The sequence below is a fragment of the Pavona decussata genome, unplaced genomic scaffold (assembly GCF_977016875.1).
Source record: "Pavona decussata unplaced genomic scaffold, jaPavDecu1.1 SCAFFOLD_78, whole genome shotgun sequence".
NCBI classification, from domain to species: Eukaryota; Metazoa; Cnidaria; class Anthozoa; order Scleractinia; family Agariciidae; genus Pavona; species Pavona decussata.
In genome coordinates, this window is record NW_028145496.1 from 2,375,608 (window position 1) to 2,494,882 (window position 119,275).

General features: G+C 38.6%; 5 protein-coding genes and 1 long non-coding RNA gene across 9 annotated transcripts; 3 read left to right on the forward strand and 3 right to left on the reverse strand.

The window, feature by feature from the left end:
• Window positions 1–8,065: 8,065 nt before the first annotated feature.
• LOC146476323 (polycystin-1-like protein 2) lies at window positions 8,066–27,108 on the forward strand. The gene is made up of 17 exons (XM_085114871.1): window positions 8,066–8,209; window positions 8,289–8,340; window positions 9,565–10,233; window positions 11,355–14,129; window positions 14,414–14,723; window positions 15,343–15,949; window positions 16,315–16,524; window positions 17,109–17,234; window positions 17,675–17,902; window positions 18,141–18,386; window positions 18,816–19,430; window positions 20,102–20,338; window positions 20,912–21,251; window positions 21,713–22,708; window positions 23,442–23,722; window positions 24,528–24,690; window positions 25,154–27,108. The coding sequence occupies exons 1-17, from the start codon at window positions 8,150–8,152 to the stop codon at window positions 27,025–27,027; spliced, it is 9,789 nt and encodes a 3,262-aa protein (XP_084970997.1). The 5' UTR covers window positions 8,066–8,149; the 3' UTR covers window positions 27,028–27,108.
• A 2,087-nt stretch (window positions 27,109–29,195) lies between these two features.
• LOC146476324 (NACHT and WD repeat domain-containing protein 2-like) lies at window positions 29,196–42,084 on the reverse strand. Its single transcript, XM_085114873.1, has 7 exons — window positions 41,644–42,084; window positions 38,646–39,316; window positions 37,063–37,265; window positions 35,409–35,739; window positions 34,287–35,035; window positions 33,518–33,724; window positions 29,196–33,387 (listed from the first exon to the last, which is right to left on the reverse strand). The coding sequence occupies exons 1-7, from the start codon at window positions 41,724–41,726 to the stop codon at window positions 30,127–30,129; spliced, it is 5,505 nt and encodes a 1,834-aa protein (XP_084970999.1). The 5' UTR covers window positions 41,727–42,084; the 3' UTR covers window positions 29,196–30,126.
• A 163-nt stretch (window positions 42,085–42,247) lies between these two features.
• Window positions 42,248–92,829, forward strand: LOC146476325 (uncharacterized). Of its 2 annotated transcripts, none has more exons than XM_085114875.1 (52): window positions 42,248–42,659; window positions 44,233–44,312; window positions 44,875–44,955; window positions 46,287–46,526; window positions 47,051–47,149; window positions 48,412–48,553; window positions 49,783–50,000; window positions 51,712–51,828; window positions 52,034–52,323; window positions 53,736–53,882; window positions 54,540–54,650; window positions 55,353–55,550; window positions 56,501–56,611; window positions 57,189–57,270; window positions 57,884–58,012; window positions 59,082–59,243; window positions 59,599–59,666; window positions 60,173–60,379; window positions 61,191–63,581; window positions 64,316–64,390; window positions 64,488–64,634; window positions 64,705–64,830; window positions 65,866–66,009; window positions 66,637–66,700; window positions 66,777–66,848; window positions 67,907–67,980; window positions 68,817–68,972; window positions 69,736–69,791; window positions 70,543–70,623; window positions 71,169–71,231; window positions 75,397–75,481; window positions 76,365–76,430; window positions 77,127–77,225; window positions 77,640–77,729; window positions 77,855–77,942; window positions 78,315–78,397; window positions 79,040–79,161; window positions 79,414–79,523; window positions 81,707–81,901; window positions 82,706–82,771; window positions 83,577–83,643; window positions 84,167–84,232; window positions 84,751–84,856; window positions 85,383–85,572; window positions 86,167–86,246; window positions 87,079–87,171; window positions 87,811–87,870; window positions 87,989–88,039; window positions 88,668–88,759; window positions 89,329–89,458; window positions 90,512–90,570; window positions 90,852–92,829. In XM_085114875.1, the coding sequence occupies exons 1-52, from the start codon at window positions 42,424–42,426 to the stop codon at window positions 90,985–90,987; spliced, it is 8,301 nt and encodes a 2,766-aa protein (XP_084971001.1). In that variant the 5' UTR covers window positions 42,248–42,423; the 3' UTR covers window positions 90,988–92,829. The 2 variants fall into 2 exon arrangements, with proteins under 2 accessions (XP_084971001.1, XP_084971000.1); XM_085114874.1 differs by having other exon boundaries at window positions 42,254–42,659; window positions 49,780–50,000.
• Window positions 91,820–96,197, reverse strand: LOC146476326 (ciliary microtubule inner protein 1-like). Its single transcript, XM_085114876.1, has 3 exons — window positions 96,036–96,197; window positions 95,794–95,875; window positions 91,820–93,831 (listed from the first exon to the last, which is right to left on the reverse strand). Exons 1-3 carry the CDS (start codon window positions 96,089–96,091, stop codon window positions 93,559–93,561), a joined length of 411 nt encoding a protein of 136 aa, XP_084971002.1. The 5' UTR covers window positions 96,092–96,197; the 3' UTR covers window positions 91,820–93,558.
• Window positions 96,198–97,969: 1,772 nt separating this feature from the next.
• Window positions 97,970–109,746, forward strand: LOC146476327 (uncharacterized). 3 transcript variants are annotated; one of them, XM_085114886.1, is made up of 15 exons: window positions 97,970–98,036; window positions 99,986–100,050; window positions 100,704–100,771; window positions 101,677–101,734; window positions 101,882–101,925; window positions 102,694–102,742; window positions 103,070–103,101; window positions 103,596–103,629; window positions 103,745–103,816; window positions 104,300–104,331; window positions 104,585–104,633; window positions 105,263–105,484; window positions 105,856–106,942; window positions 107,854–108,122; window positions 109,574–109,746. In XM_085114886.1, the coding sequence occupies exons 4-15, from the start codon at window positions 101,729–101,731 to the stop codon at window positions 109,637–109,639; spliced, it is 1,962 nt and encodes a 653-aa protein (XP_084971012.1). In that variant the 5' UTR covers window positions 97,970–98,036; window positions 99,986–100,050; window positions 100,704–100,771; window positions 101,677–101,728; the 3' UTR covers window positions 109,640–109,746. The 3 variants fall into 3 exon arrangements, with proteins under 3 accessions (XP_084971012.1, XP_084971010.1, XP_084971011.1); XM_085114884.1 differs by lacking the exon at window positions 97,970–98,036 and adding an exon at window positions 98,181–98,483 and having other exon boundaries at window positions 100,668–100,771; XM_085114885.1 differs by lacking the exon at window positions 97,970–98,036 and adding an exon at window positions 98,182–98,483.
• A 4,429-nt stretch (window positions 109,747–114,175) lies between these two features.
• On the reverse strand, window positions 114,176–117,641 carry LOC146476328 (uncharacterized). The gene is made up of 3 exons (XR_014865686.1): window positions 117,491–117,641; window positions 117,302–117,356; window positions 114,176–114,538 (listed from the first exon to the last, which is right to left on the reverse strand). It is a non-coding gene; the product is annotated as an uncharacterized LOC146476328 (long non-coding RNA).
• Window positions 117,642–119,275: the final 1,634 nt, after the last annotated feature.

Below are 119,275 nucleotides of genomic sequence, written 5' to 3' on the forward strand. Positions count from 1 at the left end.
CCTTGCCAAATTACACAAGTTTCCAACACGATGGATATAAGCTTGCTTACTTTTGGGGATAAAATGGAGGTAGGTCATATATTTTTTTTTGGTATTTCTTGACAAAAAATGATTTTTTCTAAAATGATTATTTATTTAGTAAACGCAAATTAATTTCCCCAAAATACTTTACCTTGAGTTCCTGAACACACGCGCCGCATTTGCTAGCATATTTTCAGTTTTTGTCTTCTGCTAAAAGACTATTTTTCTTCTATAAATTGAACTGGACTTTGAGTAAGAGACTTCATAATATAATATTAGTCCTTTCAGACCAGTGTGCTTATTCCTTCAAGATCCATACAACATCTCTCATAGGACTTTGGAGAAATTGATAGAGTGTCCACACAATATTATTATTCATCTGCTGGTGAGATCAATATCCCTCCCACCCCTCAGCTAAGAGAAATGAAAAATGTCCGACTTATGACCGCCAAAATAATAGTAATGAAACCCGTACTACAACAGAGAACACCTTGTCTGAACCTATTAGGGCTCTTTCTGTAAGTGTAGTTAGTTTAATTTTATCCCCTCTCTCCCACCTACTGAGTTAAAAAAAAAATTTGGATCCAAAATATAAAACTAACCTTCCTCTAAAATAAAAATGGGGTCATTGGTTTACATGTCTGCACCACCTTATGTTTTGCAGGTCTATGCTTGTGACAGGCTTTAGAAAAGAAGTAGTTTTAAAAGGAGGACATGCCTCTTTGGATTTGACATCACTTATAGTTTTTAGAATCTTTTTGCCATTGTTCTTTTCTTCAAGATAGGGGAAATTCTCCATTATTTTATCATTAGTATGGAGTCCTTGAAGTACTAGACACACTTCATTTACTACTTCCATTGTTAATCCTTAGCACATTCTCTGATACAAATAGTTATCACTGGCCTCAGTTTCTCCTTTATTTCTTGTTAACTCTGCCTTAATTTCTTCCACCTGATTTCTAGGGAGAAGCAAGTTCCTAAAGTTCCTATCAGTGATGTGAATATCTTCAAGGGCTAAAACAGCTGGACACAGCTCAACACATAATTAAGAGCAATGACAGTCATTTCGGACAACAGATATCACAACACTGCTGCATTTCTCACACAAAAGCCAAAACCAAAGTGGTTATAAGCAAAAATTTTCCCCTGCACAGATTTCTGGGGTATTTACACTAATCTGTCATGATGGGTTGCATTTCTTCAATATTTGCACCAATATGATTGTTGTTAAAGTAAAGTTTTGATGTAGCAGGCTTCCCATCTCTTCCACTTTCTTGGAAAAAACTTTCCATGGTTTGCGGAAGACCAAAATGAATAAATTATTATCCTTCCAACACAATGAGAATCAAACCCCATTCCCAAAGATTGTGGCAAATAATATTCATTGTCAGTCTGTAGAGAATGAGACTGAGCCAAAAGTGCATTTTGAGGAATTTGGGGAGTAAGGTAGAACTGGTGATCCCCAAGCTTTCCACCCAAAAAGGCACCCCCAAATCCACACAGTACTAATGATGAGTAAATAATAGGCTGACAGGCTTAAGTTTTGACATTGGTGGTGATAAGTTCATCTGCTATGGGCGAAAATATGTAGTCAAACTGGTCAACATTACTTTGTGTTAAGATAGGAGGGCCTTTGTAGTACTCCATAAATCTTTCATATTCAAACTTTGTATGATTGTAGTTTGGTTGTTTTTCTGTTGCTGTTGTTGTCATGACAACAATCTTCGCTGTAGGGAATACTGAGGAAAGTGTTCCTCGTTTGCTGTACTCTGAAGTTGTGCCCCCTGAACAAAGATGCAATTAATTAAGAAAAAACTGTAGTCATTCACTGGGATGTTGTTATTCTTTCCATTAGAATAAGACAATATAATTACCAGAAAATGGATAATGAGAAGGCTGAATAAAAAGGGATTCTCAAGTAACTAAGCCCTTTTTGACGCATGGGGTGGTGGAAGGACGAAGCATAAAAGAAGCTGCGATAATCACCAACAATATGGCTCTGTATTTATTAGCTTTTTTAAAAGCTTAAAACCTTTAGGCCTCAGTGTCAACATACAGTTTCTCCTTACTGGTCTCTACATGTCCATTTTTCATAGTAGCATTATAGGGAGGTTGTTGAAATATCAGGAAATTTCACCACTGGTGATCTCATGACCTCTCCTTGATTGTGTATTGATAAATATTAGGAGAAATTTTGATACTGATCACTACTGGGGCTTAAAGGTTCAAGGTTCACTGTTCTGATATTTTTTGTGTACTTGTGTGAAAAGTCCTTGAACATAATTTTGTGTTGCTGGTCTTAATATTAAGAAAAGTTAGGACCTGACATGGGTGCAAATATCAACACAAGAAAATTTTTTTTGCTCAAGGAATTGGCATCAACAAGGAATTTTCATCCAAGACAGACACTGTTTTCAAAGTTTCTTTTCCCCACCACTTCTCTGCAGTGGGTTTGTGTCTGACAGTTTGATTAAATGTTGTTTCCTGGCTATGGAAGGCCATGGTTAAGGAATACTTAGGAATTCATGGTTACTGAAGATCAGCTTACTGTGAAAGCTGTTGTTTTGCTGCAGAAATGGGTGACAGTTCATTAGAACACACAGACATGCACAGGAAAACAAATAGTGGAAATATTTTTTTTATTTGTTTTCTATTTATCTGCCATTTGCTACTTTTATGAGCCCAAAAGACCTTCACACCTTCCTATTATTATTGTTATTATTTTTTTTTTGCTGAAATCAAGGATCCCATCAGAGGTGAGTGCCCAAGCACCAAGATAGCTGCTTTGGACATAAAGAACCTAGTATTATTCTTAGTGTATCATCCTCTATGCATGTACAAATAATGCAATGCTCAGTACAACAATGATTATTTAAGCAGCTCATTGTGCCTTGCAAATCAAATGCAGATAATGACCTTTGTTCTTCATATCAAGAGTCAAATATTATTGGACTTGTGTATTATGTGGTTCTAATTTTCGAGTCTGTGGACTCCTATGTGTAAAATTATAACCTTTATTAACTTGTCATCAAAGAAGCAGTCGAGGGGGCATGTCCCGTAAACTTAACATAAATTTCAGGTGAAAACTTTTCAAGTGTTATGTGATAAAGGTGAATCAAGAACCACTGAAATGGAAAGCTCATCACTACCAAATAAAACTCTAATGGGAAACTCATAGGGACTTGCTCTGTTTGCTCACGTGTTGCAAGTATAACCAAACATTCTTCAGATCCCAAATCCAGATGTGGTACCTCCATTTCCCAAAAGAAATTCAAACTTCCATTTTTGAGAAAAAAAAAACCCTTTAAAACAGCAAGGGTGTACTCGGTATTTTAATGTTGGACATAATTGGGCGCCTACCATTTACACGGACAGGTCTTTCTGGTTTGCTGGTACATAACCAAGACAGTAGCATGGTGTTAGGGCTAGGATGGTTCATGGTTCATTTATTTCACACTATTTACACAACATTAACATAGAAAGAAAAGTATTACAACAAATGATTACAAGATAAAAATAAATACAGTACAAATTATAAAATGTGTGTGGTGGTCAAAGCAGCAAAAGCTTTCTAGCTGACCACCACCTACTTTTAAGTAAACAAAGAAATGACACTGAGCTTTATTGAGATATTAGAAAATGTAGGAAATGTTTGTAGAGCCTAGGATGTACAAGAGAGAATTACACTTGTGTAAATTAAGGTATGTTCGAGATATACTGAACCGAGCAAGAAATCTAAACAGGACAAGCTTAATAAAAGAAGAACAAAACAATAAATAAATAAAAACAAAAAAAAGCAAAAAAACAACATACAAACAAACAAACAACAACAACAACAAACAAAAAGAAAGGAAAAGGACAACACATTATCAGCAGCAACAGCAGCGACAACAAAGATCAAAATATAGGCAGACAATTATTATTATTATTAATATTATTATTATTATTATTATTATTATTTTTAACTCTATTATTATTATTAGATAGTTACATACTATTATATTTGATCATTAAACAGAACATATATTATTTGATTGACAAGAGATCAGGTGGGCCTTATAAAGTTTCTTAAACCTGTTAAAAGTTTTTGTTTTTTTCAATGCCATGGGGACAGTTTCCCATATGACAGAAGCAGAGTACTTAAAAGTAAATTTGCCTATGTTAGTTCTAACTTGTGGTCGGTGGAAATTAAGCTTGGCAGAATTTCTGGTGTTATAGGAGTGGACAGTTGTTGTAGGTAGGAGCAGGAGGCCCTGTTTAGCTGGTTCATATAAAATTATATTATTACAGTCACCTTGAGTTGTGTCCTTTGGCCTGTAAAAGAAACCTGCCGCATTTACACAATCCATTTGGTTTGGAAATTTAAACCATTAACTTATGGAAGAAGGAGAATTTGTGTGACCAAATCAGCTGAAAGACTACAAAGAGAAGAAATAATTTTTACGTATCACTAGTAGACCACAATTTCTGAAACTTTGCAAATGAAAATATGACATGAACCATTTGACTTTCCAATGCGAAATTTAACACCAAGATGCCAATCAGTAACTCTATTGTGCCTCATCTACAACAACGACCACAAAATTTTTCTGATAAAGCTTCGACAACAAAAACTCTCTGCACTGTCTGTTGCTACCTTTACCTTGGGGTGCACAAAAATTATGTGACATTTCCCTGCCTGTAAATTACAGTATCTTCAATACAGTTACCATCTAAGGCGAAAACTGGTACAGCTTACTCCGGTTGATTAAGTCTTTTTAATTGATCGTCGATAAGCACGTTGATCTTGAGTGGAGAAAGCACAATTACGATGGATTTGTTCTTGGAACAGTTTTCATTACAAAGATGGTCTAGATGGTCACAAAGGGTAGGAACTAATCTTAGTAAAAAAGTGATTTACCGCGCTTGTTGATTGCAATCTCTCCTGTTGCCTTTTTCGTTTTGGTTTAAGTTTCAAGTTTTGTTGTCCTCTCGACCGAAGAACGTTCCGAAGAGCACCCTCGAAAGCGAAAACCTCAGCAGGAATGATCACAGTTACGAGCAGCACGGTGGACAAAGGATGATGGGCAGGCCCGTATTCCGCGCCTCAAATCGAACTTTACCAGATCTCCCCTCCGCCTGACCGTGGGAGATCTGGGTACGAGATTACTAAATTTCGTTACTATTTTATTGACAACTTAAGTTAGCAAATTAAGGTGGGTTATTTCAAACCTTCGCGGGTGTTCCTTAGAAAAGAAATATTTTTATGCGTGCTGTGTTCATAGAAGCCCTAGAAAACTTTTTGTCACTGTAGAGCTAATAAACCGTCAAATCTCAAAAAAATTACTTTTAAAAAACGTTTTTGCTTTGGCATGCGAGCGCAAGCCCTCAAATGCAAAACTGACAGTGTGTACTTTGACTGAATTATCTGCCCTCACGTTGGTGCACAGACATCCCACGAAACTGAACTAAATCACTCAGGGGATAATAGGCTAACAAAGTGACTTTTCCGATTTTCCCATTTGGTTCCTAAGAAAACCCATTGTAAAGCTTGACAATGGAATAGTTTTCAATGAGTCTGGCGCACTGAGACACCTACAATGCAGGTCAAAAGTAGTTGGGACACCTGTCCAATAATCATGTATTCCAAGTAAAGTTGGCTTTTTGGGGTCACAATTGGAGCGTACCACCCCCCTCCCCCCCAAACAATGTTGGAAGATGCAGATAAACAGTATTTTTGTTGAAATCTGTGTTGTAGTGTCAAATCTCAACATTGCTTGGGGGGGAGGGGGTGGGGGGAGATTATTTCAGTAGTATCTCGCTAAGTGTCCCAACACTTTTGACCTGCATTGTAGCTTGCGTGGAAGGCGCGTGGAAAATATATAGGGCGCGAAAAAATGCGTGGAGCGCGAGGGAGGGAGACACGCGAGGGTGAAAATAGCGCCTGCCCGAGAGGTCCACTAAAATCGTTTTTGTTGTTGTTGTTGTTGTTGTTGTTTTTATCGTTCTCTGAAAGAACGGAAAATTCCCATTGGTTGAGAGGCTCTCGAGGGAATAACTGGTAGCTCTTTTTACCCTCGCGTGTCTCTCTGTCGCGCGCGTGCGTGGCTCGCGCCCGTTACGCAGGCTATGGGACATCCCAAGAAAGCTTTTTTGAATTTCGCAAAAGCCTGACACTCTGTGGCGCGTTAATGTGTGACAGACATTATGGCCAAATTTTGTAGATATCTGATAAATCTAGATACCCTATTAATCCATTCGACTGGAGGGAATACTCGCAAAAACAAACCCTGAGTTTAGAACTTCCAAAGATTTGTACAGTTTTTGTACCTAATTACAACAGTTGTCAACAAGGCCATGCCGCCGACCAATGGAAACAACATAGGAACTCCCCACAGAGTCCCTGTTTTACTTCTGTGGGCAAAACTAAAGTAAAGCGGTGTACCGCCTTGTGCCTCTCTCGATTCTTCTCCCTGAATCTATGAAGTTGAAGGTTGACCGAACCAGGAGCCGTTGTCATTGTCTACTAGAGTTTTCTTTTTGTCATTCCAAAATTTGCTATTTTCCTTCTTTTGGGGTCATAGCTTAGCTTTGGTTTGTGTCCAAGGCCTTTTCCTTCTTCTAGAACATTTCATGACGACAAAATTCTTCCTATCTCAAAGAGAATGCTTGACAAGTTTGACACCCCAATGTAAACGAAAAATGTTAATAAGACATAAAAGAAGCTTCTAGATGAACTTGTTTGCCGCGAAAAGGTCAGTGGGGAGTTCACGCCTTGTGGAGATTACGACACTTCGGCGGTTTAATAAATTTGTATTTAACAAAGTCATTTTCCTCAATAACTCTACCGGATTATGTGATTTCATTGTACTGGTTTTTTTTTAATTGTAAAATCAACAAATGAATATTAATTTGGCTGAAATTTTTTTTAATCAATTAAAGTAGTCCTGGAAACCTTTGGAATATAAATCGGCGCTTATTTAGTAACCAAATACTCGCTAACTTCAAAATGTTTAACAACAAGCACTAAACATAACTAAGTCGTTAAAAATGAAAATAAAAGCAGTCACAATAGCGGCTAAATTTCCAACGCTGCGAGGATTATGTTCAGTAACGATTAAAGAAATGACCGTGGTTATACCGTAAGGGTATTTTGTGTCACTGCAGAACCCAGGGAATGTTTCCAGCAAGTTGCAAGACAAAATACCATTCATGGATTAGTTGGTTACAGTAATTGAACTATTTTCATAAGAATGCTGGCTTCACTTCAATCCTATTGAGACTTCAGAAATAATACTGAGCGAAAACACTTTACGTTTTGGCTTCTTTTCAAAGGAAATGGATTAGATATTTGACGCAATTACTTTCGCTCTAACTTACCCTGAATGCTGGTGCTTTCGGTGGATTAGTCTTGACGTATGATTTCAGACTGGTTGAAAAGGAGAATCATTTTCTTTGCCGCAAGCTTAATAAGCGAAAATGAACATGTTTAGTTTCTGCACTTGTGAGATAGCAAATGTTGATTGACTGCTTTCCTGAGTTTCAAAACAACGGGTATTAATTTGCAAACGTAAAAGAGAGCACAAAAAGCAAATCCTAGAATAATTCAAGAAGGTAAGACTAGTTTGCTCCAAGTGCATTTATTCCCGATTAGAAAAAGACGAGAAACGTGGCAGCAATTAAAGAAATAAGGAAACGTTTAAGTAGGTCATGATACGAAATCATTAAAAATCGTGTGTAATTACTGACTGTTTATCCTGCTGGTAAATGGACAGAGAAAAAAATTATTTGAAATTATTATTTCTTATAGAAAAACCATTAAATAAATACTGCATTATTTTCACTGCGGTTTCGCTTATTTCCAGGTTGAAATATTTTAAATTTGCTCTCTTGTGTTCAAGATAAAGACGGGAAAGGACTGAGCGGATAAACAAGACCGTATTTTAACTGTAATGTTTATTTGCGGTTTGACAATAGACTCACCACAAAAGTTCCTCATTAATAAGAACACCTGCTCCAACAGTCTATGGAAAACATTCCGGGTATTTTAACACGCTACAGCAACAAACAACCTAACAAATTCACTCCAGAAATACTTCTCCGCCTTAAGCTTTAATTTCCGTCTCACTCAGTGGTTTTAACAGCTGAAATGGCAAGGATACGTGGTAAACAGTTCGCCTTGTGGTTGATAAAGACGTTTGTTTTACAGGTATTTGTAAAAGTATTATACTTGGACATCATAATTTTCCAAATTGCATGAATTTTGTGCTAACAGTATTTTATCGCAGGTTTGGTTACATCTTTTGAAACCTCGAATGATTGCCTGTCAAGAAAATCAAGGTAAAAATAGGGTACTGCAATTCTAACCTTTTTAATTGCCGATTAGGCGTTTTGAATGCATTACGTTTTTACATGCTGCTGTAAGCATTCATTAATGTTGGCAACACTAACTCGATGTGGACTACATGAATAGAAAAGTAAAATTTCGAACTGAAATGTCACCAAAGACAGCAATCAAGGCGAAAAAAAATCATTGACATACATGCAGTAGGCCTCGGTTACCATGCATCGCTCTTTCAGATACTTCAGTTGCTCTGTTTCTACGTCTGTGTAAACCTGGTATAATAATCCATGCGTAAAGTTGCGGCCACATAGAGCGCCCTTAAAATTAATTCCATTGGATAATATCCGGCAAAAATGAGTCACTGTCTTTAAAAGAACGAGATGTTGACACAACTGGTCAATTTTTTCTACATAAGACGTTCTGTTATACGGTGTGAATTCTATCAATCCAAATTAACATCAAGCATGCATCTGTATTAAAGGCATTTTAACTGTATCATAACAGCGTTAACTTTGACTAAAAAAAAGCTAGTTACGTCGACTTCGTTCATTTGAGGGCTTTCTGTATATCTTACCGAGGATAGCTAAATAATGCCAACAGGAAACTTTTGTCTACAGAACTTTATTGCCGGCTTATTCTATAATCTCCTGTCTCTTATTTATTAGGTTGTTTGACTGCCGTTTGATTCTGTCTGATTGCTAAATTTTATTTAAAGTAAACATCGTGTCCACAATAGCACGATGCCTTGCTAAACGCTAAAAAGTAAAACTTATCCTTAACGTTTTTTCCTGTTTCGCGAAATCTCAGAAGTAGGTGCAATGTTTTAGTACACCGACTGGGATATCGGCAATATTATTTCCACCTTTAATTTTGGGGTTTTATGCTGTGCTGATATATAATTTTCATTAATTACACCAGGAAATCGTTGTTGGCTACGTTTTTACTTTTACTTTCTCCCAGTTTCAGTTCGTAGCGGCAGTGTCATGCCAATGCATACAAATGAGTCAATTAGCAATTCAAACACAGAATTAAGACATCCTAATCCAACCGTCGTTGTTTGGAGTCGATGGGTTGGAAAATGTCGCTCTTTAACCTTTTCGTACTGTGCTAGCCAGCTAGGGCTAACGGATGCTCGGAAACGCCTTCTGTCTACATTGTAACTGTAATTTTTTAAACTCGTGTGTCATGTTGAATCGACTTTCATCTTCCATTAATTTTAGCCCTTCAATACTGCAATTTTACAACGAAACCTGCTGCCCTCTTGCCATTTAATAAACATTACCAAGGCCAAGAAGTAATTGAAGGAAACTTGAAAGTGAGTTTGTCGAACATTGACTTTGCTCCTGGCGTCAATGGAGAACCCGGGGGCGCCATCAAGTTTCAAGGGAGACGGGACTCTTATATTGAGATTGAACCCAACGACCAAGTCCAGTTTGACCAATCCATGACGATGTTGGTTTACGTCTTTCCCTACGAAAGTCATAGCGGACCCATTGTTCATTACAAAGCCAACGGCCATGGCGTGCAAATGTGGATTCAAATAACAACAAATGAAAAGGGCTGGCTCGTGGCCCGCTTTGTCCGAAGAGGCTTGACTTCCACCGGTTGGTTAAGAGCTAATGTGCTGAACTTGGCACGGTGGAATTTTATTGGTGCCTCGTACGATCACGTGACAGGGTGGGCCACTTTATATCATGACGGCTTGGAAGTCAAGCGTATAAACATTGGCGTTAATTTGTATTTGGCCACAAATTACGAGATTCGGATTGGAGCAGTCACCACCATCCCTTCGCTGGGAGAATACTACGGTGAAGTGGCATGTTTGCAATTCTATTCCAAAGCGCTTGAAATAAATGAAGTTGTGGAAGCAAAGGACGCTTGCAATCCAGGTTTGTAAGGCCTCATTTCTTTTTGGGCAATAGCAATCGAACCATTTACCTTACAAGGCAGCGTTGGTCAGCTGAAATCAGTGATAGATTTCTTGTTAGCTTATAATAAGGTTCTCTGGTCAGTATGTCTGTTTTTTCGTTATCGCTTTCGATCCGACCAAATGAACAGAGGTAAAAGAGCACGATGGTTAATCCATGTAATTACGATTGGGGGTACTGATTTAAAATGTAACCCTTGTTGGAGTCTTGGGTTTTCCGGTTTTCGTAGACTTCACAACAAGTCACGATCACAATGTTTTGTTTCTCGGGGACCAAAAAAATACAATTAAATTAAAATGAAATTTCGAGCGCGAACTTAGACAGGAATAGAGAAGCGAGGGTCGGATGGATTTTCAGAAAGTCTAAGGTGTTGTGTAGACAATATTTTATTTTTAGCTGTGTAAATTAAAATAAAAAAAGAGATGAATCAGTGCAACAACACCTAACCGAAAATAAAATCAGAACAAGTGAATAGAAAATGTATTTTTAAACAGTTGAGTAATACTCAGCTATAATAGCTTTTTTTATTCGTAGATCAATAATCACAGACATTTATACCATCTACTGACGTTTCACAATTTACCTGAATCCGGTGACGACTTCTGTTCAGGTTGACGAAGGGTCAGTCAATGTCACGTCAAACAGTCCTTCTCAGGACTACACTCACCTGGATGATCATAATTTACTTAATTGTGACATGACTCCTGGGTTCAAGCCATTGACAGCAGAACAACTAATACTCGCTTTTATACATCAGACAACCTAAGTATAGTTTATTCGTGCGATACGAAATTTACAAGAGATACTACTCACTTATTCGAATGTCCTTCATTAGTTGCGATTCTTGACATTTCTTGAAATTCATTCAAACTGATCGCATGATTGCCAGCTAACCATAATCGAAACCACGAAGTGATCAGTTTCAACCTAACAAGTATTACTTTGAGAAATAGTTGTAAATGCAAGAGACAGTTGATACAGATTAATCAAATAACTAGATGTTACTAGTTGTGTGCCTATAACCATAAGTCTGTAAGATTTAACTAAATCAGCTAACTTCGCCTAATCATGTTTGATTTCAGTGATTCCTCTGCAATTCCTTGTCATCAACCTGACGTCACCATCTCACGTAGCAGAAGCAAATGAAACAATGTTGACAGTGAAGGCAAATACAAACAATAACGCAACCAAACCAACATTCCGCTTCGACTTTGGTGATGGTACAGATAGTCGAGAGAGCTTCTTGAACACGGCTTCTCACATGTATCACTTCATCGGTAACTACACGATGAATGTCCAGGCTTGGAGCTTGTGCAACACCAGTATGCTAACCGCAATCGCCAATATATCAGTGCCTAAACCTGTTCGTATCTTGAAGAACATATCCCTGCATAGTGAAGCCACTGTGTTTGGAGAGTCGACGCAGTTTCGCCTGCTCCTCGAGCAAGGTTCAGACTTAACATGCTTGTGGTTTCTAGGTGACAATGTCAATCATACTATCTTAAGGTCTAATCCAGGCACAATTATTTTCAACCATGTTTACTTAGCTCTGGGTACTTACACAGCTCGTGTCACTTGCAAAAACAGGAGAAGCGAATTAACCGTCTCTGCAACCGTAGAAGTTCAAAAAGTTATTTTGGGGCTTAAAATGTATCCAGTACCTCCAATACTATTTGGAACACAATTCTTAGTGAGATGGCGAATAGACGATGGGACGGATGTTGCATACAAAGCAAACTTCTCTGGAGTTCCTCTTGAAGTCGTGAAGTTAGATGATGGGCTGCATGGACAAGCGTGGGTAACACAACACGATTACAAAACTCCTGGAGAGTTCTTTATTCATATCGCTGCTTCAAATGCGATTACGAAATGGGTGTCCACACGGGGCAAATGCGTCATTCTTCGAAGTGTTGTTCCTTTCACGCCCATGGTATTTCACAAGAACAGAGATATAGAAATTAACGAAACTGTTTTAGTCTCGTTTACTGATGTTAACTCTGCCTTTGATATAAATGCCTCCTACATTGTTAGTTTTGGAGATAAGAGTGAAGTCGTGGTAACCCGTGATACATTTGCTAACCACTCATATAGCCATTACGGTCTATACACAGTAAATATCACAGCTGACAACGAAGTGTCAAGTCTCAGTATCAGCATTATTATAAAGGTCCATAAACCAGTTTTGAAGTTACAAGGAGCAATCATACCCTCTGTTGTGGCTAAAGTAAATCAGACTGTCGACATCACAATGTTCTTGTTTAGTGGATCAGATTTTGTTTGCCAATGGCAGTTTGGTGACGGACAGCAGTTGGTCCAAAATGAGGAGCTGATTTATTTTAAGGAATCAGAACTTAGTGTCAAGAGCTTCACTAACGTAACCATTTCTGCAAGCCACGTTTTTAAAGAAGTCGGTATCTATGAAGTCAGTGCGACCTGTCAAAACCGTTTAAGTCAAATAAACAACATGGCATATGCCACAGTCCAAGAGGAAATTACACTCTTCCAAGTTTCAACGGTTGCTCCAGTAATTTTTGGCAAAACGTTCTTCCTAAACTTCACTTTTGCAACTGGTACAAATGTAACTTTTAGAGCATTTCTAAATCGACAACAGCTTTATATTGAACATCAAAAATTCTACCATTTGTCTAAGGTTACACCTTATATTTACAAACAACCTGGACAATTTAACTTAACCATCAAGGCACAGAATCTTGTTAGTCCTTTATTACGCCACAGGCAAATGATCTTTATAGAGATCCCAGTATCTGGGGTCCGTATAAATATGAGCTACTTACACGCAAATATCCTGCATGCAGGACATGGTGTGAATATGAATATCTTTCCAGAAAAGGTTCCCGTTGTCCTTCAAGCAACCGCTGAGAATGGTACGAGTCTGCAGTACACTTGGTCCATAAGCACTGTTAAGGATCTGCTTAAAATTAAAACAGTCATGCACACGTTTCACTCAGCAGGAATATATATGGTATCATTACATGCTGAAAATCGCGTGAGTAGAGCGGCTTCCGTGGTAGTTGTTGCCGTTCAAAAACGTGCTTCTTTCTCACAAGAAACACCAGTGGAATGTTCTTCTCCAAAGGTTTTGAATGAAGTCGTTACCGTTAAAACAACCATCAAAAATTTGGGAACAAACTCAACTCTCCGTATTGACGTGGATAACACCACAAGTTATTGGTACGGAGATTATGAAAACTACCTAGAGTTAGCAAGGAACAATGTTGACACTAATGTGCAGTATAAGGGGAGTTTAAAAGAAAATATTATATTAGATCATGTCTATAACACTCCAGGAATTTATACAATTAAAGCAATCCTTGGAAATGCTGTAACGAAATCTTTAAGAACTTGTGAAGTTGAGGTTCTCCCACGGCCTTGTAAAAAACCTACAGTGAAATTAACGAGTGTTGGTGATACTCCTGAGGATGCAACAAGTTTTTTCACAGCTGACGTCATTAATATTGAGGCGAATGTTGACGTATTTTGTCCTGAATCCAAAGAGTCCAAATACGAATGGAATATCTTTCAAAGTAATCAAAGAACAGGGTTATTTGAGCATTTCAATGGCGTGTCTTTGAACAAGGAGGCTTCCATGAAAGAGATAAGACTGAAAAGGAGGTCATTGCCGGTTGGATTGTTTCGAGTAAGCTTGACAGTGGGTATGGTGGACGAAGAATTAAAGGATTTCTTGACAGTCGCTGAAGGGTACATCAGGGTAGTCCAATCCCCTTTGATTGCAGAAATAAGGGGAGGAAGTGAGATTAGGAGAGGATTTGGTTCCGTGGTATTTGTTGATGGCAAGAATTCATACGACCCTGATGTTGGCCCGGGAAATTATACAGGTGTGTACAATTTTTCCTTTTGCATTGTGTTAAATTCTTTTTCTCGTATTGTCAGACGTATTCCAAATATACGAAAGAACTTCGGCCTTAACGATAATCAGCCTCTAAGGTTATCGTGTAGTTAGATAAGAAGGACATAAAAAATTTGTTCACCTACAATAGAGATCATCCTATTATGATGACTAGTAACTGGCACTGGCCATACTACACACACTCAATTAGAATTTCGTTCTCCGACCACATGAGGTGCAACGCTTGTGTTATTTGTTCTGTTTACTTTCTAGGAATGCAATTCTTGTGGCTTTGTAGAAATGCCTCCGAAAACTTCCCAAAATTTATAACGGATGTCATTAATGGCAAGATAGACATTTTGTCACAGCATTTTCCTGGATTCTCCACCAGTGATGGTGAAGGATGCTACAGAGATGGACAGTACGCTCTTTCAAACATAACCATCCTAGAACTTCGAACAAGTGAAATGATGCAGAATGAAACTTATGTAATCACGCTGGTGGTTAGAAAGGGTAACAGGACAAGTTTTACCACCCAGATACTCGAGTTAGGTCCTGAAAACCTTCCAAGACTCGCCATCAGGTAAAGTTGTCGTGAAAAGGATTGTTTCCCTGTTCCCTTCGTAAAGGCCACGCAAGTAAAGCTAGAGACTGATTTTTTGCCTGGTCACTGCAGGCACTGCTCAGAAAGGAGAAACATGCTGTAACTGACGCGATTATGTACTTTAAAATTTATGTGGTTTGTTGATGGTTCTCGTCCTTGCTCCGAAAGGGTTTTCTCCGAGTACTCCGGTTTTCTCCTCTCCTCAAAAACCAACATTTCCAAATTCCAATTCGATCTGGATTATCGTCAAGCACTTTTTCATGAGCCTCTGGCTCGGTAGATTTTGTGCAAGCCCTCCCCGTGTTATTGACATTAAATGTATTACTTTACTTTACTTTACTTTTATGAGGAAACTTATTGGCTATCAGTCGGCGGAAGAGCTATATTAATCATTAGTGTAAAACACATGTACTTAATTCTCTACTTTTTTTCAATTTCTTGTGATTAACTCTGTTTAAAATTGCCCTTGACAAGCTACATTTCTTTCATGCAATTAGTAATTGTTTTAATACACGGTCGTCGATCATAGGCAAGTGATTTGTACAAATGTTATCAACTCAGGTCAAGTAATTTCAATTAAATATATTTTTCTTTTAAGGTGCGAAGTAAACTGCGGAGCGAAAGTAAATCCCTCGGATAAACTGTCAGTATCAACAGAGTGCAGCGAAAGCACTTGCACAAGTGCCCTGGTGTATTCCTGGTCTTTGTTTGTTATGGAAAGCCAAAGAGACGAGACTGAACCAACATGGCAGCGTGATAATAAGACACTACCAAGACACGACAACTCTTCATTTAGTAGTTACCCAAACATCATCTTGAAGAAAAATACCTTACAAGGAAACCAGGAATATAAGCTGGTTGTTACAGCAACTTTACCTGATGGTAACTATGGAAGGGCTTCCTATAAATTACAAGTAAATGCTGCACCTACAGGTGGCACCTGTGACGTAGATCCGCATGTTGGACACGTGCTCACCACACAGTACAGGTTCTGGTGTGCAGGGTGGCTTGATCCTGATGGACCTCTCAGTTACGAGATCGTGCATGTCCATGAGGCAGCAGAGACTCTGTTGTATTACGGGGGAGAGGCTAACACTACCATTGCACTTCCTCTAGGGGAGGGTGACAACAACTACACCATGGATATTGAGGTCCGTGTCGCGGACAGATTTGGTACAGCAACGCTTGTCAATCTTCAGGTTCAGGTATCATAGAAATGGAAGCCTTTTTTATTTCAGTTTGTTTCAATTAATCAAAAAACAATTTGTGTATTGAGCGAATAATGCCTTCCCGTAGAGGTCAACTAGATTTCAAAAGCAACCATTTTATGATCTAGAATCTATTTGTATGTTCTACAGACAGACGAATCTCGTTATAAAGACAGACATGACTGGTAATTATCCCTAAGAATGTTATGTTTTAAATTATTGAATTAGTTCGTCCTTTGTATAAAAATGTGATCGTTGTTTTACTAACAAAGACGTGATATTTGGGAAGCGATCCTAGTCAGGATAATGGCAATAAACCTAACTTCTCACACTTCTCACGTTGTTTTTCATCTCTATTTCAGTCCCTTCCTTCACTTCTTAACAACACGGAGCTGATGAGTCAACTGTCAAACATGATCAGTGGTACTGGTAGTTCCTTAAAATCCTTGGAGAAATCTGGAAAGTACCAAGACGTTGCCCGTATTGTTGGAAGTATTAGTTCCATACTGAATCATCAAGCGAAGCTCGCCACTGGACAAGATGCTGTTTCGCTGACGGAGGAACGAAAACAGGTTTTGGACACGTAACCTACAATCCTGCCCAATTGGATTAAGGAGACTTCGCTCTTTTTTTAAAACATTTCCCATTTTACTTTCCCTGAACAGTATCAACATCTTTGATGAAAGTCGCTCATTATCATAATTGCCCCGCTCCCTGTTCAATGTTGAACATTGATACTTGTAGATATCACACACATTGATTTGTCTTTGTTACTCGACATTGTAAAGGGAGGGGGAGTGAATGAATGTCCGGGCGGCCCCAGTGAGATCTTTGCCTCAAAAAACTTGGCCAGGATTGTATTATCTCTAGCCTTGTATAAGTGGTAAGAGGCCCCTTAAATCTGATCTCAGTAGCTTTTATCTTTAAGCACTGTTAATTATCTGAAATTAACTTGTTGCGTGATTACTTCGTTATGATGTTCAGACTACCTTCGCCTCCGAAAGTGCTTGTGCATTTGCTATAGATTTATGTTCCCCGTGTCACCTTTCAGTAAGCTTTTCGATAGCTGCTTATGTACACAGGACTATTGGAATCCACCAAACGCCAAACCTTCATGGTATGATAGGGGCTTTTTGTTGTTTCGATGTTCTCACAGGTACGAGAAGCTCTGGTAATGGCGATCACTGGTCAAAAAATCACCTCAGAGCAGTCTGTGAAACTTAATTCAGGCTCACTGTACGAAGCCACCCAAGTCACAAATGAAATATCGTTGGAGGCACAGGTAATGAAGATGGGAAGACCTTATATAAAATATATTTTTGTTTATTAAGGGCATTCATAAAGATTCCATTAGGACTGGATTAATGAAACGTTATTTGTGCTTTGAGGAGACACGTTTGCTTTCCTTCATTAAACACAGTGTGCAATGTGTTCCAAAATACTACAGTGCCAGATAGAGTGCTAGCACTAAAAGGTATTAACGAAGGCATTTCCCATCGCTTTGGTATGTAGCCAGGGTAGGTCGATCGTGAGGTCATTTTCTTCAATTTGTTTTATCATTTCTGTTTTCTGGCATAAGATACCAAGGAAACTTATCGTAAGCAAGTTGTTATTTTGAAAGACAGTGTAAAAGCCTTCCTGTCTACTTAGCTTTATATGTTTATTTATTTCGTTAAGTAAATCAATCTGCCTCTATCCTTGTGTTTGCCACTTTTGCTTCAGGAAGCAGGCTCCTCTGCTTTGGCCAACATGGCTACTTTTCTTGCCCGCGAGTCTCAAGAACCTGGGTCTGGTTCAGTGGATTCCGTTACAACACAAATGTTTGGTGCAATGGGGAACTTGCTCGGTGCCGCCTCTGATGTGGTAGCTGTCAGTCAACCTAACACCACCAACCTGACTTCAGCACGGATTGATAAACAGCAACGTAACCATGAAAACAGGCAAGCAACGGTGAGTAGCCGCCTACGTTTTCTTTTTTCCATTTTTACACAGTGTCAGGTTACTGATTCAATCATATCAATAACAAATGGATTTGGCATAATTACTTTCCTGTGTGATCATTTGTTTTTCTGTTTTAGCTTACGTGGATGATAACACTCTGAAGTGTGACTTGTTTAAATGAAACTAAGCCGTTACCCTGTCACATTCTCATGTAATAACGTCTTTGTGTGGTTCATCCCTGTTTTAGGGCAAATCGTTGTTAAAGAAGCTGTTCACTGCTGTAAACTCCGTGTCAACATCGGTACTTAAAAGAAAAATTTCATTTGAAGAAGCTACAGAGATCTCCACTCCTCGACTCACCGTACATCTGAGCAGCTCGTCTCCTTCTAATGTAGGAGGCGATGTGCGTGCAGGGTTTGCGAATTTTAAACTGCCTAGTGGCAGTGGCATATTCAGTAGAGGAAACTCTGGATTGACTTCCGTCAATCAAAAGGTTAGTTCCCTCAAGACTTTGTTCGTTTTGGCTATAATAATTGACGATAAGAGTGAAGTGGAATAATAAAGTAGAACTGTTAACTGTACGACAAAATAACGGTGTAGCAAATTGCGTTTGATTCCAGTTTGTGAGAATTGTGAACGAACTAAGGGGCGAGTTATCAATGGTCAAGATTCTGTACTGCTTGTCAATAAGATAGTTGACGTTGTTGCTAGTTTCTGAAGTAGGTAAGAAAAAAGGACAGATCACTTGAACAGGTAATTTCTCAGTTAGATCCCCTTTGTCCAGAACATAAAAACAAACGAAAACGAAATTAGAAATTGTTTTATCGAGTTCGATCAGTGATGATAACTATTTAATCATTGAACAGCTCGGGCCAGCAATGTAGCGAGCAACACTCAACCTTACTTATTTTTCTTCCCACAGGTTTTGTCTATGCCCCGGAATTACTACACCTATGATGGAACATCAAAAGATATCAACGGCCCCGTCGTGAGTTTATCATTCGAAGACAAGAACAAGGGAGAACCGATTACAGTTTCCAACCTAAATAAACATGTTGAATACTTCTTGCCTGCTCCAGAGATACTGCCAGAAACAGATATGTTCAGTGTGAACTTTACACAAAACGCTTGGGCTTATCATAAGCTTGATGTTACCTCCAAAGATGAAGCCGTTAGCATCGAGGTTGCTCCATTCAACTGTAGCCATAAACTCCAGGTGTACGTGCGAGAGAAAATGCAACCTACTAAAGGGAAGTATTCTTGGAGGAAAGTGATCTGGCAGTCTTCTAGTGAAGATCGGACAAACGCAAGCTACACTGGCTGCTTTGAAGAATACACCGCTTACACTCTTTTCATATCAAACACAGAATTACGCGAATCCAAATACGTTATAGGTATTTGGTATGATCATGCAACGGAGGAGAAACCTAGAAATACCAATGAGACTGCTCTGATGAAGTACTCCATTAGAGTGTATAAAACAAAATGTCTTTACTGGAACGAAAAGAAGGAGACATGGATGGGCGACGGCTGTGTGGTGAGTTTATGATGTGCTTTACTGTTTTGTGGTTTGTTTGTGTCTTCTTTGTCCTTTTTGATAACTTTTTTTGCCAAAACCACTCCTTCGGAACTTTAAACGGGTCATTTTAACCGAGTAAGAGGATGTAATGAAGAATATTGGATCAGGTTTGAGAGAGAATGCACCTTGCCTTTTTGATCCGCAAAACGATCAAGATTGTTGTTACACGTACCTTGGTTCCGCCTTAATGATACTATTCTGAAAAGTTGAATGCTGAATCTATAAGTCTCTTCTTACTGTGATTAGATTATAACTAATAGTAACTGGATCATAGAGTAATGCCTGGGTACCTTCTCTGCAAGTCAATCTTGTGTTCCCCAATTTTTGTACCCCTTGAGACTAAGCAATAAAAACCGCTTACCCTTGTTTGTGTTTTCGGCCTTCATAGCGTCAACAGTGAAGACAATTAATAATAGTATCTTTAATTACGCTGCGCATCAAAGTTGTTTTAAAACAGAATACCAGGTATTTTTAAGATCTGAAAACAGTGTTTCCTCGTAAATAACTAGTCTTCACTCGCGGTTCATTATCAGTTCGTTAAGTTTTCAGGGATTGTATGTTCATTAAAAAACAGGCCATAGAAGAAACTACCTCGAACATGACTAAATCCCCAAATTTGCCATTCGCAGGTCGGACCATTGACCAACCCTAAGAGAATACACTGCATGACGAATCATCTCACATCTTTTGGGTCCGGAATGTTTGTGGCGCCAAATCCAATCGATTTCAGCAAAGTATTTTCAGGGTTCAAAGAAGCTTTTGAAACTGGAAATGTGGTGGTACTGTTTACTATTCTGGTGTTATTGATGTTGTATGCAGTCCTGGCAGTGTGGGCTTGGAGGACAGACAAAAAAGACTTCATGCAGGTTAGAAAACTACTCTTATAAGGCTTAGCTCACTTTTGTTATCGATTACAATATTTCATAAAATACTACTCTTATTCCTTACATCTTTGCGTAATAAATATGAGTCATCCAAAATCATCATCGAAAGAAAAACGTGAATCAAATGTAGGCGACACTCTAACACGATATTTTAAACAGAGATCATATCATCTATCGTTACTATCCAATACCAAAACTCCGTGTACAATACAGCCGATCGTCGAATATTCCTCCGTACCCCACACGTTGTTTGTGGCGTTGTTGCATATTCCAAATTAAGTCATCGTAACAAACCTTTGCAATCTCCAAATTGGTGAAAAATTCTGGAAGTCAACCGAAAATGTTCAAATAATCTGGCGACCTTTTTTAGGAAATGTTCCGAAAGTTGCCTTTGGCCGATTTCCAATATTTTTCTTCACAAGTGCAACATTACTTGACTATTCAGATATGTCAATGAAAGACAGCACGATCTCTTTGGAGCAGTGGATCACTTCTTTGACTTGTCGATTCTAGGGGAAAACACTTTTCAATTCTGTTTCATTACGCGTTTTACAGATTGGCGCAACCATCCTGCAAATTCATCCAGACTGTGATTACCGTTACGAAATCAACTTTGTTACTGGCAGCCGTAATGGTTCTGGCTCAACTGCTCATGTAGGCTGCGAGATAATTGGAGAGTGTGGTAGCAGCGGCCGGTGTTACCTGATAGACAAAACGCGTCCGCTGTTTAGAAGAGGAGACCTGAATGTTTTCATCGTATCCTTGCCGAGTTGTCTTGGGGGCATCCACGGATTGAGGGTGTGGCATAATAACGGCGGTAAAAATCCGGGATGGTTCCTAAACAGAGCCTTACTTAGAGACTGTCAAACTGGAGAGAAATGGGTTTTCCTCTCGGGTAAGAATGAAAATGTCATTGAATATCATATGAAATTTCTTGAGTCGTTTTTGTAGCATGCTTCTCAAAAATTAAACATCATTGACACACTTTTCAATAATTGTTGCGACTGGGTTCAACAGTGTATCTTGCAATTCAGTTTTGAGATATTTTGAACTGCATTTACCCATTTAGACTATTCAATAAAACGTGTATCATAAAATGTCTAGCGAACTAAGTGATGCCTTCGTAAGTATTCTCCGACGAAGGTTTATTTTTTAATTTAACTGGAGCCATATGAAAATCATTATGCTGATTCGTTTACTTTTCTGTTCTAATCTCCGTTCAGTCGCACTTGTCAAACAGCTAAGGCAGTTGCAAAGAAATCGCTGGAGCAACCTAGTGTTCTCCTGAAAAACAACAGTATTCCGACCCTGCTGCATTTGCTTTTTACCTATGTTTCTATCCCATTCTATGTGCAGCACGTTGGCTTGATGTGGCAGAAGAAGACGGAAAAGTAGACATATTATTTCCCCCTGCAAATGAAGAAGACATGGTTTCCTTCAACAAACTCTTCAATACAAAACTGCGGAAAGGCATTTGTGACAATCATCTTTGGTTCTCGGTTGCGTACCGTCCACCTAGAAGTCGTTTTACAAGGCTCCAGAGGCTGTCCTGTTGTCTCTCTCTTCTGTTTTCCTTCATGGTGGCCACTGCTATGTTTTACGGATCAGCACCAGAACCTGGAGACACATCCGGAGATTTCCAGATGGGACCAATCAAGCTTAACTTACGTACTGTAATTATTGGGGTCGAGAGCGCATTGGTTGTAATACCTATTAACATCCTCATAGTAGCTTTGTTTAGAAACTCAAGAGTAAAAAAAATGAATCCTTCGCATAATAACGAGGACTGTCTCGTAAACCAGGCTTCGGAGACATCTGAGCAGGTTACGGAAACTGACTCTATAGGTAGTGATACAGGGATTTTGACGCAAAGTTTTGATCAGGAAGCTGATATTAATGATATCCATTGCAAAATCAGCGCTGAAGGTGATCTAAAGGAAAACACTAAACTTTCTGAAGAAAGTTTACAATTCCCTTATGAAAGCGACGATACAGAGGATGAACTTCTAGAGAACAAACAAAATCTTGGTCTCCTTGGAAGGATTCGTGCAAAGTTCCAAGGCTCCGGAGGAAGCTCAACCCCAACGCCATGTTTTCCATACTGGTGTGTCTACTTAGGATGGACCCTGTGCATCTTGACCACCCTGACGGCTGCTGTGTTCACACTGTTTTATAGCATGATGTGGGGTAAGGAGCAGTCCAACATCTGGCTTACAACAATGTTCATCTCGTTTTTCCAGGACACGCTTATCAGCCAGCCGTTGAAAGTTCTTATTTTGTCCTTACTCTTCGCAATACTGGGCACGTCACCCAATGGTGAAGATGATTTGGAGGAAATTTCAACCGGTACAGGTTTGTACACTGCTGCTTTAAAGAAAATAACATAACGTTCACTAGAGTTTCAACCAAACGGGGAAATCAACATTTTGAGCATTACGATAAACATTCTGTCAGGAAGATAGTCATTTTAGGTGCCTCCTAGTTCGAAGCTGTTCGAATACACAGACTAAGTGCGTAAACGTCACTACTTTCCACATTCTTCATTACCTTTAGTGGCTAGTCTGTATGTAATCCCACGTCTTTGTGTAGCGAATGAAATACCAAAAAAACTTTAAACGTATTGCGAGATTAATATTTAGCTTGATATCTCTCGATAGCTGTCTCTTTACAGAGACTATGATCTAGTTCCTTGGCACATTTCATGAGACATTGGTGGGAATCGAACCCACGACCTACGGATAAGATAAACCGTCGCTCTTCCAATTGAGGTATGAGGCCAGACGGAAGCAGGTCGTGAATGATAACGATGGCAATTCGAAGTAATCAGAATGTGAAGGCTACAATGACTAATTTCAACGACACAGATGGCAAATTAGAGAATTAGCTCTGCAGGGAAAGTTAACGTGCTGCGATGAACCCATGAATTTCCAACAGAGCGTTAGGCCAAAAAGGGAAATATGAAACCACACGAGCTGCGGGGCACAACATCCATTGTACCCTACACTTTATGAGAACATTACTCTAAACGGTCCAAATTCAGTTTTCTGTCTATATAGTGCTAACTTTCCCTTTGATTTCTTGCAAGGGTCCAACGAAGGAATGGTCATTCAAGACCTGACGAATGAAGACCTTTCTCAATACGATCCCCCCGACAAGAAACTCCTGAAATCCTTGCGAACTCGCGAGCTGAGGAGGCGTCATACCATTAAGCTCTTTACAGACCTGTGCGTGTACGTCGTTTTGTTGACCATGGTTATCATTTTAAGCTTCCAGTACAGAAATCCAGACTCTTATAGGATGATTGACACTCTGAGGCGTTTGTTCGTAAACCCAATTCACAACAGTAGTCGAGTGCGCTTTGACCAGGTATGTCAGAAAGCTTTTTGGTATTTTCATGACACATTTTGCGCATTCATCTTATCATCTCCGAGGGCCGCCGAGACGAGCATGGTATGCTTTCCGGCTGTTTGAACTTGTGACACGCTTTGTCGAAATAATCCGCGTACTTTCATTGGGTCCCTCATAAATTCAGTGTTAACCATTAGGTAAGCTGGGTTTAGGTCGACCTACGCAACTGTTGGATTACCACTCACCATCAGTCAGCTAGATTCTCACATGATTCAACCTCGGGTTGCCAGAAGGCATTCTTCATAAGGGCATGTTCAACTTCTGTGTTTCTGCAATTGAGTAGAATGTCTGTAAGGTGCAGGACGAGTATAGCTAAATACATTTCACATTATATTTGGCTGGCCTTTACTTTTATTTTTGTTGGACACATTAAATTTCATGAACCTATGAGCAATATATTTAAAGTGTCTGTCTCTTGAAATAACCTTGTGAGGAACACTAAGGAGGTAGGTCAATCAGCGTGGCTCAAAGTCATCCTTCATTTCTTACCTTCATGTGGCTTTGTACTATGTAAATGCACTTCCCGTTTCTTCTACTTTTGAACTAACCCTAAAACCCTTTAAGCTATAAGTTGCACATGTTACAAACGTTCTTAATTGGAACCTTGATTATTGCCATAAGAAAAGAATGTGTGCATTCCTAATTACGATTGGACTCAAACAATCTACATGTTGACATTGACAATCCAAATAAAGCTATGGTGAGAGCAGATGTGCTCCTTTCAGAAATTGTCTTCTCATGCCACCCTTGAATGTCTCCGTAGGTGAACACAATAAACTCCATGTGGGATTGGACGAGACACACTTTGTTACCAGGCTTACACCCACTACCTTTGTATGGCGATCTCCAAAGTAAACCGTACATAGGCGACAGAATGTCGTTACAGCTGGGTGTAGCGCGACTACGGCAAGTTCGTGTTCAGAAAGGTATCATCTATCTGTCACCCTTTTCGGATGTTTATGCGAAATAATTGCAGGGACACAACTATGATTCATAGCTATGCCCCGCTCTCTTGAGTCCTATCCTCTATTAAAAAGCAAATCTGCCGGACAAAAAGAGAGTTTGACTGGTCAGAAGTAAAGTACTTAATACAAAAAGACAACCGAGTTTGAAAGTGCAGACGGAAATTTCGGTTCTTCATAGGCTTTCGCTGTTGGGGTCCTCGACAGTTACAAACATAATATTTCCAAACTGTCGATGAAGGCACCTGGATGAGATAGAGCTTGTTAAGTGAGATACAAAACAACTGTCGCTTTTTTATAAATATGTAGTACTTTTCATCTTTTTCCCACGTTTCTAACATTTGTATCAAGTTAAACTTTCTGAGAGGTTGTCACAGACGAGGCAAAGAACTTCACATATTACATGTACTCTTGCTCCTTTTTTCAGGAGCTTGTAAAGTCAACAAGTGGTTTGAAGACTATTTTGCAGAATGCAACGACTTCTACTCGATGATGAGGGAAGACACAAAATTTTATGCCACTGGATGGGAGAAAGGGCGAGAGAAGCCCGCGAGCAAAGCAGAAGGAAATATGTTTAGATTCTTGGCGTCAAAATCGGATCATGCGCACACTTCTTGGCAACACATGAACGCCTTCGAAGCGCATCACATGCTGCCAATTATTGGGACATTTTCAACTTACAGCGGAGGTGGCTATGTGATGAACTTGAGCAGGAGTTTGGAAGAAGCGAACGTTATTGTAGATCGTCAGCAAGTGTCCTCGTGGTTGGACACTTACACCAGAGCTGTGCACGTCGAATTTGTCGCGTATAATCCCAGCATTAATATGGTTGCAGCAGTAACTATTACATTTGAACTGCCACCTATGGGTGGGGTGTTCAAAAGTGATGAAGTGTTTGCAGTCAGTATGTATGGCTCCTTGAGAAAGCATCCAGCTGCTAGAATAGTTGGTGAAGTTATAGCTTTCATTTTGCTCGTCGTCATGATATTTCGTGTTGCCCTTCTGATATTTCACGACAAGTGCCGATACTTTAAAGACCTCTCTAAAGTTTTGGACCTCATTCTAGTGTTAACGGGTGTTGTAATCGTTTTTCTACGACTTCTTAAAGAAGGGTTCAAGAAGCTTGCCACGGATCAATTCATTGAGGACCCGCATCAATTTCTAGATTATTATCAATGTGGCTTTTATGATGAACTAACTGACTATGCCTTCGCCTTCCTCAATTTCATTGCCATTGTGAGGTTTTCGGTTTTCCTCCAGTTTCTAAGCTGTTTGGATCAAATTTTAACGACGATCGCAAAATGTTTTTATGAGCTGCTTGCATGCCTATTTGTGTTCTTCTGTCTCATGATGGCGTTCTCTTCCTTGTTTAGAACTGCTTTCAATACTGATAGTGAGGATTTCAAGGACTTCTCCAGTTCACTACAAACCTCCATTTCGTACATGGCTCGAATGGTTAGATCCGATGAGGGCGCCAGTTCGCATACGATTGTAAGAGCAGTAGCCTTATTCTCGTGCTGTTTGACTTTGATCTTCTTTTACCTAACTGTAATAAGATCAATATTCATAGTCGGTTACAGGCAAACATTGATGGAAGATCGTGGAAAAGGAAAAGAGAAATCATTTGAAGCTGGGATTTTTGAAATATTTTTGGATATGTTCATGGATATGGCAGGAATGGAAAAAGAAGACGTAATTATGGAAGAGGAAGATCCTGAGAAAACTAGACTAAGGGCTCAGAAGAATTACATCCATAAAAGTCAGTTTGTTCGACTCCAGAATTACATAAACGAGGCTTACACAGAGGACTTTGCTGATGATTTAAGGCTTTTTGAGGTAATGCGTGTACGGGATGATTGGAAACACAACGAAATTGAACCCAGCGACTCGCAAGCAAAAAACATTAGTTCGAGTGACGAGGAAGCAAACAAGCTGGAAGTTAGCGAAGGCGAAGAAAACAGACTGAAAGATGCAGACAATGATGGGAAAAGAGGAAAGGCCCATGTCAGATTTAACGTTCCTATTCAAGTAACTGATGAAGACAATACTTCAAGGGATGCAGGAGTCAACAGCATGTCTATCGCACCAAATGAAGAAGATAGACTGAAGTTACTTGAGAAACTGGTCCACGAGAAAATGATAGCTTTGCAGAGGCAACAACAAGAATGTTCGGCGGGCACTCTGGAACATGAGATTCAAATGCTTGCCAGATTACAAGAGAGAATCGATGCTAAAAAAAGGAATAAATCACCAACTTTGTCGTCCTCTGAAGAACACGTTAACAAGGAAAACTTCAGTTAACATAAAATAACTTCGAATTGGTGTACGAGTTAAAAGACTGGAGAAAACAGACACTGCATGCCTTTGCTTTTGCTACGAGCGCAACCGGCTTTTGCTACGAGCGCAACCGAACTCAAGGAATGACCACAGAAAGTCCTTATGATTTCCATTCCGCTGAGGCTGCAAAAACTCCACTTTTTTCCCTTCCGGTTATCGGAGAGATAAACGTCAACGACCGATGTAAAATATGTAATTGAACAATTTAGGTTAATATATATATGTATACGTAAACAACAAGGTAGATATGGCCAGCTAGTTCCTTCGTAACACTAAAGTAATTAAACACTGTTATGTAACAAAATATAACAATCGTTATTCAGTGTGAAACTGAATGTATGTACAACTCTTTCTTATAAGTCTCGCGTCCTTTCTCAATAGGGACTCTGCAGCCTAGAAACGATATTAGTAACGAAAATATCGAGAAGCAGTGGCTCGATTTTCACCAATCAGTACTGAATTCTCTTAAATAATAAATAAACTGGTTTAAATTTATGTAATGAACGCTAAAATTAGCTTTCTTTATTGGGTCAATAACTAGTGTGGTCGTTGTTACGTTATGAAGTCCTGCAATGTCTCAAAGCGGAGTTGCATGGAAAATTCCAGCTTTATAAACATGCACGATTAAAGTTTACCGACGTTGTTTGACAAATCATTCATTTCGTTACAGTATTTAGAAACGGGTGCTTTTTGAGGAGGGAGGAAAACTGAAGAAGCTGGAGGAAAACCTTCGAACCACGAACGATAATCAACAAACACTCAACAATTCGGCGCTTTCTATTTCTCAATACTGACCGGCCAGACCCGTGCGTTTGTAAGGGGACATTTTGAACGACAAAATATCGAAAAGTGGCGAGCATCATTTTTAAGCAATACGAAGGACTGGCATATAACCAGTCCTTCAGACAGGTGTGTTGCGTTTGCGAACTGACGGGTCAGGTCAGCCAATTCCGACAAATGACCAGAGACGTTATCCATTTAGTAAGAGTGCTGGGTTTGAAATTCCGGAAACGTTCCGTAACAAATGAAACGACTCCTGGGAGAAGGGCCCCGAATTCATTTTCTTACTTGCAATCTCACTGGCAGGTAAAAAAACCCTAACGTGATGGCGCATGAAGCCAACAAAATGAAACGGAATTTGATGCAAATTTCCGCTCTAACGAAAACAGTCGGCGAGTACCTCCGAGGGTGTTCGGTTTATTTCGGAATATTTCCATTATATCGTCGTGACCCATTTGCATTTCAACTAGTTGAACCAAAAATTTTGGCTAAAACAAAAACGCCCCATGACCCTCACCACTGCATTGGTTCGAATGTATGAAGCCACCTATCCTATGAATTGCTTTAATACAAAACATATTCCGCATTATTAGACACAATGGAATCCCACGCACCGTCCTCACCTCGGCTCCAGAAGGGAAGAAAAAGAGGAGGTAGGGGGAAGAGGCTTGGAGACGCACGGCGAAGAAAGGGCTACTGTGTTGAGGCAATGCACTGTTTCACGGGACAGAGATCGATTCAGGGAGCTAATTTTCCCGCCCAATTCCCCATACGAGGAGAAGGAACCCGATGATGATTAATACAAACAGTACTTAGCATTCATTCCCACTCAGAAAGTTTCATGAATCAGGGTCCCGGATCTTATGACGCCATGGGTTCCGTGAGTTTTTGACACTTTTAGCCAACATGGCTGACGATTGTTTTCATGCCATGCCAAAATAAGCTGCTGTTAGATTCTGTTCTCTCGTGGCTTCGCCATTCCATGTAACTGATAGTCATTTCAAAACTAGTCACACAGAGCCCTAACTACTCAACGTTCATAATCAGTTAAAAAGGAAGCTTTAAGGTCGAGATTAAAGTGAGATTTGCGCATTGTGGCTGCGAAAGTCATGCTCACACCAACCTCGTCCTCTACCTGCGGTCTTCGAGCGTAAAGTGGCGTCAGCAACGTACAAAGGCGCAGTTGTCAAGTGGTTCAGGCGTATACTTATGCATCGCGTAGTGAGCAACGGCCAAAGTCGTACTTGCTGCAACGCCTTCAAAAAGCAGACTGTTTCTTGCTTTTGTAACAGCAAAGGGGAGCAGGGGTTGATTGATTATTCTTTCATTGAAACTAAGAAGAAAACATCATTAAACCAAATCTGTCATATTTTAGTGAACCTTCACCCAAAAGTACAAATACAACTTGAGAAATGGACTGAGACAATATCTGAGAATCAAAACTTGTCAATGCCTCCTATATGTTACAATATTCTACAAACTTACAGTCATTTTCTTTCCATACATATACATTAAAACCTACCAGTTACAAGATCACCTTACAAAATTTAAAAACCCATTCATTTGTAACTGGTTGCAACGTTTATATATTCTATAAGAAATTATTATACAAGTAAAACGGACAAATAAGAATGTCTTCATTCGCATATTCAGTGAAACCTCGTTAAAATAGTAAAAAAAGAACTCTTCGTTGCAAGAACTTGATACGACAAATTCTCGTTAATTTCCAAAACGGAATTATAAATATGCTACTGTGATTTTAAAACTATGTGGAGCTGCACCCGCTCGCTTGCAGCTCTTCACTTTTCTTTTGCTCGCCAGTCAGTCAAACCAAAATCAAATCAAATGAAGCCTCAAAAAGTACCACATCATATATACAACATTATGAAGGCTAAAACAGATCCCACTTCCTTGTCATCTTTGATGTCACAAGTTTTAAACGCACGTTCTTCCAACCCTTGACTACAACAGCAATCAACTTGCTACCTCTTAACGACGAACTTATATTCCATAAATGTCATGTTAAACCTTGCCACTTCCAGTCCCGCAATTTCTTGTTCTTTGAATTTTCGCTCTGTGTGGAAAAACTAAGACTAACCGAAAAGTAGCGAATTTAAAATTAATTTTTGATTACAGGTTATTGATCACTCTTGTCCATTTTCTATCAGTCCTTACAGCTACAAAAGAGTCATGCTATAAGTTGTTTAGGCTTCGTCAAAATCACACAGTGAGGCAAAGGGCTCTTGCAATGGTTAAATTGTAGCATTGTATCGACTAAAACTGTCAGACATTAATTTCAGTTTCGCCGTTCTCGCCTTCCCATTTGAGCTCCTCGCTCATATCAAAAACTGCTCCGTGTAGGGTAGGGTGGCTGAAATATGGATTTGAAACGTCAACAGACAGCTCCCGTGACCCAACTTCATGCGACAAGGTCAAGGATACGATTGGTCGAGACTTGTTGATTACCATGACAACTTGATCGCCATCATCTGTCAGGATACAGCTGGAAACAGGTAGGTCTGGGGTGAACGAAGCAAGGAGTGTACCGGAAATCAAGTCCCAAATGCGAACAGTACGATCGCGGATAGCAAGAGGGGCGTAGGTTAGGGCTCGTTTTCCATCTTTAGACATACAGACACCCTCCACAGGCTCCGTGTGTCCATTCAGCTGGTGTTGAAATTCCCCTGTGACCAAGTCGTATACTCGTAAAGTCTCACTTGTGCCAATTCTTCCCGCCACCACGATTCGCATGCTCAGAGATGAGGACGCCACTTTCCAGACATTCATCCCCTGGCCAATGATGTGCTTGACCTTGCCAGTTTCCAGGTCCCATGTCACTACAGACTTGTGCGTCTTGTCCAGCTTCATGACATCCACAAGGTAGTGGCCATTAAAACTTATGTCAGCAGTTGTCAAACGTGGGTAATGACCGCTGATTTCTAAGGTGTAACGCTTAGCTTTTTCTCTCAGGTCCCAGACGATGAGAGGAGCATTCTCACACGAGCACACCGCAACCAATCCATTACCACTGACCATAACTGTTTCAATAATAGCGTTCTGGCCACCTTTCAGCTTGGTTACAAGTTCTCCTGTTTCAAGAGAAGCGAGTTTGAGATACAAGCGGTCTTTAGAGAGAATAAGAACATGCGTTGAGCCCACTAAAGCACAATCGCTGAATTTCAAACTCGTCGGCACAGCTCTTGGACTCTCGGCAAGACGTAGGGCCAGATCTCGACGCTTGTACAGGGAGCTCGCGTGCCGATGAACTTTGTCTGTCTTGGCAGGAAAGTCGGATCGCATGTGCTTGATAAGTTTTCCTTCTTGGAGGTCGATAATGGCAAGCTTTGTTCCTGAACGAATTACAGCGCGAGTGTCATCTACAACCAGAACTTCATCTGCATTGGTGTTGCTCAAGGTTCGAATGACTTGACATGAACTTGTGTTCCACACACAGATAGGACCAGGAGTCTTGGACTTGGTGATGACCTGCTTCTGGACACTGCTCTTGATCAGCACAAGTTGTTGAATACTGTTTACATCCTTGTTGTCTTCAAAGTTGACTTCAGAACCTTCCTGTGGCTCCAGGTCCCAAACACGTGCCATGAGGTCGTCAGATACCGTCAAGACCATCTTCAGATCAACGCAGGTCACTCTTACAATGGCGGTGGTAGGTGGATGCTTTAGCATTTGCTTCTCTTTAACAGCAGTTTCCAAGTTCCAGATTGCGATATCGTTGAAACTGCTGGTACACAGCAAGTGGCGGCCATTGTTGGTAACAGTAGGGAACAGGATATCTGGTCCTAGCACGTGAAGACACTTGCCTGATTTCAACTCAAACACTCTCACACCACGGGACTTTTCTGTCGAGACTACAAGTTGGCCTCCGTGGAATGCGGTGAGAATTACATCGCTGACAACATCAGCCGAGTCCTCGCCACAGACCTGAATAGCGAGACGAATGTCTTTTGTTTGGAGATCATAAATTCTGGTGTAGCTAGAACGGGAACTAGCAAGGGCAACGTTATCTCCCAATCCGGCAACTCTGTCATGGAGGAACGTCTGATCGGCGAAGTCTCTCGTCAGTGTTCCATCGTTGAGGTTTACAAACTTAATGACGTTGTCTACAACAGCAACCAGAGTGTCACGAATTCCCGCTACTGCGATCGGAGCAGGAATTTCCGTGCTGGGAATTTCCCAGACCATTTCTCCTTTATGAAGGTTCCAAAATTGAATTGCTCCACTACAAGACGCAACAGCTAGCTGATCTTCAAGACAAAAGTCCACATAACCAATGGCTCTGGAAGTGTCCAGGGTTTTCTCGACCTTTGCACTTTTGACGTCCCACAGGGTAATCAATTGGTCATGTGACCCATTCATTGCTTTGGTGCCATCCTGGCTGAGGACCAAGGAACCGTGAAGTCCTGGGAGCGACTGCACCAGTCTTCCTCCTGGTCGTGTCAGACAACGGATGTTGGGGATCAACGCTGGATTTGAAGGATGATGCGCCTGACGTAACAAGCGTGCAATGAACGGAGATGGGGAGCGAGATGATGATAGGCGCCCAATGAGTTGTGATGACAACTGATCGGCAGACACGTTTAGAGCTTCCATTGACAGTTGTAATGTCTCAAAAACAAGCTTGACATCTTGTTCATCTGGTTTGACAGCTAAGGCTTCAATAAAGTCATCCATGACGTCATGTACTGAAGTGGCTTTAAGCTTTACCAAAAGAAATTCATAGTTACACAAGGCACTCTGCTTCAGTCTTTCAAAGTCATCAGACATGAGCAAATGATACGGCAGTTCGGTCAACTTTCTGTAGTTAAACACATCATTACTGAATTTCAGTGGTTGACGTGAAACATGGCGGTCTTTTGCATTCCCCTTGCCGTCTCCTTTCTTTGCACCTTGTGTCCAACGTCCTATAAAATAATCTGCTAACTCGGAATGAAAGCGTCGGAGTTCATTCTCGTCCGAAAAAAGATATCTCTCCATGACAGCATCATGAAATTGCTGGTGTTTCCAAGTGATCAAACGAACGCCATTTTCAACATGCACCGCTAAGAAGGCCTCGATATCAGCCTTGATTCGAGCCAACAACGATGGAGGCAGCCGTCGAATAGGTGGAGTCCAATAGCAGAAAACTTCATCTAAGACCTTGTCATCGCAGGACAACACATCCTCCAGTTCTGATTCGCTGATGCCTGTTTTAGAAGCTGAAATATACGTCAACGTGTGTTGCAATAACGTTCTCCCATGCTTGCGCTCTAAATTTTCAAATAAGGAATTGATCATCTGACGAACTGAAAGACCAAGAGTTGCTTCATCCACAGTTGAATAAGATTTCCATTGAACGGCCTGTTCAAGGACAAGCTTTAAGTAAAGCGGAGATGGACACTGTGCAACCTGTTTTAGAATGGCACTTTCTTGTGATGCCGTTAGCTTCCTCTGGCTGGTATCCAGCTCCAGTTTAAGAATCTCCACTACTGCATCATCAGTTAAATCAGGAACCTCTAGGAAATAGTCCTCAGCGGGAATAATGCCCTAAAAAATTAATAAAACAACAGGAAAGACAAGATCAGAGGGCAAGGCAATGTTCAGTTTACTTTAACTATTCCGGAGACATCCCAAATTCAGAAACTTCCCAGTCACGTGCTGTAAACCAAATACCTACCTTAAGAAACGAAAAGGCCTGGTCTCCAGCTAAACAACTGAGAACAATCTTGACATGTGCAGGGAGTTTACTTGGTAACCATGACAACTCTCGAGCCAGGTTATAACTGCGAAGGCGGTCTAGTGAATCCAGAAATAACACCAATGGCTGTGAAGCAGAGGCCTTTAGAAGAAGGCTGTGGAATTCTTTCACCAGATTTTGGTATTCCTGTGGAGATACGGCAAAAAATGATATTGTTCTCAGTAGGTTACAATACGTTGTCCTATAAATAACTTCAGGACACATCTGGGGCCAAGCAATGAGTCCAGAAGGGAGCTGAGGTGGGGTGTCCAAACTTATGGGGTTGAAAGAAATGTAAGTTACTATCACTAACTAGGCTGAGCATACAGCAGCTGAAGTTGGAAAAGCCTTAGCATGCCTTAAGAGTATGACCTTCACTCTATGCACATAGACTAAAGAAGGAGCTACAGGTAACTCGCACAATCTTTACATGTCCACTTCCTTTGATAAAGTCACCTTCACAGTTGTCAATGGAAATGTTTCCTTTTTACGTAGGACACACTGAAAGCTACAGTAATGAAACCAAAAATCCCCAAAATGCTCAAGCTAAGTCTAGTTAAGCTAGCTGTGTCTTACACAGCATTGTACATGTAGCTCTAATATACATCTAAGATTTCCCTCATTTTATCTTTTGGTTTTAAACCTAACATACTTATAATTAAAAGTAATGAAATGGGTTGTCCTGTAATTTAAAAGTCTTCCAACAAACCTTTGGAACATCCTTGGAATCAACTTTGAACACTGCACGCAGCTGATGGCAGAGGCTGTGGAGAAGCTGATGAACTTTTGATGAACAATGGGTCACTCCAATAAACCGTACAATGACTGTTACCTCAGGCCCAACCCAGGATGGACTTGCACTGGCTGCCATGGCAACTAACGATGTCTTGCCAGAACCTTGCTGACCGTGAACAACCAAAGGATAATTCCCTTGACCAGTAATGTAACTCTTAAGCCTGTCTAACGATTTACTTCGGTTGTGCAAAGAGGAACAAAGCTCCCTACAGCACAAAGAGTGTTGGGCAACTTCTTCAAACAACGTGTTCTCAAGTGCTGAATTTTTTCCACCCTTCATCGCCTTCTCAATACAGTCTTTCATCATTTTAAAGGAATCTTGACACAATCTGTCGATGTAATGATGGTGTTCTTCGCTTGAATGAGAATCAACACCATTTTCCTGCCACTTGATGTTGTAGGAAACTATGTTGCTCTTGTCCAGAACTTTGGAAATTTGGGTTTCTTTTAATGATTCTAGAAGTGTCTTTGCTGTCTTGTCCCACTCTTTAGTTTCGTGTTTACCATGTGATTCATGTGTAAACTCCTCAATGTCCACATATTTGGCAGCATTGTGGCTTGTAATGTTGTCTTTCATGTCCGTGATAATACGATGGAACCAAAATGCATGTAAATTTGATTGGTCCACTTGCAGAAGTCCTTGTTTTATCTCCTCTTCTGCGTCTACAGAAAAAAATGAAATAAGTCTTAACTCTATTGGCTGTAAAGGATACATGCAAGCAGGATGGTAACTCACCAGTAAAGAGATACCAGGAATTACAAGGGTATTGAATATGGAATTTTTCTGTTACAATTTTGTCTTTTAAGACTACCTATTAGTAATGGTAGTGAATTTAAACATGGCAAAACATTTTAGCACAAAGCAAATAAGCACAAATGTACGCAACTTTGCGTATGTATGCAAACGTTTGTCCGTGTCCCACCAAAATGACTGTCTTCCTCTGATCTAACAACTGATGGGGTAACCTGACTACACAAGTTAGTTCTTCACTGTTCAAGTAAAATTAAAAGCACTGACTTGACCAAGGAAACCTACCTGACTGTTGATATCTGTGAGCTGCTTCTTTGGTGAGAGCTTTTACAGCTGCCTTCCTCAAAACACCCTGCAGCCTGAGGAATACCTCCCACCACTCTTTTAGTACTTGCTGTTTAACTTCTTTACTAGGTGGATTAACAAAGTCTGGAAACTGCGAGCTGATTGGCTGAAGAGTGTACTCCGGGGGGATTGCATTGTCATCACGTTTGAACCAGGACTGTAAGATGTCTTTGTCATCTTGATCTTCAATTGCAGCCGATAAAGAGTCAAACTCATCAGCAGGAATGCTGTGTGGGAACGGACGATAGCCATACTTTTGACATAGGAATGTCTGCAAACAATGTTAAGTATTAAATATCAATAATTATTGTCTAAGGCAATTCATATCCTTTAAATAGAAGAAAGACCCTTGCAGTTATTTACTTTATTTATTTACTTTCATCCACAGTTCAAATAAATTATATGTTTCATATATTCATAATTATCAATTCATATCTATCAAACCAGAGATAAACCTTTCAGAAATTAAATTATACTAAGTATTGCGGTATATTTATTACCAAAGGCTTCATTAAAAATTAAAAAGAAGATAAAGAACCTTGTCGTCACACAAACGTTAGCTACTTGTACCTGCTGAAATTTGCAGATGCCCATTTACCTTAGTTAGCGTTGTGTTCTGGCATCCAGCAGTTCTGCTGGTTAGGTTTTTCATTTTCTAATACAACTTGTATTTTTGGGAAATAAAACTATGCCAGTTTGGTAGAAATTACTTTTTACCAATGTGTACTCCAAAGACCTCAGTTGAAACAAATAAATTTTATCATGTTTTTAACAGGAATGCTTCAACATGATCCATGATAATGATCAAAATATAAAACTACTTGCATTGTCCCTGTAGTACGCACACTGTATATATATTGGACTGATCTTGTGCTTCACTCAAAAAAAAGAAATGAAATGAATTTCAACCATTTCCATTTAATGCTTTTCAAACCTACAAGGCTGGACATCAGAATTTTGTCTCAGTATCACTAATAACAATATAACTGAAGCCTTACAATATGGCCAATATGAACAATATGACCACCTCTATGTTGCTGCAAATTATGGGAGAAACACTTGAAATTTTTTTCTTGAAACTGATAAAGTTATCCCTAAGTGCACCCCAAACTAAAGGTTCCTTAAAATGTTCCCTTTACAGTATATCTCAGAGCCATGTCTATGTCTATAAAACAGGCCAAATCTGCATTTTACACGGTTGAGTTACATGCCATAATCTAGAAACAAGTCCCCTATTTTTCCGAGGGATTTTTGAGACTCCTACACTTCCACCAAACTGCCGCCATCTTGGTTTTTAGCAGTGAGTGCAATCTGGGGAGAGTGTCTAAACTACTGAGGGGGGGCCCCAGTCAGGGTACATTGTGTGTGGGATGAAGGGCAGGAAATTTTTTCCTGCCTCTCTTTCCCCCCACCCCTCCCCCATGGAAAAATAGGGGACTGTGAACAGTCTACATAGAAACTGGGCTGCATTAAAACTGCATGTTTTAATTTACTTCCCTAAAAGCATTATACATGTATGAAACTATAGTCCTTGGGTAAACATAGAATGGAGAAGGACCAAACTAATGCTGCAGCTATACCAAACGCTTCTTACCACAAAGTTAGGACCAGTAGAAAGTGCTTGGCATGTTCTGAGCTCCTTGAGTGAAATATCACTGATCATGTGATCATCTGTGCATGGGTCACAAACACCCCAGCGCATATCCACAACGTGAAATTCATAGCCTCGCTCATGACAGAAGTCTCGCAGTTTGGGGTAAACTCTGCTCATCAGTGCATTTCGCTCAACTCTTGTATCTGTGTAAAAATGTAGTGAACGCTAATATGTTTGTAATAGAAATTGACTTGGTGACCAAGTTACTTAACTGAACAATGCATGTCCAGTTGACTACATGCAGCTTTGGTTGGCAGTGGTGGTACTCTCTTATTAACCAACTGCCTCGCTTAAGTGGAAGGTGGGTGCCTGGGGTACCCAGGGGCTTCCACTGTGGCCAGCCAGCCCCTAGATAGAATACTGCCCCCATGGCTGGCAAATCCATGCAACCCAGCCACAAGCCCCCATTCCAGGCACCCGTCACACTAATGAAATGTTCAGTGGAAGGAAGAAACATGGGTGGGGGGGGGGGGGAAGGTGCTAAAACGACCGCTCCACACATCGCTATACAAACACTCAACTGAGAACTACAAGATCCTAGCTATGTACAAAGGTACCACGTATCATGTGAGCCTACACTTATGGGATTGACTGCTTGACTGCTAAGCTAGTGGTTGGTTAACTTAGTTAAATTACATTTAACCAAATTATAACTAAGCTATATTGGATGTGTTTCCCTAATTAGGGATGGTATGGTTTTGGGCTGTTTAATAGTCTAAATATGGGTATAGATTTTAACTATTTTGGTTTGAACAGGCATCTGAAAATGGACTTGGGTTTTAGAGGTCACACCCTGGATGTTAAAAGAGTGGATAACTCTATCCAGGGGACAAAAGATATTGGCTGGAGTACATTTTCTCTGCTGGATAGCCATTTACCTGCTGTATAGATCAGAGTTGTCTACTCTTTGAACAACCGGGGCCAGGTCAAAAAAGAGGTTTGGATTTTCGTACCCTAGGGAATCTGAAAATGGGTATTGAAAACCTATACATTTTAGTCTGAATAGGGTCAGGGTTTGAGAAAGGGCAGCATACCTCCCCTCCCCCGCCCCCCCACTAGAGTACATGTAGTTGTAAGTAGCAGTGTGGCATGGCATGGAGTGCTCATATCATGGTGGTGGTGTTTCTGAGGCATTTCTCAGATTCCTGTTTGGCATATGGCATTTTCCTCCACCACCCAAGACAGTGTGTTGATTGCTTGGGTGTGACTGGGGCTCTACCTGGGTTGTGTGGAATTGTCAGTAATGGAGCAGTCATTTTACAGGGCCAGCTGACCACAGGGAGACCCCTGGATATCCAAGACAACCATCTTCCATTATGCTATATGTGAGGCAGCTGGTTGATATTTGGCTGAGCTGATAAATGATAAAAAGAACTATATTTTCAATTGGTGGTCCAAAAAGACATTCTCCAGATGTCCACATACTTGGTGCAAAGCAAGTTGTTGTTTTCCCGAACAGCGTCTGGTCATCAAGCCTATGCATTCAGCTGATGTAATCAATCTAAATTTAAGTTTTTTTTTACCTGTAAATGTTGAACTTGTGAATATTCTTACAATCTTGGCCAAGTTAGGAATTTGAACATCCATATTTCCTGACAACACTTGTTGATACAGTTCATCTGAGGCAGAATGCTTGTCAACTGACGCAGCTGTTGTTTCAGCCTTCACGAGATTCATTGGTACAATCTCTGGTTCTGAAGTCTTCCTACCATCGGGGCAATCACCTCTTTCTTTTGTTTCTGAGGATGGATCATGACCATTGGGCAGATGATTCTCCAAGGGATCAAGTGGATAAATGTTGATATCTGGCTCTTCACTATCAGCGACATGATCTATTGGGCAAATATCAATATCAAAGTCATTCTCCTTATCTGTTACTTTGGTCCCATTTGGAAGATTCTCAGTAGATATTCCATCGACTTCCTCTGATTCCTCCCTATCCTTCTTTCCAAACAACTTTTTGCTAAACTTTGAGAATCGTTCTTCCTTGTTCTTCTTCCTTCCACAAAGCTCATCTAAAGAGGAACTTGATCCAGGGGCAGATTTATGATACACTTCATGCTCAGGTGTTTCAAATTGTGGAAAGGACAGATGAAAGTCCTCACTTGAATCTTTTATTTTCTGAGTTGATGAAGCTTTTTCTTCTTGAACATCTGCTCCTAAGGGCAGTGAAGTATGGCTGCCTTCTTTATCACTAAAGAGAGTTTGGAAAAAAAAATCCTTCAATAAGGAAAATTTGCATACAAACAATGTCCTTTAAATGCCCAAGTTATATGTATATGTTGTGGTTTAATTTTTTTTTTGTTTTTATTGTCCTTTGTGCAGTATTCATTACCATAATCTGAGAAAAAGGGAAATAAAGATCAGATTGGTTTGAAAATATTTAAACAAAAAAAAAATGTGAACCACAACATAAATACCCCCCCCCCCCCCACTTCTGATAGTAAAAGAAGAAAAAGAACAGTGGCTGATATTGGAGAAGGACCAAGGAAGTCTGGATCCCCTTTCAAATCAGAACTTGAGCACATCATAGACCTATTTTATTTACCATGACGCTTATAATTGAATGCTTATGATTCTCCGAAGGTAAGCAATAATTCCTTGTTTTTAAACCTCAAGTCAACTGAATGGAATAGCATTTCAAGGGGTGTGTGGAAAAAAGCCTTACAGTATGCAAAATAAAATGAAATGGTGTACAGAAATTACTCAGCACATAGTTCTCACTGGAACCCCTAAATGTTCAAATATCACCACAAAAAACATTATGCCAAAATGGCTCCAATTTTTTATGTTCTTTTGTCTAGGAAAAATATCCTTTTGATCTTTTAACTTAAGAACAAGGTAAGAAGGGCTAATTTGAATACAAACAAAAGAAAGTTAAAATGGTAGCCATTTTGGAATAAGCATAATTTTATTTATTAAAGTTTAATTTTTCCAAATTCCCTATATTGTAATTGGATTCCCTTTCATAACATTTATAGACACATTTTTGGACACCTCAACACCATAATAAAGGTTTAAATACTGAGGAATTTAAAAAACCAAAACATTTGACCTATTGAAAGATACTGGTGCAATATATGCGAAGCATTTTAATCTCTTTTGCTTTCGCCAGGCTATCCTTGGAAGTTTAAATCAGCTACTGCCAATGGCAGTCTTGTTTGAATAATCATGAAGTACAACTCTCCAGTTATAATTGCTGTATACCATAAAAATCACAAACGAATTAAGTAAAATTGATTAGAAGTTTAATATAAACAGTTGCACTTGTAGGGTCAACTGAAAATTACCCGAGATGAGAGATTTGATGTAATCCAACCTTTTTGAATTAAGACATCCATACTTTGAACAAAAATTCTCCATAAAATTTAAGTTTAATGCTGCAAATTTATAAAGCCTCAGACCAAAGGATGATATTGACACACAACTCTGGATCACATAAACCAAAAAGCAAGTCTCATCTCACACTAAGTGTTTACGTTAATCCGGATGTTAATATAGCGTCATACCTTACGAGGATGTTAAACTGAGGTCATCTCTAAATTTAACTGGCGCACACTTGAGCCAGTATACAGAGGGTCATATTGGAGGTACGAGACAATAAAAAAATAGTTGGATAAAACTAAAATTTATTTCTTCCCAAAGGATGATCATTTTATTGTTTTATACCTCCAATATCGCAACTGTAAAAACCTTGTAGAGGAACTGCTGGGCATGTTGATGGAAGGTCAATTGAATTTGCAACAATTAACAGCTCCAAAATCACCCTCACTCTAAGCCCACCCCCTGCTTATTTGGTATGATTTCATTTCCCTTTTGAAAAAATATAGATGCAATTTTTTACTGGTCATTTACCGACAGTTAAGAGGATCAAAATATATTATTAGAATGCCCCACAACTGCCTAATCTACGAGACAGAGATTCCAGCCTGAACTAAGCAGAGAGAGAAAAAAAGCTCTGTCTCGCCTGACCTATCTCCATCCCTGGCACCGCAATTAGCTTACTGTACGGTCGAACGCAATTAATATTTTATATTGTCCAAGTATCATTCGTTCTAAAAGTTTTATGTTTTATAATGTTTGAAAATCAATATGACCTCAAAACACTCAACCATGATTCGTTTAGTTCTGGTATTCCTGCTTTTAGAAAAATATGCTTAAACTTCTTAATTTAGCTTTCGATTATGATTGCTGACAGTTTTACCGTGAATACTAGCTAATCAGTTTTATTTTATGGATCAGCTAAATTAATTGGGTACCGTGTTCATCAACAAAATACCAAACAGGGAAAAATCCATGTCCCGCAATCTTGTGGTTACTTGGAATACCGCGACACACAGGCAGCAAAATTCTTTAAATGGATTTCATGATCCCAGCAAAAAACATATTGAGCTTAAAGCTTACATTGGCTTCTTAAAAAAAGGAACATGAGCTTAAAGACATTAAGATAAAGAAGACATGGTTAAGAGACTAAATTGACACTATAAGGCGATTTTCATTCGTAAATTTCTTCGATCTTACCTCAAAGTTGGATTTTGTTGCCCTGCTTCAAGTTCTGCTTTCGAAGCTCTTGGTTTCGATTCACAGCACCCCATGTTTCCCATTTGATTGATTTTCAATCAACACGGGCTCGCTGGCGGTTTTCAAGCCATGTCACACAACAACAAGTATCTCTGCTCTTCTGAGAATAGATAACTGTCAAGCAACAATTATTAGCCGTACATTGTAGACACAATAGCAGCGAATATGTCAGCTCTTTTGTCCTCTCTGATCTTAGCGTTCGCGGCTCTCTTGGAATGCGTCCTTTATTGCCCGGTCGTGTCGCCGTCGTTTTTACATGCAAATCACCTCTAAATGAATTTCGCGTCCGACAAGCAATCAGATCTAAGGCGTGAAATTATTAGCATATTTTCGACCAGAGGTGAAAAAAACCCTTACCACAGATTACATTCTGCATAAATAACTACCAGACGCACCTTCACATCGGTACAACCATAGATACATCGAGATATAATTTCTCCCAAGCTACACTATATAAATTTATTAAGTTGCTTGGTAAGAATTACGACATCAATCTCGAACACAAGCTGATCAGCGGCTGGCAGCCTCGACTTCATTCATACTTGAACAAAAACATGGCGGTTTGGCGCGAAGGTTATAGTTTATACGTTTCGTTCTTGCAGAATTAGTAACCGCTATTTTAGATCGCTTTGTTGTAAACAGCAACACTCAAAGCTCAACTGTTTTAATGGATAATTCAAATTTCAAGTTGGATGCTGGATATTGCACGAAAACATAGCCATGGATTTAGACTTCTCGCAGGAGTCCCTTGCTTTCAGTGACATTGCTCCACCATCTCATGTCAGTGGTCTTGAATCGTTTTCGGATTTCGACGCCAGTGAGTGCAGCGAGGTTTCCTTCGCTGAAGTTGTGCCTAACAAAGGCGAGGGCAAAGATGAAGTGGCTTCTGTTCGGGAAGATGCCACTCAAGCTAATATTTCTACGGAGAAGAACCAAGAGTCAAGTGGAACAGAAAGGTAAGTGTTGTTGATTGTATGTCACCAACTTAGTGACGTCCTTTTTTTTTGCGGAAGTCTTTAGACTAGCAGACGCAGAATTTATTTCATGGGTTCATCAGTTTGAAAATTTTGCCTCCTATAAATTACTCGACTTCATCAATTGCTTACTTGACTTAATTGAGTGTTCATCGAAAATTAGGCTTAATTAAGGAAAATTAAGAACCAGCTAGCAAGGACTTACGTTTGACATTTTTTAGGGAGCTTTGTTTAATACGTACTAAAAATATTATTGTCCAAAACGAAACATGAATCTGGAGTGATATAAAAACAAAACCTTTTAATGCATTTTTAGAATAATTTTTAGAGCACTGAAGCAGTGACAACTGTTACACTCTTCCTCTTGAATAAATTGTTAAATTAATCCACTTCTTCTTTCATAATTTTAAGCTTATTGACAACGAAGTTAATTCCATCAAACACGCCTACTTGGTTTAATATTTTTTGGGAAGCAAAATGTTGTACATATATTTATTGTTTGAGCCCAAAAATTGCAAGAAGGCAATAAAAATCACATTTCACTGCAAACTGGACACTTGAATAATTCTCATTTTGTTGAAGCACATGTAACCATGTTATGTTGAATTTCACTGACTTGATAATTATTTTGGCCTTATCTTTCTCAAAAACTTTAGCATAAACCTGTGAAAAAAATCACAGTTAGAATAATAAAAATTCAGGGACTTACAAGCAAACTGAAAAATCTGTTTTTACATAAGACGGTTATATTCTCAGTGCTTCAGTTGTTATGAAAAGTCATAGCACAGGGCTATTGACCAAATCATAATTGATGAGAAAAACTAATCCTTTCTCATTTCACAGGAAAAAATTAATAAAGGCTGTTGCTAGCACTAACAAATAGCAAAAATATCCAAAGTTGAACCTCGATTATCCGGACTATTTACTGAGGTCCCGACAAGTCCGGATAATCGAGGTTCGACTGTAATAGCTTAAATATCTTTAGATGGTCTGCATTAATAGGAGAGTTTCTAAAAAGGAAAATCATGACCTTTCAAATTGTACTGTGAAGATTTTACTCCATTTTAGTAAGATGATTTTATAATTAAGCAAATGAAACAAAAACAAAAAGACGAAGAAAAGAAAGCTTCTAAGATTTCAAAATTAGGTAGCTTTCAGGATCTAAAATTTTTTTAAAGTGTTACAAGCTTTTGATTCCTTCGCAGAATCTTTTTCAAGTAAGTAAGAGGTTAATTTATGTCATGTGAATGAGGTGATGTGAGTTGTGATAAAATGTCCAAAAAGACAAAAGACCACTCTCAATATTGAGACAGCAGCTACATGTACGAACCAGCAGCGGTCTTTCTGGACATCTTTTCATGTAACTTACACCACCTCAACTCACATGACATACTGTAAATTGAACTCCCTTGAAAAAGATTCTGTAAAGAAATAAAAATCTTACAACGCTATAAAATTCTTTAGATCCTGAAATCTAATTTTGTTTTCCAATATACCACTTTATGTTTATCATATTTTCATTGTCCAATGTACTTCTTTATTGTTCTCTTTGTAGGTTGTCTTTAGGACTGCAGGGTCTCAATGCCAACAACATCAATGAATTCCTTGAAGCCATCCACAATGCAGAATCACTAGGTACAATGAAAAGTAGACTGCGGCTTCCTCAGTCTACATTTACCGTACATGACAGAATCACCCTTGTATATTCAACCTTCTGGTAATTTCTATTGCTTGTGGTGACTATGTCCATCACTTCTCCCATCTGGATGTGATTATAATTCATCACAGGATCCATAGTATGAAGTGACTAAGTTGCTCTCACTTTTATGGGATGCTAATCCATCACAGGATTCCTAACACGAATAAGTGACTAAGAGTATTACTTGCTCCCCCAGGATGAGATGCTAGTGCATTACAGGGTAATCCCCAGCATGAATGACTATAGTCCATCACAGGGTATTTTGTGATGAAGTGTTCAACTATGGGTATTACTACTCTTCCCTGGATGGGATGCTAGTCGACCGCAGGATACCTAGCATTCTACTAGGTTTCCCATACAGGACTGTGATACCCATTTATAAACATAGGAAATGAGAGGCAATGTGAAGCAACTTTAATTTCTTGCCTAAGGAAACAAGATTGTAACTCTGAAAGGGAACTTTCCAGCTAATAGGGTTTTTAAATTGTTTGTAATCAGGAATTCCATCATCCAATAGTGGGAAAAGCTTGGCTGGGGATGAGAGCTCGCTTGGCATTCTGCAGTTAGATAACCTGCCAGGTAAAATGATTATTGTTAACATCCTCCATGAATTTGTCTTTGGTGTGACTGGTTGAATTTAATCATGAGGAGCCTGAGAACTTTACAACCTTGTCTCTTCATTCTCCTCTCCCGGTCTAATTCATACCAGTAGGTACAGGTTATATTGGAAACTCTAGATATGTTACGTGTAATCCAGACTTGAGTTTCTGACATGCTTGAAATACACCGGGGGGGGGGGGGGGGTGGTACTCCCTTATATGGGCTATATAGGTACATGTATGTGCGACCCCAAAGGGTATGGTTTTTCTGCCACTTTGGTCATAAATAGGGTATCAATTTTAGCCATTTTGCCGCCATTTTGGTGATAAATAGGGTATCAATTTTTGCACTCTAGTCTTGAATTCGTTATCTTTTTTTTATTTTGGAAGAAGCTATTTCTTCATCATGATGTTTTACGGCAACTGTGTACATGCTGCAACAGCTTGTGATGAGCTCCGGTCACGCGCTGGGCTCCAGGGGAGTTTTGAACTGAAGTTGATCAGACACTATCAGGTCATAAATGGGGTATCAAATTTTTGGTCAGGTCATAAATAGGGTAGGAAAAATCGCAGGTTTTGGTCATAAATAGGGTAAGGGTTTTGGGAAGCAGGCCACACACCCCTACCCAATTTTTTTGGGAGTACCCCCCGTCCTCCCCCGGGAAAATACAGAAGACTGCCTATGCACAGATGTAAGTCTCTTTAAACTGATTCAAAAAGAGGCAAAGGTAAATTAGTTTCTTTTTTAGGACGTACAGTTATAAAGGACTAGGAAAAAGCTGTAATTTTCTGTGGTTCCTTGTGATGTGTTCACATGGTATTACACTGCTGGGTACTTACAGTGTTGCAGATGTGTTATAATATGTAGCATAGGTTAGTGGTATGGATTATCTAGGGACATAAAGGGATATTCTGGTATGTCACCCAGATGAACTTAAAACTTGGTTTACTGTTTCTTCAGGTAAAGTTTATTGTTTTATAAACTGTGCTGTATGAATTAATTGATTGATTGATTAATCTTGACAATGTTTTACTCAAATTTGGTGCTACCACTTTCATTGCTGTTGTTTTGGCAAAAATGCTAAGAGGATTTCAATCACAATAGAGACAATAGAGACAGTGCTACTGGATCCTTGTGTTGTAGAGAAATAATAGCTTCAGGCTTTATTTGTTGAGAAAGGATAATCTAGACGGATGTCATTGCCAAGATAACCAAACTAAAATAAATAGTTAGAGTGGGTTCTCTTCACTTTTTTCTCTTTTTTTTTTTTTTTTTTGATTCTGAAAGAGTTGTCCACTTCTTTTTATCAGATTTTGGCGACAACCTTAATTCACACACTTCAGAACAAGATTCCCAGCCACTGGAGAGAACTTTAGTTGGCAACGATGATGAAGAAGAGGATGAAGTTGTTATTAATCACCATGATGCTACTGACAATCTTCAAGGAGAGGACATTCCGTTCACAAGTGAATGCGGCAATGCTGCAAATTTAACGCCGCTTCCTGACAGAAACACATTGGTGCAATTTGAAGAAGAAAGACCAGATACTGGTATGATTGTACGATATCTTGATTACAGTTTGTAAACACTACAAGACTAGGAATCAACCTTACCTGTACTCTCTGAAATTAGTTTTCTGGCAGGTACTTAATTCCTTGCAGTTTATGGACCCATTTTTTTTGCAAATTATATGCCTTGTTCTCATGATTTTCAAGGAAATTCCCTACAATTTTGCAAAAACTTGACATTGATTTTCGTTAATTATTGTTGGATGTCAGACAATTTCAAAAATTAAAACTTCAGGAAGTATGAAGGGACAAGGTTAAGGACTACTGCTCAACCTTATGCTATGACTCTGCTGAGTAAGGAGAATAAAAAAATGACATGTAAATCTCAGGCCCTTTTTGGACAGTGATGTGGGTCTCAGCTAATGGGAAAAGTTAGACCAAAGCAAGTTAACTGTGGCATGGGGATATGATTTACTAAACCTTTCAATTTTCAAAACTAACATTAAAAGAACAGTGCCAGTTGATTATGAGAATTGTAACAGTAAAAGAATGTTTCTTTCTTGTAGGCAAGGATCCAGACACATTTTTCAGTTCTCACCAAAGAGAAGCAAATGATGGTAATGAAGCCATTAATGAGGAGCCCTTACGCTACAGTTATGGCCAAGGTACTATCAATAGGCCTTATCATGGTTTTTGACGCCATTTTGACGAGTGGGCAAACAGGCTTGAAATAACAGTGTTTGTATGGAAATCCGATGTCAAATAATTTTCATAAAACATCACTTCTGAAGAATTCATGAATTGGAAACTTTAGGCCCTAGGAAAAGGATTTTAAGAAAAAAATTGGAGGGATGTAGCTTTGCCAGAAAACGTCCAGTTGTGTTTTGAACTTTCCATACATTTGTCTGTAAAGCGAACCAGCCGTGAACTGCTACTAAAAATAGTTCATGGGAAAAAAATACAGGGAAATGTATGGAAAGTTCAAAACACGACTGGACGCTTTCTGGCAAAGCTACATCCCTCCATTTTTTTTTTCTTAAAATCCTTTTCCTAGTGCTAAAAGTTTCCAATTCATGAATTTTTCAGAAGCGATGTTTTATGAAAATCATTTGACATAGGATTTCCATACAAACACTGTTATTTCAAGCCTGTTTGCCTTCTCGTCAAAATGGCGTCGAAAACCGTGATAAGGCCTATAGCATTCTCTCAAAGCCTGTTCCACTTTTAAAGAGTATTTAATTTTTTTTTGTACATACAGTAAACTATTTTAAATGTTATAATGAGGACTCATTGCTCATTGCCCAAGGGAAATTAAGGGTTAATAGAGGGGCACATGATAATGGTGAGCCTTGGTTCTGATTAGGAGGACTTGAAATTCTGAGAATTACTCATGTACATTATACCATGCAGTTTACACTGTTATATCTGGCAAAGTAAGGCCTGAATTCAGTAGTTTAAATAGTTGTAGGCCAATGGACCTTCCCTTGGAGAATTTGGAGTTTGTCTTCCATTGGGGACTCAGAATTTTTTTCTGCGTAGTCTCATGCTTGCAAGAAGGTGAATAGAGTTTACTTATCACAGAACTGTGGTGAAAATTCTACATCTTTCTCTGTGTCATCATCCACACCTGCCTGTCTTGTTAAAAGACTATATGGTGTAGCACCATGGCAGTCAGTTTCTGAAACACCTCTTGGAAAATCTTGCATCCCAAACTCTCCCATGAGAGATGAAGCAAAATGAACAGAGATGGCACATGTGCTGGTACCACCCACCCCTTTCTTTTAACCCCAATTTTTGGGCTTGAAAGTTGTGTTGAAACGACTCTGTCTTCCTTATTGCACTGATGACCAAGCTTCCAAGCACCTGGACTGTGGGTACTGTTGCCAGACGGTTTCAGGTCTTTCTCATACAAATTGTTGAATTGCAGAGGACCTGGACATGATGTTACAAGGTAGATCAGGCAGTGGTGATGGTGGCGAGTTGATTGATAGAGTATCTCTGACTTCCAGTATCAGCTTTATACAATCACAGACATTTCCTGAAAGCATATTTAGTCAGAGCTTTAGCAGGTACAGTAAATTTTGTAATGTGCACTGTTGGTGTTTGATTTACATTTGTCTTGTCCGTTGACTGAGTTTAATTATGTGAAACAGGTTATTATTTTAAGCCTGGTGAATGAATGAGAATAATGTATTATTCAGTGAGTGACATGCAGATTCGGAAAAAAAGGAAATCCATGTGCTCCCATTAGGAGTTCAACCAGGGGGTCACCAAAGAATTTCACAAAACATTTGAACATGTGAAAAACAAACAAACAGGCAAACCAACAAACAAAAACTAAAACAAACAGCTGGTACAAAAAGTGTAATTTCTTCATAATGGCTTCAAAGGTCCCATTAAAATTTTTTGAGCATAAAGACATAATTTTTTGTGGTCAAAGCAGGCAGGCAAATCTTGTTCAAAGCTGATCAGTTTGCTTGGTGCTGACTATTACTGAAACCCCATTGACTACAGTGCATATATATTGACTATACGCTGGAACAGAAGAAAAGTAGTGAGTACTGTGAACAAAACAGTTCCCACCCCAAACTAACTAGCAGAGACAAAGGCAAAAATAATAAGGATGTATATCTTCACTTCACTATGTGAAAACTAGGCAAGATTAAAGAAATGCTCTTCATTCAACTTCCCTTAGTGTTGCTTGGAAGGTCTGCCAGTTCACCATCATCCCTTTCTGAGGGTACAACAATACTGACAAGGTGATGGGGGAAACGTAGGATGTTTATTTAAGGGGGCCCTGTCACGGCAATTTCTCTGTGTTGTGGTGAAAAGCACTCAAATATTTGACAAGATTCCTTTCCTCTAACATCAAATTGCCCATTATTAGAGCACTGAGAATATAACACTTAATGAATTTCTCCTGGAAGAACTCACTATCATCAGTTGTTTGGTGATTTCTCCAAAATACACAGGAAAAACTTGAAAAACATGGCCGATTTTTTCAAGTTGCATTCCATTTCAATCCTGGCTATCTGCAGCCAAAGGTACCAAATATTGGTTTCTGTGCACTCATGAGGTAATTGTTAACAAAGCTGAACCATTATTTTAACATTCCATTGATATGATATTTTGGTTGTTCAAAGCGACACTAAAAATAGGTGACACTGCCCCTTTAAGAATTGTAACAATTGAGTTTATGAGTCTACTTACAGTGCCTCAGAAGTTTTGTCTGAGATTCTGGTCATTATACTGTACAGCCATGTTAAGTGTTCCCACCATTGTTCTTTTGTACCAGTAGTCGGGGTCTTGGCAGTGGGATGGACTCGCGTTCTGAGAGTGATGGTCATGAGGAGAATGAAGACAACACTCTGTCTCTTCTGCATGCTGCAGGAGATGGCAGTAATGGTAGTGCTGGCCGTCCTGGTCTTGAAGGAGCTAATTCTGATGCAGAGGACACACCCAGCATTGGTGGACTTCCCTTAGATACAAGCAGCAGACTAGAAGCTCAAGGACTTGGTGAGTTTTTGCTTGCATTGGCATGTACAGTAAATTGTGCATTCTTTAACAATTACTGGGTAAGGCCCATCTGCAATGGACAAGTGGTTGCATTTGGCATGGCAGAAGTTTGAATTCAAGGTCTCGTTCAAGCCTTGCAAGTCTCTGCTGTCATGCTGTTTGCTTAGGGAAGAAATATGCTGTCCACATTCTCTCTGTATGCAGGTGTATAATTGGTATCAAAAAGTTCTCAGGAGAGCTCCTAATCAAAGGCTCCTGTGAGCCAACTCGTGAATGCAGATGACACATAGTAATTGAAATTTAGACGGCTACGGAAACTTCCTCAAAAGCTAAAAGAAATTATATCTTTGCCCGATACTGTAACGAAAAATGACCATTCTTGTACTATTAAAATGATTGTCAAATTATTCTGTACAGATTGAATAAGCCGATTATTCTGATGCGCCGATTAAAAAAAAATCACGTGTTTTTTTTATTCAAAGTTCATAGGAGCACGCCATGTGCAGCTACGTCATGCAAATTCGTGTCCCCGATAGTCCGGGGCTACTGGATTTCGCGATCGGGCTAGTGGATTCTAACCATCACTTGCCCGATGGCCAAGTGAAGTTTTTTTGGGAATTAAAATTACAAAATTACTGTAGGGCAAGCCGATCTCACAAAGGAAAAAAAATGTTCAACAAAGTATCGCATTACATTTCATGCCCGACATAAATGCGTGAAATTTTTCCTTTGGAGTTCAGTCCACGCAATCCTCAAGTAAAAATAAGGAACTATGACAAGCTCTTGCTAAATAAGAATTATTTATCGACCGCGTCCTTTTGCTTTCCCATAAATTTCCAGTTGTAAATTTCGAAAATGAAACATTTTTTCCCTGTGAAACCTCTATGAAAGCTGACAAGATCTTAAAGTGTTCATTTCACCAGAAATTTGCATAATTTTGTTTACGACGTCAATGATGCGTGACATGGCACGTTCCGCTTTCGCGTGAAAACTGACAAATTAAATTATTTTTAATTAAATTATTTCTAAATTAAATTATTTTTAATTCTTAAAAGAAACCGCACTTTGCAGAAAAAAACGAAAAAAAACCTATAACTTTGCTCAGATTCAACGAAAAACTCCATTCTTACACTGAAATGATTGTCAAATTATTCTCTACAGAATGAATGAGAGAATTCTGACGTGTCGTGAAAAAAAATTTTCACGTTTTTTTTTTCACTAATTGAGTTTACGACCCCGGACTTTCTGAAAAACTGAAAAAACTTGTAACTTTGCTCAGATTGAACGAAAAATCTCCATTCTTGCACTAAATGATCGTCAAATTATTCTCTACATATTGAACAAGAATTTCCTGATGCGCCGTGAACAATAAATGTTCGCGTGTTTTTCCCACTAATTGAATTTGAAACTCACTCACTGCGCACGCCCGAAAGTTAACGACAAAACCGACCGACCGACTGATCGACCAAGTCAAAAGCCAGCTATCGCCATAACTCGTTCATTGCGCTACGCGCATTCACGAGTTAAAAAGTGGGAGATGAACCCTAAAATAGATTGGGGGATAGACGTGGTAGACTACTCAACTGGCCTGTCATTTGATTGGTAATTTCCTCCCTAACCAGCTGCAAAATTAAAGGTCTGATAATTATAATCAATATGATTTATTTTTATAATGACTCTATGTTCATTATAACCACCTTGCTCTTTTTAGAATTGCGTCAGTCAGCTGAAGGTGTCGATGTTCTTCCTGATGTTCCTGGCGATGGGGGAGGAGGGGGTGATGGCAGCAGCGGTAACAACAGTGACGCTGACGACGGGGGACCTGCAGGTTAGTACACTCACTCTAACTCATCAGTTCTGATGGGAGTGCTAACTACTGGTAAAATAAGACACAGTACATCTTTGATTGTTACCTCCAAACCGGACCTGTTAAACATACAGGATGTGGTAATGATGGGAATTTCAGACCACATTTTATTTTATGCAGCATTAAAATTTGAGTGGATTGATAATTATTATTCTCATTGTCCCAGGGGCTGCATATGCCTCTTCAAGTGCCAGTGTATTGCCACCTTCAACCTTTCCTCCAACTATTGCATCATTTGGATTCATCAACCAGTCCACTGCAGGCGACGTGAGTTCTGCTTTAGGTGTCAGTGATGGCCTGACAGCAGGGCGTGGCTGTCCAGTGGGTGATGCTGCTGCAGACAGGTCCCCTGTACTAATACATAGTCCTCCAGAGCAGCTGAATGAGCTCCAAGACCCGACAAGTTCACCATATCCTCTGCATTTCCAGGCATCATCCACACCCATGGTAACCCAGGTACATTTTGTACATGTATGGCTCTCTTAGGTTATTTAATTAAATTGAAAGTTTGTCACTAGACACATTTTGTTGTTCATTTTTCTTGCCACAATCTTCTTCATTGACGTCACCAACATCATCGCCACTGTAGTGGTTGGGTTTATCATCATGATCATCGTCATTACCACCGTCGTCATGTCATCTTCACCTCATCATCACCATCAGTGACAAAATGGCCCCTTACACCACTTCCCATCGCACTTAAGTGTGAGGCACACCTACTGTGAGCATTTGGTTGGCCTATTTTTATGTGAACTCAAAATACTGTGATGACAGGAAAGGGCTAAACAAAAATTATAAAATTGAAAACAAACAGTCTTAGAGTTCCACTATTTTGTCTGGTATTGTGGTATAATTATTTAATTTTTAATCATGTAACTGCTGACATTTATAATTTGTTGCTAAGAATGTACTTAAAAGAAATAAAAAAGAAATAAATGACTTTATTTAAGTGTCGAAGCATTTAGCGCTGTAGCACTAATTGGGGACACTGTAAACCAGTGAAATAAATATGCCACCTAAAAATAACATTTGTTAAAAATCCCTACTGGTGGGAGGCAAATCAGTTGGCTATTTACAAAGCGTGGCCTTGGAGCAGGACTTGAAGCTCGGGCCTCCAGATTACACATCCAGCACCCCTAACCACCAGGCCACACTGCCTCCCACATTAACGCCTATGTCGCAAATGGAGGTTGGGTGCCCAGGAGCCAGGGGCTGGTACCGCCAACCCAAACCCAGGTAGGTAGAACACCCCATAAGCCTGCCTTACCCACAACCCAGCCACGAGCCCCGCCCGCAACCCAGCCCCAACCCTAGCACCCGTCACACTGAGACAAAAAGCTCAGTGGAAAAATAATAAGTACATAAGACAACGAACTAACCCTAACCCTAACCAACCCCCAACACCAATCCCCAACAATAACAAAGTAACACTACTGGGAGGGAAGGGAGGGAAAGAAAAGCCCAACAAAACGCGATAAACTAGCCACGCCACGAAAAACGCTGAGTAGAGTAAATTTCCGAGCACGTGCAAAGGAGCACGCCTAAACTGCAAGAGAATACCGCTGGCCACGCAACTGCCTGCAGACCTGAACCAGGCCCGAAACAATAATGTAACAACAAATGCCCACACGCTAATGTGCTACCCGTGCTCAAACTACGCCAATAAACGCTAACGCCTCGCTACGCCACGCCACCACGGAGCAAACTTGCTCCAAGTCGTTAACTAAGTTAAATTACATTTAACCCTATTTGGTAAAAAAAAAGCTTTAGAAGAAAAATGATGTTGGATATTAAGACGTAATTTATTATGGTTAACTGCAGAAATGATTGGTGATGATTAACTTTGTTGCCCTTTGATTGTTGTGCAGCAATATAATGGACGAAGTATTCCTGATGAAACTTCAGCACTGGAGTCTTACTACCTCATGGCACACAACCCTCCTAGAGATAGCGACACTCTGGTTAATACACCCCGCCTCTCATGGGTTGCAGATAGCACCTTTCATATGTCACAGGTTTGTTTGAGCCCTTTTGGTACATTGTGCAGAGTGTAAGAGGCTGTATCACTAACTTATTTTGGGTAGGAACTTTGATACTATTCAGCCTGGTGGGGGAGGTATGCTAAAGCTATGATCCTAGGCTAGGGTCCCAGGTCATTTCAGACTTACTTCCACTATTTTGTCATTATGGGAAATAATTTCTTGAAACTTTCACTCGTATACATGATTGGAGAAAGGCAACATAGAGGTAATTGTACAGTATTGCCATGCTAAGAATTGGATGTGACTGTGGAGGCCGGTACCCTAATTCACAACTTACACGTAGACAGATTTAAGATGGGGTGGGGGGGCAAGAGCTGGTTTTTCCATCCCTCATTCATTTGAGGTTTTTTTTTTTTTTTTTTTGATAAATAACAACTACCATTCAGTTTATAATTATTTTCATAGGTTTTTATCAATAAAAGCAGAACTTTTTGACATTTTTTCTTTAAAGTAAGCAGGTCAATTTTCAGTGCATGAAATAGCAACTCAAAATTTTATTTTTTTGTGTATGCATTTTTAGTTTTAAGTGAGCTATTTTCTTCCAGTATTTCATAAGGGTAAAAAGAATCTTGGTGTTAATGCTGTACATACTGTTTTTCGTAAGGTGAATGATGTTATTTTGTTCACCAGCTGCAAAGAGGTAGACCAAGTAATGCTCTTACTGAAGCTGAGTCACTGAACTTTGACCCTCCTACTGCGACTGCCTCAGCTGGCCATGTTGCTTTATACGACAGCGATGTGGTATGTCTTAAACAAAGTTTTACTCTCCCAGTAGAGTTGCATTCCCCACCCCCACACCCTCCCCTCCCAGCCCACCCCTCACCAGAGGTGCAGCTTGGTTTGGATTTGAAAAAAGTTTGCAATAAACAAGAACAGCTACCATTAACTGGGAGAGAAATCCAGTAATCTCTATCCTGAGGTGGTGGTTTTGCAACAAGTTCTGGATGCCCCTGATTGTTTCAGATGAGCATCAAAGAGCTCAGCCATAAATTTGCAGTTGCCATTAGGCCTTCTCCTTCATATGGTTTCCGTCATGATTCAGCCTTTTTAATATCTAAAAACTTCATTCTAAACTTGCGACCTGGCCACGACATTGTAATATGAAGCAAGAAGCTAGAGGGGTAACACATTTTGTCTAAGAAGAAGATATGCAGCACAGTCTGTAAATTGTGGACTGAACCACAGTATGTATTCTCTTTTTGTAAATAACTACCTTAGTGATCCTCGCTGAGTCAACAGAGGCAGAATCTCGATTATTTGAACCCTCGATTTTCTGAAGCTCCTGATTCTTCAAAGCAAAAGTTGTTTCCCTTGGATTTGCTTCGTTCAGATTTTTACCTCCGATTTATTGGAACTCCCGATTTTTCAAATCAAATTCAGTTTCCCTAGGTGGTTCGAAACATTGCTATGCGACTGTAAACTGATGTGTTCTTTCTTTTGTAGACACTGGTACCAAGTGACACTCCTTTTGAAGCCCAAAATACCCAACACTCAAGACAGAGATCAGGAAGTTGGCATGCTGAAAGATTAGGATCATCTGGAGCTTTATCAGATCACAGTGCTGACTTTTCAAGCAAGCTTAGCAACAGTGCACAGTTTATGATTGGGAGTTCAGCCATTGATGATTCACAGCTCTGGAAGGTAGTGTGTTTGATTGTTGCTGAGACATACAATTTTGTTTTTAAGCGTGCTTGCTCTTTTTTTATTCCACAATAATATAATAAATTTATTGCTCTTCCTTATGATCATCATATCAACTTGTACTGTTGTATGTTGTCATCGTCATTAGCACTGCCCACCCTAATCTTGTTTACTGTTACAATAACTCTACACTCACAGTTATCGCCATCATTTTTATCATAATTGCTATGATACTTGTCATTCCTGTTTTCGTTATTCAATGTCACAGATATCATCATTGTCACTGTTTCCCCACCCACCATCTGTCATCATCGTCATCCTCAATATTACTGTTTTATAGTCCTCTTTATTTATTTATTTATTTATTTTTTTATTTAATTCAATGTTTATCCAGGGGCATCCAATTTAGCAGAGCTAGTTTAAATGGAGCCCTGACACAGCACAAGACAAAACATTGAAACATAAAAAAACTAGACAAATAATTAGGTCATAAATGCAGCATGTACCACAGCATGTATCTTAAAACATACCAGCAATGGGCAATTTTGCTGCATACACACGAGAATTTGCCACTTAGTTCACACTAATTTTCCTTGAGAACCCTTTGGACTCAGGGCTTTTTGTTTACTTCTCCTGTTATGGTATAAAGTGATGGTATATATATGTATACAATTGTTTTGTTACGTTGTCTACTAGTTACTACAAAACAGTTTGAAAGGGCTGCCCTAGAACTGCTTTAACAGAAGGAGCATATAGTACATGTACATGTAGAGTTCAGTACATTGCCATTACAATCCTCAACTCTTAACAGCTTGCTTGGCTTATCCACGCTCGTAACAAGTCTTTTTCAACTGATGTTTTCTTGCTTAAACTTCAACTCCAAGCATTATCTATTTGCATAGTTCTATCTGCTCCAGGTATGCATAACACATTTTATTTAATACATGTAGTCAACACCAAGAGATAACGAAGAGGAAGCCTTGAGGGCCACTCCAGGGGTTCTGTTCCAAGGACATCAGCGGCCATCCACAGTTACTGGTCAAGTAGCTGACCATAAACAGGTACGTGCATGACACTTGATTTGGCGTACAGTGGCTAACAAAAGTCAAATCGGAAGTCAAAGATGAGTGACTACTGAGCAGTATGGTACTAATGCCAGTTGCCCCCTTTTTAGGGCTTATGTTACCAAGCTTTTTATCAAAAGGGTGTTCCAGTATCCTACATGAATTGGCAGTTTCCTGTATGACATTTGTACTAATGACAGGAAAAAACGTAAAGCTAATGTAACGTCTCATTAAGTGAAGTGGTCCACATGGCCATAAGCTATGTCAGTGTCAGTAGCACGAAGCAACAAATGGTTGTAATACTTCCCCATGGATGACATGGTGCACTGTAGTCCATAGCAGGGCTACTCCCAGCAAGAAACAGTTTTAAATTGTGCACACCTGGATGAAGTGAGGCAATGTTGAATAAAGGTTCCTGTCCAAGGAAAAAATACATAGCTGGTCCAACCATTTCAGCTGGTGAATTGACAGGCAGACAGCTAATTTAGACAAATCAAATCTTCTGTAAAAACACAAGGTGTAATTTATCCCATTTTGAATGTGTAATTCTCGATTCAAACGTCTGTCATTCCAGAGTAATTCTGGTACATTGGAAAGGTCAGGTGATGGAGATCAATCTACAATGTTAGCTTCAAATGGGCCATCTTGGAAAGAAGGTACATGTCATAATGCTGTTCTGTTTTCACACAGTTACTGTCACTGAATTTGACTGAATTTGTTTACAAATTCCTTGATTTTCTTAACCCTTTAACCCCCGATAGTGCCATATGGCACAAAATGCAATTACATGCTCAATATTCAGTCAATTTGTGTGAAATTTGCACAACTAAAAGATCTTGGAAAGATCTGCACATGGAAGACATAATATCATGCCCCCTCCTATACAAGACTTGATTTACCACCCCTGCAACTTTTGGAACTTTTTATCTTTGTACTTTTTAGGCCAAGTTAATATCTGACAACAACCAATGCACTGAGAGCTGCAAATTATGCTATAGTTTAGGGACATACCCAATCCGTACAAGGAACAGGACAATTTTAAACGTTTTTATTTTTTTATTTGAGCACTTGTCAATTCAATCTGTGACCTCCTCCATTTCTTTTGGTGTGATTTATAGCATACCCCAGAAAACACCTTTCAAATGGTATATTTGTAGTTATGTGGCCTCCTGGTTTATAGTTACCGATTTAGAGAAATTTGGCATTTCCCTCGGGGCTTAAAGGGTTAAAATATGAGAGCAAGTCCTCAGATGTTAGGGAATTTTTCAGGTGGTCGAAATATTACAGAGATGACACAAGATAGAACCTTAACTCCTGAAGGAGCTTGGGATGGACCCAGATCATCAGCATTTCCTTGGCCTATGAATGATGGTGGACATGATCCATTCAGCAATGAAGGTTTGTCTTTTACTGTGCTTTCATTGATACTTTGTCTTTAAGACCATTGATTTCACTTACAGTCAAGAACTAGGTTGAGACGACTAATGACCACAAAGGAGTCATTCTTCCTAAGTGCGACATTGATTTGTGGTAAATTAAATTCCATTTGTGAACATGTTTACTGATCCAACAGTTAAGGGGGGGCTACACCCAAACGCCATTTTTCCGCCACTTGACATGGCTTTAATGGAAATATCTTGTTCATGTTTCAAGCAATCAAAAAACTCTATCATCATCCCGTGAATCTGTGTTGTGGGGTGATTTTTGGGTATATTTGGGAGGAGTAGTTTTTCTAGAAGGATTGGCAAAATTAAGAGAAATAAGAAATATTTGAGATTTAGAGAAGTTTCAAAATTAGAATTTGTAGTTAATAATTAAGAGACAGACACCAAGTTAGTCCACAAGCAATCTGGGCTGCTCTTGGGTGGGTAACAACTGTCTGTTGGTGTTCCAAAAATCATTTTCTTTCTTCTATCTCTTCTTAAAACCTCTTCCAATTTCATTTCAAATTTAGGTGTAATCCCCCCTTAAGCATCTTGTTATTTTACCTTGTAATAGGATATAATATGCTCTACTTTGGCATCTTATTTAGTTTTTCCTGTATGCATCATTTAACTAACACGGCCTTCCTCGGGGATAGTACCTTGGTAATAATGAATGGTGAAAGGAAAGTTCCTTGGAAATGTTTACGATAGGATTGATTTAAAAATAAATATCAAAAAGTGTCAAAAATGGTTTTGAAAGAAACACAGATGCTTCAGGTATATAACCCTTCTTCAGTGTGGAGAAAGCCATTTATTGTACATAGTACATTGCTAGTGTGTATAAACATTTGAAGTTGAGAAAAAATGGTAAATTTTATGGTACGTCTTAACATACTGCATTTTTGGAAGTGGTATAGCTTAAATGAAAAATATGAATATAACAGTAAGTTGTGATATTTCGGGACCAGCTCATGAGGCATTGGATTTCTTCCATTGATTGTAGATTAGCTAACAAATAAAATCTTTGTATGCCTGATTTTAAGGTGGAAGAGAAAGTACTGCTGCCTGGTCATTTCAAGTTGGATCTTTGGATCAACAGTCTTGGCCTTTTGGTGGTGTTGGTGTACCTGGTGAAGGTGCCTTTAATGGTGAACATCAAGCGCAAGTGTCTTGGATGCAGTCTGACTATAAATTTGAACCACAAGGTACTCAAACAAATTTATGTGTAGTAAAACCTGCCAGTCTTTGAAGAATTTTGTTAAAAATTTAAATTCAATTTACTTTTTTTGGGGGGGGGGGGATCATGCATTTAGGAAGGCCACTTGACATTTTCTGGCTGAAAGGGCGATAACTGTTACAAACAAGTCTTGTAAGGCCAGTTCTAGATTGTAAATGTATGGTCAAAGCTAAGCACTTTGTGATAAACAGGTTTTCATTGAGCATACAATACATGTAAATTGTGTGGCTGTTTATGATAGTTTTATGTTACATGAATTGTGTAAATTGTTGTATTTCTGTGCTGTGCTCTAATGTGCTTTTTGTGTTGTTTTCAATATTCAGGAAATCCTTTGGCCGTTATCGATGCAGATGAAGAGATTTTTAACAAGGAGCACCAACTAGAAATACCAGTAAGATTAAGTCAAGTTTTTTAAGTTTTTATGATTGCAAGTGTAATGGTTCCATTTAAGTAATACACTTTCATAGGTAAGCTGTATTCATTGTATCATGCCCAGTTCAAGTCTCTAACCTGTTAGCTTCATTTCTGCTTTGTAGTTACATGTAGAACTATAAACCAGGCGATTATTTTTCTCATAATTTAGTTAGATCAGTGATCACCAGGGACTACTTCCCCTACTTGTTTCAGCAGTGACGTGGCTACTTTATTTTTCCCTACCAATGTGTACTGACGAGGTGTAGGAGATATTTTCAATGGCTTTACTTTTTCGACCAATGACATATTATTTGAATGGGGACAAGTTGTTAAGACTGGCCAGCTTGACCTTACAAGTTATTATAAAACTCTTTATGTTGGCCAGGTGGGATCAAACCTGTCACATTCTGAAGTAGCAGCTAAGCTAACCAACTGGTGTTATTCTATGTATGAAACGTTTCCCTGTTATCAACATTGTTTTAGTCTCAGGCCCAAATAAATGATGTCACTAAGCTACATGACTGGACCATTCCAGACAGCCAGTTCATCACCAGGCCATCCCTGCTTCAAGTTGTGGGTATCAATGACCCCAATGACGTTGGTGAAGTGCGGATCTCATTTGGTGCATTTCTGGCAGCAGGGTCAGAGGAGCTAGGTTCTTTGTCTCGGACAAGTCCTGACAGACCAAGGGTAAGTCAACAAAATCTTGTGACTGGTCAGTTGAGCAGTGTCATTTAACCATTGGCAGAATGGCATAAACAAAAGGATCCACTGTGATTTTCATAGCTGACTTCTAACGCATGGTGATGAATAAGTACATGTAACAGTAAGGATGTTGATCTTTTTTCAGACACATTCATCCAGTTGAAACAGTGTTCCATTTCATGATTTTTTTTCTCCTTCAATGTGACTCATTTTACTTCTTATAACATTGTTTCAAATACCTGATAAAGCCAGCCGCTTGGGTGGATAATTATTTGTTTCGCAGGAACTTGGGAAGCTTGGAGACATCTACATCTATGGTAAACAATGTTTGGTTTTCTCAACAGAGTTGATTTGGTAATTTGGCCACCATAAGAATTCGCACTGACGTAGGGCTAACCCTCCACCGTCGGCACTCAAATCTCTATACTGTGGCCAAATTACGTTATCAACACTGTTGATAAAACCAAACTTTGTTTCCACTGTCCACCGACTCAGCACTAACCCCGTTATCTTATTGTAAACATTCCCTGATTGGCTCCCTATCTGTAAATTTTGTTTCAGACACTGAGGGTGCTGGGATCAGTGATTAGGTTGAATGTTTTAGAATAAAAGCTTATAGTTGTATCTGTGCCTATGTACTAATCACTTGCTCAAGTCACTTTCCTCTCCACTACAAACCAAAACTGAGAATTATAGTTCTGGAGGAGTGCACTAGTTGTGATTACCTGTGTCAGGGAAGTTAACTCTGCTATTCAGTTTGGTCATGTTTCTACTTTTTGTTTTTTATTTTCGTTAGCCTCACTTTGGAAATGACAAACCTATAGTGACACCTCCTCCCCAGGGTGCAGTAAGAGACATCAGTGAACTCACAACTTCAATGGACAACATTTCCCCTGATGGTATTTTAAATAGAACGTCTGCAGATGGAAGTATGAAGGAAGTAGCACAAAAGCCACCTACACAGCTAGATGACATTTCTCAAAGACTGCAGATGCAGGATCAACCAAAAAGAAAGGAAATTCCAGGAGAAGAAGCAAGGAATCTAACCAATACAAAATTGCAATTAGCTGGTTCTGCTTATGCAGACATGCTTCCATTTGAAATACAGAAGTTAAAACTGGATGAGCAGTTCAAAACTGATGCTCCAGTGAAGAGCAGAAGTAGAAGTGTAAGCCAGACTAGCTCACAAAGCAATAGCAGTACTGGTAGTGTTAAAAGTGTCATAAAGAAAACTGATGGACAAATTACACATTCTGGTAGGAGTATTGGAGGTAATAATCAATCTAAAACTAAAGAAAAGAAACATTCACACAGAAAAGAAAAGCAGGAGACTCAAAAGATTTCAAGTCACCCCCTTGATGTGTCTCTACAGTCACCAGTTAAGGCCCAAGAATTTGAAGAGTTTTATAAGCATCCAGGTAGGATAAGCTCTCTGAGGAGGTCTTCTTTTGGAGATTCCAGCTCTACATCATCATTAGAAAAGATGACTCAATTTATTGCACAGGCAATAAATGAAGATCCAGATAAAATAAGAAAGAAACTTGCAGCAGTTGAAAAGAAAAGGGCCAAAGTCAAGAATAAGAAGAAACAAGCTCCATCTTCTGAAGTGACATCAGCAGCTTCTGAATCTGGACCCTCTGGCTTTAGCCCTTTGGCATCCAGCAGTCCGCAGGCTACAACCTCACCAGAGAAGATGACATACAGTCAAGGGAGCCAAGGGAGTCATAACATTTCTGACTCTCCGTATGGAATCTCTAGTTATACAATGGAGAATAGTGTATTTCAAACAGAGGGTAGTGTGTCTATGGTACCTCTGAGTCTAAAAGAGCTTGATTCCAAAGACTTAACAATTAAACAGGATGAATCAGTGCCTTCTCCTAAAACTGGCCCTTTTGTACACATAATTCCTCAATTTGGTGACACCTATACGTTGCGAAGGGGTAACAAGGTAGCTGAACAACAGCAGCATGTTCCAGTGGTTGATCCAAGGAAACAGAGAACAAATGAAATTGAACAGAAACTAAATCGTTCAGTTCCGCAGATGACTGATTCATCTGCTTTGTATGATAGGGATTTTTCACATCCTCTACCAACGGGGCAACTTCATCCTTTAACTCAAGAAGTAAATACTTCACGGTATCATTCTTCTCCACTTAGGCAAAGACTTGAGACATCAGACAGTGCTGTTGGAAGCATGTCCACAGCACTTACACAAGATACTACAAATAGCAGGCATTCATGGCCAGAAACAACTCCTAGTCGCCAACATAAGCAAAAGGACTTCTTACAGCTAGATAATGACAGGCAAAACACTAGCCAGCCAAGCAATAGTACCACAGCTGATGGACTTAAAACTCAAACAGCTCCAATGAATAAATTGCAAGCAGCAGCTCACCTGGGTAGTACTAGTGAAGGACCACCCTCGGCTGTGTTGCTACATGGGCACCAGGCAGGCAATTTTATGACTCAAGATTTTTCACAAATGTTTCCTCCCTTAAGTATTGCTCCAGGTATTACGTCCTTTGGCAACCCCAACCTCGTACCACACTTGTATTCAAATAATATCAACGGCTCCATTGGAGTACCAGGTATGATAGGGCCTATTCTTGCTGGAAATGGTTTGAATGTTCAGACAGGTGGTGGTTTATCAAATACTACACCTACAGCATATGATCCAAGGATGGTTGCTCAGGGTTCAGCTGTGTATCCAGCTCAAGGCCTTGGTTCCATAAACACTTTTCATGGTCATGTTCCATTTGTACAAACTGTTTCAGCATCTGTAGGACCAAAACCATCAAGTTTAACACCAACCTATGTCCAATCGCTCAGTGTTGATATTCCTCATAGCCTTGCCAGCCAGCAAATCCCCCTGCATCGTCAATCCAACCCCTCAAACCTTCCAGTCTTACCAACTTCATTTACCCAGCCAAGAGTTCCAACTTCCATACCATACCAGCATACCCCACCTCAACAGATTCCTAATGGTCTTCTGCAAGTGAGACCAGATTTTTCTCAAGGAGCTGCAATGCCACCATCAACACAAGTAATAATTCCTGGGGAGATTAAGTTCCCTCAATTTTGCTGTGTGGGTGTATTGACAGAGACAGTTATTCCACTTCATAACAGCAGCAGTCGATGGATGCATTGTGAAATACGTTCCATTTTGTCCACTGCTAATGGTGTGCAGGTAAGAGTTGTGAAGTGAATGCAATAAAAGTTAGTGATGGGATGTTGGTAAAGGGTAAGAATTTTAAAGTTTGGGAATGGGACATTTTTGCTGTTGTGAATGCCATTACCTAACCAGTTTTTCAGCCAGAAAATTTTACTTGAGGTCCAAAGTGGCCCCTGAAGACCTTTTTAGGGGCCAATTGTTTAGGAAGGGGGCCAATAAATTGAAAGCTACAGAAGGAAAATTGCATCAGGGTACCACGTAAAATAAAGCAGTTTATTAGGATCTATGATAAAATTTCAACGGTTGAATTTCTGCATGGTAGAAGCCAATAACTCATTTCTGTGGTCAGTGCTCTCAGCGTGGCTTATTAGCGACAAAGTTCTGGAGTTCGTGCATCCAGTAGTAAAAGAGGACTGTTTCCCAGAGCTGATACACAGTTCACATAACATTCCCTTCTCACTGTCGTGTTTCAACCAACTAGTCGTTCAACCACAGAGTATTATTAATCTGATTGCAATGCGGGATTCCTGCAATGGCGCAGTCTGGCAGAAACACTGCTAACAAGGAATGCATCAAAATAGTCCACATGTCTAGTGCTTAAGGTTTTTGTCACTGGATCATGCATTGAGAAGATATGAAATCCAGTATTCTCAACCTGAAAAGTGATGTGGGAGTGCTTGACTTCTTCCAAGAGTGCTAAGACTGATATTAATTGAGACATTCATTTTGCTTTGTTCCCTGACCTTTAGGTTCTCAGTAGTGCAAGTGCATTTTCACATCAACCAAAAGCAATCATAGCTCCACACACCACAGAAAATGTCAAGGTAATGAAATGTTAATATCTCTCAGTTAAGGAATGTGACATTGTTAAGATATCATTACGTCATTGTTGAGACGGCTGGTTTGCTTTGTTGTTTTCAGATAAGTATTGAGCCCCATGATGCTGGTACATTCACTGCTCAACTACAAGTGTATTCTTTTCCAGTGGTGTGTGAAGTGCCACCAGCAGCACATAGTTTGGGGCCTGTTTTGGCATTGGAGGTTGTAGCTGAAGAGCCTAGAGTAGAGGTATGTTAGAAGGATTGACTTTACGTCTTCATTTCAATGATTGGGGTAATGAGTGATTTTTGTGAAACAGGTCCTCCTGGAAGATGATAATACCATTCACTTTGGTGAGGTTTTGCTGGGAGCAAAGCAGTGTCGACCTATCCATCTGATCAACAGAGGGAGAGCTCAAGTACCCATCAGAATCATAATATCTGCAGTAAGTTGGTTAACTACCTTTGGAATAATTTTGTCATTACATATGCAAGTGAAAATTATTATGCATTTTTGAGGTATAACTGGGACACCGTAAGGTTAAAAGGGATACTTCATACCAATTAAAAGTAGTATTTAAAATGAGGAATTAAAATGTAGCTGGTAGAAAGCATTACCACATTGGCAAGTAACATTTATGTCAAGTCCTTGGATTGTATGTGGTACACTGCCCAGCCCAAAAGGTATTAGTACATATAGAACTGACTTTATTAGGAGCGACTGAAATGTAGCTGGCACACCACAGAGTCCAAAAGGTATTATTGCATGCACAACCTTCATTTATTAGCAGACAGTGAAATGTAGCTTGTACACCACAGAGTCCAAAAGGCATTAATGTAAGCACGATGAAATGTTGCTGGCGCACCACACCACTGGATACACAACTATAATTTATTAGCAGGAAGTAAAAGGTACCTGGCACACTACATAGTCCATAAGGCATTTCTGTATACACAGCTAACATTACTATCAGGCATAGAAGTCTCTTAGTGGCACACTTCAGAATCCAAGCGTAACTATTACATGCACAACTAACATGTATCTGTCATGAAATGTATCTGGAATACTGTAGAGTCCAAAAAACATTGCCATAATTCACATGTATGACTAACATTTATTTTCAGTCATTGAAATGTAGTTGGCACATTGCAGAATACAAAAGGCGTTACTGAAATATTTATTTTATTGTGAGTCACTGAAATTTATCTGGAGTCTAAACGTTATTACTGCATGAACAACTTAACATTTATGACACATGAAAATATAACTGGTGCACTGCAGAGTCCAAACGGCTATTCTTCATACTCCCCGCGTCATCTTCATGTAGAATTAGAAAGGCTGGTTAGATTAAGCACAGTATCCTTCATCCCTGTTAAGTGGCATAACCGATGAGACTGTGAAAGTATGTGCAAAATGTTTGTTAGACTCTCTTCTGATTCAACATTTTTATTATTATTATTACTTTTTTGTATGTCACCAGAATAGTAGTGCACTCCTCTGTTTTGGTTTTGCGGATGCTGATTACTCACCAAAGACTGATGTTGTGAGAAGTCCTGCTCCTCCTGGCACTAAGGGAGCAGCATTGACGATCCACACCCTGACTCTCAAGGGACGAAAAGATCTAGTGAGTAGAACAGAAGAGCTTCTTACATGTGACTTATGCAGAACTGCAATCCTTATACAGTAGTTAGGTGCACTATAGATGTAACTGAGCTGTGTTTAAAAGAACCTCTTTTGGTAATTGACAATCCATAACTTCACTATTCAGGCATATAATGGTGTTGGTGTTCTACTAATGGCAGTAAATATGTTATAAATAATTATCAACTTGATAGAGGATTCTTCTGTGTTTGGTTTGTTGGCCAAAAAATGTATGTCTAACTGTCTATTAATACTTAATTGTTGAATGGATATAACAATGATATTCCTGTGGGATATGGCTGATATGAGAAAGTTGAGAGACATGAGCCCTTTCACTGCCAAAACCCCTGAAGCTATCTGTTAGCTATGCCATGCTGACAAGTCCTAATAACCCCAAAATGGCTGTCCATGGTCGCTAACCTGCAGAATTATTGTACTCAACCACCGTTGCATTAGTGTGCATGTTTGTGGCTGTTAATGCTCAGTCTTTATTTGAATAAGGAATATAAATGACAGAGGCATAAATCACTTTAATTCTTGATTTAATTGAGTTCAAGTAATTATACATTCTCATGTTTCTTAACCCTGAAAAATGTGTTGTCTTCTACAGACCTCCCAAGTAGAGCCCACAATTGTGCTACTTCTCTTTCAGTCTCCAAAGATTGGATTAAACAGTAAGTTACATGAAGATCTCAATAATGCATTGGTTTGTACCTTACACATATTTCTATTGACATGAGTATTTTTTAGGTACCTCATCAACTGGATCACCAGAGGAATACATTGCACGCCTTGATGTGGAGATTGACAGTGCACAACAAGGTGGGTTTGGATAGGGCAGGCTTGGATAGAAAATGTTTTATTTCAGCATTTTGGCTTGTGGAGGTCATCAAAAGAAATCATATGGTGCTCAGAGAAAGACATTGACATTCAAATCCTAGCAGTATGGATGATGTTTATCACATAAAATTATTTTGATGGCCATGGCTCCCACAAGTCTCCTGTAGCTCAGTGGTAGAGTATCTGAACTTAAGTAATTACAGGAAGGTCAAGATTAGGTTGGACTCCTGATAGGAGCACTCGGATTTCCTTTTCCCGAAGATGCCTGTGTCACCCACTGAGTAACACATTCTCCAAAACCTCCTCATAAAAATGAGCAGGAGGTGGCTGGTTGGGTGGATGAAACACTGGTGTCTCTGGTTACTGATTGCCCTCCCCTCACAAATTTTTCACATACTTTCTAAGCATCCTTAATGTAAAGAATTACTTTTCTTCTTCTTGTTGACGCAATTTTCAATGATATAATGTAAGCTTGTCAATAAGCAAGCTGCTGCTTTTATAGGGAATAACCCATTCGCAAATGAAAATCAACAGGTTTTGCAATGACCAGAAAGGTATAGGACAGGGCATTTTGTTTTACTTCTAAGAAGCAAAAGGACCTGACACTCACTTTGTGGAGAGCTGATTGGAATATATTGATAAAAATTGCAAGTTGCTTCCATTTTGCAGTTACTGGTTTTGAGGATTTCACATCATCCGTACATTTCATGTTTGAGTTGTGGTTTGTTACTAACCAATGTGCTCAAACAGGTCTTGTAGCACCAAGTTGGCTACTATCATTTTATACCCAAGAAGGGCCAGTGGAATAATTGTTTTATTAAAAACAACCAAGAACTATTGCTAGATCTGAGTTTGCTTTGCAAGAACAACCAGAGAACAATTTTATGGTTGCTATTTCTCGGCGTGGTATAATGGCTCATATACCATAGCCCGCTAAGCCGATCAAATCCCTGGAATTGCATTATACAATGATCCAGTTAATAATAACCATGATACCATTCCTTGGAAGTCACTGATTTTGCATTAATTGGATATGTTAGGTCCTACTATCAGCAGTGTTGCTCTGAAAGCCATTGAAGGAACTGTGAGACTCCACACTCCTCATAAACTACAGGTCAGTTGAACTGGTATTTAAACTGACAACTTTCTACTTGATTGATGAATGCTTCAGTCTGGTGAATTTATTCATCAAGCTAAAACATAACATCTCATTTCTTTCACACATACAGTACCACTCATTGACATTCACATCCTGGCAGTATGCAGGATTTGTGTCGCATGACTCCTGTAGTTCAGTGGCAGAGCATCCGAACTAGTAACCAGTTCATTGATTTGACTCCAGTTGGGAGGACTCGGATTTGCTTTTCCTGAGTATACCTGCGTCACTGACATGTCATAAGTTTATTCACCAGGCAAAAACATAGCATGACACTTCTTTCACAACATTCTTCTTATTTCAATGGTTATTTCATATTCAAGTTGATGTAATGCACAATCAGCAAGCTTAGGATAGGTGTAATTTATACAGTCACAGACTTTGATTGCCATTATTATAATTTACTGTAAGCTAGTTCTTATATGGAGATAATTTCTTATTTATGAATAGCCATTGTTTGAAACTGAAGGTGCATTATCCAATTAATTGAGACTAACTCAAACAAACTTAGTTGTCAGTGTCTCTCATGGTCTATCTTACATCTGGTTATGCATATGGGTAAAAGATAAGTCATGAATCAGTCAGCTTAGCATTTTTTCAAGATCTGTTAATTTGAACCAGTTTTTTAGGGATCTCTTTTTTCTGTCTTGTGCTAGATGAATTATTAGCTTACGTTTGCATGTTAGCTGACAAAGAATTGTTTAGTTGATGTTCAGGTTTAGCGATTTCCATTACTCATGTGTTGAACACTTGTTTGTTCATAAATTGAAGAAATAGCTGTATATTCATTGAAGGTATTGACTCTGAAGAGTTCAGTTGGTAAGAGTACAAGCTGTGCAATTCCAGTGAAGAATGCAGGAAACATCACAGCCAGAGTGAAGCTAAGGATTGAAGGAGACTCACAACAATTCTCTGTGAAACCGTCCCAGCTGCACCTTAAGCCTGAAGAGGTATGAGTTAAGCAGCTGGATACACTTGCTAAAGATCGTATTTACCTTGCAGTTCACTGACGTAATTGTTTCTCTCCCAAGAGCATCGAAAGTCCAAATACATGACAAATCAACAATTTCATTGTAGGAAATAGTGAAACAGAAATAGTGCCTCCATACAAAGGTACTACCAAGGAGCTTCATTTAAACTATCACACTTGAGGACTTTGCTCACAGCAATAAACGTTAGAATCACTTTGTGCACCTTAATAAACAGTACAAGAGGAAAGTCATGTTCATTAGCTTTCATTTGAATGATCACATTTAAATGTTTTGATCTGCGGACTGAAAACTAAAATCCCTGTGTACAGCATAAGAAAAACATTAACACAGGTAAGAACCCCTCTGTAGTTTGCATATGAATGGTCACTGTCTAAGGTTTTCATTTGCAGAGTCTAAAAGTCGAAGCCTCCTTAAACAACATAACAAAATATATTATTAATAGTAACACACTCAAGAGAGTACTGCATAGAGTGATTAATCATAATTGGCATAAAAATCAGTGAATCTCTAAACAGAACATATGTTTTCAATCATATTAAATTAAACAGGGTCTAAAGTCTTAATTAATTGTTTGCATCATACTTTGAACTTCAGATTTCACTATTATACAAAAGGTACAGGTACAGTTTAAGGTCTGAAATCTAAGACCATTAAACTTCAAAAGGTTGATGTATTAAGCCATCCCTGAGCTTCTAATGTATCAGTTTTGTTTCTGTCATAGGAATCAGAGGTACAAGTGATGTACCAGCCCAGAGAAGCAAATAAACAAGTGGAGAGGTAAATTCATTTAAGGGAAATGTTTCACAGTCATGTTCTTGTTTGTTGCCAGATAACTGGGCATTTGAACAATGGTATATGCCTGGCTCTGTCACAAAATGATACATTGTATTCAGTCAATCACCAGAATAGGGTTTTATAGAAAACCACCGGCATAGAACCTGTGACCTTCCACGCACCAGTCTGATTATCTAACTGGGGTTGTGTACTAGTGAAAGCATTATCTGCCAACCAATGTGGCCCAGGATTCCCTGTCCTTCTGTGGGTTGAGTCTGTTGTTGCTTCTCATCCTTGCTTCAAGAGGTTTTTCTCCGGGTAGTCTCAGGCTTTCCCCTCTCCTCAAAAACTAACCTTTCCAAATTCCAAACCTGCAACACATAAAGAAAGAGGCCTTGAGAGCTCTTAAGTGCTCCCTGGGTAAAATTAAAAAAAAAAAAAAAAAATAGCTGTTGTGCCACAGTTAAACTCTTTGAGATGTAAGTGTTCTTATTGGCTTCCAATGTTATACAAGTTCCCTACACTAGAAGAGTCAAAATGATGTAGCTTAGACCATCTAATCAGTATGTGAAAGGTCATGGGACTAGCTCATGTTAGGAACTCAAAATTGTTTCTTTTTCTATAATAGTTCCATGTTCATGATTAATTTATTGAACACATCTCACTTATAAAGTAAATGACATGAAAAAATTCATTGCTTACATTTTATGCTGTACGTGGTCAGCTACACATAGAGCTTGTGTGTTTGTTTTAGCTTGGTAGTTCTAGCAGTCCCAAATGGTCCAACATATGAACTGGTGGTGAAGGGATCAGCTTTACCCAAAGAAGATGACAGGTAAGCCAATGAGTTGCCATTTACTAGTTGCCGATATGGAGAAATGAGATTGCTGCATTTACAGTAGGTTCATGTGTGACATCCGTCCTGTGTGCTGCCAAGGTGAGCAATTTAGACAGCATCATGTGCCTTCATTTATCACCATGGAGGACATTTCTTAGTGGTATGCACTAGACTTGTCACACGTGAACCTAGTAGATGACCAATCTCACTACTAGTGTCCTGGTAGCTACAGTGTACGTGGTTATAGCATCTAAGTAATATACAGTAGGTCATGGGTTCAACTCCCACTGGGGACCACTTTTCCTCCTCTCAATCTCATGCTCATGACGTGATGAGCATAACATGGCTGTTTTAAATTTACCATTATTCTTTATTCATGACCCACAGTCAGAACTCAAACCAATCAGGTTGTCAACACTGCTGAATGTGTGTTGAGCAACAATTGTTGAACAGCATTGTTGAATGGTGGACTATTTGCTTTAGGTAATATTATTATAGTATTATGAAAGGTGTTTGTAATGACTTAGTGCTGTCTTCATCAGGTTTACCTTGCTGAGCAGTAAGCCAGTTCTTTGTTGGAGTGGCGTGGCACTAGGATGGTCGCAGTAAGTACTTGCAGTCATGTAACTCAACTGTTCATTGTTTACCTCGCCTCAACAAATTTTTTGTCCAAATTGCCTTGATTGCTTAATTCGAATTTGCTCTTAAAACAGTGAGTATGTAGGGCTACTTCAGATTTGAACTGTGATTTCAGTTTTAGTACTTGCAATCAACATAAAACTGCCATATAACTCAGCTGTTCATTGCTTACCTCACTTAAAATTTTTCCGCAAATTGCTGTGATTGCTAAATTTCAATTTGATCTTGAAACAGTGAGTATGGAGGCAAATTTCAGATTTGCACTGCAATTCCAATTTGAGCTTCCAAAATCACTGTTATCAGACATTGGCCGACCATAATTTTAACATGCCCAGCTAATTCTTGATGGTTTACATGTAGAAAGATTACTTAAAATTTGCCTAAAACATGTGTTTACTAGTTGCTTTTGCTTTAAGAGCAATTCTCCAAGAAAGTGAAGCAAAGTTGGAAATGAAAATTTTTAACCCCCCGTCATTTTTTGTGTGGAGGTAGGTTACCTGGAGGGATGAACAAAAACAGCCATATTTGGATCGGCAGGTGCGTCGTTGCCATGGAAACTGCACTTGATCACGTCGGCCTGAGGTCTATGCTTTGACCGAAAAATTCACTCTCAAATAGTAAAAATAAACGAGTCTGGTTCTCGAGTACATGTGAACCAATTCAATTGAAATTCATACAGATGGTAGAAGCACTCTCCCAGTTTATAAAATTTGCTGTTAGAGTATTTTGGGTTCTATAATCAAGAAGACAATGTTCGTATTACTATGTTGCCTGTCAGCCATTTTGACAAGAAGGAAAAACAAGCACAACTATATTCGTTATTTCTCCGAAAGTACTCTTTCCACATAAACCAAATTAGCAGCAGAGCTTACATAGATATTGAAGTTTATAAATATTATAAAATCTATTTGGAGAAAATTATATTCTGGCCATGGGTGTTGAAGACATTCGAGGCAAGTTGCAAAAAATTGCAAAATTGGAAATGTTGAGGTCTCCAGTATTTGGTTCAAGCAGGCTTTAGATAGAGAATATCAGATTCAGAGGTTTTTTCATTCATCTTATCTGTTATCTACATTTGATTGATTAGGTTTTGGCCAACGAATTTGATGAAATATAAATTAAAACAAAGCCCACCTTGCAACTTTTGGGAATTTCTTCAGGATGCTTTTGTCGTATAGGATGGGTCTCTCCTCAGTTTGTTCGCTCCATTTTCTTGACAAATCTTGCACAGACTCTAGCGGAAAGGACAAATCTAACTGCCTAGCCTCGCCGAACATCTACTTAATAGACCAACGATGATGATGCATTAACCCGAATAACGAACAGTGGAACAGGTCAAACACAGTCGTGTGTCGAGTATCGAAATAATTCATCAATACAATCCATCCAGGAAGTTAAATAGATGCATCAAGATCACAGCTGAGCAAATGCATGTCTGCGACGATTCTGAATAAAGTCTTTGGCTAAATTGAGCCGTACATTCCGTGGTGCATGGTTGAGAAGCGAAGAAATCATTGTTTACGACCTGTTTACGACCAAACGTATGTAGACCGGAAATGCGAGTAGCAAAACTGCTGACCGGATGTAGTTTTAAATGCGATGTACGCGCTTTTTGATTGTTTGTTTGTTTGTTTGTTTGTTTTTGTAGCTTCGGCTAACTGTCGCAATGGCATTATCTCTTCTTTAGATATTTTTGGTACAATATATCATTTATAGGGGGATAAAAGGACGACTTTTGATCCGCTTTTATGACTGTTTTACAGTGGTGAATAAAGAGGACAAAATAAAAGCGCTTCACTGATCATTTTACGGAACCACATAAGCCGCCCATGTTTCCTGGGTTTGTTTGTTTGTTTGTTTTTTTAATTCCAGTGCTTATTGGATGTTAAGGATGGCCTGCATGTAAGATACGTCGCTGATCTGGGGCATTAGCGTACACATTAGAAGTTACGAAGTTGGAATATTTGACCCACCTCTCCTCCAGAAATAAATAAGTCCTCTCCAAGCCGATAAATTTTCACATTCAGTACCTAATACCTGCCCAAATTTTGGCATTTTCTCTGTTTATTTATTTATTTAGTTTTTGCTGTTGTTTTTTTTTTGGTGGGGGGAGGGGTGACCGGACGTAAATTTGTGCCGTCGATCAAAAACACTGTAAGGGAAATTTGCATATCGTCGTGCGAAGGAAAATATCCTGGTTGGGACAATGGAAAGTTGGTCTCTTTCAAATCCCAAAAGGGACGTTTCGGTTTGTGAGTGCAATGGAAACAATATAAAACTCAGTCAATGTCAAAGGGATATTTCCAGGCACGTGCAAGCCTACGGACTTAGTATAAACCGGCGTGATGAAATCAGCGACGAAATGGATCTTATTCTTTGCCGTGCAGGTAAATAAATGTAACATTTCACGCGCGAATTTTTCATTCTCTTGTCACGAATAGTTTATCATAACTGAATTTGTAATTGCATTTTCACAGTCTAAAGAGCAATCTTTTTGATCATGCGTTCAATTTTCACCCAAGCCTCAGTTCAGCTTCATTTCCTTTGTTTTTGTTTTCATTCGGTTATTCCTTTTTTTTCTTTTTTTGGCTTTCTTCACCATTGCCATTGTGAAACACCCCCATTTCAAGAGGATATCATTACACATACATCCGGTGTTACATCCCATTACATTGTGTTACATCCGGTCAGCAGTCGTGCTTCTCGGACTTCCGGCCTATGCGTTCAGTTTATTTACCATTCTTGGCTTGTCGACTATCGCAATATCTGACTCGATTTTAGCCAAAGACGTTACTTTGGATTGTTCAAAGGCATGCATTTGCTTTGTACATCGATCTCGACACATTTACTTTACTTCCTGGCTGAATAATATTGATGAATTTGGGTGCTCGACGGCAGAAATCGCAAGCATTACGACCATGTTTTGGAATTTGTCAACTATTCTTTGTCAAGTGTATGCGGGCTACTTGTATCATCATCCCTGGTCTGAAACACAGCAAACTGGATATTCGATGGGAGTAACTGTTAGTCTGCGCTAGATTTGGTCAAAAAGACGGAACGTGCGTGGAGAGAACCACGCGACGAAAGCATCCTCAGCTGAAGAAATTCCCTAAACCCTCAAGGTAGGTTTTGTATCAATTTATATTTCATCAAATTTGTTGGCCAAAACCTTATTTACTAAATGTAGGTAGCAGGCAAGATGATAAAAGATACTTTTGAAGCTGATTTTCTCTCTCTAAAGCCTGTTTGAGCTAAATACTAGAGCTCTCAAAATTACCAATTTTGCAATTTTTTGCAATTTGTCCCAGGTGTCTTCAGCACCCATGGCCAGAGTATAGTTTTCCCCAAATTGATTTTATGATATTTATAAACTTCAATATCTATGTAATCTCTGCTGCTAATTTGGTTTATGTGGAAAGAGTACTTTCGGAGAAATAACGAATATCGTTGTGCTTGTTTTTCCTGCTTGTCTAAATGGCTGACAGGGAACATAGTAGGACGAGCATTTTCTTCTTGTTTATAAAACCCAAATTATTGTAACGGCGAATTTTATAAACTAGGGGAGTGGTTCTAACATCTGTATGAATTTCATTTGAATTGGTTCACATTCACCCGAGAACCAGACTCGTTTACTTTTACTTTTTGAGAGTGGAACTTTTGCTCAAAACATGGTCCCAAGGCCGACGTCATATAGTGCGGTTACCATGGCAACGATACATCTGCCGATCCAAATATAGTTGTTTTTGTATATCCCCCAAGGTAACCTACCTGCACACAAAAATTGAAGAGGGGTTTAAAATTTTTCATTTCCAACTTTGCTTCACTTTCCTGGAGAATTGCTCTTAAAAAGTATTCAATATACAAAGTCATGCATCTCCATCTTTACCTTTCCCACAAGAACCCTTTGTGTTTTGAGATTTCCTCCAATACATTGCAAAAACCCAATGGATTGTATCCTGCACAATAAATCAAAGAATTGTCCAATCAAAATAAATCTTTGGATGCATAAGTGCCTTGCTAAGAAAGTAAAATTATCTGGTGGTAAAATATACCCAGTTTTTGTGATTTGCACTTTAACAAGAAATGATAAAAAGTTCATTTTATGTTTCCCTTGCTTTTGCCTTGTGACAGGCAACAAAAGGTCGTGTTAAAAACAAGCTCTACTTCTCCTGTAAAACTTCAGCTGCTGATAGAGGGAAATCACTCAGATTTTCAGGTTTGTGTGATTTGTTAAATATGTTGGTGTTGGTGTTAGTGTTCATGAACAGCACCTTTAATCATTCAATCATTTTTTTTTTGTAATGTTAAGTATTTCTGTGATACTTTACAAATTTTATACTACCACTGTTTTTTATTCTATTACACAAGCTGCCACAGTCAATCTACATCATGCATTACTAGCATTTTTGAAATTTGAACGGAGTTTTGAAATTTACTTATCAGTTTTGAACATCGCCAGCAAGATTTCAGAGTTCCTGTAGAAATTACCCTAGTTTATTGACAGTGTAAAGCTATGACTTTTCCTTTACATTACAGCATAAAGTATTTGAAAAATAACAATCATTTCTCAAGTATTTTGAATTTTTTTGCTCAGTTAATGCGTCTTTTTCAGAAAAATTTTTTAAGATTCCATTCAAATGCCGGACATTTCAAAAAGGAATTCCAATGTTCATTTCATTTCTTGGAAAAACTGGTCATGTGTGATGTAGACTGACTGTAAGCACTCGACTTATACGATTGTTCATTTGTATAATGTGTATTACATGAAATCTGGAATGAAGGGAAAACAGTGATTGATAAATAATTATCACTGCTCCTATTGATATTTACATGTTAGTGAAGCATGAAGGAAGTATATCCATGACACTTTGTTAAGTGTTTTATTGGCCTTGACTTACCAAAAGTTTTACATTATCAAAGTCCCAGCTTGCAAACAAGAAGTTCTTTAAATTTTTTTGCCTACTTATCGTTAACGTTCAAAATATGTTTGTTCCTTGACTGAAGTAACACTTCATGCTGTGTTCTTTACTTACGGTAAGTTATCAGCCCTCATCGATTTGTTGTGCTCATGTTCATAAGCATGATATTTAATCTATCAGATCCAACCAACATTCAGTTCCCGTGATGGAAGTCCTGAACATCATCAAGCAACTCTTGAACCTAAGGTGCGTTAATGTCCACTGCTTTGTCTCAAAAAGTTGACAAATGTGTATTTCATAATTTATTACAGTTATTTGTGTTAGAGTTTTTGCCAGTGAGTTTCCATTTGTTCGGTGAATGTTATCCAGAATCCTTTTTTATTTGTGAACTGCGGTTTGTTGAGAGATATGAATATTCAATCCAAGTAATCTTAGACAAGAACTAGCCTTTATATGTAGAATAACTCAGTGCAACTGTTCAGAGACTTTTTTAAAAATTTAGTTTCTGCTGTTTGCATTGATCCATACTTGTACACATGTCACTAGAGTGCATTGTGTTCCAGGTACCTTTCAAAGTCAGGGTGTTAATGAAGAATTTTTAGGGGTAAATAGCTCTGATTCTCTCTAAATCTTCTTAAAATTACCATTCAATTTGCTAGGTCAAGAAGCCAGCTTTCTTGATTTTTTGACCTGAGACCCCTCTCTTATCTAGAACACTGTGAGTAGATACCAGCAATTAAATAAAATCTCCCATTTAGCTGTTTGAACTAGTCAATCAATCAATCAATCAATCAGTCATACCTGCTTAACATCTCTGCATTCGTACAATGTTTACTTTAGATTGTAAACAGCTTAAAACTGAAGAGAAACATTTTCCTGTTATTAAAGTGATGAAAATGTTTTAAAATCATGAGTTGACAAGTTTTATTCTTCTATCCACAGAAAGAGCTTCCAGTCCATGTTAGTTTTACACCATCATCTATGGGTCTCATCTCCAGTTCTCTTGTCATTAAGTCCTTAGCAGGAAAAACAAACTCAAAGGTGATATATTAACTATTAATAAAAAGTGTAACAAACTGTTATATATCCTCGGTGCTGTTAATAGTGATTTTGGGAATGCAGCAGTAGAAGATAGTGCATCCTAGCTGGCTTCCTCATGAAAGTTATATATCCTATGGTGAAACGAGAGACTAGAAGATAGTTAACATACATACATTATGGTTTTATAAGTAGAGAAAATGTTTTTTTTTTTTTTTTAGAATTCTGAAACTTGACACTAACATAACAATCTTTGATAAAAATTGCGTGAACTCTGCATTAGCTTTTTAAGGTCAAGGGAAATGTTCAGCTTAAGACCACCCCTTACCACTGCTTCTACTGCAAAATAAATAGTACAAAGGTACAGATTCCTGATTCATCGGCCGGGGTCTCATGCTAGGGATTTTCTCTCTTTAGATACCACTTTATGGTTGTGGTGGAACAAGCCAGCTTGTGTTAGTGGACATACGACAGCTCAGTGAAGGATATGTTTCCAATATTGGGGAGGTATTGTATGATGATTATACCATTCCTTAGCACAATGTCACGTTTTGAGGCTGTCATGACCCATTATATTTTGCTAATGTTGAAATTGTATTGACTGAGGCAGTGATCATTCTTTCTCACGTTAGGTTTCTCTTGGGAAGAAGAATTCAGTCAAAATAGTTGTCCGAAATTCTGGAACTAGGGCAGCTTTTGTCAAAGCTGTGTGTTACTCAGGTACATAAGCAAATTAGTTGTTGAATTGTGTATTAATAATTCCCATTGTTTTATGTTTGTGTTTTGACATGTGCCTGTCCTAAAAACATCTGTTAATGGCTGCATTTTGCCTGCTTATTTGTATGTGATTGGACGGGTTCAAAAAAAGTTGTTTGGCTATAATCAAGTCTTGTAAAGGCTGGAGTTGTCTGTTTAAACTAATAATAATGCTATTAGCACCTGTCTTCAGTTGATGACTTATTTAAAACATCAACAAAATGGTGAACAAACTTTGATTTCAAACAAAAGAAGACAAAAGTCAGACTTCAGGACCTGATTCTGTCCCCCCACCCTGCTGAATTCTCTAATCCAAGGTTCACCCTTCTTTTGTAGATATCCACTCACTTCAACAGTATCCTTCCACTCATTTGAGCATCCAACCAAACAGTTTTATCCTCTCTGAAAGAACATCCAAGGTAAAAAATTGTCTTTAAAGAATTTATTTAATAATTTGCTTTTAAATTTGCAGCCAAAATTAATTTGCCATTACTTATTAATAATAACTACATTTACAAGTCAGAGAAATTTTATAGACTGAGAGGCATGCTAGCGAGGACTTAAAAAAAGCTATTAATAATTTATTTAGCTCTTTACTATTTGCAGGAGGTAACAGTTTGATTGTACATGGTCTTGTTATGAGTTTGGTTAAGGGCGATTTAGATGGTACAACTTTTGCTTATGACTGTGACATGCAATTTCTAGAGTGTGTGCTGCTCGCATCATGCAAAAAATTGCACACAACTACCATCACTCAACTTTGCCCATACCTATGATTGTCGTAGGATTTTAAATTATGTTTTAAAATCCTACGACATTTTTTGGTGACGTACACAACAGTTGTAAGCAAGTTGTAGGTTTGATTTACATGAAATAACCTGTGTTGTAGGCCTGTCTAAGCTTGTCTCATACGAAAAAGTTGTACCGTGTAAATCGCCCATTACATGTCCTACAGGCCATTTTTACTTACATCATAATCACTTGACTGCACTTAACTTGTGACGTTTTTGGGACCATGAGTCACAACTTTACAATATTTATGGCACTTTTTCTTTTTGCAGACCCTACTGATTGAATTTCAGCCTTTGGAGAAAGATGCCATTAAATGTCGCACTTCTGTGAATTCTGTGGCAGCTGTTGCTTTTTACACTGGGGATGAGTTTTTGAGGCGGCAATACAAAAAGTAAGGTTTTATTTGTTTTGAGCATCATTCCTTGTTGAGGTACATTAGAGTAGTGGTTAGTGGGTTAATCATCTCCGGACCCACAGCATGGTGGCTTCCGTGTAACTTTGGCTATGATTCAGTGATGACTGAGAGTTACTGTTAGTTTTAGCACGGCACTACATAGTAACCAAGAAAGCATAATGTTATTGACAACCACCATATATTTACTAGACCTACAAAGTATTAAACATTGCACTTATTCTTTGCCAGAAATCTCCAAAGAAACCCCCAACAGCTTCTGTCAGAAGTCAAGGAGAATAGTCCTCTTGCAGGAATTGATTTCACCACAGCTTTCCAAGATGAAGACAAAGTGATAGAAGGTATTACAGAGATCTCCGTAAGCCCCGGCGACCGGCAAAAATCGCCGGCTAGTCGTCCTGGGCGTGCCGGCTACTCAGATCCTATTAAAAATAAAAATAAATAAAACTTTGTTTTGCATCCAACTTCAACTTTTCCATTTGCGACGCGTACTTTCCCTTGGGTAAATACATCACGAAATAAATAAAGTTTTCCTTAAAGAGCCAAGTGTCCAAAAATGTTTTTGACTGAAAAAACTTGAAAGTTTCGTCGAGAATTTTGCCACACCATCGCTTGAATTTGCTTGCAGACGTCGAACGAACGTTCAGCAAACGAAACAGGCTCAGATTGCGAGGCAGCGGTTACTGCCGAAAAGCACTCCATATCAGACAACATACTATGTATTCCAACACTTGCAAAATGCGAGCAAGCCAGAGGCGCATGAAAGGCACTTACGCGCCTTTATAAATTCCTCTGCCGGCTACTCCATTTTATTCTCCTTCTACTCCAAGATTTTGGGAGAACCCTGGCATTAATGGGGGCTTTTTAGGAGCTCATAGTGTACGTTCTCTATGCTGTTAAGTTGGAGACATAGAAGCTTATTGGAGTGGCCACATGCAGCACACTTAGTGAGCTCTTCATGGGAAATAGGGGGAGGGGTCCATTGGTGGTCAGTGAGTATATTTTTAGTGGCAGAACTCTTTCATTGGTGTAAATAATAGTCCAAGCTTGGGAATCACTTGAGCTACTTTGCAGCAGATTAGAAAATGACAGCAATGGAAAGAGCATGTTGAGTTTGACAAGATGACCAAATTTGAGACTCCTGACCTTAATATGAGCCCACTTTTACTAAACTAAGCTGGAACTATAGCCCTTCACTAGCACTAGTGGACTGCAGTTGAATAGTGTCAAGCACTACAAACATGAACCCAGGGACTTTAATGCCTTGGCCACACTTCTCGCCGTTATCCATGTGCCGGGTTTTGGTATGCTTTTCACTCTTGTTGAGAAACTTGACTTGAATTTAATACATTAAGCTGGAACTATAACTGCAGCTCAGTGTGCCAACAGCCAAATTGTATTTTGAAAAATACAAGATGAAAACTTTAGGGATTCCCCAGTGGAATTATGCGTTATTATTTACAAATTGCAGTAAATGCAAATCTGGAGACAGTGTACTAACTCATTCAATTAAATTGCTTTTAGTTGCAAATGCATCGCTTTGTGGAGGTTGGGTGCCTGAATTATTCAGGGGTTTCACTTTTGGCAGCCTGTCCCTAGATTGAATAATGCCCTTGTGGTGAGCGCAAAACTGAAACCCAGCCACAAGCCCCCACACAAGGGAACAAGCACCCATCACACTGACCAAACAGTGGGAAAAAATTAAAAGAGGGAGGGGAAGCTGGGGGGGGGGGGGGGGGGGGACAAAAAAACACCATCCAAAATTCTTTTTTGCGCTTAATGCTGCAGGTAAACCTCATGCTGCCCAAGACACATGCCACATGTACGAAGTTAAAAACTACTGCATGTGCACCTCAGGGCTGACTGCTGACTGCCTGCAGACATACACTCGATTGCAAAAACATTGATACGTAACAATCATAAACTGTGAACGATGAGACCCAATAGCTTTATGGGTATAAGTGTACTAAATTTATTTGCATATTAATGTTCTATTCTCGTGCGACGGCTGATGATCAAAAATTAGTTGCACGTGGTGAATGATGGAAACTGTCCGAGCTTTCCTTAAAGTGTCCAAGCTGGCCAACAAGGGCCAATTTGAGTGATATACAATTCGCGATTTGCCTAAGTTCAAAACAGGCAATGAACTTAAGCAGTATTGGGAGAAAATTATTCTGAAGAATGAAGTCAGCACTATTTTTTATTGCAAAGAACGAGAATGGTAAATTATTGTTTATGGTAATGAGGTTATTGTTTAAACACTACACACAAACCTGTTGGGTCTCATCGTTCACGGTTTATGCTTTTTAGGTGTCAACGTTTTTGCAATCGAGTGTACTTGGCACTCTTTGTTGTTAACTCCTTTAAATTTGCATTTAAATGGGTTATTAAGCTCATTAATTTTAATGATCCAAATGAAAGAAATGCTTCTTGATATATTTCTACCAGAAGGTAACCTTGTTTTGTAAGTTACCCATGAAAAGTATTCCTCTTGGCCAATTATTTGTACATGGTGTATTTTTAGATGTGAAGTATCCAAAGGTTGCCAGCTGGGACACCTTTTTCCAAGGCTGTGTATCCAGAGTGCTGTTGACATTAGTGGGATCACCACCAAGCTCAGGTCCTGTCAGTAAACATGATCCAAACACTTCAGTGGATACTGTACCAGTCTCTGATAAACCAACTGCTAAAGCTCAACTGCCAACTTCAGTCACTAATGGTAATTACAACCTGTCTGTTGGATATTTAAACTAGGGCATTAATTTCATTTCAGGGCCAGGTTTTGATACTCCAAGCTTGACACGTACTTAAATGTGTTCTTAGTGTCTATCTACCAAGGGCATCAGGGTATCTGAAAATGATGCACCGTGGTATTCAAAAATAAATAATAAATAAAAATAAAATCACTTATAGTGCTCTGTGTCCACTAATTGCTCAAAGTGCTGTACAGCAATGGTTAAACTATAAAATACAAACTAATAGCTATTATAATGAAATTAACTAAGCTACAAATAAGTAGACATCATAAGCCAATTTAAATAAGTATGTCTTGAACTGGTCAACAGGGGTAACACTCCTGAGTTCGAGAGGCAATTGATTCCATAGCCTAGGAGCAACTACAGAAAAAGCTCTTCCTTTGGTTTGTTTCCTTGAAGGGGCGACCGGCACCATTTGCAATGTCTTTCATGGTTGGTTGAGAGGACAAAAGAACAAACAACAGAACAATGCTTTGAGCCCTAAAAAACAATGCAGGTGCAGAGTGAAAATAGAGCTTTTGAAAGGTGCAGGTCTACTGTCCTTGAATGAATAAATGAAATTTACTCAACATCGGCTCTCTCCGCCATCATGTAGATATTGATGGCTCAATGTTGGCAACTAGGAAACTGATAGGGTCAGAGGATACATTCAGAATAAGTGTGTGGATGTGTTGCTGCAGCCTGTTATGTCACTTCTTTGGGATAACAGTCTTGGAATTATCACACATTTTTTTGCACCAACACTGCTGTTTGTGATTTCCCAACAGGAGATCCTGCTGATAAAAACTGGGAAGTCATCCCTGACTTTCTTACTTTGACACCTTGCAAATCAAGTATGTACTAGACAACTCTGTAATCACAAAGATATAAATTAACAATGATATTGCGTCTTATATGGCTATATATGAAATATACAGCTGAGGATTCACTTGTTATCTTGCATGAGATTGCAATTTCAGTTAACCAACTGCCTCAATTAAGTGCAAGGTGGCTGCCTGGGACATTCAGGGGTTTCCGCTGTGGCCAGGCAGTCTTAGGTAGCATACCATACACATGGATGGCAAATCCCCACAACCCAGCCATGAGCCCCCATTCCACCGTAGGCACCCATCACACTGATTAAATCAGTGGAAGGAAAGAAAGGGGGAAGGGATGGGAGGGGGAAAAGGTTTGCTGGTAAAACACTGAAGAATACCACTACACAGACTGCTAAATCACACTTACAAACACCCAAGGATAGAGCACCATGCTACGATGTATCAGTGACGTGCTATTGAGCCTGCAGTCGTTAACTAGACTGCTTACTGCTCTGGTTAAAGAGACTGCTGACAGCTGCTAAGCTTGTAGTTGTTAACTTGGTTAAGTATTCATTTAACTGCATGCGTTGCCCAGCTTTATGAGGTAGAATGTCATCAGTATTTGTAAGACTGTTTCATAGCAGAAAAATGTTATCCTTGATTACAACAGTAATGAAAAGCATGAGTTACAGCGTATGTTCACTCTTAAATTAAAAATTGGTCACAGTTTTTCATTTTCTTCAACAGGCCTTTTGTTGCCTATAGATTGTTTGGAAAATAAAACTTTTCACTTCTAATCAGCAATTAATTCATATTTCTTATTCCACACTCTGTATTGCAGAGAATGATAGAATTGGCAAAGGTTCTGATCACCTGAGAATTGTCAACTTTTCACAGCATTCAGTGGAGTGAGTTTGATGAAGTATTTGGTTACTTATAGTATGAACAGCTAGCTGTCTTCTTGAAGTTGAACTGCACTTTGATTTCTGAAATTGATGTATAACATTATCATTCAAGTAAGAACCTTGTAGGAATATGTGGGACTCTTTGGGTTGCTCTTTCCAGCAGCTGATATTTTATGTCATTGGTCTTCGTCAGTGATTGTTCTGTAGTTTAACTGTGTCATCGGCCGGGCCACACTGTTAGTAGAGTGCTGTATGTCAAGTCTTGATTTATGTTGCATATAATACAGTCAATAGAATTACAACCATAAAGAATAATACTTGATATTTACCCACACTGTTTTGTATAATGTTGAAAATTGGCATCCTGAAGGAAAATAAATTTGCAGATTTTTTAATTTCAGCGTCAAAATATGTGTGATTGTACAACTTAGTTTTGAGAGACATTGTCAGCGTTGTTCTGGATACAGCTGCATCGTTGATTACAGTTCTAGTTGGTTACAGTTATTGTGAATGATGTATTTTGCAGATTTGAATTCACTTGGCCAGCACATTCTATTGTTATCACTCCTGAAAGAGGGGAAATTCCACCAAGGTAATTTGGGTGGTGTGTACATAAACTGACTAAATATGAATCATGATGTCAAGATAAAGATAAAGATAAAGATTTTATTGAAAACAATACATGGCAGTCAAGGGCTGAATTGCGTACCGTTAAAATGTAAGTAATAAAAATTACCTAAATATGTAATAATGCCATATTAAAGTGCTATTAAGTTCGATTCAGTTCGAAAAGCTATTTACAAGATCTAAAATTAATTCATACAGTATTTATATTAAAACATGATTCAATAATAAAACTATTTCTTGCACGTTTCGTGTTTATTTTTGGAATGTCAATAATAAATATTTAAGTTATTAATATAATAGCGGCAATGAATATTAAGGAGTGCTGTAGTCTTTTTTTCTCCAATATCTCAAACTATTCTGTTGCCCAAAGGTAACAGCGACAGCCTACATGTATCTGATAACAGGGTGTCTTGTGTGCACGAGGAGTATTTCAAACATATTCTTAAAACCTTCTAACTAACCTCATTTGTTGTATCTTCTCAGGAGTCAGGCCAGGGTGCTGGTTAGTGCCAAGGCTCATCCCTCTAATGCTTTCACACATCTTCCTTGGGCAGGCACCATTTACTTAAAATGTGATGGCACGCAGCAGGTCTGTTTTTTATGAGTGGAAAGTTGCAAACCATTCCATTTTTGATGTAGCGCATTTAAAACAACATACTTTTAGAGTTCTTTAATTTTTGATGTTTTGTTTGGGATGAATAATTTTCACAAATTTGCACAAAATTGGGAAAAACTTTCAACTGCATTAATTTATTTTATGAGCTGGAAACTCTGAGATATGCTTTACAAGGTTGGTTGCTATTAAAAATAAATTAATTACTAAAAGTAGATTAAAGGAGACATGGGCACACTAAGGTTATTTTTTTAGCTGTCTTGGATCTGGGAAATTTAGGATGTCCATACGTGTCTGTTGGTTAAAGTCAAAAACCAAACCATGGTATCGACAAACCGTTAAGATATGCAGTAACCTAGATTGAAAGTTTTAGACCACTATTGCAGCATATGACTTTGTATTCTCATCTGGTAGTCTTTGGCTGACTTACTCCTCCCCCACATACTACTCATCAGTACTCACTTTTCTTGGGAGACTAATTGTTTCTTGGTTTCTTATTTAGTCAATCCGAGTACAAATCAGAGAGGAACAGGTTTTGGAGAGTTCTCCAGTACAAGCTGGTGCGATAAATTTTCAGTCCTTACCCACTGCAGCATCAGGAGGAACACCACTTCCATCAAATCACTTACCACCCCTTAGAATCAAAAATAAAGATATCATTTTTGAGGATACACTGATTGGAACAGTGACCAGTGAGTTGTAGATTTTTTTGTCTTATTAATCTCCAAGCATAAAACAACATCCATGTGGAGACAGATTGGTCAAGTGGGTAGGGTGCTAGAACTCAATTGGGAAGGTTGCAGCCTTAAGTCTTGCTCTGACCACTTCCTCGAGACCTGAGTTCAATCCCTAGCCCACACTTGCAAAAGAGCCAACTTCTCCACATCCTTTTGGTGAGGATTCTTGATTTGTTATGATCCATTTGTAACATTTTTATTATAATCCCAGGAATGCTAACGAGAGGGAGAGAGTTATTGAATAATGATGGTGATGAAGATGATCATATTTTTGTTATTTTTGTGTGTTGGTTTTCCTTTATACCTGACAGAATGACATGGTGTCCAAATTAACCAGCCATTGCTAAAATAAATTGAGACCACAAATGTTTGTTCAGGCAATATGGTGGTCATAAAATGGGCTGGACGTACAGGGCCGTTCCAGTGCTGTACCTTCAATGGGTGTTAAATTTAGCACTATCATATTTAGAAAATTAACAATGGTTATGACCATTTGGCCAATTTTTGCAGCAAGTGTGTGATGTTTCTTTTGTTTTAATTACCTTTCAGCATCAGAGATTTCACTCACAAACACAGCACCTTCTGAAATGACTTGGAACTTGTCTTCTGTAGCACCAGCTTATGTTAAGGTTAGCCAAGGATTTGTAGGATTGCAGATTTTATTTGCACTAGATTTGTAGCTGGTGATCGGGAAGCCAGTCAGCCATAAATCATAAATTATCTATTTAGTCAACTGAAATACAATTAGCAAACAAGTTGTTATTTGCATCAGTTTGCTGTGACTGCATTCAAAACAGTTGAACTACGTACAATTTGTGTTCATTAATCCTTGAAATCCCTTACAACAAGAGTGATGCACTGTTGTTACAAATCTCAATGTTATTTGAAAATCTTGTCACCTGACCTGACTTTCCCGCCTCGTGAACTTGAAGCAATACTAAATAACTTACAACAATGTGCAAATTCACGAAATTTTTCATTGCACAAATTGAAGTGCAAATCACTGTGTACGCAATTACACATACTCCAAGATATCTGTGAGAAGAGTTCCTTAAGGTCTAGCCATGGCACTAAGAGGAGTGAAAATTCCTTATTCTCGGCCTACCCCTACTACATCCACCAGTGGTATTATTGGAACTCCCACCCCTCTGGAAATTTCAGTTTAACCCTCTGCTGTTCTCAAAAAACCTTTGCTTTTGAGAAATCCCTGTCCCTTGGAATTTCCAACAACTTTCTCACAGGAGGACAATGCATAATTATTCTCTCAGATGGCTATAAACTGCATTTTGGAAATGGGTTTTTTTTTTACCACAAACCAGAACTGCATGCTCTGTTATCACCGGAAGTCATTAATGTCTCAATATCAAGGCCATGGATTTGATTCCCGCCATGCAAGGTCAAGTATCTTGCAAGTAAACTTCTCTGTTACAAATAGACTTATGAAGCATTCTTTCGTTATAGATTGATGATACAGGAAACATTTGCAGGACAACGTATAATGCCTTTAGTGTTCTGCAAAATTCAGGTTCAATTCAACCACGAGCAACAGAACAGGTAATCAATGTTTTTTTGTAATCTAAACAAAAAAAAATATGATTTTTTCCTTGGTCTAATAAAAATAATGTTGCATGCTATAAACTGTAGAGTTATATAATATTATTATTGTGAGCAAAAGATCAATCCTTCTACAGTGGGTTTCAGCAACCAATGCAGTTGCAAAGAAGGATTTGAACCAATGTCCTTGTAATAACACTGCAGTGCTCTACCAACTGGCATACTAATTAAAGCCAACTGGAAGCTGGGCATTTTGCTATGAATTGGTAACAAATCAAAACAAACAATGTAACAATTTAATTAGTGATGCTAGTAACATCAGTACATGATTGTTCACTCATGGAATTTTTCATGTTCAATTTACCTAACTGTCCCGAAGTAGAATCTCTATAATTGCATATGGCATGGCATATGTCATGATATTCAACTCATTAGTACAGTTTCTGTAAATTGTATATTGTATAGAGGGTACTTTGTGTTTCCCTTAAACGTCATGATTTGAAATAAGCCACACCCACTCTCTATCCGCCTCTCTAATAAACCCATCCATGTTTTGTTCATTTTTGCAGTATAATATTCTTATCAGTTTAGAAAGTCACTTAAAAGAAAGTTTCCGTTGATAAATCTTTTTTTTTCCAGATCTCAGTCAAGTTTCAGCCTCGAGATGTTGGTGAATATGAACAATCTTGGGATCTCAAGGTAATTAGTTAATCATGTCGCCATATTTGGAATAAATGTGATGGTTTATTCTCATTTGTTTTTATATTTGTTAGGCATTTCTAAATTTACAAGTAAATCTGCATTTTATTCCTTCCAGACCTCATCCAGTGCCAGTAGATCAAAACAGAAAATTTTTCTTCATGGTCAGGTACAGGGAGATTATTTACCTCTAAACACTAATAAAACATTAATTTTAGTGAAACTATGAAAGTATATATGACATTTTTTTTATTTGCTTGATCAAATCTTTAAGTTGTTCTTGTATGAAAATCTAAAAAAAAAAAAAAATTCTTTACCTATTTTTCTTCCCCGTGTTTGAGGCATATAAAAGTGCCAAATTTCACTTCCTGTTGGGTACAATATCTTGCAAGACTGGAGACTGGGGATACTAGGGCTACAGAAATGCTAAGTCTTACAGTTTGTCTATTCCTCAGTTGTTTCATTCTAAGTGTTCAGCTCTTTCAACAATTATCTGGTGGGACAGGGAAACATTAAATGATGGCCCACAATGTAAACTACTGGGTCTACCAGTAACTATGCAAGCCAATAAATTTTATTTATTTATGCCTGTCACTTCATGCTTGAAAAACCTAAGCCAAGTTAAACATTAGGTAATGAGTCACAAGACGCTGCTCCTCATCTGTCAACTCATTTTGACAACTCTGAAGAAAGCTTTCCCAAGCTTGCACTCTTCAAGTTTTGATTTGGCTATTCCAGAGTCTGCTCATTATCTTTTGTTGCAATACCTATGTAATTGACTGTTGTATTCTTCTTAGGCTGTAGACACAAGTGATGATTTTGAAGGACAACCCAAAGATGCAAACATTGTCCCAAAATCAAAGAAAGTAACCATCAAGGAACCTTTAAGGTGAGTGCATGAGCAGTGCCGGTTAATATAAAGAGCAGCTCTCACCATCGGACTGTTGACCAACTGTTACTGTTAGCTAACAATTAGTCAACACCTTCAATCGAGCTGGAAAACATTCTCTTCTCTCTCATATTTTGGGAAGTCTGTTGACCTTTATTTTACCAGGTCTGAATCAGTTGATAATCGAGTTACAATGGGTTCATTTTATTTCACACTATTTACACAACATTAACATAAAAAGTAAAGTATTACAACAGATAATTACAAGATAAAATTAAATACAGTACAAATTATAAAATGTGTGTGGTGGTCAAAGTAGCAAAGGCTTTCTAGTTGACCACCACGGGACTAAAATGTTGCTCATTAAATTGGCAAGCATAGTTTTATCACTTGAATTATATATCTGTTGATAGTTACTTTAATCCTGGCTTTATTGCTGAAGAATTCATGCTTTATGGTTAGTAAAAAAAATCGTTTATAATCACTAAAGAAAAAAACAAAAATAAATATTATTTTTGTTTTGTTCTGTGGTACAAACTACAAACATTGCATACTTTATTTTTTTGTAGATCCCCCAAGGGTGGCAAGCAAGCACTGTATGTTACAGAAAAAGTCCTTCAGTTTCCTGTTACAATGGTAGGGGAAAGGAGTGAAGCTAAAGTCAAGGTTTGCAATGGATCAGCAGACACCCAGTATTTGGTAAGAATGTGATTATTACACATTGAAACAGTGTTCATGGGTTCATAATAATGACTGTGTGAAGCACCTTCACAGCATCCAATGTCCTCTCCTTCATTTAATACCTGGCACACGTTTTGACTGAAATTGTTGGCCAGGAATCTCTACCGACTCACTGCTGCTTTGTATAATTATTATGATTTTCTAAGTTACTATTTATTGCTTGAAAGTGTTCTGCACCTTCCACTGGTGGCTAATATATACTGTTTTATTAAATAACTTGATCAGTGGTCTAGCTGATCTACTCTACTCAACTCTGCTCTATTCCATTTGATTTGACTCAACTTTACCTTGCCCTGCTTACCTAGTACCTACTCTGCTACTTTTCTCTACTTTGCTCTGCCTACTCTACCCCACCCTATGCCACTCCACTCTACTCTTCCCTTATCTACTCAACTCAAGTTAGGTTTTACCCTTTGCTAGTCTACTTGAAAATGCTCTGTTCTTTTTTGCTGTCCTACCCATCCCTTCTGTTGACTCAACTCAACCCAACTCTGCTCTGCACAACTCTACTCTACCCTACTCCAATTTATCCTACCCTTCTGTATGCTGTGCTACCCTACTAGAATTGTACAGCACCCCGTGCTTTTCTTCTCTACTTTGCCCTGCCCAGCCCTACCCTGTTTACCCTACCCTTGACTGCTCTGGCTAGCCCTACAAAACTATGTTCTGTTCTACTCTACTCTTCTCTAGTAAACCACATAAAACATTAAAATTATTTCAATCGACTACAATGATTAATATAAATTAATTAATTAATTAATTAATTAATAAACAAAAGAGATAACCACAGGAAAAAGGTTTGGACAACCTGCTTTTGGCATGTTCCTCATGCCTCTTCCTTTAGCTTCTTGACATCTCCCACCATTTTATGCTCTTGCAATAATGTTGTTTCTTTTTATTATTACTATTTTATTTGTAGTTAAAAATTCTGAAGTATTTTCCTATTTGAAACTTTTCTCATAGATCTGTTTCTTTTGGTTAAAGTTTATTGTTTTTCTTTTCTCAACACAGGCACGAGTTGCTTCTCCTAAGAGGCCCTTCTCTGTTAGTAATACAAAATTTACAGTCAGGTAAAGTTATCCCATAACCTTTCAAATATAAGTTTTCCTTTAATTTGCTTACTCTATCTTTTACGCAGTGATTCTTGGACCTTAAAGATATTGGTGCTAATTCTTTGTTTTGTAAAATGCAGATCATTACTGTTGTATTTTGTTTGTTGCGTGCAGCAGTTGGAATGAATTACTCAGCAGAACATCAATAGGTCAATTTGACGACGAACGTTTGTCTCCAGTAATTATTTTGTGTTTGTTATTTTTCAGCACCTGCTAATACTCTTGTTTTCATCCTGCAGGGCTGGACGATTTGTTAGATTACCAGTGCTGTTCTCACCCACTGAGCCTGGCAAATCATTTGAGGCGACATTAGTAATCACTGCTGATCCAGATTCTATTCTATCTGTAAAACTTCAAGGTTCAAGTGCAGATTGAGGAACTGTTTTCAAGTCCACAAATTACAAGAAAATTATATGTTAACTTATTTATGTTTACAGTGTAAACAGAGTTAGATATAAATGAGTGTGAGGCTTATTTTGTTTGGGCCACCAGGCTGGCAAGGCTTGTAAAAAGTTCTACAAGTTTCTTTGTGATAAAGAATGTATTTATTTAGTAATTTGGCCAAGCATTAGAATAGTAAGTCTACAAGCTACTTGTAAATTATAGGGTTTTATCAGTTGGTGACACAGGCATACTCAGAAGAAGGAAAATCTGAGACTCCCAACAGGCGTCAAACCTATGACCTTTTGATTACTTGCTCAGGGGTAGAGCATCCGAACCAGAAATAGGAAAGTCATACATGTAGGTTTGATTCCTGTTGGGAGAACCAGGATTTTCTTTTCTGAAATATGCCTGTGCCATGGGCTGAAATAAAACCTCAATCATTTATTCACCAGGCATTCAACATGACATCACATTTTTTTATGCTAGTAAATTATCCAAGAGAAACATCACAGTGTATGCGGTAATATATTATTATTGATTTGTTTAAACCAACCTGGGATTCATGTCACACTCCATGAAGTTGGGTCAAATTAATATAATAATTTATTTATATTTTTCCTTGTACAGAATATTTACTTATAGTTAAGTGTTATGAAAGAAAATTAACCTCCGTAGAGTGAGAAAGGTTATTATTGTTAACATGCAATTTAAAATTAGCTTTCTTTGAAAAAGGGAAGATTTTTAGCAAGATGTTATGAATTTCTCAAGTCCCCAAAAGATCATAGAGATGTATAAAGCCCGCATATTAAATGACGACACAAGATGAAAATAAAATTGTTTATTTACAAAACCATTGTGTGTGTTAACAAACTACAGTCATTCATTTTGTCTAATATTTCAAAGCTTTTTTTAAAAATTCACACATGCCTAATTAAACTGGCTTACAGTGTAAATCAACACACCATGAACATGATTTGATTTAAAAGAAAATTGACAATCCATCACCACAATTCATTGTTCTTCTTTCCATTCTTATCCCTTGAAGTGGACAGGTTTTCAGAATCTCATCCAAAGAAAGTTTTGTATTTTTTATTACAACTCCTATTTGAAAATTTACGGAATAACAGCAGGCAAGAAATAATCTTCAAATAAGAACACACGCTTTTAAGTTTGAAAAACATGTTTCTCGTTTTATGTTTTTCAAACTTAAAACCGTGTGTTCTTATTTGAAGATCAACTCCTACTTGACTTTGAGTCGTTTTTTTTTTCCAAGTTATTTGTTCTCATCTATTTTCTCCGTAATAAATATCTTTTCCCTCACGTCCATGGTGTTTTTGGATTTTACATGCAATACTACTCCCAGCAAATACACTGTATAACAATGAGCAAGCATTCTTGGGGCAAGCTCTTTCTCCTCATAGCTCACGAATTACCCAACAAAACAATCATACATTTTTGTAATGTGAAAGATACCAAAACTACATTGCTACTGGTGAATTAACAGACTGAAGCACATTTTTGTCAAGGAAGTTTTACATGCAACCCTCAAGCAGGGTGTTTCCTCTGTGAAAAACAAAAATGTCACTGCAAGTTCAGAGTTTTAAAACAGTTCCCACCCTTGTTTGTTTACAATAGCTGGGCAGTGATGCTAACGTACCACTGTCTTACCACCCAAGATATATAAAATTTTCCTCAAAGCATTCTCTTCATGTTAAATGAAACAAAAATTAGGTATATACTGTACTATTCAATAAATACAACTGTAACATCTACTACAAATATACAAAATGACATTTGTTAAAATACAAAAGGAAGCTGTACTGGGAAATCATTTTTAAACAAAAATTGTTTCAATGCTTTCTTCAATATGATGCAACAAAACGTCAAAGCTAGACTTTAATAAAAAAATATATGCCCAATACCTTTAAGAAAGTCTGACAACTTGTTTGCTGGATGGATCACATTTTGCTGTCAACTTTGGAACATGTTTTTGAGAACTTTCAGAAAACAAAACAAATTTTGAAGCAGTGTAATATTTCAACATACATCAGCATCAGCACTAAAGCTTACTTTAAAATGAAAAATAAACAACCGGTAATAAACAAAAAAAAACATGCATCTACAGTTGTTTTGTTTTCTAAACTAACAACCCCCAGTGTACTCAGGTACATGTATATTTGAGGCGCGGAGGTGCACGTTAGGACCTTTTCTTTGGGACTTTTTTTAAGGTTATAAATTCTCGGACACATTTTGGTAGGACCTGTCTTAGTGGAGACGAATGGACATTTGGGGGTACGTTCTAATGACCAATGGACTTTATGGGTCCAGTTTCAGTCTAATAGGACATAGGACTCTGGGGTGTCTCCACACAACTTAAGCCTCATTTGCACCTCTCTGTCTAATACATGTATACCTGAATACATGGGCCAAGGACTCACTTGTGAGAATAAATCATGGCAATCTGTTCTCAGCCTAAATGTTTGCATGTGAGACACAGCAGTCTACAGTCATCCATTTGATTCAAAATTAATTCACCCTTAAAAAAAATAGAAACTTGGTAAACTAATCTACAGCTTCTGGAGGCCACTTCATCTGTCCAAGGAATGATGACTTGAGCTTGGTGTATCTGCCATATCTTTCCAAATTGCAATTTCTTTGACTGGACCGCCAGCCAACCTCTTCCGAGGTCTTGGTCGGAAATTTTGCATTTGATTTGCCAACTGACAGTTGTGATGCAACACTGGAATCGATTGGGGGAAGTTTGAGAGCTTCACGTCTTTGTTTGACTCTCACTGCTGCAGCACCATTTTCTACACTTTCATCTTCATTGGCCAGCTAAAATAACAAAACAGTAAAGAGTTATTGATTATTGAAAGGTGTACTAAACAAAATCTCATGCAGTAGAGGCTACAGCTGTACGAGTAGTCCATTTTTTTCCCTTGGGGATATAGTAAAACAAGCAAGACATGCAAATGTGCATGAAAGTTGCATTTCCTAGAGGAAATTTCTGCACACACTTGTGTGTGCTTGCTTTACCATCCCTGAGAAAAATAAGCGACAACTCATGGTACTATCCTTTCTATGTAAGTATATGGTAAGTGTCTGTCATGAACCCATGGTGTTTGTGGAGCATCTTGTTCCACTATCTGACATTTTTCATATGCAGATACACTCTAGCCAAAGTTGACTCAGGTTTACAAGCAAATTTTTCAAGTAGGGTTATCCTAGAAGCCTACAAGCGTGGATACAGGAGAAAGTGTGACCATTTTTCGATAATGCATGCGCCATAAACAGTGATAAGTTCTCGGTGGTTGCATTTCCCCTGGAAATTTTTAAATTTCAACCCCTGGGTTTTCAAGTCACTTGACAGGCATTTTTCACACTTAAACCTGGGAATTTGCTCCAATTCTAAAAATATCTATTTATTGTTAAAAAAAATTGACCGTTTTTTGTAAAATGTTGGAAAACTGGTCTGGATAAGTCAAGCCCCACATGACTTTAACAACCTGCTCAGAGATGCCAACCTCTGAAGATCTGAAATCTACAGATTTTTTCTTCTTAGCATTCCCCCCCCCCCCCCCTTTTGATACACTTACCCCCCCCCCCCCCCCATTGGTACAAACTGGCACGAAACTAAAGCTTTTTTGTCCTGCTCTTTAATTGGTTGTCAGCGTTTATATCCAATCAGACAGACGCTTATATTGCATAAAAATGCTATGATGATAAAGGCGTGTTTTCTTTGGTTTCCGTCAAAGTTTGTGACGAATTGGGTATAACAGGTATGCAAATGTAGCCATAACACGATATTTCTTAAATTTATGGAACATTTGAGTTCAAATACTAGCCTATTATGCAAATAAAACGCCAAGTCGCTTTTATCCGGGAGGTTTAGTCACGCGTACGGGAGACCGGGAGATTCGTTCCGTATCTGGGAGACTCCCGGATAATCCGGGAGAGTTGGCATGAATGCCTGCCAAATAATCTGGCACAAATAATAAATAAATAAAAACCCTTAACAGCAGGATAAACTAATGGGCAATCTTCCAAAGCATAGCTAGTCTCTGATTAAAATAGCTCTAACAGCCAGTTTCTCCTTCCTTTTAAAGAAGAAAATAAATTTGAAAGTCAATCAATTTGAAGTGGAATTAATAGTATGGTTCAAAGTCGGCTAAAATCCCAGTTCCCAGTTTGGGGGGGGGGGGGGGGGGTACTCATGGTGCAAACACCTTTCTGAGTTTGGAATTCAAAACTAAGGGTTGGAAATGTTCAGGAGAACGGACTTGTTTGAGTTTAATTCTGGGCTACTGGACTCCTTAGGTCAGTTGTAGCCATAAACAGGGCTCGTTTATTGGTCTAACAACTTGACTTCATTTGCACCCACTCCTCCCTACTCCCCCGGGCTGCCCAACCAAGTTCGCCTTGCTTCAAAATTTTGTGAGATATATTAGCTGCCTATGGGAAATAATAATTTATTGACGGATACAAGATTGAATGACAGGCCTTTCCATATTTCCACCTCAAAATTTGATTTTCCGATCGTCACGTAAGGCGGTACACATCGCTTGCATGACAAAAAAACATTCTAGTGCTGGCGATCAACAAAACAAGCAACGATTCGAAAAGGACGAAATTCTTAAAGAGTCTTCTAGAAGCCAATGCAACCTGTCTGTCGAGCTTCAAAATTTTGTGGTAATTCCATCTCACAACAGCCAACAGGATTTTTCTTTGTTCAGATACAACAATAAACTCAAGCTTCTTGTCATTAAAAAATGGGCTGGTAAGTTAAAGCTTACTTACAATCTTGTATTGTCCGACGAGGAAACCCCAGTTTTCGGGCCATCGTTTCGCTGCACTGTGCTCATGTCCCACGTGGTCTTTCCTGTAAAAGATAACAAAGTTATTCCAGTTGTAAAAGTAAAACTACAAACTCCAACAGCCACATGAAACAACACGCGAAGCTCAAATTTAGACAAATCGAACGAACTTCGAACTAATAACAAATTGACTCGAATAATTAGAGCATTTATAAAATTTCTCACCAGATTTGGTCCTGATGGACAAAATTGAACCCCGCTTTACTTTTTCCGAAAACCATGAAAAAATCTGTCGCTCAAAATATAGAAACTGCGCCAAGATCTGTATGCAAGGTTCTTCTTGAAAGTGAAGTTTGCGGTGATTGGTTTCCATAGCAACCAAGTGATGCTGGTTCGCTTAGCGCATGTTGCTCACGTGTCTATTAATACAAATGCAAATTCTTTTGTATTCAATATGAAATCAGCGAGTGTCACAGCAATATTTCATTCACCTCTGACCTTGCGTGCATCACCACTCTATACTGCTCCGAAGCCATAATCGTGTTTGTTTCCCGTGTTTGTCTTCACTACTGATGATTTGACGTTAGGGGCGGATCCAGGAATTTTGAATAGGGGGAGGGGGGGGGGGGGGTCCAAACTTTGATTCAGATATGGTTTTTTGAGGCAAAAAAATTATCCCCTACACCTCCGAGTTCCCCCTTCCCCCCCCCCCCCCCCACGTCAGTATATTTTACACACTCCGTAAGATTCCCCGGTAGTGGTAAATTTGGTGTGCGCTGTTTCCAATAGTATTGCCATTCCTTTAACTCAGAACTGAAGTGCTGACGGTGTAGGTAAGTCCTGTTGCCAAAACTGTAGCTTTTCTGCTAGCCTGCAGAACAGGTGTTTTTTTTTTTTTTTTTTTTTTTCAGGCGAGCGGTGGCAAGCACGAGGTGAGCGGTGTAACCTTCTTCCGAAAACGTAAAAACGGTGAGCGTCAATAGAGTTTGAGTCGCAAAATGTATAGAAATGTATGCATAATTAATGTAGGGGCCCTTGTGGAAATCTTACCCAAAGCTTTCAGTAAAAGTCAATCATCCTTTACGTTCTAAAAGTAGTCTTTTTTTTACTGTTATCTCTCGTGAGACGTTCCGTGACGTGTTACACGACGCGGATGAAAAGGAAGCCGCTTTCGTAGTGGAGAACGCTGCAGCTTTCAGAGGAATGCATGCAGGCTATTATGAACTTTGTCCTCATTCATAACTTTGTTAAATTTCACTAGTATCTTACCATTGCATTTCATCCTTATCATTGCAAGGATTTTTAAATATTTACTGTAAACAAGTTAATAATTAACTAGTTTCTTTTATAAAAGCAAGTCTAAACTTATACATACAACTTGAACTGGTCATTCTTATCTAGACAAAAAAAAAATATGCTAATAACTTTTTAATGTTCCCAGACACCCGAGACAAGACACCCGAAAGTTTGAATTCATACAAAAACGCCTACCCCCCTCCCTCTGCTTGAAAATTTTTTAGGGTTAGGTGGCCGGTAAAAATTTGAGTGCTTGTCGTGAAACGACACTGAATCACGGGTTTTTATGGCCGCGAGAAGGTTTAGAATGATGCAAAAGAGAGGAGAAAGAAAGAGGTGAGGAGGAAAAAGACTGTACAAACTTTTGTTTTATTTTCAGCGGCAAGTTTAGAGCCGCAATTTTGATTTTGTACGAGCGTGGCTCGGCATAGGATGCGAAGTTTTCACGCGGCGTCTAAATTCACATGGTTCGCGTTTACTTCCAGCATCCACCGACTGCAAATCTTGTTATTTTTCTTGTTTTTCATTCTTTTCAGCCACCGCATTTTTTCGAACAAGCGTCTTAATTTCCTACGTGAATTTAAACTGGATTTATTGCTGCGCCGCTTGCAGTAAATTTGGAGTAAATTCAAGTTTTATTGAAGGTTTTCTGGTCATCTAAGTATTCATGATCTCCGCGGGCCGAAGGTTATTCGAGGTTGGGCTTTTTGCTTGCAATCAAAAAAATTATCTGCAGTCAACCTCCATGCTTTTCAAACCACCAGCATCGTGCGAAGATGATTATAATCGCCACGGCTAACTTTGCGTCACAAAACTTGATCATTTTTTTAAGGTTAATTTGCACTTCGCGTGGTCAACCGTTCGTTACAGTTTGAAGCGATAAAAAGAGACATTAAATTACAACAGTGGAACTGGAAGATCATGAATCAGGTTGGTTAACATATTTTCTTTTCGAATTTAAAGAAAGAATCTCGAGAATCTCCCTCAAAACTAATGCAAGCTAATCTTTCGACAAAAGAACGCTCACTGAAAAGACTTACGTCTGAGACTGTCAAGAAAAAGGCACTAGGAAAGTGATGGAAAGCAAGCATTCGACAATTGTGGCGAGTTTAGGGAGAGCTTAGTTTTACTGAAAGATCCTGAACCAACTGGAAACAATCAATTAATAAAAAAAAATCCACGTCTAAGCCCTGGAAAACAAGTCAGCATTAGCGCGCGCAAAATGTTTCTAAAAGTGACGTTTAGCTCGGCGTCATAGTGGGAGACTGGCAGAACGCAGTTGACAGAATTGTCGGTGGCAGCGTACAAATACTGTGACAGTTTTTGCGACAAATAAGCGAGAGAAATTGACAATGAAGAGCGAAGATTACGATTCAGGTTAGTAAACGTATTTGCACTTCGAATCAGATGCGCAAATCCAAGAATCTGATATTTTAGAGGTTAAAAGTACAACGCAAGAATTCGCGAGAATGTGGCGGAAGAGTTTTTTTATGAAACTTTGAACTACTAGAAAGAACTGGACAACAAATTAGTAGGAAATGTAAAGCTGCTATGAAAATTCAAGATTGATATGTCAAGATAAATTGCAGTGTTGTATATGGTAAGGAATTTAATTTAAACGTTTTGAAGCACAGAGTAATCACAGCCAAATGTTTGTTTATATTTTGGCACGAGCTCGGAACCTTGGCAACGCAAGTTTGCACGCATCATAGCAACCAATTACGTCATCACGGGGAGATCGTACGCTGCAGCCTCGTTTCCAGGCCACCCTGCGTATATCAAGCGCGCATGAGCTTCATGTCGGAGGCTTGGGATCTAACTCGATATCGCGAGGGTCCTGGGCGCGGTCGCGCACGCCTTCCCCAGTCTCTTCCATATCAACTAGACGGATGAGGTCTTAAGTGACGTCACATTCTACCAAGTGCCGCTGACGACTTGGACCGAGGCTCTATGAACTCGTTATTTCGTTAGCCCTCGCTCAGAAGACAAACATTTTTAGTTACGATCTTACTTTGTTAGAAGCTACGGCTTTTCCAACCTTAAATAATCCAGAAAGGAATCGCAAAGAATATAAATATTTAGCTGTTGTCAGCCTTTGGTAGAAAGATAAAACACAAGTTCAGCGTAATTTGAAAAGAGTCAAGTCCAAGCAACAACCGTGGACGATAATCCTGCTGGTATACGTTGGATCAATTGTTGATCTGATCGGCTTAACAAATACAAATGATACAAGAAGCAGAGACCGATACAACGTAGAAATACGGTTTAAAGATTACTATATTTCGGCTGGCCAAACCAGCCTTCTTCAGGTACATTGGAAATTTCCATTGGGACATACGCTTATATAGCTGACAAATATTTGCGCAATAGCGGAACTACGTTAAACTTAAGTGATTGACAGTATAAAATATGTTATTATATGTTATTATTATATATTATCATTATTTCATTTGCTTCATATTTTCTACTGTCAATCACTTTAGTTTAACGTAGTTCCGCTATTGCGCAAATATTTGTCAGCTATATAAGCGTATGTCCCAATGTAAATTTCCATTGTACCTGAAGAAGGCTGGTTTGGCCAGCCGAAATATAGTAATCTTTAAACCGTATTTCTACGTTGTATCGGTCTCTGCTTCTTGTATAATTTGAAAAACCGCCACTCGAAAAGCTGCTGGGTTATTTATTTCTTTTTTTTTCCAAGTGACACAACTCTTGTAGTGTTCAATACGTCCTTGTTTACCCAGCCTCGCCGTTTTTTTCTCTTTTTTAGAATCATTTAGTTCTTTGTTCGCTCCTCTTTGGAGCGAAAACAATAGTCACGAAATGTTTCTCATGTCAGTTTTATTTCATGTAGAAAATTTAAATTTTGTTCCATTTAGGTACAAACCGCTTATCCCGGAAAAGATTACAAAGCAAGATAGGCAAAGCAAAGAAAGAGGAGAAGGTAAGTTAATTAAATACACAACAAATAGCTATTGAGAAATTATAACAAAATTGTTTGCATCCCTTATAACAGCAGTAGCTTGCGCGTAACAAACAATTGAAAGTAACGTCCAAAAAGTAGCGACTTATGGCATTATGGATGACAAAATTCTTAAAAGGGGCTTCATTATCTTATGCAAGCCAGCACAAATATTTGTTAAACCTACGTTTGGCCGTTGAAAGTTTCCCAGTTTCTTGGATGTTCATTCTGCTTTGTGAGTCAGCCGTTTAATTTGCAGAGGTTCGGTTAATGACGACTGCTTGATTGCCTGCGCGCGCTTTACTGTGAAAAAGAAAAATGATAACGCCACCCTTTTATGTGATTTATATTGGAATCAGTTACTCATTCTTTGCCGGATAATGTAGAACCTTTTAAGTATTTTTTTCCTTGAAAACATATTTTCAACTGAAATAAACCTCTATTATAATGATGAATGAATTAACTGTTTTGCAATAGTAAATGATCTTGATTTGCTGGTAATAATGAACAGTGGACTTGAGCGATTTGGTGCTTGACTGAAAATTATCTTGCATTTAAAATAAGAGAATGTTCGTATCATGATCCCAAAAGTTCTACAGGAATTGAATGCGAATACCCATTTCGGTTTTATTCAGAGGCTCATAGAGAAGACTGAAGAAGTCAATCGGCAACTAGAGCAAATAAAGGAGTTCAAGATCGATCAGTAAGTACTGTTAATAGTGAAGGCACCGACTTATGGTGACATATGCATTGTTTGTCAAGATGGCATCCTCTAAATTCGTTCGGACCTGTATATCACTTAGCTCTTACTATTGTTTCAGGGTTAGGGTCCATTGTCTCTATTATTTTTTCAATACTGCGCTATTGTTAGTTTAGCCAATCCTGTGAGCCGCGTGAGAGCTACGCGTGTAAATAAAACAAAACTAACTAATCTGATTGGCTATCAACAGACATGATTTGAAGATTGACAGTGACAGTTTGCGCGTCTTAGCCTAGTAATAACGAACCTTGAAGGCACCCAACAAGCCAGGAATCTGATTATTTCAGAAACATTGTTTTCTAGTAACTGTCTCTCTTTTTGCGTACACAAAAACATTTGTTGCGGAATTATTTGTGCTTCCGAAAAATAAAAAATAGATTTTCTTTTTTCAGAAATATTTGTTTCCGGAACGAATGTTTACTCTCAAGTTGCCAATCCCATCAGAGAAACCTTTTGTGACGCCAAAGACGTGACCTCAAAATAGAAATTCGGGTTACGTAAACTATTTTTCAATTATCTCATCTGGTTCAGCTTGAACAATGTATGTGGCACATATATCCGCGAACTGAACTAGTAGGTCTTGATTCTCAGTAGCTTCTCTATACAGTCAAGCCTTCCCAAAGCCACATTCTTTAACGTAACGCTAGACCTTAGACCTGGCCGTTTTATTGGTTTCGACACGCTGTTTGGAGTTCTGATATTTTCTATATTATGTTAATTAATTTAGTGAAAACTAAAGGCCGACACAAGAAAATCGTCAGCGTTCAGCTTACACGGAGAAGCAATTCACGTCTAAATTGAAAGCGCTAATTTTATTTAAAACTGATTTTATAATGATGTTGCCATAGGGAGATTGATGCTGAGATATTTCAAGAACCATCCAACACAGAGAGGGCGAAGATGGAGGTATGAACATTTTAAGAGTTTTTTAACCTTAGATGTCGAGGTCTTTTCGAACAACCTGTGAGTCCCTTGAAACAGGCTGCCTGTGTCCAGAATTCTTGTTTGGGTAAATGTTTTTGGTATTTCAATATTTTTTTATTCTGTTTTCAGGCCGAGCTTCTTAAGTTCCATCACGAAAATGTATTTTATTTACGGTAGGTACAAAGCTCAGTGTTAATTCTGAAATTCCTGCAGTGAAATAAGCCTGGCTTGTAATTCCAGGCTTTGTACTACATTTTGCAAAATCACATTCTAAAACTTGAATTCTTAATTTCCTGAAGATTGCATTCGATGGAAATTTTAAATGGTTACGATTAAAAAGTACTTTAAAAATGCAATTTTATTTTCTTAGTTCACACGATTTCTACCCAACCCCCTCCAAATACCAAGGAAATTAGGTTTCTCGAGTCAGTTTTCAATTATTGACCAAATTCAGCTAGCTCTTTCATTTTTGTGTGACAATGGTAGCATGCTATATCTTGTAACCTTACTGGATTGTTGACTGGAGTAAATGAAATTTAGAAGTATTTGAGTGTAACGCCAATATATGGAAATTACCAAGTTACTGTCTGCGTACCGAATTTTGAGATTTAGAATTAGAATCTGCCTTCACTTGAAGCTGCGTCATGGTTTACGTCCATTATGACTAGCTCAATGTTTTCTCAAATGAAACTGCTCTTGTAACATATAAGGGGTGTTTACAAGAGATAATGAATATATTCGGTGGTTCGATCGTCCATTACATCAAGACAAGCGCCTAGTACCAGTGCCAAGAATGATGTTGTAGAATATATTTTCAAATTAAACCCTTTGTTTTGTCTTTATACGTTACGTTCTTCTATTAATGTCATGTCCTTCAGTTCTTTTCCTTCGCACGTTTTCTCCAACATTTTGCTAAGAGAGAGTTTTTTTTTCATGTTTAGAGCAATCAACGAGACATTCGTTGAAGAAGTGAATGGAGGACAGGCTGCGGTGAGTGGGAAGCAAATTCGTAACTATGGCAACCATGGAAGCACATTTGTACTTTGCAATGGCTAGTACAATGTTATTTCTGTTTCCCTGAAAATTTTTAGTCTGTGAAACTCAAGTAAACTAGGAGAGGACTTACTCATACTTGACAAGATTTCAAGTTCACACCCACGTCATGTATGAAATAGTCTATTATACACTATTAAAGCGGTCGCACTCTCATTGAAGCTTGTCCCATTTTGATCTAAAAGTACTGAATATTCTTTACACAGAGCCGTAGTTTCTCTAAATGTATGTTAATATATATACAATTCCTTTTGTTCCTTTCAGCTTGAGGCTGTAGAAGAGTTCCTTATCAAGAGGTAATAAGCCCTTTTCTAATCAAATCTTAAAGCCTGATCAGTCCTTTACAATATATATATATAGTGACGAGCACTTGTCAGAGATTTTTAAAGGAGCCTAAACACTAATAGGAACTAGAGTCTCGTTTTGTGGGCGTGGATAAAAACAATTTTCAGCTCTCAGGGGGAACTAACGGTGAATTGATTTTTTCTTAAATCCCTCAAATGTGCCGGCGTATCGCTAAGGTTAACAGTGATCCTTTTATGTTGAGATTTTAACACCCAAAACGGTATAAACTATGAACTATTACTCGCAATGAGTTAATAACGTCCGGATTAAGTGGGATATAGCATACAGGAAAGATAATTTCCACAAGCGTAACAATGTACGAAAGCCCAATGTAAAGTGAAGTAATCAATATTTTAGTCGAAGGAGGAGATTTTATGTAATGATACAACGACAACAGCAACAACAACAGTAAGTTTATTTTTTTCTTTTTTTTTTACGTTGAAAGGGAATCAAAGACAGGAAGTGGCAATGAAGACACCGTAAGTTAAATTTTTCTGGTTTAAACTTCAGGCATGAAGTCCCAAAAGTACCGCTTCGAGGTATCTTACTTTACTTAATCCAAACGGAGACCAAAACAACTTTATTTATCTGCAGCGAGCCGGTAAAAAGAAGAAAAATAGAAGAAACAAAAAGAAGAAGAAGAAGGCGAAAGTCGATAATGAGGAGGTTAGTTGAATGACTGTTAGTCAATGATGCTCCACACAGTTTACTGAGATTTTTATTCAGCCGGCACCGACAGACTTTTTGTAACAGCCGATCACGTGACAAACATTGCGAAATCATAAAGTAAAAGCTTTGTTTTTCTTGAGAAATGATTTTATCAGAAATAGAACAAGCATCTGGAAGTGAGGCAGCCTGCCAGTTTTCAATTGCAAGCTAATATTCTAAAAGGGGGATTTCTATGGCCATTTCAATTTAGAAGAATGGGAAGAGGAGGCCTTATGCTTCAGTCACGATACGACAGCTACAAGTTCTACAATAAAAGTAACGTGACAAATTGTTACCCACGGCCTACGGAGATGAACTCTTTGTAGCTTAAAATACTGGCCTAGATTTCAACTTTTTATGGTCACTTCAACATCTTTATTATTGTTGTTGTTGTTGTTCCTGATTTAATTTCCTTTCCTTTCTTGTTCTTTGGATCTTTAGGTTGCTAAGCAACAAGACATCCAAATAGCAAAGTGAGTTTCTTAGCGATAGAATCGATATATTAGTGACAGAGTCGATATTCTAGCTATATCAAAATATTACCTATACAATCGATATTCTAGCGATAGAATCGATAAACTACTGAATAAGGGGTTTCAGAGGCCTGTACAGGCCCCGCGTTTATGCTGCCTAGCCAGAGATGTTAACTCTCAGTTATTCAATTAATAAATTAAATCAATAAAATAAATTGCAGGTCAAATTGTATTACCTTTTATTTCTCGGTAGAATCGCGGAGAATTTGGCGGAGAAGACCATTTCTGAAAGTTTGGAGGAGGTAAAAAGATTGTTTTAAATAAGCTTATACTGTTGTTCATTGAATGTCTATCGTGTTGATGTGTTATCCAATTCATACTTTTCGCTTTCTTTAGCTTTAGAAACCTCAGTTTCTTTGGCCTCAGCATCAGTCTGTTGATTTGATACTCGTTGCTGTTTTTCAATTTTCTTAACTCATTTTTATATTGTCATGAAAAAACTTGCACTCGGTACTACTGCCAATAATGATGTTTTTGGGTTCGCTTTTCAATAATCACAATTACAAATGGTTCACAAAAATTAACCTTTATCTATATATTTTCGGAAAAATTTGTAAAAAAAAAAAAACTTGTAAGATATAACTGGTCGGAGGTGACTGGTCCTCAATGTGTGACACATACTGATGCTTAGTTTTGTTTGTGTGTTTTACGATCTGCCATGTTTCGTATTATGCGGGCAATGTGTTCTGTTTTCCTTTTTTCCATAAAATGTATCTTGATCCAATACCCAGCGATGAGGAGGGAAATTGACGAGTGTATGAATTAAAAAAAGAAAAACCAAAACGAAACAAAAAACAAAGAACATTTGCCGATAAAGAACAGAAGCACCAGAAAATCTAAAGCAAGTTATTGTCTTTTCATGTTCATATAGCTGGAGTCTGAGGAACTCGCTAAGAGCCTAACTAGCTCTCCTGAGAATCATCAATTGCTTAGCGTCCAGGAAGCAGTAGAAAACAAGGAAGAATCAGAGCCAGATTTGGAGCAAAAGATGGCGGAACAAGATTGTGAGCAAAGAGATACCCCACAGAACACCCAACATCAGACAGAAGAATCGATCGAACAGATCAAGATGCTGCAGGAACAGTTGCAGGAGGTTGGCATCTCTGAATTATTGAAGCTTTTCCTTTATATCAGGATTAAAATTTCGTCTGCACACTCAAATTCATAACCACTTGCTACAACACAATAACTGAACAGTATCACAGGAAAGTACTCGGCACTCAGGAGCGTTTAAACAATAAAACACTGTAAGAAATCACCGAAAGACTGGAAAGTTTTGAATACTGAATCATAGCTCGAATTAAGTGATCACAAGGAGTGAAAGTGAGGACTGTATTTCAGCAAAAGTTGAGATTGTCTTGTCTGTGAAAATTTTGTTTATAATTTTGCTTTTGTTTGAGATGTTGTTGAGATTGTCTCTTGTGATAAAAATCAACAACAATGCTATTCTCTTTAATTTTTTAGAGAGATGCTACTATAAAAACACAGCAGAATGAACTGGACAAGGCATCTAAAGCCCTCTCAGACGCCGAGTCACTCATACGCGATCTTGAGAACCAAACATCGGCGAAAGACAATACTATCACTGAACTGTACAGTCTGAGGGAGAAGGACCAGGAAAATAACAAAAACAAGATGGATGAATTAAACCAGGCGTTAAATGAGAATAATCAAGAGCTACAGAAGAGAGATGGAAAGCTAGACCACATGACTGAAGAACTTGAGAGTCTGAAAGGTGAGCTGGAAAGATACAAGCTGAGTACAGAAGAGATGAAGAAATATCTCGAACAGGTTCAGAGGATGAACGCTAATGAAGTTGAAAGAATTCATAAAGAACACCAGAAAGAGTTGCAAGCCGTGAATGCAAAACATGTTGCCGAATTGGAAGATCTAAAGTTGTTGACTAAAACACAACTGGATGAATCAGGTCAGGAGATGGCAAAGCTGAAGCAAGTGTACGACAGTGAGATGCATGAGTTGAAAGAGTCGCTTGGCGAACAGACCACAGCCAACAAGGATTTGGAGGAGCAGTTGGCTACATTAAAAGAACAATATGATAATGCTGCGGTTTGTTTGAGAGAGACAGATGCAACCTTAGAGAGGGTCCAGTTTGGGTTGAAAGAGCAGGAGGCTTCTCACGTGAACCAAATCAGTTTGTTGAGAAGCGAGATGAAGAGTAAGGGTGAGCAAATAGCCGAGTTAAAGGACAAGATAGCGAGTGAAGAAGAAAAGAACTTGGAGATAACCAACAAACTTACAGAAGAGAGAAAGAAACTCGTTAACGAGCACGAATCACTGATAGGCGCCCACAAGGTGTTGGAACAAAGGATTGCCAGTTTATATGAAAACCTTTCAGATGTAACCGATGAAAGAGACTCTCTTTTTAATGAAGTCGAGTTGCTGAGAAACACTCACAAGGTGATAGCACAAAGCATGGATCTCTTGGAGGAAAGCATTTGTCCTGTTTCCAATGAATTTAACGGAGAGTCGTCACTTGTGGAAGATTCTATGGAGAGGCTTGAATTTCGGCAAAGTGCTGGCTTTACTGAAGGTACAGTATTATGGTTTAAACTGAAGGTAGAGTACATCTTCAGCTCAATGTTTCTCCTCTTGCTCGAACGAATATTCTTAGAACGTTAGCCTGTAAGAAGACGAAAAGCAAATTGCGAACGGCTTCTACGTCCATTTAAGACCCTCAAAGCGCTGAACATACTGTTTCGTAATAAGCGGTCATACTTCCAAACGCCAATAGACTAAGTTACGCGGCAGTGCAAGTGCTTCATACTTAGAACAAACAATCTGGACACCCTTCTTTTCATAGTAGTAGTATTTTATTTAGTCGCATTACACAGAATGAGCAATCGGAGCTCGTTTAAAGGTGCATTTGCAAATTACACGTATACTAAGAATATTGAACAACGTAGAGAATGCAAGTTAACATAATGGATGATAACCCATGTAATCATTTTAATAAATCAATTGGATATGTTCGCAAACACTGATCAAAGCCGGGTTGTGGTGGCGCTTTATTGTAAACTATTTGACAGAGCAAAATACATCAAAACACCCACAATTTTTTTTTTACCAAATCTATTTCCCTCTCAACGGTAGTGGCAAATCATTTTTCAATCATTTATATAAACGGCACCAGGTTTGGCCTATAAACGTGGAGGTTGTACATGGAACTCATCGGCCACGATGACAGGACCAGCTCAAGAGGTTATTTCGCAATTGAAATGTATGAAATGTCAAAAATTTAAGGAAAAACAAATGAAAGAAAATCACAGCTTTCAGTTTAAGGTGGGATTGTCTCATCGCCCTGTGCACCAAAGTCGTATTTTTGGTGTAAAATTGGCAAAACTAACTTCTTCCAACGAGAGCCATACAAAATATACCCAAAATAATAATTTTGACGTGGATATTGAAATTAAAATGTTTTTATTATATTTGTTTTTGTTGAAGGTGCTCCAGACCAGGCAAAGTTGATAACGAAGCTTAACCAGATACATGAACTACTGCAACACAAAAACAAGTTGGACGTTAAGCTGAGACAAGAACTTCAGGATACTAAAGACGAGCTTGAGAAGGAAAAAGAAAAATTCAGAAAAGAATTGAAGGAGCGAGAAACAAGAGAGCGTTCTCTAGAAGACAGCAAAGGAAAACTTGAGACACAGCTGATACAAATTGAGAAAGAATCCTATGATTTACTTCAGGAGCTGTCCCTGTTACAGGTTTGTATCCTCTTGTACAAACGTTTCTTTTTTTGAAAACTCCGAACGATTTGAATGCGATTTTAGTACATTTACTTCTTTACCAGGACCACAATCTGCGATTCGCTAAAAAATAAATAGTGAATACACACCTAAGAATAAACAAAAAGTATAGCAAGACAGATAACGAAAAATTGCCGCAAAAAAATATGAAATAATGGAATAAAAAATAAGATAATACGAAATGTACAACAAGAAATGTATGGCAACTCCGGAGACGAAAAACTGATTTACATTACTCAAGCAGTTTAAGGCCTGGGTTTGAAGGGTGTTCAGAAATTATGAATGATCCCCTATATCTTCGGTTTGTCTGCCTAGAACAGGATGAAATTTTCCCTGAATATTAAACTTGATGTTTTCTTTTGCCTTAACGTATAATTTTGATCACGTGACACATCACGTGACCAAAAAATGAGAATTTCGTAAATCGGGGATGTGGCGGCCAATTTTCTTTATAAAGATAACTGAATTAGTGTTTTCGAAGCAGATTTTAAATATTTAACTTTCTACGTTTGGAATGACTGTCCTTAAGTTTTTAAATTGGAGAAATTAACGATCAAAGGTTAAATTGTGGACTAAAAAATGACCTTTGCCCTGATAATTTTTTTCTGGAGAACAATGGACGATCATTCCAAACGTGAAGGGATGGAGATATTTAATCTTTATTAGAAACGCGTTTTTGTTTGATGTTATCTCTTAAAACCGTCGCCTACCTGTCAAATCTTTGCTTTTTTCACAAAAATGATCACGTGACATGTCACGTGATCTATAGCACTACTTATTATGCTTAGAAATTTTCAGAATGATGAGATCTTTTTATCTTCCAAATTTCAGTTCAGTCCCATTGAATTTGTTAAAGTTATCTAGAATAAACCATTTTTCCTCTTAAAAGCCCTTGACCCAGGCCTTAAACTGCTTGAGTACTGAAAAGTAAAACTTTTATACCGAACTAAAAGACAATATAAGAAGACTTTTTCGGATTGTATAACACGAATTACTTAATTTATACTGATGTCCTTTTAAGAAACGAGATAGAAATCGATTGGCTGCAGTAAAACGTTGCACACAGCTAGTTTTCAGTGTGAAGAAACTAAACTTACTAAACCTGCGCTTTCTTGTCAACACATATATGAGTTTAACGGCGCGAGAGAACTACTTTAAATGTTCACAATTTTGCCAAATTTACTCAATTATGATTAACTGTGCACTTTACTCAAGAAAACAAACGAGGCCGCATATGTATGCCTTAAGTTTCTCATTGCTTTTGAATTAAATTTTTTGAAAAAAGTAATAACCCTAAAGTTATGCAAGTGACAAAATTGTCACTAACTGGCGTTAGCAGTTTTTTAAACAACTTGACTGTTTTCAACTTCTTTGAATTAATATTGTGATTTTTGTTCTTTTTTTTTCAGCGGAAGAAGAAGACGAACGTATTTAGACGCTGTTTCAGGTGTCTTCGGCCAAACGAATTTAATTAAAAGCTTACTTTCACTTCTGTATTTTAAACTTTAGCTATTTTGCGTTTTTTACTGTTGTTGTAATTTTGATTTCCGTGTATAGTACTCTGTTGTTTTTTTTTTTACGTAAAAAAAAAAAAGAAAAACAAAAATTAAAAAAAACAAAAACAAAAAGGTAAAAAAGCAAAAATAAAAAAGGAAGCAAACAAACAACCCCCCCCCCCCCCAAAAAAAAAATAAATAAATAAATAAAAAAAAACTAAAAAAACACAACAATAAAAAACAGATCACGTACTGAAAAACTGACTAGGTAATGACGGCAATCTTCTTTTTGATGAATATGAAAAATGTGGGATGTTTCTCTTTTCCTTAGACGAATTTTACCCATTCTGGTATTTCACCGTATGGATCTTAAATCAGTGGCATTTTCCGTCCTTTCACTTTTCCCTTTGTTAAATGAAAATTGTGCTTAATTTGACTGTAATTTCAAGTTCCACTTTGGCGCAGGTGGTTCGAAAATAGAAAATTGAAAACAGATATATTGTTAATTATTTTTCTCTTTGCACGTTTTCCGTATTTCGTTTATCATTTTATCTTTCGTTTTCCCATTTCTTGTTGGAACATGCGCACCATTTGTTCCATATGTTCTTTGGTACAAAAAAAAAAAAGAGAAAACAAAAAAATCAACAACAACAGTTGATGGCTTTCCACGCACGTCCTCTGCAAAACACAGAGACACACAGTTTTTCTCTGTGTTTCTCTGTTTCAAAACACAACACGATCGGCCAACTTTAACAAATATGTGAGCTAAAACAATTTATGGAACGGGTACTTATACGTGGCGCACAAAAAGAAAAAAATCATAAACTAAAAAAAAAAAACCCACACAAAATAAGTAAAAAAACAAATAAACAAAATAACCAAAGAAAGAAAAAATTTAAAGAAGAGAAAAGGATACCGCCTACTACCTTCTATTTCTGTTCTATTTTCGAACAGCTTTTACCGGCCAAAGTCGAAAAATAGAAATTACATTAAACTTTAAGCTTTTAATAAGTTTAACAAAGAGAAACATTCATAATTATTAAGGAGTAGCACTGACGCGAAAGGATGAAACAAGGAGATCGGGCCCGTTTACATGAAAGTTTTTTATTACAGGATTAAACGCGAGGAAAGATCCCATGTGAACAGCTTTCACTCTTGATGTAAACATTATTTTGGTTCTCAGCTGCATTGATCACATGCAGCACTTAAAAGTCTAGGCAAAGAAACCGCTAAAGACTATTTACGCTGTTCAATTTTTTTTGTCAAATCTATCGAGGAACAGTATTTGCTACTGTCCTCCAGTTCAGGAATTTCATGGCGATTGGGATGAATTCGTCTCGAGGGATGTAGCCTCGTCCCGGCATCTCGGGATGAAAGAACTGTCCGCGAAAATATTTAAATTGAATCCCGTGACGATACTCATTCCCGATCATCTCTGCTTTCATGTAAACGAGCCCTTATGTAATACATAACAATGATTTTTATGATCAGACGTATAGTTGAATTCAATTAACATCGGAAATGTTCCTTATTGCTTAGTACTAGTTGTTAAGGTTTGGATTTAAAGTCCCAACTCAGTGATTTAGTTTGGAATATAAAAGAGACACTGAAGATCGTTGTTATAACTACTGTAATTTTTTCTCTTTGTCAATCAAATTAATCAGCTTTAAACATCCACGATTATTATAATTTCATTTCATTCATTATTTAATAAAATAATATTTTAAAACATTGAATTGTAGATTCTCGTCTTTTATTACGAGTTTTGCTTACCATGGTATTATACAAAAACAAAATATCCGCTTTTGCACTAGAAGGCAGTGTGGGACGAGGACAATGTTAAGTCGACTTGGTCATGAATTTTACATTAAGGACGGTGCCTACAAACACAGATCTGGGCCCAGTTGCTCGAAGCATGGTTAGCGCTAACCCGGGTTAAATGCCATGACAACCTATAGGTTTTAGTACCTGTTAACCAATGGTTAGCGCTAACCATGCTTCGAGCAACTCAGCCCTGAAATATTTTACGCAATTTATGACTATGCGGGAAAAGCAGATCTTAGCAACGGTTACTGGAATCCAAAAAGAAACTTGGTAGTAGCCACACATTTTCTTTTAAGAAATAATTAAGCAACAATAATTCTAAAAAGCGCCAATACACAAAACAATGTGTGATATTTACCCCCTAATTTAAAGCTTTTAAATTCTCTCTGAAAAATGCGTGATTACCCCCAATTTTTTTTCGAACTGCAATAACTCTTGTCAAGATCTGCTTTTCCCACGTTACCCGCGCAAAAATATCTCTGTTTTAGCAGGCGCCGCTGTAAAGAAACCGGACTTTCTCAAACCACCCGGAGATGAGCAGGACGTATGTAGAGTAGCAAAAGTACGCACCGTCCTTAAGGTGGGGGTAAACGTGATTTTGAATGGAATTTTAAGAGGTTTAAAGAAGGGATAAAAGAAAGAAAATGATTTTTGGAACACCAACAGACAGCTGATACCCACGCAAGAGCACCCCAGGTTGCTAGTGGACTAACTTGTCCGTCCGTCTATTAATTATTAACTACAAGTTCTAATTTTAAAACTTCACTAAATCTTCAATATATCTTATTTCTCTTAATTTTATCAATCCTTCTAGAAAAAATATCTCCTCCCAAATATACCCAAAAATCACCCAAAAATTCACAAAACACCCCACAACATAGATTCACTGGATGGGCAGAGAGTTTTTGGATTGCTCGAAACGTGAACGAAACATTTCCTTGAAAGCCACGTCAAGTGGCAGAAAAATGGTGTTTAGGTTAACTCCCCCCTTAACGTTCTCGGATTTTAAAAGCCACGAGCTCACACGACAAGACCGAAAGGTAATGTGGGTAATCTTAGAGTTTGCAGTACCATGGGATGGGTGAAAATACCCCTGCAATCTATTTTCTGTAGAGGTGAGTCAAAGCCGAGTCTGGTAAATTGATTAATAAATAAACTAGACCACCCTGAAGTCTCATCGGCTTCCCGACAATGTTAATTCAAAAAGCGGAATGATTATGCACCAACAACACCAAACCAACGAACGGGAAAACAGCATTTCAATTGGTTTAGCCAACTAAAACAAACGTGATGGAAAACGTTTGAATGCAGAGGTTCACACAACGGGGGAATTAAACTTGCTGGTAATTTTGCCGGATCTCTCTTGTGAAAGACCTCGTGTCTTTTGGTTGGTTTCTATCCGTTACCTGAGAATCAATCGATATTTTCCTTTGACGTCACTCTGGTTAGGGCTGGCACTCAAACATCATCACCCAAATCTCTTTAAGGACGCATTTGTTACTGCGCATACGCTCTGCGCATCTCGAGATCCTCGGGTTTCCTATGGGTGGTGCCTACTAATACAGGGATAATTTTGCGCAGTTTAAAACTATGCGGAGAAAGCAGAACTTAGCAAGTGATTTTGGTATCCAAAACGGAAATCGGGGGTAACCAGGAGCCCATGCATTTTTCAGAGATAATAAAGCTTCAATTAAAAAAAGAAACGCCATACATTGCGTTATATTTTACTGCTTTTTAATTTTACTGTTTTTTAAAAAATGCGTGGTTACCCCCAATTTTCTCTTGAATTTCAATAGCCCTTTCTAAGATCTGCTTATCCCACAGTCATTAACCGCGCAAAAATACTTCGTTATCAAACCAATAATTGGTTCAATTATTGAAACATATGTTTCCACTCTCCCACCAACACAGCACCACAGGTCCTTTAGAAACTTTAAACCCTTTTTGTCTACTGTAGCGATCGGTACTGGTAAGAACCAGAAAGATTGGGGCCTGGGAGAGAGTTGGTCATGATCCCTCCTACCCAGTGCCCTTCTTTGGCCTTGTATGCGCACAGGATGGTCTATGTCCATTGAAGCTAAGAGCTCGTTTTCATTTTCTAAGTTTTGAAAGACGTCTGGGTCGAAAAATAATAAATAAATAAATAAATAAATAAATAAATAAATAAATAAATAAATAAATAAATAAATAAAACCGAGAGAGAAGCCCAGGAATTTCACAAACGGGCTGACGGCGTGACACCGTTGCTCCGTGCATCTGTACTCTGATAAAGCACGCTGTTTCAACTAACCAGCGCGAGCCGTAATGTCGTCTCAAAATTGAATTTAGTTTATAATCAGATGTTTTCTGCAAACCACAAGGGATTATTTTTGTTTTCCATTTCTGTTTTATCATCACTTCTTATGTAAGTCTTTCAAGATTTCAAGTTAACTTCCAACACAATTTCAACGGAATCTGGATGATTCTAACTGACTCAACTGGACAGAACGGTCGCCCAACTGTAATTGCAAAGTAAAGAAATACTTTCTGTGTGCAACAGTTCGAAAGGGGGTTCATCCATTCGCCGTCAGTAAAGTTCAAGCAAGAAATTAAAAACGTTAAGTCTTCCGGTATTCCTTCTTTTATCACCAATAAGGGTTATATCAGTTACTTTACGTAAAAATTAACTTTCAGCAAATATGAACCACTACAAAGCATTCAATACTTTTATTTTTATGCACGCAGACAATGTAATGACAGAGATCCACAAAAAATAGTTGTACGATTATCCGATCAGCTTGTTTCCTAGATACGCTTGTTTACATAAAATCACGATTTAAAAAAGAGTAATTTCGATGAGATTTACTGACTTGTTTTACTGGAAGATTCAATGGATTATAAATTCTTATAGGACAGTCATAATTTTATGTTATACAGCTAAGCATTCTATGATACTTTCCGCGACATCCGTTATATTAGTGAACGAATAACATCTCAACCTATCGGGCAACTTCTCCAGCATCGCAAATGCAACAGGCAAATTTTCCTGGATGTTTGAAGGCATTGGCAGTGGGCCTGACGAAAGTAAAAACATGGAGAGTGATCATGAGTGTGCTGCATCGATTTTTCAATTTTAATGTCATGATGTTCAACTCCAGGTTCTGGGATTACCAATTACTGTCCTTTTAGAGCGGTTTTCAATTGAGTGTCCAAAGTAATTTCACGTTTGCTTTGGTGTTGCTTTACTTCGCTCTGTAATTGGCGAGCAAAACACCTGCCACCTTCTCAACCAATCAGCAGCAAAACCAAAACCAAACATGCCTTGCTCGCATGCGTTTTCCCTCGTTTGGCGTCGGTTACATATATTTGCTTCGATTTCTGATTGTTTCATTTTAGCTTTTTGCGTCAGCTGTGCTTGGCCATAGTAATTACAGTGGTTTTAGTTTTACGAAACTCAAATGAAAACTGCTCTAATTAAACACTACTTTGTGTCTAGAAAAGTGCATTGATTAACATCGTCAATTTGAAGCCTTTCCTTGGGTCTTATGGGCCTAATGTGAACAGGGTGGGAAAATTAAACACTTTGGTTTGAAGGAAGTTAACGGTTTAATGAAGCGCGCTACAAACACCAACCCTTTTGCTGCGGATACCCCTCCCCTCCCCCCCACCTCCTCTTCCCCCTCGCATGATAGCATGCAACCAAAACGACAAACTGCACCGTGCGAAATCTACATGCGCAATACCATATGGTTTGATATTAAACTTGCAGAGATGCGTCGTCCCTGAATGAATTCACAGTTCCGCGTAAAGTGTGGATGACCTTGACGAATTGTGTTCAAAACAGGCGACAATTGATGTTGAGAGCGAATTTTTTAAAGAGGACGAGGAACTCGCGTTTGTTTTGAGGTACCAAGCTGTAATAGTCTGCATAGCAGGCCCTTTTTGAGCCGAACGGGAAGAGAGAGACACTGAGCGCGAAGCGCGACTCGCGAGCGTGGAGCGCGAGACAAGGGGGAAAGAAAAATAACGTTAGTTTTCTCTCCCCCTCGTCTCGCGCTCCGCGCTCGCGAGTTGCACTTCGCGCTTAATGTCTCTCTCTTCCCGTTCGTCTCAATAAGCCCCTGTATACAGGCTAAAGTTGTTAAGACTCTGGATGACATTTTTGTGTTTTCTCCAGTCGACTTCAATCTAGACTTGCTCCACTTCTGGCGGTCAAAACTGCACATGCCATCTTACAAATGCACCCCAAGAAACTCTCAACTAACTAGAATCTTGAATGCTTACAATGATTTAGAAATCTTTGATTTAAACGATCAAAGTAAGCCTAAATATGCTTACACGGCCATACAATCCAATAACGGGTATCTAATGAAAACTCGGACAGAACAACAGTTTTAAAAAACAATGTTCAAATACAATCATGCAAGCAAATGGGCCGGCAAGAACTCCCAAGTATTTCTATTTCGAGAACTAACGCTAATTAAAAGACCTAAATAACGAACCATCTAGACGACAACCTGCAAAACGTTTATGTAGGATAACCTAGACTTTGAATTAAGTGCGGCACCCAATGGTTCATTTCGGTCGATACCTGTTCGAAAGCGGCCTTAATCGCTTCGTAAATTGGGATTTAGACGTAAAGAAATGAAACCCACAATTTTGTTCGGTAAAATGTTTGCTCGAAATGTCGTATCGATAGTAAACTAATTCCTTTCGTTTTCGAAGGGGCAAAAGTGTCGTTAAAAAATGCAAAAAGGGGTTAGCCTGGACATTTTCGTAAAACAAACAACAGTTAATAAATTTGGGGAATGAAATTGAGTTCTGTAAACGTTCTTCAACTTAAATTTTCAGCCTCGGCACTGATCAATCTCGATTCCAATTACACAAATATGGCTTTAAAAGACAAGGAGGCAACAAGGGAACAGAGGAAATATTTGGCGTATTTTGCTTGAATTAATGTAAGTTCTCATTCGGTTTCCCCTCATGTTTGAATCACAAGATCAACATGACGGTCACAAGCTATTGTACGTCGCGGCATGCATTCAGTTAATCTCGAACCCAGATATTAGGTAGAGAGCATCTGGTAAAATCCGTTTCATGTGTCAGGAATGTGACACAGCGCAACTGCATACGCTCAACATTTGAAGCATAAACACTTTGCCCAAGAACTGCCTTAGATGGATTTCCAAGACCAATTTATTGCTATAAAGTTTCGGTAATATTTCACCTATCGTATTAAAAAAAGATCAACTATTTTAAGTTTCCGGGAAAGAAGAAAGCCAGCGCTTCAGTTTTGTTGACAACGGTGGCCAAAGTGCGTGCGCTATATTGCCAAACAAAAATTTTCATTTAACTTTTAACAGAGAGACAACACTCTTTGGCTTTCGGCAAACCTTTTTACGGGGCAGTGTAACCCAATTTTATTGTCACTTTGAATAGCCAAAAACACATATTTGTACAGACGTAAACGTCAAAATAATCGGTTTCAGCTTTGTTCACAATAACCCTACTAGTGCACAGAAACTGGTATAATTCATCCTTGGCTGCAGATGGTTAGGATGGAAAGAGGATGGGAATGGATTGCAACTTGAAAACATTGGCCAGTGTTTTCAAGTTCCTCCTTTGTATCTTGGAAAAATGGCTAAAGCTTTTTATAGTTTATTCCTGTCCAGGCAATTCATTCCATATTTTTCCCCCGCTGCTCTAAGAGCGATTTCGTGTCTGGGAAGCGGTCCAAATTAAGTCAAAATATTTGAACATTTTCTTGAAAAAACAGCAAAATCGGCTCAGTGAAAGTGTCCCTTTGAAGACGCTTTGGCCAATTAAGCTATTGTTTACCTTTGTCATCAGTTGATTCGGAATGTTCCTTCATCGCTTGGAGTGGGGCGTTGTCCTGCGCAAAGAAATATTGAAAATGTTATTAGAGGTAAATAATGCCTTGTAACGAGAAAAGAAGATGAAAGTTGTTTCTTTAAACAGAGGAGACTTAAATAGTTAAATGTATTTACACTAACAAACAATATGTACCTCGCCTGTCATAGACATTGTAGCACAGTGCACGACTCTAGAGAAAACGTCAGTGTTGGTTGACTGTTTCAAGCTGAACTCTACTGCCTGAACTTTAAATGAAGCAAGAAAATTTATTTAGAAGCGTCTTTACAGTAGGGAGATCAAATTTCGTGTTATTTGTCATGTCATGAGACAAACTGTGTCAGAATTCTTACTTGTGATGTTGTGATCAGTACGTCTATTTCACATGGCCAGAACATGATCGCAGTTTCTTTTATATCGACCCAAATTAATTAAGCTTTTAGCATTATTGTGTTATCAATTACAAACAAATGTTTTTTTACATTCGAACTAAACTGCACCATAAAATAAACACCAAACCACCAAGAAATGTGTTTTGGTGGTTTGCAAACTCCTTTCAATGTCCATTTGACGTTAATCTTATGACTCAGGACAATCATAACAAATCAAATATATCATAACGGTTTGTAGCAGTCGTGATGTCTAATATTTTGACTGATTTATATGTAAATAATTCAATTTCAGTAAATCGGATTCAATTTTGCTAAACAGAACAAATACAATGAAAAGTACATCATCCGGTGTCGGATCCAAGGATTTTTCATCGCCTATCTAGATGAGACGCCGTGTAAACATTTTGTTGCCTAGTTCCTAGGCCTCTCTCTGTTTTTCATCTCGGTCAACCCGTTTCGGGTCACGTGGTCCGAGCGAAAAACCGAGGCTAAACAATAGAGAGAAATGTCTCAATTTTTTAATCGATAAAAACTACTCCTTATTAGTATGTGGTGTTTCATGTTTTCCTCGTATGCTAATTTCCAAAGTTCACGAAAGCATCACTAATATGAACTCTCTTGACACACGCTTTTCCAGGAATGTTTTTGAAGCCGTTCAAAAAACTCGCAGAACGTGTTTTATCGGGTCAAAAACCACTCGGCTGCGCCCGCGTGGTCTTAAATAAAACACTGCTGCTCGTGTATTAAACATTACGTAAAGTCGGCCATTTTGAAAAAAATAAAACAAACGCATGCACAGTCTGTTTTTGTCCAGGCTTTCCCGGCCGTTCGCCTCGGATACGTCACCGAAAAAAGCCGTACAGGGTAAGCAAAACATTTAGGAGCATACATTTATGTAAATTTTACCTTTTGTACGACTTCACGTTATGATAAACATTCACAGCACGTGAACAGCAGTGAAATAGATCCAGACAAACAAAATAGGTGCGGTTACACTAGACCTCTTCCCCAAAGCTCCCCTTGGGAAAATAGCTTGGGTTGGGTTCAGTTTGGGTTTTGATTGATTTCATGCTTGCGGTTACACGCTGACAAATTGCCGAAGGGAAACGGTGAACCTTTTCCCTCATTGACGAGTTACACTGATAAATGTAAACATGAATGACACGAATCATGAAATGTTTTCGGCAATTCTTCCGCTTTTATTAACCTCTACTTCAAATAGGTTAAGTAATTCGGCATGACTTTACTTCAAGAAGAGAACGTAACATTTGTTTCCGTAAAGAAACCAGACTTTCTAAAACCACCCGGAGAGTTTGATTAATAAATAGTCTAGACCACCCCGAGGTATCATTGGCTTCCCAACAATGTTAATTCAAAAAGCAGAATGATTACGCGCCAACACCACCAAACCAACGAATGGGAAAACAGCATTTTAATTGGTTTAGCCAACTAAAACAAACGTGGTGGCTTTTGTTTGGTTTCTATCCGTTACCCGAGAATCAATCGATATTTTCCTTTGACGTCACTCTGGTTAGGGCTAACACTCAAA

Excerpts from the sequence above, each read along its gene's own strand:
- LOC146476323 (XM_085114871.1), top strand. The coding sequence starts at position 8,150 with ATGGCAAGGATACGTGGTAAACAGTTCGCCTTGTGGTTGATAAAGACG. Across the intron at positions 10,234-11,354 it reads AAAGGACGCTTGCAATCCAG|TGATTCCTCTGCAATTCCTT; the intron begins GTTTGTAAGGCC and ends GTTTGATTTCAG. Across the intron at positions 23,723-24,527 it reads GTCGAGTGCGCTTTGACCAG|GTGAACACAATAAACTCCAT; the intron begins GTATGTCAGAAA and ends ATGTCTCCGTAG.
- LOC146476324 (XM_085114873.1), bottom strand. The coding sequence starts at position 41,726 with ATGGGAAACATGGGGTGCTGTGAATCGAAACCAAGAGCTTCGAAAGCA. Across the intron at positions 39,317-41,643 it reads CAACAAAATCCAACTTTGAG|TGATAAAGAAGGCAGCCATA; the intron begins GTAAGATCGAAG and ends AACTCTCTTTAG. Across the intron at positions 33,725-34,286 it reads ATTCCAAGGATGTTCCAAAG|GAATACCAAAATCTGGTGAA; the intron begins GTTTGTTGGAAG and ends GTATCTCCACAG.
- LOC146476325 (XM_085114874.1), top strand. The coding sequence starts at position 42,424 with ATGGATTTAGACTTCTCGCAGGAGTCCCTTGCTTTCAGTGACATTGCT. Across the intron at positions 64,635-64,704 it reads CTGAAGAGCCTAGAGTAGAG|GTCCTCCTGGAAGATGATAA; the intron begins GTATGTTAGAAG and ends TTTGTGAAACAG. Across the intron at positions 70,624-71,168 it reads TTACCCAAAGAAGATGACAG|GTTTACCTTGCTGAGCAGTA; the intron begins GTAAGCCAATGA and ends TGTCTTCATCAG.
- LOC146476326 (XM_085114876.1), bottom strand. The coding sequence starts at position 96,091 with ATGGTTTTCGGAAAAAGTAAAGCGGGGTTCAATTTTGTCCATCAGGAC. Across the intron at positions 95,876-96,035 it reads GTCCATCAGGACCAAATCTG|GAAAGACCACGTGGGACATG; the intron begins GTGAGAAATTTT and ends TATCTTTTACAG. Across the intron at positions 93,832-95,793 it reads TCGTCGGACAATACAAGATT|CTGGCCAATGAAGATGAAAG; the intron begins GTAAGTAAGCTT and ends TTGTTATTTTAG.
- LOC146476327 (XM_085114884.1), top strand. The coding sequence starts at position 98,459 with ATGAAGAGCGAAGATTACGATTCAG. Across the intron at positions 103,817-104,299 it reads CGAAAGTCGATAATGAGGAG|GTTGCTAAGCAACAAGACAT; the intron begins GTTAGTTGAATG and ends TTGGATCTTTAG. Across the intron at positions 104,332-104,584 it reads CAAGACATCCAAATAGCAAA|AATCGCGGAGAATTTGGCGG; the intron begins GTGAGTTTCTTA and ends ATTTCTCGGTAG.